General features: G+C 36.9%; 4 protein-coding genes across 8 annotated transcripts in view; 2 read left to right on the top strand and 2 right to left on the bottom strand.

Moving 5' to 3' along the window:
- The first annotated feature begins 13622 nt into the window (after positions 1-13622).
- LOC142633518 (putative N-acetyltransferase HLS1) lies at positions 13623-16861 on the top strand. The gene is made up of 3 exons (XM_075807757.1): positions 13623-13943; positions 14227-14354; positions 15774-16861. Exons 1-3 carry the CDS (start codon positions 13710-13712, stop codon positions 16639-16641), a joined length of 1230 nt encoding a protein of 409 aa, XP_075663872.1. The 5' UTR covers positions 13623-13709; the 3' UTR covers positions 16642-16861.
- Positions 16862-24888: 8027 nt separating this feature from the next.
- LOC142635077 (uncharacterized) lies at positions 24889-25547 on the bottom strand. The gene is made up of 2 exons (XM_075809290.1): positions 25465-25547; positions 24889-25216 (listed from the first exon to the last, which is right to left on the bottom strand). Exons 1-2 carry the CDS (start codon positions 25545-25547, stop codon positions 24889-24891), a joined length of 411 nt encoding a protein of 136 aa, XP_075665405.1.
- Positions 25548-34462: 8915 nt separating this feature from the next.
- On the bottom strand, positions 34463-107207 carry LOC142635959 (ABC transporter C family member 13). 2 transcript variants are annotated; one of them, XM_075810008.1, is made up of 36 exons: positions 107029-107207; positions 106509-106549; positions 106292-106379; positions 104607-104762; positions 104363-104494; positions 99198-99298; positions 91925-91988; positions 88753-89004; positions 88428-88497; positions 87453-87513; positions 83996-84083; positions 82995-83113; positions 82285-82382; positions 82041-82107; positions 69894-70011; positions 69660-69776; positions 69421-69501; positions 69081-69335; positions 67438-67539; positions 67284-67351; positions 66942-67073; positions 66693-66840; positions 64799-65079; positions 64357-64513; positions 63602-63777; positions 62770-62881; positions 62610-62663; positions 56678-56800; positions 56101-56199; positions 46371-46463; positions 45643-45753; positions 45411-45572; positions 45074-45261; positions 43273-43462; positions 35849-36016; positions 34463-34751 (listed from the first exon to the last, which is right to left on the bottom strand). In XM_075810008.1, exons 1-36 carry the CDS (start codon positions 107071-107073, stop codon positions 34671-34673), a joined length of 4398 nt encoding a protein of 1465 aa, XP_075666123.1. In that variant the 5' UTR covers positions 107074-107207; the 3' UTR covers positions 34463-34670. The 2 variants fall into 2 exon arrangements, with proteins under 2 accessions (XP_075666123.1, XP_075666122.1); XM_075810007.1 differs by having other exon boundaries at positions 104607-104771; positions 107029-107168.
- Positions 107208-135493: 28286 nt separating this feature from the next.
- The window catches only part of LOC142636665 (protein LPA3), an 8721-nt gene continuing 35 nt past the window's right edge, over positions 135494-144179 (top strand). Inside the window, exons 1-13 of one of the 4 annotated variants that reach the window (XM_075810942.1) lie at positions 135494-135909; positions 136980-137010; positions 137416-137508; positions 137591-137653; positions 138112-138223; positions 138661-138746; positions 139673-139731; positions 139827-139929; positions 140015-140075; positions 141637-141719; positions 141814-141894; positions 142007-142105; positions 143806-144179. The exon at positions 143806-144179 is cut by the window's right edge and continues 35 nt beyond it. In XM_075810942.1, coding sequence (XP_075667057.1) covers positions 135590-135909; positions 136980-137010; positions 137416-137508; positions 137591-137653; positions 138112-138223; positions 138661-138746; positions 139673-139731; positions 139827-139929; positions 140015-140075; positions 141637-141719; positions 141814-141894; positions 142007-142093 — 1179 coding nt within the window. In that variant the 5' untranslated portion in view covers positions 135494-135589 and the 3' untranslated portion in view covers positions 142094-142105; positions 143806-144179. Of the gene's footprint in view, positions 135910-136979; positions 137011-137415; positions 137509-137590; positions 137654-138111; positions 138224-138660; positions 138747-139672; positions 139732-139826; positions 139930-140014; positions 140076-141320; positions 141509-141636; positions 141720-141813; positions 141895-142006; positions 142106-143805 lie in introns of those variants that run through there. The other 3 variants (XM_075810943.1, XR_012844368.1, XR_012844367.1) reach the window with 3 other exon arrangements.

Here is a 144179-nt window from a genome sequence, read left to right as displayed (position 1 = left end):
TGAGTCAAAACCACGACGATGTGGGATTGAAAGTAGTAAGGAAGCTTTTGTGTAGCATGGACTACGGCAAGAATTGCCTTCTCCAAAGGTAAATAACGCACCTCAGCTTCATTCAAAGATTTGCTGACATAATAAACCGGTCTTCGTACCCCACCATCGTCCTTTATCAAAACCAAGCTGACTGCATGGATAGCTACAGCTAGGTATGCAAACATGATTTCATCGACCTCCGGCCGAGACATGATGGGTGGCCGGGAAAGATATTCCTTAAGTTGCTGAAAAGCTAAAGCGCACTCCTCGGACCATTGGAATCCTTTCCATTTATTTAACAATTGGAAAAAAGGTCTACACCTATTAGCAGACCGAGAGATAAATCTGCTGAGAGCAGCAATCATCCCGGTCAATTTCTGAACTTCCTTCGGATTCCGAGGTGGTTGCAAGCCCTGAATGGCTCTGACCTGTGCCGGATTTACCTCTATTCCTCTATGAGTTACCATGTAGCCTAGGAACTTTCCAGAGCCCACCCCAAAAGAACACTTTGAGGCGTTAAGGCGCAGCTTGTACTTCCTAAGTGTTTGAAAGGTGTCGTCCAAATCTTTCACATGCATAGGTACTGTCTTACTCTTCACTACCATATCATCCACATATACCTCAATGGTCTTCCCAAGCTGCGATTCGAACATCCTGGTCATCATCTTTTGGTAAGTAGCCCCTGCATTTTTCAAACCGAATGACATCACTTTATAGTGATAATTCCCCGTAGGAGTAATGAAGGCAGTCTTCTCCTGATCACCCAACGCCAATGGTATTTGGTGATAACCTTGGAAGGCATCTAAAAAACTCATCCGAGGATGCCCAACCGTAGCATCCACTAGCTGATCGATGCGAGGCATCGGGAAAGAGTCTTTTGGGCAGGCTTTGTTCAGGTCTGTGAAGTCCACACATACTCTCCATTTTCCGCTCTTTTTTTTTACTACAACAGTGTGCACCAACCATTCTGGGTAGAAAACTTCTTTAATAGCCCCAGCCATTTTGAGCTTGAGCACTTCTTCCTTGACGGCCTCGGCAAGTTCTTTCGAAGAACGCAGAGGTGGTTGCCTCTTGGGAATAACGGCAGGGTTGACGTTCAAATGATGGCAAATGAAACTTGGGTCAACCCCCGGAGCCTCATAGGGATCCCAGGCAAAAACATCGATATTATTTTTCAAAAACATCACCAATTCCATCTTCTCTTGGTGTGGTAACCGTATCCCAACTTGAAAGAACCTTTCAAGGTCATCATTTATGAGAAATCTTTCCAAATCTTCACACGTGGCCTCCTCTGCTGTCACCGCATCGGGCACATCCAGAGTTGTTAATTGCTATAAGTCTTCTACAGCCGAGATCGAGGATTCTGATTTGGCTTGATGCAGCACCGCGGCCGATATACATTGCCTTGCCACTGATTGGCTACCATGAATTTCTTCAATCAATCCACCCGAGAGAAATTTCACGTTAACATGTAAAGTCGAGGAGACAGCACCCAAAGCATGCAGCCAAGGCTTGGCGACGATGGCTGTGTATGGAGAATATGCGTCAACCACAATGAAATCTACATTGACCGTTTTCGAGCCCGACTGTACGGGCAATCAAATTTGACCCTTTGGTATGACAGCCTTCCCTTCAAAGCTTATCAACGGCAAATCATAGGGAGTGAGATCCTCCAGCTCTAACTTAAGCCCCTTAAATAAGTCAAGGTACATAATATCCGCACCACTACCCTGATCGACCATCACCCTCTTGACGTCATAATTCCCTATCCTCAATGTGACCACCAGGGCATCATCATGTGGTTGAATAGTCCCAACTTTATCCTCATCAGAGAATCCCAAAATAGGCGTACTCCCTTTGATCCTCTTCGGCCTCGAGCCAGACTCCTCGGCTTGGGAATGTGACACCGCCATCACCCTTGTGGGACAGGAACCGGTCCTGCCAGGTGCAGCGAAGATGACATTAATCGTTCCCAAGGGCGGCCGAGATGAGTTGTTCTTCTGATTATTTGAACCCGAATGATTTCCTTGTCTGTTGGGTTGATACAGGTGCTGCTTCAATTTTCCCTCGCTAACAAGCTGCTCTAAATGGTTCCAAAGGGTTCGACAATTCTCGGTAGTATGACCCACATCCTGATGATACTAGAAAAAGAGGTTCTGATTCCGTTTCGTAGGGTCCCCCGCCATCTTACTAGGCCACTTGAAGTAAGGTTCCTTACGGACTTTCTCCAGCAATTGGTGCACTGGTTCTCGGAATACGGTATTAACTACTTGAGGAGTGGCTGAACCAGATTGCCTAGAGAAATCTCTCATCGGCTTATTGTTATGGTACCTGTCCGACCTGAAATCCCTTCTCTCTTGGGGGATAACCTTCGCCTTACCCTTACCTTGTTGTTGATCTTCCTAAACCCTTTTGTACTCGTCAATACGATCCATGAGGCAACGTACACTCCGCATGGGCTTTTTGGTCAGAGATTTCCTTAAATCATGATCAGTTGGGAGGCCCACTTTGAAAGTGTTAATCGCCACTTCATCAAAATCTTTGTCGATTTCATTAAACATTTCCCAGTATCTGTCAGAATAAGCTTTCAAAGTCTCACCCTCCCTCATGGCCATGGATAACAATGAGTCCAAAGGCCGAGGGACTCTGTTGCATGTAATGAATCAAGACGCGAATGCCCTGGTGAGTTCCATGAAAGAATCGACAGACCCCGGCTTTAGTCCATTAAACCATCTCATAGCAACAAGTCCTAGGCTAGAGGGAAAGACTTTACACATCAAGGTTTCATTCTGAGAATGTACCGCCATCCTCTGATTAAAATGGCTCACGTGTTCAACTGGGTCTGTCCTGCCATTATAGATGGTGAAGGTGGGCTGAGTGAACCGTCTTGGGAGCCTTCCCTTCTCGATCCTGCGTGAGAAGGGTGACTTAGAGAGTTGGTGCAACAATCGGCTCATAGCATCGTTCCCCAAGCCCCTGGAGGGAAACTTCTTATGCTTACGACTTGGAAGTTCATCCTTCTCGTAAGAGAAGGTTTCGCTAGGGGGAGTCTTGGACCTTGGACTGTAACTACTTCCCCGGGACCCCCTAGAGGAAGGATTGGATAGAGGTGAAGCCCGCCTTCTTCTGACACGGCGTAGCTTTTTCTTGAGGTGGTCAATCTCCCTCTGCATGGCCTTGGCATCATCATCATGGGTGGCCCTGCTTCCACCACACGAATGGCTTGCATCAGGGCGTACTGTATGCACACTTCCTTCTCGATCCCTCCGACGCTCAAGACACTCAAAATGATCTTCGCGCTGGGACCCCTGAGACTCTGCATGATGCGAACCTAAGCCTGCCATGATGTTCCAAATCCTTCAACACTAGATTCCCACAGACGGTGCCAATTGTAAGTGCACAATTTGTACCCGAACCCAAATAAGTGATGGGCTCAAGCCCAAAGAGCCTTATTGTAATACCCCACATAATTTTATTTAAGAGTTTTCTTTAAAATATAATTGATGGGCTATAGGTTCTCTTTTAATTATTACTGCAGCCCACTACCCACTAAGCCCACATCTTAAAATACAAACTACAGGGTAGAGGAAGAGATAGTCAGGGTTTTATCTAAGAGGCTAAGAGATGTTTTCCTTGGAGTTAGAGCACATACAATTGAAGAGACAATCAGATTGTTCAAGGTAAGATTTCTCACAATTAGGAACAAAAAATAAAATAAAATTTTATAAGGTTATTTAGAAATTTGATTTTGATCCTAAAATTTATATTCTAATGTTTAGATTTGCCGCTGGGTATCCACATTAGATGTTAGATTGTTCATTAGGATATATAAATAATTCTAGATTGAGCCATGGGATTTCAAGAATCAATATTTTGGTTTAAGTCTTCCGTCGAATTGTACATATAATTAATATATATATAATCCTAGATTGAAGTCAAAGAATGCGGCCATTGTTCTTCCGTTGGATTTGTACACACACACACACACACACACATATATATATAATGGATATAGAAGAAGTCAAAGTTTGCGGCCAAAACAATGCCTCTGGGACCCTTTCTTTATGATTATGCTATGCCTTAAGGTTATATATTAGAGTTGAAATAGGCTTTTACGTTCTTTGGGTTTTATATATCTACATATATTAAATCCTAGGGTTACTACAACTTGTATTCTAGAGCAAAAATCATGATTTTAAAGCTTAAATAATGTATAAGGGTTTACTTTTGTAGGGGCATATATCAAATCCTGAGTTTACAATATATTGGTTACTGCCTCTAAGGTTTGATAAATTCAAGGAAACATTTTGGGCAGAGATTCCTTACATTGGTGTTATTAATAAGTTCAACAAAGTATAATCATAGTGAGTTAGTTGTATAGTTCTATAAGCTTTATGGTTGTAGAGAATATTGAGTATATTTTCATGATTGATTATAGGTCCTATTTAAGAGTGTCTTGAGGCTCTTTGGAGATTATTTTGGCTGGACTTTCAGAGTGATTCGAGTGCGGTAAGTAATTATGCATAATATGCACAAGTTTTGTCCTTTAGGTTCTTAGAAGTTAAAAGTTTTCAAAAGTTTATCAAAAAACATTTTTACACTATTGAAAGAGAAATTATAATTGGCTTTTAAATAATGTTTTAAGAGAAATTTCGAATTTTAAATAACGTTTTGAATGTCCAAATCCCATTTAAAAGATGGTTTTTAAACTAAACTATTTTCCGAAAATACTTGAGTTTCAAAGTAAGTATTCTAAAAAGATTTTTGTTCTTTAAAATTGTTTCAAACCAAGTGATTTCAAAGTCATATTCTTGTTTTTTAAACGGTATTTAAGAAGTTCCCTTTAGCAAACTGGATTTTCAAACTTACTCAAGAATTGTAAAAATATTTATATAAACTCTTCAGTTCCTATTCGTTCCCTAAGAGAGTCAAACATCTTTTGATTTATGTTTCAATTTGATATTGTGATATTCAATATGTCTTTATTATTGGAACAATTGTTAATATTAAAAAAATTATTATATGTTGTATAAACTTTATTGTTTATGATATGTGACTCAAAATGAATGTTTTTAGAATTGATCAGATATATGTGTAAATCCGCTCACAGGATTGTATGTGAGAATATGTGTTGATTCCTCACCAGCAGGGGTTAGATGTTGGTATCCGCTCACAGGATTGTATGTGAGAATATGTGATGTGTATATGTGACACTGTGCTCTGATCAATTATTTGTATGTGTTTCCAAAAGACTTTAAGATTTGATTATATGTGTATTAAGTGATTCTTTACATGTTTTAAAAACTATATTGGATATTTTGAGTGAAATTGTGAAATCAAACTCGTGCTTTGCTTGACTCTATTCCGTTGTGTATTCTATATAATTACTTACTAGATGTGTGGCTCACCCATCAATTAATATTTTCAGATTAAAGTGTAGTTGAGAATTAGAACCCTTGGATCGCTTTGTAAGGTGCAAGGTAGAGCGTGGAAGTTGTAGGCGACTTCAGTATTACTTGAAGACTCATAGAATTTTAGTTACCTTTGTTTTGGTAATTCACGTTTTATATAGTGGAGATTGTTTCCAATTTGTGGAGTTTTGAAAAGATTATTAGTTATTTTTATATTTCCGCTTTAGACTTCACAGTATTTTGGAGATTATTATAAATTGTGGATTTTAATTATTGTAAGAGATTTATTAGTAGCATTGTTTATTTGGATATTTATGGAACTATGTTTAAATAAATTATTTTTATTGAGCTAGGTAAGGTTAGCAAGTTAGTCGTGCATCTAAATTCATGTTTCATGGATTTGGGTCTTGACACTTATACAATGAAATTTGTAGAGTATGGGTTTGAAACCTAGGTTAGGGATATTGGAAAGTTGATAAACAGGCTAGAATGCCGCAATCTATGCAAGTAATAGATGAATATGACAAAAAACTCTCCTCGGACGTAAGCCGAGGACAATTTGTATAGCCTTTCTTTCTCTAAGCAAAATATTACAATTTTTTAGTTTCCAAAAAAGATCCCCTCCCTTCTTTCCTCTCTCATCCTCTTATATCCTTCTTCTTCTTCCCTGTTTCATCCATGTGTAACACAGATTTTCCTCTTATATACTTGTCTCATCCACCTCCTTCTTAAAGTCTTCAAATAATAGCTGGAATGCTGAATATTACTGTTCAGAGGTCATTTCTCCATTAATGCGGCCAGGGAGGTAGATGCAGGGCCTTTAATGCGGTGGTAGCAGCTTTTTCCTCAGATATTTCTCTCACGTTCCTGCTTCTAACGGGTGCTTGGATCACACCTTTACCCAACAGATCTTTCAAAATTCTGTCTCTAAACTCTTTAGCAAGTCCTATGGCCTTTACTGGGCCCGTCCGATGAGATACTCCTCCTCAGACAACTACTCTGCCCCTGTAGCGCGGACTAACCTGTGGGCCTTGAAGACTCTGATTGAACAAACTTATACCAACTAACCAGGCCCAAGGCCCAAACGTGCATTTAAGTATTTTTACCCCCCACAAATTTAATGTTATTTTATTTCTCCATCAGCCACGTATACAATTTTCATCTATTGGCTGATGGCAAGGTCTATAATATCATGCGTTAATTTTTTTAGGGACTAAATGTGGTGAAATTAAAATGTCGGGACCAAAATAGAAAAAGGTTAAAAATATAAGGACTAAAAGTATATTTATGCCTATTAATTTTTCTTGGGACTAGGGGGGCGCGAGCCCCCTTGGCCGTCACATAGTTCCGTTCATATGACATTTTTAATTTATTTTTTTATTTTTGGGAAGAAACTAAAATGACAATTGATTCAACTTAAAATTGCAATTTCGAATAGAGATAAATAGGTTAAAACTAATAAAATATGATAAAACTAATGTTAAAAGTAAAATAAAAAATGACAGGTGAGAGAAAGATTTGAGAGTTAATTTAGGCACATAATATAACTTGTTTATCATTGATGGGATGCACGCACAATTACTTATGCATCATAATTTACTAATGAAATAAGATATCTACAATGTTGAATTGAAAGACATTTTCTCCAAATTATTTATGACACCGATTACGTATACCTTCCCAACCTTTAAAAACTAAGCACTTAGACCATCTAATTGTATAATATAAAGTGGATATATGCAGGGAATTTGCATAAATTCCAACAAGTCTTTTATTTTTTTCAGGTTACTGTCCCACTATATCAAACTTAATTAATTCACAGTTTGAAGGATCTTTTAATATGAGAATCATTTTCCACGTACCATTTCTATCTCTTTGTCTCCTTCTAATGCAGAATATGGACACCTTTGTTTTTTGGTAATTATAGAACATGGACGTCATCAAGAATATAGTCAACATAATACATATTAATTTGCTAATAAACTGAAACAGAATATTTAGTTCTTTTTTCAATAAGCCAATAAACAACATAAGCCAAATTATAAGCACATAATCAAAAGATTAGCAAAACCAATGGCAAATAAGAAGTTGTTATCACCTATTTCCATTATTTGTATGAAACGGATTTATTGGAGGACTATATTATTGGACAATAGGAATGAGAAAAAGTTTAATACCCCACAGGTTCTATGTGGAACTTTATACCCTTTAAAAATGAGGAGAAAAGTTAGAAGAAATCTAAAAAGAGAGATGAAAAGAAGAGCGTGATCGAATCATATATATTTTCCTAAGATCTAAAAGATCAATCTTTCTTACCAAAACAATATTGTTGAACCAGAATATGCTTCAGCTTAATTTTTTTTTTTTTTTTTTTTTTTTTTTTTTTTTTTTTTTGAGAAACTTCAGCTTAATAGTTAATACACTAGTTATATATATATATATATATATATATATATATATATATATATATATCTTGTAATGCACAAGGCTTTCCCATGCATGCATGGGAACCAACTATATATATATATATATATATCTTGTAATGCACAAGGCTTTCCCATGCATGCATGGGAACCAACTAGCCAATTTGGTAAAATTAGCTTTGGGTGGTAAGTAGGGACCGAAGGAGGACCATTCCAGTTCTCTAGTCCAACTATTATTGACCACAATAATAATAATAATAATAGTAATAATAATAATAATGCCCATGAACTTTGTGACATTGCAGCTAGGCGAAAGGTTTTGTTGCCACCAAAGTTTTAATTTTTTAATTTTATAATAGACATGATAAGATTTCAACTTGTTACGTCTGCTCTATATAATTGTTCTCGTTATTAAACTAAAATACCAATAGATTTTTTTAGTGTAGGCGGCTATCAATTGAACTAACTGATAATGCCTATGACAAAATTTTGTGTATTAATGCAAAATCCTTGGTATGACTAACTAACAAGTAAGGACAGGTACAATCTATAAGCTTTCATTCCACAATTCATTCACCATATGTTCACATTTTCACCGCACACCCTTAGTGCGATGGTCACTCTACAAGTATACTTATGGAGTGTGGGTGGTAAAGGCCGGGATTCAAGTTTCCAAAAGAGAGCTTCTCACACATATACACTTAGATTAGGCTAGGGTAAAATTCTATCTTGTATATATATATATATATATAAATGTGTTTGGGGCTGAGTTGGTATTTTTTTCAGATGTTTATTACCGCACCGTTTGGTGAGTTGGTACCTCCTTAAGTACTATGTGCTTGGAGGAGCAGGGGGGAGTGAGTTCGAGCTATAAGAGCAACAACATATATAGTATGTAAGTATTTTTAACCATCTAAAAAAACATTTTTTTTTTTAATTTTGTTGTTTTTTTTTATTATAAAAAATGGTAAAAATGGTTTCCTACCAATAGTTAGTTTAACTAACTTCAATCCCCAACAAGAAGCTTGTGCTTCTCAAATAAGGGGAATAATATGATAAAGATCATATTATTTTATTTTGATCATAAGAGGCAAACGATTTAAATATAAGAAGTTCTATTACAATAAAACTCGGCCTTATCAAAAGACTAGCAGGATTATATTCCACCACAAGAGGAGGGAAAATATGCAAAATATAATTAACAGTTTGTGAAGTGCCCAAATTTGTTAATACATTCGCACTTTGAATTGCTTCGCTAAATGCATGATCAATTAGCTAACGTATATGTCCTTCCAAAATAACCCTTGTGTTATTAATGTTTTGAACTTTTCTAAATAAAGATATATTTGAAAAAAAAATTTTAATAATTATTTTTACTTATTTAAAGAAAAATTCTATATTTTAGTTTTTTTATTCTACAAATTATTTTAATTATTAAAGATGGTAGTTTAAGTGTGTAATTTTTTTTTCCTCAAATCATGTATCATGTAATCATTGATGAGTAGGTCATGTGAATCTCATGTGACATATTTTCATTAGTAATATAAACCATGAGAGAGAGTGTGTGTGTGTATATACATATACACATAAAACAAGTATTATTGCAAAAAAAAAAAAAAAAATTAGAGGCAATATATATGCTATTGCATTTCTAGGTTGTTTTTTGTTGTAACAGTATATTAAGTTTGTTACATTAATATGAGATTGTAGAAATAATTATTATGTTACATTGAAATGTGTTGTTGTAATAAGTAACCCTTATTTTACTTTGAGATAAGTTGTTGCAATAGGTAATATTTTATTTCACATCAAACTGTATTGTTGTAATATGTTAAATCTTTATTTCATATCAAATTTTGTTGATGTAATAGAGTTAAGTAATTGAGTAGCGGGAAAATTTGGGAAATTGGCGCTATTTTTTTTCATTGGTTTCCTCTCTCTCACCCATGTCTATCCAATTTTTTTTTCTCATCTCAATATTTCTTTCTCACCCATGTCTATCCCATTTTTTTTTTCTCATCTCAATATTTCTCTCTCACCCACGCATGTCTCCTTTTTTGTTTTTTTCTCGTTTTAGTTTTCCTCTTTCTTTTACCCACATCTATCCCCTTATTTTTTTCTCATCTCAAATTTACCTCACACCCACACCTCTCTCTCTCTCTCTCTCTCTCTCTCTCTCTCTCTCATCTTAGTTTCCCTCTTTATCTCACCCACCTCTATCTCCTTTTTTTTTTTTAAATCTCAAATTCTCTCTCTATCTCTCTCTCCATGCCTAACTTTTTTTTTCTCATCTCACTTTCCCTCTTTCTCTTACGCCTATCTCAAAATTCAAATTTATCTACTAATTACAAAATTTATATCTTAAATTTCCATCTCACTTGCATATCTTCTAACTCTAAATTTTCTCTTTCAAATTTTAGTCTCTCTTAATTCATAGTCTCCTTGGAGAGACTCTTTCTCAGTTTAAAGGTTTTCTCTATAACTCCATGGTAATCTTTTGGTTCTTTTTAAATTTTAATTTGATTTTTCTTTGTTTAATTGTACAGCCTTCAAGTAGTATTAGTGTGTGTGTGTATGTTTTTTTTTAGAATCAATAATGGTGTATATTGGTGTCATTGTGTTTTATATATGATGATTTTGAACTTTATACTTATTTTTTTATTCTTTTTTCGAAAATAGGTGGTAAGTCAATGAAGTGGTTGTGAAGCATGCTTGGATAACACCTTCAAGAAGAAACTTTTCTTTCATGTTGTGTTGATTTTTGCATACTTTTTGAAACTATGTGTGTTGAATGTAAACTCAACAAGTTGTGTATATATTTGTGCTTTTTGACATGTATTGAAATTACATATTTTGAATTTTTTTTATCTTTTATTGCAACGAAAATCTAGTATTGCATAAACCTATTTCCTCGGACTTTATTACAACAGCTTGCATCGACTTTTTTGTCATTGCAATAATACCTTATTAAAACGACCTTAGTTGTTATTGTAACAAATTTTTTCATTGTATGAAGTCTTTTATCTTGTGTGTGTGTGTATATATATATATTGTTCACTTCTAATGATAACTCTTTAGAAAATGATTAAAACGGTCAAATGAAGTCATACCAGAAGAAAGGATAATCCTATGGTTTATTTTGTTATATCTTTGTTAGCTGGAGAGCATTATTAAGAATCGACATGATTTATACCTATAGCATTACATTGTGGTCGTGGGTTATTATTCATATATTCACTAGTTATTAGGATAAGAAGAAGACACACATGTACCATGGGATCCCAAGATAGAAAAAAAAGATCAAAAATCTATTAGTGTCTTGATTTTTTTTTTTATTTATTTTTTTTGAGAAAGTAGTGTCTTTATGTGATGATAAAAAACTATCATCAAGAATGGATGTCATAGGTCGAAACTCTCTTAAAAAAAAAAAAAAAAAACATGATTTAGCCTATTGCATTATATTGTGGTCATGGGCTCTTATCCATATATTCACTAGTTATTAGGATAAGAAGAATACACATATGTACCAGGGGATCCCAAGTTAGAAAAAAAGGATCATCTTGATCGTAAATAATGCAAGCACATTAAATTAATTTTTCATTCTTATCTTTCAAATTTTTCTGAAGTGTCATGATAATGATATATGCTCATCTCTTATTTTTGCTGAAATGATATATGCTCATCACATTGATGCCAAAGTGGCCCATAATATTCCTATTGTAGCGAATTACGGGCCTTTTTGGTCTTCAAAAATAATTGTCTGTAACATTTGTAGTATGTAAAATTTTTTTACCATCACACACCCTTAGTGCGATGGTCACTCCACATGTATAAATGCTTGTGGGGTGTGAGAGGCAAGGGTTGGGGTTCAAGTCTCTAAGAGGGAGCTTCACATACGTATACAATTAGATTAGGCTAGAGTAGAAATTTTATCTTGTATAAAAATAAAGTATGTAGAATTTTTTTTTGGGGTAAGAAAATTAATCCCCAAAATAGAAGGTAGGTTCAATTGCGCGCTATTGCATCATCATCAATTAATAATCAAGTCCCACATTTAAAAGGCAAACGGCATTCCAATTAAATTAATTAACGAGGAAAATCAGCTTAATTAATTAGGATTATAATTAAGGAAGATTCTATATAGGGTCTTAATTGAACAATCGTAAACTTGTTCTTTTATTACACAAGCACAATTAATTCTTGTAGAGGTAAACGAACAAACTTATAGAAAACCATAATTAACGGTGGTGTGCCACCCCATCTACCTCAATAATTGGTGAAGAGAAAGTAATATACATATATGAAGATTAAGGAATTTAGTTTACATTTGATTCTAAAAAAAATTTCTTACATTTGAGCTCATCTCTTAGCACACATGGCAACATGATTGTGGGTGTCACACTGAGGTGAAAAGTGAATTAAATTTCAGCTCAATTAAATAACTGTATCCGGCCTTGTGTTATAGACTTTTAGTTCACTTTCCTTTTTATAGTTAATTTTATGTAGTTTGTTGAATTTTTCAATTATATTCACTTAATTCTAGAAGATTGCTGAAATCATATTATTGAAGTCATCAAACTAACCAATTATTCGTACTATTACTGTGAGTTTTATAATTAAAGAGTGCCATCATCATGTGGGGTTAACATATAAATTAGTTTACTTTTCTCGGTAATGGATTTTTCATAGACGACTCGGCTTCTTGGTGACAATAGTTGTCACATCTTAATTAATCATAATGACCAACTATACAGACACATATATTACGCATGCACTGGATCTTTTGTATTAATCAACCCCCAACTAACTGTGCTTATTTTATATTTAATCAATTACAATAAATGTCTATTTTTTTATATATATATATATAACAAATTGTAATTGATAAACCATATAGTATGAAACGCCCACATTGAGACGTGAGATCTTTATTATATTAAAAGTATACTTTTAGTCCTCAAAATTTGAAGTTATTTTCATTTTTCTCCTTTTAAAATATTTATTTTAGTCCTTAATGTTTAATTCAGTTTTCATTTTAGTTGTTCATATTTGATTTAATTTTTTATTTAACCTTTAATGAAAATGAAAATTTGAAATGTAAAGTCTGACAAAAAATTAAATCAAATATCTCAAAATGAAAATCTTAAAATGTAAAAGGAAAATATACGAACGAATTAAACATAAAGGTAAAAATTAAAATTTTGTAACTTAAATATCCAAAATGGAAAACAACCCCAAATTTTTAAGGTTAAAATTTATTTAGTCCTTTTTTTTCCCTAGTGATTGCTACCGGATTATTGTAATATAATTTTGACCACTGAGAACCACTATAATACAAAGCTACTACTGTCACTATTCCCATCATTATATGCCCATTACTATCAGCTCTATCGACACTACACATGTTTAGACTATATACCATTTTATTTTTGGTCCTTTTCTTTCTTTCTTTTTTTTCTTGGTTTTTTCGATATATAGACACCACGTAGCTTGATGAATCCAAGCAATAATTGAAATAATATCTAGTATTCTGGTCCCGATCACAGATGAAAAAGATTGAAAAGGTTATATATTCATCTTTTGGGCTTATGTATTCAAATACATGCATGGAGAGAATGTGTATCATGATATGATTAGTGTGACAGTACTGCTAGAAAATAAAAGAAAGTCCACTGAAACTGGAGGAATCTCTCCATGTCAGCATATCCTCCCCCCCGCGATTATATATATATATTGATGCTAGCTCATAGCACAATATCACAAACAAAACAAGATAACTAATATTCCACTCTATTATATCTACACATTTCATTTGAGTTGTACTGTATATCATATTATCTTTAACATGTCAGTGAAGATAGCCGCCGAGTACTTGCCAAGACAGGCCTGCACGGTTGAAACAGCAGAGAAGAAGGTGGTTGTAGTGAGAGAGTATGAAGAGAGAGAGAAGTTGGCAGTGGAAGAGCTTGAGAGACGGTGTGAAGTAGGGCAGCAGCAGCAGGGGAAGCCTTCACTTTTCACTGACCTAATGGGTGACCCCTTATGCCGTGCCCGTCACGTCCCACTACACATCATGCTGGTAAGTTTTTTTAATATTATTAATTGATAATTATTCAATTAATGTATTGGTATTGGTATGATTATAAAGAATAATCATTATGGAATGACAATGTTGGTAACGTGACCAATTTACTCAATTTATTCAAAATGGTGTTGTGTTTGAAACTTACTTTGATGCTTAGTATATGTGAATAAAATCATCATCAATTTAAACAGAAATTATGATAGCTAGAAAGGTTTGTGTGATTTTAGTTTTTTTTTTTTTTTTGTTTATATATACTTTTTAAATATGATGTGTACAGGTTGCAGAATATGGAGAGGGAGAGATTGTGGGGGTAATAAGAGGGTGTGTAAAAACTGTGACGAGGGGGAATTCAATTTATGTAAAGTTGGGTTATATTCTGGGACTACGGGTCTCTCGCACGCACAGGTTCTTCACTCTCTTTCTCTCTTACATCTTTTGCTTTCTTATTAGATTCTAGTCCCATTCCCACCCCATAATAAAAAGGAAAACAAATAAAAGAAACAGAGAAAGGATTAGATTCGATTATAAAGAGGACGCAATGCTCCTCGTATCATGAACAAGAAATTTGGAGGCACAATTATTTTTACAAAAAAATTTCACAATTTCTAAGATGAGAAATCATTAATAATAAATAATAAAGTTGTTCAAAGTATTGTATCTTAATTTGTTGACACTTCCTGTATTTCTTAAACATCCAAAATCCAAATAATTTACCTTTATTGTAATTACTAAACTTTAAGAAAATAATAATAATAAAATGACTGAATAAAAAACCAAAAAAAACTTGTTAATGTTTTTTTTATTGCGAAAATTATTATGCGTAACTTTAGTCATCCAATAAACGAGAGCATTAATCAACCAAGAGGAAAAAAATAAAATAAAGGACAGATGAAAAGGCAGCTAGCTAGCCTTTCATTCATGCGTACTTGAAATTCCCATTCTCTTCTTGTTTGTACTTGTCCTAGGAAGCCTTATTTTTTTTTTTAATGAAACTTGTACTAGATTGCTTTTTTATTTATTTATTTATTTATCTATATATATACACATAAACTTGTGCTAGATTGCTTGCTTCACCTACAATGGTCCGTATACTCTGGTATATGTATCCTATCCCTTACAGCTGGTGAGTCTAACTCAGCTGTGAGGGAGAGGATAAATATATCTATAAGAAGGTATACTTCCTCCATATAGAAAGCAAATACTTGTATTGTTTGGTGTTTATCTGAGCAAGGGTTTGGCATTGGATATGTGACAATTATTTGACACATTAAAATTTTAATAGATTCAGTTCACACGAGTATTGAATCCAAGCCCCTCTCTATCTCTTTTTTTTTTTTTTTTTTTTATAACGATTATTATCTTTTAAGAAAAACACGAAAAAGAAAAGAAAAGAGAAGACTATATGTTGCACTGGCATTTCTTATCTAAAATTTTCTTCGACATTTAATTAGAGTGATAGATGTCACTAGGTAAAGCATCCCTTGGATGTGATACAGGTCACGAATTGTTACTTTTTGTAGTCTGCCATGTTATTGTATCTTCTAAAACGTTCCTTACTTTTTCCGAATAAAAGTCACTTTATAAAGTACCTCACAATTATCGTTTCTTTATGTTTTTATTTTGTCATCACTGTGGCTTTAGGTACTTTTTTTTTTTTTCTTGGTGTTAGGTGCTTCATTTGGGTCCTTGGTCGACCAAGAATAATGGTTTAATGGTTTATAACCTATTTTAAAAGTCAAATTCCACTTTAGAAGATTCGAAGAGATAACCATCGTACTTCAACCACAAATATTAATTCTGAATTCTTTGAAACTTGGCTTGCAGGAGGCTTGGAATTGGCACAAAACTGGTTCAGAAGTTAGAAGAATGGTGCAAGCAAAAGGGCGCAGAGTATGCATACATGGCCACCGATTGCACCAACGAGGCCTCCATTAATTTATTTACCCAAAAATGTTCATACATGAAATTTCGAACTCCTACCATGTTGGTACAGCCTGTTCATGCTCATCACAAGCCAATTGGCTCGAGCATTGCAATCGTTAAACTCACCCCACAACTTGCTGAGTCAATTTATCATCGAACCTTTGCCAATTCAGAATTCTTCCCTAAAGATATAGACAATATTTTAAGTAACAAGCTCAATTTGGGCACATTCATGGCTCTCCCCAAGAATTCCTTCCTTAAGTGGGATCCAAAAACAGGTATTCTCCCACCAAGCTTCGCAATTACAAGTGTGTGGAACACCAAGGAAGTGTTCAAGTTACAAGTGATGGGTGTGTCAAAGTTAACGTACTTGTGTTGCATGGGAACTAGGTTGGTGGATGCATGTATGCCATGGCTAAGGTTACCTTCATTTCCTGATGTTTTTAGACAATTTGGGGTTTACACTTTGTATGGTTTGCACATGGAAGGTCAAACAAAACGTATTGCTCGCAGTCTCATGAAGTCTCTATGTTCATTTGTACATAATTTGGCCAGAGATGATGTTGGATGTGGGGCTGTGGTAGCAGAGGTGGGCCAGTGGGACCCGGTTAGGGAGGCCATCCCACATTGGAAGAGATTTTCATGGGCTGAGGATCTGTGGTGCATTAAGAAGCTAGCAGATTCTAGTGAAAAATGTGACACTGCTGATTGGATCAAATCCCAATCCTCTAATTCATCGGTTATTTTTGTTGATCCACGGGATTTCTGACACCTTTTTAGCTTGATTGACTCACATGTAACTCCTTGTTTGTTTTCTCAATGAAAATAGTGAAAAGACTTGCAATTAAATTCCTAGCATCTCTTTATTTCCCTGGACATATTTGTCCAATTGTAAGGTGTAATTAACCATCAAATTATGTGTATGTGTATGTGTTTTTTCTTACAATAAATGAAGACAAGGGTATTCAAACCCATATTCTCTTGTAAAAGGATTCTCTCCATATAAATAATTGGATCATGCCATTGGCTATCCCTTAAACCTATCAACATATTAGTTTGAGTCTACGTTATGAAATATATAGTGTCATATGAAATTTTACAGTGCTTGGAAGACTTTTTGAAAAAATAAAGGTTACAAAATACCTAATAGTCTTTCTTGTCAACCTAATTAAGGGTTTGTTTAGTTAGGGGTGGAAAAGTAGGAGAATAAAAGATATTTTAACTTTTTCTCAAGGTGCATGTTTGGTTGGGATAGAAAAATAAACTCCATCTTTAATTAGAAAAAAAAATGATATAATAAAAAAGGAATATTGTATAGATTTACTCCTATGCCCCTATTAGCAAGAAAAAAATTAATAGTAAATAAGAGAAAAAAAACTAAATGTTAAGGGGGAGAGAAAAACCAAAACGTAACATACTTGAAAAAGGGAAAAATAAAAAAGCACGATTAAATATGGGGAGGGTTGATGGGTAATTTCCCATCAACCCCACTCTATCCACCACTTTTCTCCCATAATTTAAGGAGAAAATTATTTTATCCTAGATGATGGGCCTGAGAAGAAAACTCCTGGCCCCACTATCTTCTCTTGCCCCTCCCCTTCCTAACAAAAAAACCATTTTCTCCCATCTTTTCTCCACTTTTCTCCTCAACCAAACTTATGGGGGTAAAAAACACTAAGAAATAAAAATAATCTTAATGTAATTAATTGACACAACTAATTTTTAAGGAACAAGAAGGTAATCCACAATGGGAAGACTAAACAGATGTAGTTAGAGATCAAGATGAACTATCTAGCTCTAATTGACTAAAAATGGCTTTTGCCGAGGTACACAATGATCTCTATAATATTACAATACACACACACACACACACACACACACACACACACTCTCTCTCTCTCTCTCTCTCTCTCTCTCTCTCTCTCTCTCTCTCTCTTTATTTTTTTCTTCTCCAAAAAGCAAGATCCCCTTCCCTCGTGTGAAGGTCACCCTTTATATCCCCAGCTCCTCCTTCTCTAGCTGTGTATTACCTTGTTGGATGTTAGAGGATGCTAATCCCATCAGACACCTTCCTCCTTCCTTTTCATCATGAAAGGAGACTTTAGGGAGTCTCCACTGTTCAGGCTAGTCATTGATTATTTAATGTGGCTAAATTAGGTAAGAACACCTAATTAATGCAGAGGTAACCATTATTGTGGCCTCTGTGTCGTCTCTTCCAAGACCTCGGTGATAATTCTAGAAAAAGTCTTGCTCCTCTACTTTAATGTTGACACTATCCTCGTTAGCAAGGTTCTTGGCTTATCTCGATGGGTAAGCCTGAGTCACTATGAAACTCTCATCAATCCTCTAATCTTTAATCATAGGACTTGGGCCGGGCCCAGAACTCTTAAATCGTTGCTCCAATGGGCCTTCCTCTACCTAAGGTTCATCTAGCGGGGATATCCCTTACAATAGGCCCCTATGATCTTCCCTTCATTAATGGTGGAGTGGAGATTGTGACTCGTTTTGTGGGATCATTATTACTTTCCATTGATGGGATGGAGAGCAACGTCATTTGCATTTAATGCTTCAGATGTGACTCCTCAATCCTCAATTCACAATTTGACACTTAGTGAAATGAATGGCCAGATTTTGGCCTAGGGCTTCTCTGAGGTGTGCGAATTTAAATGGGAGAATTCTCATTTCCCACACACTTCCCCTTATAAAAGGAAGGGTAGGGATTAGCCTTAAGCTTTTCATTTTCCTTCTATCTTCTTTCTTAGAGAGGTCTTGCTTCCTAAGTTCCCAGGCGTGAGCTCTTTGTCTAGGTGAGCTTAATCTATAGTCTTTTGATTGTCCAATATTTCTTCTTTCCCCTAACTTTTCTAGGTCGGTGTGGACACAAAGGAAAATGGAGTCACCACCTAGTTATGTGGTCTAGGAATCATGAATATAGTGTCCTTTTGAGGAATGACCTTTGATCTTACTACCAAAGTTTGGTTCGGAGTTTAGGTACGCTCTTGGGAGGTGTTGGGCACCGAAGATCGCCCAACCCTAAGGTTGGCCTCTCATCATTGTGTCCTATGTCATAACCCTATTAAAAACTATCTAAACACATGTATTCTAGACTCACACACAGACTAACATGCATCTAACAAACAACATGACATCTTTCATCCCAAACAAGACATACTTGTTGAGAAATTTAGACCCTGGTTGATAGAATTAACAAGTGTTAAGCCTAAGTTTTTAATTAGATTTATTATTGTACGGGCCTCACCCTCCGTCAAGCCCAATCACCTTGAGGCCCATGAAGGCTAACACATATAAGAGCCCTGCACTGATCACACATGATAACGCACGTGCCGTCCGAGCAGTTTGAGCTCGGAGTGCTCGGAGTAGCCTGTGGCGTGCCCCTGCCAAGCACAGAACTTACTGGCGGGGTTGGTCCCGACGCCACTATCGTTTTCTCCCTCCCGTCACCAAACATCCACTTAGACGAAACGGTATTAGACCTCCCTTCTATTGCCTAGAGAACGCCCCTGCCGAGCATCAAATCCAACAGTGGAGCTAGTTCCAATGCCACTGCCACCTTCCCCACTCACCATTAAACCTCCACCTAGGGGAGAAGGTATTGGACCCCTCATTCCACCCAACAGGAGAATGATGATGATCACTCCACTAACTTTCGCTATAAATAGGCAAAGGGAAATCAGTTGTAAGGGTTGGCAATTCCGGAGTGGAAAAACTAGAGAGAGAAATAGTGATCACCCCTAAGAAAGAAAAGGAGAGTGTCAGGGAGAAAAGAAGGGAGACTTAGGAAACGGGGTAGCCGAGCATAGCGTCACCTAGGGCTGTCCACGGGTCGGTCCGGGTCGGGTTTGTGCCCAACCCGGAACCGACCCGATCATTTCGGGTTTCTTAAATCTGGACCCGCCGCCGACCCGCCGGAGGTAGCGGTTCGGGTGGTCGGAGCTCGTCGGTTTTCGGTCGGGTATCGGGCGGGTTCGAACTATGTGAATCTCGCCGGATTTTGCTGATATCGTCGCCAGATATTGCCAAAATCTATGGTTTTTGCAGGATCTGACCGGATCTCAACGAGATTTGGCCAGATCTTGAAGAGATCTCGGTAGATCTCAACGAGATCAGGCCGGATCTCGAAGAGTCCGGCGAGATATCAGTGCAAGGCGAAGAGATCGTGAAGAGATGGGGCGAGATCGCAAAGAGATCGGATGAGATTGCAACGAGATCTCGGCAAATCTCGACAAATCGGAGAAAATGAGGCCGGCTAACCCCTCCAATCGACGGAAAACTAACATTTCTATGCGTTTTCCGGTCGGGTCGGTTGATCATCGGGTTTTCATGCTTAAACCCGTCAACCGACCCGCCGGTATCGGGTTTCATGGCCGAAGACCCGCTGCCGACCGTCGCCGGTGTCGGATCGGCCGGTTTTTGGGTCGGGTCGGCCGGGTTGGGCGGGTTAGGCGGGTGGCGGGTCTTCTTGGACACCCCTAGCGTCACCCGTGGTAGGAAATTCAAAAGCCCACCATACAAATAGATTGTGAGCCCAAATACCCCTTAGGCCCAGCCGCCCTATTTTGGAACGCACAATTATGAATAAATCTTATTAAAACAAACAAACATCAATATCATGTCAATATCATGCACAACGGAATAGTAAATAAGACAAGATATGATGACCCAAGAAAACCAATGAAACAAACTAGTTTCATAGTAAAAAAAACCTGGGGGGAAACCTTCCCGAAAAGCAATTCACTATAGTAAAGAAAAGTTTTAGATCTAGTACAAAACTTTTGTCCCTAGACTCTACAATCCCCGTAGATAAACTTACAGCGAAAACTTCTACCGCTTCAGAATCTATGAACTCTTCAATATATGAACATCACCCTTTTATACGAATCCCAGTACGTAACTAACCAACGATGCACAGATCCCAGTACGTAACTAACTCCACCAACTTGAAGAAGATGTTGGCTGCAAAGTTCATCACTTCATCAACAATGAAGATCAAGAAGCACTTCATTACAAAACCCTAAGGCGCAAAGACACAGTAGCTTCTTGCATAGAGAATAAGCCACTCAGTCACTTTTTCATATGTTCTTTATGTGCATACCCACCATGACGACCTTTAAAATAAGCCGTATATATGTCTAGGGTTGTGAGAAAAGAAATCCTACACAAATATTTCAACATAGGCCAAAAATCAGATCTAGAAATTCTAATTTCGTAAGTCTCAATAGATTCTCGATCTGTTGAGCTTCGTTCATTAAATCTCGATAGATATGTTTCTATCGAGCTTCTGTTGAGCTTTTGTCAAGCTTTTGTCGAGCTTCTATAGGAGAGTACCTCTTGGATTTTCCGTATTTCCTAGAGATCTTTTCCTTGCAGGGAAAATCATCATTAATGGCGTATATTACGGAATCTTTCTCAATTAGAGTTTTGTTCGTATTAGGACTCTTAGAGCTACTCATGAGATGTAAGTTATTTCCATTTATGAGTCCTTGGAGAATAGGCAAACTAGATGAATGCCACATGGCCTTTATATCCGTCCACTGGGTGTCGTGCACCTTAGACCCGTCCTTTACCAGCCTACTGGCCCAATACCGTTCTATTCGTTCAGACGTGTTCGTCACTTACTTTTTTACCCTCTTCAGCTGCCCCCTCACTCCTTGGGTACGTGACCTCAAAGTGGACAGACCCGTGGAGTGACGGTCTTTCTGTTCCTATCGTGACAGGCTGGCTGGGGGTTATTTATGATGTTGGACATGTGGCATTCACCCAGTAGCTCGTCACTCAAAACAAAGCACCCCTTCGTATTCTGTGTCATTTCCTCTATATAAACTTGCCTTTCCACCCCTCATTCTTAAATTTTCATAGAAGTCTTGAGATCAAAGCACCGCCGTCGTTCTTGCAGGGAGTCATACTGTTCAGCTAGTTCATCCGTCGTCTATCACCTTATGCCACTCAATTTCAACTAGTATGTACTCCTTTCATTGAACTTTTTCTTTTTAAATCTCCATACTTTTTTTTAGATCCGTCAGTGTTTTAGGGTTTACCGTCACATGTAGGTGACAGATGTCTAGTGCGTCAAGTAATCACTCGTTTGTCCGTGACGGGGCAGGCTAAGATGAAGGATTCCTGTCAGGTCAAAAAGACCCTGACACTTCAAGTGAAGAATGGAATTCGTCCGGTACTTCTCCTTCCTTAAATGATGAGGGTTTGAAGACGGATAGGCTAGAGGATGTCTCTAGTGATGGCCTAGACGGTGTTGATCCCCCAATCCAATCCGTCATTAGTCCTAACAGCTTTAGGGAGTTCGTCTCCATCTACCTCATAAGTCAAAGAAATGTTACTATAAGGGTGTTGGAGGTGTCAGGGTTTATAGGCAGATGCTAAAGGCAGGGCTCAGATTTCCCCTAAGCTCTCTCCACCGTCACCTACTCCAATATCTAGGTTTGGCCGTCACACAAATCTCCCCAAACGCCTGGAGGGTCTTTCTTGGCATGGAGGTCTTGTACGGGGCCATGTCTGATGGAGTGCGAAGGTTGATGGTGGAAGAATTCTTTCACTACTACCGTCCCACTAAGATTACACAATCAAAGGGTATGTATAGCTTTGTGGCCAGGAGCCCATTGTTAAGGCTCGTGCGCGATACCCCTGACTCTAATAGGAACTGGAAGAGTAGGTATTTTTTTCATGGAAGGGGACGAGTGGATATGTCATCTAGGTGATAACGAATATATGCCCGTCGACACAACATGGGGCATAATGCCTCCATCTGGTATGCACCCGTCTAGTCACCTATATATATTCAAGCCTTGCTTTACTTTTACCATGTTAACCCAACCATTTTCTTTTGCAGCTCGAGACCGTCCACAAGTCTCACTTGAGCAGTGGAGCTTCCTGGAAAAAATCTTTAACAAGACCAAGCTAGAAGAGAGGACGTGGGATAAATTGGTTACCCTTGACGCACTCTATTGGTATTGTGACGGTCCTGAACCCACTGTAGCTGCTCGTCGCTACGACACTAGAGTTCGCAAACATAAGTCCATCGCCTAATTCTTTTAATTTCTTTTCTGTTTTATATTGTGCAACGCTGTATATCCATCCACTCTTGCAGAAATGGACGACACCAAAAGAAGGGCCTTCATCAAATAGCAAACAGCCAAAAAGAAACTGGAGGGTGGCCAACCTTCCAAAGGGACGGGTTCAGCCATCCCGTCAAAAAGGACGCAATCGAAAAAATCTGATCGCCACCCTAAAAAACCTAAAACTACCCTTGAGCCCGTCGTAGGGCTTGAAGTTGAAACCAAGAGAACGGTTACTCCTCTAGGACCAGGAAGGGGCAAAGGTTTGATGAAGGGTCCAGCCACCGTCAGTGAGAAACCACCCATCCTCATTCGAGAGGATTTTGAGTATGCATTAGAAAAGCTCACATCTATCATCACTATCGACGACTACAGGGATCTTAGCAACCACGCTTCCGAGGCAATGGGGGAGACGGGTCTTTTTAGTATTGCTCAAGTACTTCATATCTGTCTCTCCTTTATTTTATTATTATTATTATTATATATATATATATATATTTTTTTTTTTTTACCGTATTTATGACTTCTTTGCTTTTAGGCGATGTTGATGATATAGGGACTAATGGGTCGCTGCCTGAACCATGAAACAGCCTTGGACCATCTCTGGAAAAAGTCTAACGCGACGGAGGATGAGTTGAACGGTCTGAAGGCCTAGAAGGCGGGCATGTAGAAAAAATTTGCCTACTTTGAGCTAGTCAGAGGAGAGCAAGAAAAGCAAATGGAGCAGCTGAGGCAAATCCTAAAAGATAAGGAAAAAGAGATCACGGACACCAAGGGTCAGCTCCATCAGGCTAAGGAGGAGGTGATACGTGAGTACTGTGACTCCAACATCCTTCTAGCAGAGCTTGGTAGCTCATTTTCTGAAGGTTTTGATGATGCTCTCCGTCAGGTCAAGACTCCATATCCAGATCTGGACGTGTCCCATGTCGCCATTGATGTTCAAGGCTAGACCCTAGCTCAATCCGTCCATTCTGAGAGTACGAATGATTTGTTCGTCATCAATGATCCTCTAGTGGATGAAGACCCAACTCCTATTGAAAGCCAAGTCAAGCCCGTCATAGATGATGCCCGTCAACTAGATGATGAAGAGAAGATTGAAAACTCTCCTCCCCAGCAGTAATCTTTTTTTTTTTAATGATGTAAGGATATTAAAAGCAACTTTGGCCGTTGTGTTTTTTGTATGTGGACATCTCCCTTTGTGGGCCATAAGTGTTTCAATTACTTACTTTTTCGTCCGTCTACTTTTATATCTGGTTAACCTTGTTTTATCCAAAGTGTAACCCTTAAATTTGGGACCGTCCTATAGACATGTCTTAAACATGTTGTTAGGATCTGTCCATGTGTGGACTCGTATATACTCTAAAAGCCTGTCCACTTGTGGAATTTGTGTTTCACCCTGTTGGTGAATCCGTCCTATGGACGTGTGATTTTAACCTGTCGTTAAAATTCGTCCCCTTGTGGAATTTGTGTTTCACCTTGTTGGTGAATTCGTCCTATGGACATGTGATTTTAACCTGTCGTTAAAACTCGCCCGCTTGTGGACTCGTAGAGAACTTTATTACCATCATCCTTTTGGATGACCTTGTCCTTTCAATTTAGTGAAGGCATAAACATGTAGATAACACGATATTTCTGAATGACTCCTCTTATTGTGGTGAACATGCATTTAAAATTGTTCCATAAAATAATAACTTGCCCATTGGGCTTAAAATAACTATAAGTAAAAACTTCAACTAAAATAAAAACATTAACTAAAAAAGCAATAACTTGGGATTGAGGAGTGTAATGCTATCGTCGTCTTTGTCACCGTCTATTGATATTACTTCTTCAGGTGTTGTGCTCCATGGGCGATGCAACTTCTGCCCTTCCAGCATCTTAAGGTAGTAAGTTCCCTTCCTGTGCCATGAGGTGATCCTGTACGGTCCTTCCTAATTCGGTCCTAACTTTCCCTGGGAGGCGTCTTTTGTAGCGCCGGTTACTTTCCTTAAGACAAGATCTTCAACTTGGAAGTCCCTGTGCCTGACTTTAGAGTTGTAATGTTTCGCCATGAGGTTCTGGTATCGTGCTAATCTTTGCTCGGTTGTTGCTCTAACTTCGTCCACCAGATCAAGCTGTAAGCGCAAGGCTTCATCATTCTTGTTCTCGTCATGGTTCCCAACTCGGTAGCTCGTAAGCCCTACTTCTGTTAGGATGACTGCCTCGCTACCGTATGCCAGTTGAAACGGTGTCTCCCCTGTTGGTGTCCTTGTCGTTGTCCTGTATGCCCATAAAACGCTCGGTAATTCATCCGGCCATATGCCCTTTGCCCCCTCGAGCCGAGTCTTGATGATTTTAAGCAAGGATCGGTTCGTGACTTCAACCTGTCCGTTGGCCTGTGGGTGGGCGGGTGACGAGTAATGGTTCCTGATCCCTAATTGTGAACAGAAATCTCAGAATGCGTCGTTGTCGGAATGCGTCATTGTTGAACTACTTTCCGTTGTTTGAGACAAGCACCCTTGGTATACCATACCTGCAAATGATGTTCCTCCATACGAAACTTCAGATATTCCTCTCCGTGATAGTGGCCAAAGCCTCTGCTTCCACCCATTTGGTGAAGTAGTCAATGCCGACCACTAGGAACTGCAGCTGCCTTACCGCTATTAGGAAGAGGCCCATGATATCTAACCCTCATTGCGCAAACGGCCATAGGGCCGTCATAGGGTTGAGCTCTTCTGTTGGTTGCCTTATGAGATTGCCAAACCTCTAGCACTTGTCGCAGGCTCTGACGTATGAGTCGGCATCCTTTTGCATGGTTGGCCAATAATATCCTGCTCGAACTAGCTTATGCACCAAAGACTGTGATCTAGAGTGATTTCCATAGATTTCTTCATCAACCTCTCTCATAACGTAGTCTGCTTCTCCAGAGGCGAGACATATCAAGTAGGGTCAGGAGAAACCCCTCCTGTATAGGATGTCTTTAATCAAAATGAATCGGGCCGCTTTAACTTTCAACTTCCTCGCGGTCTCCTTATCGTCTGGTAATTCGTCGTTCTACAGATAGGCGGCTATCAAGGTCATCCAAAAACGTTCATCGCTTATCTTCTAAACGCCGATATTGTCTATTAGTGATGAGAGTTGAACGAAGGATAATACCTAGTCGGGGACTATCATAGGTTCTGCTGAAGCTGCTTTAGCAAGCCGGTCGGCACATTGGTTCTCCTCCCTTGGGATTTGAAACAATTTCATTTGGAGGTTAATTATTCGACCCTTCACTTCCTCAAGGTACCTTTTCATTTGTTCATTCTTGCACTCATAGCTGCCATTAACCTGAATGGTTATGATTTGGTAACCTTTTGGGATACCATGAATCCCAAAAACTTTCCTGTCGTTACCCCGAACACGCATTTGTTTGGAGTTAATTTCATGTTGTAAGACCGAAGAGTGTCGAAGGTCTCCTGGAGGTCGCTCAAGTGGTCGGACTCCTGGATGCTTTTCACCAGCATATTTCTTCCCATCTGGTGTACGAACATCCTGTTCATCAATCTCTGATACGTTGCTCCTGCATTCTTGAGTCCGAAGGGCATTACTTTGTAGCAGAAGAGCCCATGGCTTGTAACAAACGAAGTCTTCTCTTGGTCGGCTTCATCCAACTTGATCTGGTTATAGCTGGAGATCGCATCCATGAAGCTTAAAAGTTCATGTCTTGCAGTTGAGTCTACTAGGGTATCAATACGTGGGAGCGAGTAACTTTCCTTAGAGCAGGCCTTATTTAGATCCGTGAAATCTACACACATTCTCCACTTTCCATTGGCCTTCTTGACCATCACCACGTTCGCTAACCAATCTGGATAGTATACTTCACGTATGAAATCTGCTTCCTATAACTTTTATACTTCCTCGGCTATGGCTTTGTCTCTCTCCGGGGCAAACACTCGTTTTTTCTATCGGACGGGAGAGAATGAGGGTGATACATTCAACTTGTGGACTATGATCGATGGGTCGATTCTTGGCATGTCCTCATGACTCCAGGAAAATACGTCCTAGTTTTTTTCTTAGGAATGTTGTGAGTGCTTGTCGTACTGTCTGGCTAGCTGAAGTGCCTATTCTCGTGGTCTGCTCGAGCCTAGAATCATCGAGGGGTACTTCTTCCAATTCTTCCACCGGTTCTGCTACCATCCGTTGTTCTTCTATATTCATGGTTTGGAGGTGTCGTCCATCTCCATCATAGCTATATAGCATTCACACGTGGCCACCTGATTTCCGCACAGCTCTCCTATTCCACACTCGGTAGGGAACTTGACCATTAAATGGTAGGTCGAGGTCGGCCTTCCATGAATTGAGAGTGGGTCGTCCAAGGATGGCATTGTAAGCAGATGAGCAATCGACCACAAGGAACGCCACGTCTTTAGTGATCTACTGGGGGTAATCACCCACCGTTACAGATAGTGTGACAGCACCAAGGAGGTAGACCCTTGTCCCTCCAAAGTCAACGAGTGGGACGTTTGTCGAAACTAGTCGCTCTCTACCAATCCCCATCTGCTGGAATGCAGGGTAGTAGAGGATATCAGCCGAGCTTCCGTTGTCAACCAAAACCCGATGCATATTGTAGTCTCCCGCTCGTATACTAACGACAAGTGCATCGTCATGCGGGTGGTGAAGACGTTGTGCATCCTCTTCCAAAAAGTCGACGAGTGGGGCGTTTGTCGAAACTAGTCGCTCTCTACCAATCCCCATCTGCTGGAATGCAGGGTAGTAGAGGATATCAGCTGAGCTTCCGTTGTCAACCAAAACCCGATGCATATTGTAGTCTCCCGCTCGTATACTAACGACAAGTGCATCATCATGCGGGTGGTGAAGACGCTGTGCATCCTCTTCCAAAAACTCGACAATTGGGTTATCAATCCGTGTCATCTTTGGTACAAAACCCGTCAGTTGGACACTTTGAACCATCCTTAGATATGTTTTACGGGCCTTTTTAGACGACCCTGTAGTTGCAGTACCCCCAACAATCATTCTTATGTCTCCTATCGGTGGTTTGGGGCACTCGTTTTCCCGTCGGGGAGCCTGGTCTTGTGGCGAATCCGTCTTCTCTTTGCTGATGAACCTTTGCAAATTTCCTTGTCTGATAAGAGCTTCAATCTATTGCTTCAAGTCATAGCAGTCAGTCGTATCATGGCCGTGATCACGATGGAAACGGCAATATTTTTCCCTTGACCTTTTGTTTAGGTCTCCTTTCAGCTTGCTAGGAAAGGTTAGGGTTCCTTCATCCTTAATCTACATCAGCACTTGATCGATTGGGGCAGTTAGCGAGGTGAAGCTTGTGAATTTACCCGTAGGTGGCTTGGAGCTTCTGTCCTCTCCTCATTCTCAGGTCCTGGCTATTTTCCACCCTCTGTTTGACTGCACATCTTCTTGTCTTTCCCTTTTTTTGGGTTTCTCTTCTCGGGTCAGTAATGCGTCTTCCGCGTTCATGTATTTGGTCTCCTTGTAAAGCACCTCTGACATGGTTTTTGGGTCACTCTTTTATAGAGAAAATAGGAACTTACCCTTCCGTAACCCATTGGTGAACGCTGCCACGAGTATTTTGTCATCTGCTTTGTCGATCGAGAGAGCCTTCTTGTTAAAATGAGCTATGTAAGATCTTAGCGTCTCGTCTTCCCGCTGTCTAATGTTCATCAAGCACACGATATACTTCTTATATCTATGACCCCGATGAAGTGTGAGGCAAATTGGGCACTTAACTCCTTGAAAGTGCTAATGGAGTTGGGCGTCAGTCTGCTGAACCAGATCCTTGCAGGTCCCTTTAGTGTAGTAAGGAAGGCCCTGCACATAATCTCGTCCGGCACCCCTTGAAGATGCCTTAGGGTCTTGAAGGATTCCAAGTGGTCTAAGGGGTCCTTAGACCCGTCATAACTCTCTACCTGTAGCATGTGAAATTTTGAGGGAAGAGGGAACGAACTGACGAATGCCGTGAAAGGCAAATCGGTTTGCTAGACCAGGTCGTCGAGATCGGTGGATACTTGTCCTCTGAGGGCATTCATCATGAAGTCCATTCGCTCCTTCATCATTTGCATCCCAACGACTATGTGAGGTGGGACAGCTTCGGAGACAGATGGCCAGCTTGTGTCTTGCCGTTCCGGTCTGCTTAGAGCATTGCTACCCTCTGACCCCTTCTGGTTTCTCCTCTTAGCGCTTGTGCCTTCTTGGTCTTCCTCCTGTGTACCAAGGCTTGCATTCTTTTACCGCAACTGCTCCTCCAAATCATGATTCTGCTTGGTTAGGCGCTCTACTGCTACCACGAGGGTTTAAACTTGTCTCTCCAAGGCCGTGGTGCGCAGTTCGTCGCCTTGATTATTGTTGGTTGTTGCCATCGAACGAGTGAGTACCATGCAACTTTTGTCTGGGAGACGGTACATATGGCTTATTCCAACGATCTTATTCCCACAGACGGCGCCAACTAATGATGACGAAGAACCACTAGTTAGTCACACGGTCCTCACAAGCTCGAAACAATACCTGCAAAACAAAAAAAGATATGACCCAACAAAGAGCACCGGTGTGGTTAGGGCTGTCCACGGGTCGGTCCGGGTCGGGTTTGTGCCCAACCCAGAACCGACACGCCGGAATCGGGTGGAGAAAAAACGCACCCGCCGAAGTAATCGGGTCGGGCGGTTCAGATCATCAACGGGTGGCGAGCGGGTCGGTCAGAATCATAGATCTGAGAAGACGACGAGTAATCGGTGAAAAAACACACAGATCCGGCGAAGAAACCCAGATTCCGGCGAAGTTTTCCAGATACCGACGATATTTCTCTTAGTCCGGTGAGATTTCGCAAGATCCAGCTAAAATCTCACCGGATTTGATGAGATTTCGCCAGATCCAGTCAAAATCTCACCAGATCTAAGGAAATATATCGCCGGAATCTGGGTTTTTCGCCGAATTCTGGAAAAAAGTCGCCAAATTTTGGAAAAAACTTGTCGGAATCTGGAAATTTCGCCGGGATTTGGAAATCTCTCGGTCGGTTCAGTTTTTTCGAGTTTTAGGGGAGGAAAACCGAAACCAACCCGCCGAAAATTGGTTTCTGGTGGTGAAGACCCGCTACCGACCCCCCGGAGCAGTCGGGTCGGCCGGATTCGGGTCGAATCTGGTCAGTTCTTCGGGTGGGTCTAGTTACCGGATCCTTCTGGACAGCCCTAAGTGTGGTGCCGACTGAATACCCTCTGAATGTCAAGTTAGAACTTTACACAACTCTAGAATGCCAGAGCTGGAATAAATTATGCGTACCTTGATTTGTGAGGGTTTTGAGGTATTTATAGTAGCGTAGACATCTGTGCCTTGGGCAAGAGGTTCTTTCCTTCTAGGAGAGTACCTCTTGGATTTTCTGTATTTCCTATAGATCTTTTCCTTGCAGGGAAAATCATCATTAATGGCGTATATTACAAAATCTTTCTCAATTAGAGTTCTGCTCATATTGGGTATCTTAGACCTACTCGTGAGACGCAAGTTATTTCCATTTATGAGTCCTTAGAGATTAGGCAAACCAGATGAATGCCACGTGGCCTTTATATCCGTCCACTAGGTGTCCGTGCACCTTGGACCCGTCCTTTACCAGCCTACCGGCCCAATACCGTCCTATTCGTTCAAACGTGTCCGTCACTTACTTTTTTACCCTCTTCAGCAAATCAACAAAATTTAATCTAAAATATGAGATAAATACAGGGAAAGTCAAGCCACTCTAACTTGTCAGTTTGATCTAGCAACTCTTCTTACATAACACCCAAGTGTCTTATATGGCAAAGAATGCTACAAAGCTATAACTAAAAATTATTGACTCAACTTAAAACAAAATAGCTAACTAAAATTTGCAAAGCAAAACCAAGTCAAACCCAAATATATTAATGAACAAAATCTAATCCAAAATATGAAATAAACATAGGGGAAATCAGGGCATCCTAACCAGTCAATTCAATCAATCAACTCTTCTTGTAGAATACCCAAGTGTCGTATTTGACAAAAAACGCTGTAAATCTGTGTTTCAACAAAATGATGGAGTAACAAGGATTTTTAATTTACAGGGAAAAGGATGAAAGAGAGACTATAGAAGAAGCTGAAGCAAACATAGTAATCTTGCAAAAAAGTGGAAGATTTTTCCCATATTAAAATTTTTTTTTAAACAAAGATAATTTTCAAGTTCCACATAATAATCTAAAAATTAATGTGTAAACAATACAACCATGTTTAGTACACAAAGATAACACAATTTTAACATTCAGTTGGGTACTCTTTTTTTTTTAATCATAAATCAAAACCAAACATTTTAATTTATTTTAAAAAACCATAACTTAGATAAAATCATAACACTCTAAAATTCAAATATAAAACCTTCCAAGGAGAAATTGACTTTTAAACACAAAATTTCAAGGGAAAAATCCACTAATGATACCAAAACAAAATCCATAAATGATAAATTGAAACAAAAGAATCCAAAGAAATAGAATAAAGTCATCAATTAACAAAACAATCAAAGAATGAACCCTAGCCTATTAAGTAGGGAAAAGGCAGATGCTAATTCGAATAGGAAAAGCTTCTGTTTACAAAATTACAAAATATAGATATTGAAAAATTCAAATGCTAAGGAAAAGCAATTGTGGAATATTACAAGAAAAAAAAAAACTTTAAAAAAAAATGCTATGCTGAGGAAAATTTAAAAAAAAATTGAAGAAAAAGCTGACTAAAATATTCAAAATAGAGCCAATTCAAACCCAAATACATCAATGGACAAAATTTAATACAAAATAGGAGATAAACAGAATGAAAATCAAGCCATCCTAAACTGTCAGTTTGATCCAACAAATCTTATTGCAAAATACCCAAGTGTCACACTTGACATAGAACTTAGTAAATCTATATTTCAATAAAATGATAGGATAAGAAAGTTTTTTAAATTACAAAAGAAAAAGATGAAAGAGAGACTACCAAAGAAGTTAAAGCGAACATTATAATATGGTTTGAATTGTAAAAATGTGAAAGATTGTTCCCATATCAAAGATTCAAAGGTAATTCAACAATCTCACAAAAATAATGTAAGCATTAATATACCTATGTCCTGTCCTCTATATTTTTGTGAATTTTAAACCCGAGCAGAATGGTACAGGCATACATTAAGAAATTTATGAGGATCTCCATATGCTTAGATAAGTTTGAAGAAACAATTAAAAGAAATAATAGAAGTACTATAAACAAATAGAAAGAAGTACAAAGTGTGTCACATAAAAAAGGTGAAGAAAAATTAACAGTTTAAAACTTGTGTTAGTGACAGATTGTTGAAGACAGTAACTGTTATCCCACAAAGAATGTTAGCCAACAGCATCGGGTCTACCAATTATGTTGAAATTGCATCCTTTGTTGATAACGCTTCTGATTTTCTCATGTCTCATCACCTCCCTACTCTTTGCTCTCTGCGTAGAATGAAATATTAATAACACAAACAGAAAGTTTGTTGCCTAATAACACATAAATAGTAGACATCATAGGTTGAAATTCAATCATAACTCTAAAACAAAGAAAGAACTAATGAGGTATCAAAAAAAAAAAAAAAAAAACTTAAGGAACATTAATAGATTTATGTCCACACCCTTATAATTCCACAAAGTTCGAAGGCTCCAACAAAAAGCAAACACAAATAGAGAAACCAAGATTTCAAATCAGGATATAACAAAAAACCAAAGACACAAATTTAAAAATGCTCATTACAAAAAAAAAAAAAAAATCAATTAAAGAAATCACAAATTAGAATTGATATTTTCAAAACGCAAGAATTCAAAAATACTCCCTGCGAAAAATTACCAAAATCAATCTAAAAAATTCACATTAAGTAGAAAGAAATTCTAACCCAATTACCGTAGCCAAATCCAAATCTAACTCAAATACATAAATCCAACCTATCCAACCAAACGACTAAACATAAAAATCAAGTTATGGGGTAATATAAAAACGAATAAAAAAAACCTTTACCTATAGTAGTTAAACAGTGGAGGGAGGCCATTTTTTGGTGTATGGAGTGCAACGGTAGTGCCTGCGTGCAAATTGCTCTCTCTCTCTCTCTCTCTCTCTCTCTCTCTCTCTCTCTCTCTCCATTGATCTCTGTTTTTCTCAATGAATCCTTTTTTGTTTAGTTAAACAGTGTCTAACATAATACAATACAATGTAATAAAATCTCTCTGTTAAAATACAAACATATACAGTGTCTACCATAAAATGGTATATCATTATAACCTACAAGACCATGCTCCTTATTTTCCTTCCACCTCAATGTATTAAGAATTCTAGAATAAAACAAAAAATCAGTAATTTAATCAAACAAATTGTGTATAAAAAATTAAGTTGTTCGATTAGCAAAATTAGAAAAAAGATGTTAGCAATGAAAGATAAAGTATCATCAAGGATAACAGTAAAAGATGTTGGCAAATGATTTGGCTTTCGTAGACCAAGGATATCCCAAATACATCCATAAAGCAAGATTAATAACAATAAAACAATACGCCCAAATTTAATCACAATACCACACTTCAAACAAACCAGTTAATTTTCATATAATGATAAACACTTTTTGCATAAACTGTATCTAGAAACTTCGTTTTTGTCTAATAATTTCAGATTTTAAATAATCCAAGGTAAATCTAGACTTTCAACCACAATAGATCCCTAATGTCACCTAAAATAAAAGAAGATAGAGGGATAATTTGAAACCAAAGCATCCAAAGAAAGAGGATCAACCCATCTACTTTTTTACAAGGGGTAAAAGAATAACCCTAGAAAATTATCAAGGGGAAATGTTGGTTTTGAATTCAAAGTCATAGATATATTAAAGATTTAAGATTCTAATTTGAATAGAAAAGGCAATGGTGAGGAGTTTTAGTCTGTCTTCTAAACAACAAAACAGTATTTGAAGAGGAAAGGAGTACAAAAAACAGAGACTATACCAGTGGAGGGTACGGTGGTCTGATGGTGGCAAAGGCCTGACTATCTTCTCAGATTTGTTTCTCTCCACCCTCTATGACAAACTGAATCTCTCTCTCTCTCTCTCTCTCTCTCTCTCTCTCTCTGCATTGTATCTCTCTCTAAACCGTATTTTTGGTTTTTACGTTTTTGGGATCTCTCGGTCTCGGTCTCGGTGAAGAGAAAAGAAAATAGAAAATAAGATGTAGATTGAGTTGTAAAATGGGTTGGTAATATAGATAAAGTGTTTTTTTTTTTTTTTTTGCATCTCCAATGCTTTTACTATTCATTGTTGCTAAACTTTTTTAGCAACCCACACCTGGGTGAAGCTCAATTTGAGCGGGAGGGTTGCTAAAAATAGCAACGGTTACACCCCAATGCTAATGCTCGGGGAATGATTTAGCATGTTGTAGGGTTGTAGGCATTTAGTAAGATTGTCAACAAGTTACATGGTTTCAGGTCTTGATTTATACAATAATCAGACTAGCTGAAAACAACATATCCTTAAAATTTATGCACAAATTCACTAGAATTCTCAGGTGACTACTATGGTCGTAATTGGTAAGTGATCACTTTCAAACCAATGTTGTCTTTTCCTCGTTGCAAATGATAAGGGACCCAATTCCATTAACGATTTTGAACCAATTTACAATACAAATTTGATCCGCATTGTAAACTAAAATATCACAGTGCATGTTGTCAGCACTTAAGTGCAATAGTACTTGTTGAGTATTCACATGGTAGAAGCCTTAGCAAAAACCGAAAATCTCGAGAACTCATCTTGTAGGAGAGCCTGTGGGTTACCCTGTTCAACCTATGTGAGGGCAGGGAACAAGATTTTAGTAGGTTAATGAAATACAAAGTAAAAAACGAAACATATAACCAATGACTAATAATTAGCTAAAACACTAGATGGCATTTTAAGGATATAATCAAATTAATAGAAGATTTATAAAGTGCATATTGAAACTATATATCAGTTCTTGATTGTGGCGAAGAATAAAGAGACAGGTCTGTAAATTTGATCACCAATTTGGTTGAAGAGGGCAGTAGAGATATATGTCAAACTGCCACTGAGCCACAAGGCTCTTGGCAAGGTTACTAACTTTGATATTAAGGCATAGTACACAGATTTGTTTACCAATTTTTCAGATGTATTTTAAATCCAGATACCTAATATCTGTACTGAAACTTCTTAATAGAAGATTTCATTGATAAATGATTAATCTACTTTGGATATTTCTACATAAAGTAATGTAAATATTGTTTATTAACAAAAAATTTAATTAACAATGATTAGGTAAGAATCCCAACAACATTAACCAAGAAAATTAATAAATTGACAGAAAAACTAAACCAATAAAGATATCTATAAAGTTAACTATCGCAGTAAACCTGTGACCTAATCCTCACTAAGCAAGTTTTGTAGTTGGTTTCAGGGAGATATAATGTTTATATACCAGTTGGTCAGAGGTACCAAAGCTAGTTTTATCTAACCTCCCCTGATGCATCCCTATAAGGCAGCAAATTGAGTAATCAAAGAACTAATAAAAGTTGTTTGTAAAAGAGCCTACTTTCTTCATATCTTCCTCGATTTTAATAAGGGAATATGAAAACCAACAGTCTTCTTTGAGTGCAATCAAAATATTTGGCTCATTATATTCAATAAATTTGTAGTTTCAACCCAGAAGTAGAAAGGAAAGATTATGTGTCCAGTCGAGTTCTTAGTTGAACCTATTCTCATCATTCATAAGCTGCTATCAGAGTCAACTCCACAAGATAATGTTACCTAAATTCTAGCATTACAAATAGAGCTGCTGGGTAGAAAACAAATGAATCTGACAATAAATAAATAAAAACATACATGCAGGGTACACTGACAAATACAGAGATAGAACAAAATAAGTATACCAGGATCCCACGGTCAAGAATCAGGATGTTGTCCATGTTCAATACCATGGAAATGCGGTGAGCAATTGTGATCACTGTCATGCCTCTGCATTCAGTAGATATGGCATTTTGTATTACTGAAGCGGTTTGAGTGTCAACACTAGCTGTGCACTCGTCCAAACACAGTACCTGTAAATCTCAATATTGTCAGTACTCTATTTCTCTACATATTATTCCCCTCCTCATCCAACAAAAATATAAAGACACACACTCACACATGCATAAGCACAATGATTAAGAAATATGAGTGCTCCCACCCCACCCCCTCCCTCCACCACAAACTCTTCCTGTGGTTCCCTATACAACTCCCATCACCATCATTCCCTTCTTTCCCAAAACATCCTCTAGCACCACCTTGTCCAAATGCACAAGCCCTCCCTTCCTATGCTCCCCCATATTTTCTACCCGCCCCACAATATTTCTTCCCTCCACATCCTATCCCTCTCAAACAACCTTTCTACTGGCCAAGTCAGTTTGGTCTGTACATACCTCACTATACATCGGCCCAACCCTCCCTAACCTTATAAGATTTGAACCCCAAACCTTCTTTGTTACAGCATCCACCAAAAGCTCTTCCCAATCCCCATTCTACACAAGCTAAGCCTTCTCCTAAAACAGGGAGGACTGTGCAGAACTCCGCATCTTTTTGCAATGACTAAAGGCATTCCTCTTGGCTCTTTTTGCAATGACTCAAAGGCATTCTTCTTGGCTTTTGATGGGAGTCGTATGGATTCAAATCCCATCAGTGAAAAACGAGGCAAGCATCAAAGTTCTATGTCGTTGGGATTTTAGCAAGCAACATTTTTTCAACTATGAGAATTATAAAATCTTGGAGTTTTCAAGTAGGTCGAACACGGGTGGTATTTTTGCGGAAATATCAGAGTATCATAATCGGGCAAGACATGGTTGTGTGCGTGTCCCAAAGGGATTTAATAAGGGTGGCTGGCTTTCTTGAAGTGAATTTATGAGATTTTTTCTTGAGAAAATCAGCTTCTAGGCCAAGGAAGGAGGTAATTGCCCGTGGTGGTGGGTTTGAATCTACAGGCAATCCAAGGAAACAAGTTTGGGAAGAATTTAATAGGCACATGAAATCAGGAAGTGATTTATGTTTGGAGAAGCAGTTTCCAAATCTTTTTGGCAATTTAAATCAGAAGGAAAGATTTGGAGGATTTGATTTTATTCAAAAATAAAATTTTCCAACTCACTTCAAATCTGGGCACCCCATGCGTGTAACATTTGTTAAATGGACCTAGGCCCGTTTTTCTTTGAAAACTTCTACACTTTTAGGAGTAGGCCAACGTATGGTTAGTTGGGCCAATTTCGTCCAACCCAAAAATGCAAAGAATGGCCAAGTCTTTAAACCACTGGGCTTGGGCTTACTGTTAATCAAGACCAACATGAGAAATGGGCCAAAACCCAACAGGCCCAACCCGGTGTTTTTAAACGCTTGGAGAAATAGAACCTTCTAAGTTCGTGGGAGATAGGTGAAGGATCGAGCTCCCACGACTTAGCCGAGAAGCCACCAATGGTGTCTCCAAGTTCCGGCGAGGTGGGTGAGGTACTTCCGAGGTCCAACAGAGGTCTTGATGTGGCTGTGGCTGGCAGTGCTTCTTCTAGGGGCCCTCCAAGTAGCGGCACCAAGATGGAGCAGCTAGTTTTTGTTGCTACAGCCATGGACTAGTTTTTGTTGCTACAACCGTTGATAGTCCAATTGCGGGACGTCCAATCACTGAGCCTGAGGTGGGTTTGCTGTTTTCGAGCTCCAATGGGCTTTTTGACTTCACCGAATCTGTTGCATCTTCAAAGTGGGTTCTCCAATGTCGATATTGGTTTCCGAGTTCTCCAATATGCTTCGCCGTCAACAGTCGTTGGGACCAAACCGATTGTCTCCTCTTTCTGAGCTGGATTCTGATTCAAATGAAGATGACACTCTATTGTTAATTGGGACAATTTCATGGGGTCAGCTAAGCTAAGGAAGATTAGAATTCTTTGGATTTTGTACCTTTGGCTCAATGGGATCCTAATGGGGGTCTGGATTTAATGACAGAGGAGGGTGAAATGGCTGACTCTTTTGCTGGGTATGACTTGGAACCTTCAGTTTAGTCGAGAAAAATGATTAAGAGATTTGATAAATTCATGGGTTTTTCTATTGATACCAGTGAGAGGCAGTGTATTTCTTTCTTTAAACAACTTGAGAAAGTGTGAGAAAGACAAGCTGCTGCAGGTAGTCTTCATCATACTTTTTCTTCAACTAAAAAAGGTATATGGGAATCAAGGAATTTAGTTTCTACTGTTAACTATGATGAGCAATCTGGTAGACGAACCAGAGGGAATTCCATTGGGATGGGCTCAGATTGTTGTCCATGAACTTGAAACTATTATCATGGAATGTGAGAGGATTAAACAATCCTCATAAAAGGGATACTGTCAAGAATTTACTCAAGGAGTGGAAGTGTGATGTCGTGTGTTTTCATGAAACTAAATTGGACAGTACCAATTCTTCTGCTATGAAGAGTCTTTGGGGTAACCCTTTTGTAGATTGGGTAGCTTTGGATGCTATTCACAAAGCAGGGGGAGTTCTCTAGACTTGGGATAAAAGGGTGTATGAGAAAGTTGATTACATGGTTGGTAGTTTTTCTGTTTCTATCTTGTTGAAGGGTGTGGCAGATGGGTTTGTTTAGATTTGTAGGGGTGTATGGTCCAACTGTTGCTGGACTTAGGGACGCTTTGTGGGCAAAACTTGATAAATTGAGAGCAAGGTGGAGTTCGGCTTGGTGTGTCTTTAGTGATTTCAACATCATCAGATATAAAGTAGAGTGACTTGACTGTATTTCTTTTAGCCCAACCATGTTCAAATTCTCGAACTTTATTGAGAGGAATTTTTTGGTTGATCTACCTTTCCTTTGGTGGGGGTGAGTTTACGTGGTTTCGAGACTTTGAGAATCCTTCTATCTCTAGAATTGATAGAGTTTTGGTGTCAGCTGACTGGGAGAATCACTTCTTGGATCTAACCCAAAGGACTCTCTCTCGTGTGGTATTAAACCATTGTCCTCTTCTTGTGGAAGCAAGCGGTATGTCGAGGGGGAAGAGTTCCTTTAAATTTGAAAATATGTAGCTTAAAGTGGAGGGTTTTGTGGATCGAATTCGGTGTTGGTGGAACGGATATCATTTTGTGGGGCCTCCTAGTTATGTTCTAGCTTGTAAATGCAAGGCTCTTAAAGGAGACTTAAAACATTGGAATAAATATGTTTTTGGGGACGTTTCTTTTAGGAAAAAATGTTTGTTGTCTGAGCTTCTGGTTCTAGATTCAAGATAAGGGATGCAAGGTTTATCTTCGGTAAATAGAACAAGAAGAACTGAGGTCAAGGCCGATATTGCGTATTTAGCCTCCTTGGATAAGATTTCATGGAGGTAGAAATCGAAAGCTTTGTTTTTAAAAGAGGGGGATAATAATATAGGGTTTTTTCTTAGGCTTGCTAACTCCCATAGATGAGCGCTAATACAATGAGGGGTGTGGAGGTTAAGGGCATTATGTTTGAGGTTGAGTAAGATATTTAAGATCAGGTGGTGAGTTTTTATAAGAATTTATATTAGGAGTTTGAATCTTGGAGGCCCATTGTTGATGGGTTAGAGTTTGCAAGTTTGGATGATTCCGATCAACTTTCACTAGAAAGGGAGTTTGAAAAGGAAGAAATCATTGCAGCTCTTCAAGACGCTGAGGATGATAAGGCTCCTAGTCCTGATGGTTTTACCATGGCTTTCTTTCAAAAGTGTTGGTGTGTGCTTGAGAGAGATGTTATAGCTTTCTTTGCAGACTTTCATAGATAATGCATCTTTGAGAAATCTCTCAATTCCACCTTTCTGTGTTTGATAACCAAGAAAATCAATGCGGTTAATATTAAAGACTTTCGTCCTATTAGCCTTGTGGGCAATTTGTACAAACGTTAGTGAATGATGTTGGCTCATAGGCTAAGATGTGTTGGATAAACTTAGGGCACGTTTGGTACACTGTAATGATTATTACATAGGAATAGGAATAAGTATTACAAGGAATACATTAAGTTGGAATGTAATAAGTATTACTATTCATTAGTTTGGTGACCATTTAGGAATAGAATCCTGAACATACATCCACAACTTAATAGAGTATAAAAATAAGGTGTAATGAAATCATTTTTAAGTCAAATTTCCTAAAATACACTTATTTTAAGGTGTTCAAAATAGAACTAATAATTAACAACAAGGAAATTTTATTTTCTTTCCTTTTGAAGATGTGGCAACTAATGGCTTTTTAGGAAACTTTTTTAAAAAGTTATTATATAAGGTGAAGGAATAGATATTCAGTACTTTTGATAAGGAATAGTTATTCCTCATTTTGAAGAATAGCTATTCATAAGGAATAACTATTCATTATAATAAAAACATAACCAAACAACTGAATAGTTATGCCATAGGAATATCTATTACATTACAGCGTCTATTACAGTCTACCAAACGTGTCATTATATCCAACTCCTAGAATTCTTTTGTTGGGGGAAGACAAATTCTTGACTCTGTTCACATCGCAAACGAATGCTTGGATAGTAGATTGAAAAGTGGTATCATGGGTGTGATTATCAAGTTGGATATTGAAAAGGCTTATGATCATGTGAATTGAAGTGCTTTGTTTTACCTTATAGAGAGGATGGGTTTTGGGGAGAAATGGAGGCGATGGATGAAGGCATGTATTTCTATAGTACATTTTTTAGTGCTTATTAATGGGACTCTAGCTGGTATTTTGGCAGTTCTCGCAGTCTTCATCAAGGGGACCCTTTATCTCCACTCCTTTTCCAGTTGGTGATAGAGGTGCTGAGTAGGCTATAGAAGAGGACAAAAGAGGGAGGTTTTCTTAATGGTTTCCAAGCAAGGCCTAATGCACGGGGAGGTTTGCTTATTTCTCATCTGTTTTTTGCTACCTGTACTTTTTTGTGAGGAATCCTTGGGAACAATTATTATATATTCGGATGGTGTTGATTTTCTTCGAAGCTATCACAGGCTTGAAAATAGATGTTGGTAAGAGTGAGATTCTGCTAGTTGGTGAGGTTGGAAATTTGGATGCTCTGGCTCTTATTTTATGTTGTAAGGTTGGTTGTTTGCCCATGACTTAATTGGGTATGCCTATTTGGGACCCTATTATAGAAAAGATGGAGAAAAAGATATCAAGTTGGAAGCAAACATATTTGTCAAAAGGGGGTAGGCTTACTTTATTGAAGAGCACTCTGTCGAGCCTTCCCACTTATTATTTTTCTTTGTTTACTATTCTGTAACATGTGGTGGACAGATTAGAGAGGATTCAAAGGAATTTCCTTTGGGGGAGATCTGCTGGAGTTTTTAAATATCCACTTGTTGCTTGGGAAACGATTGTTTGGCTAGGGAAGGCAGATGGTTTGGGAATCCGAAGGTTTGGGCTGTTTAACCAAGCTTTGCTTGGGAAGTGGCTACAGTGTTTTGGGAATGAAGTCACCCATATGGGGAGGCTAGTGGAGGTTGGTGCTCTAGAGTTGTTAGAGGGTCTCATGGCTATGGGATGTGGAAAAACATTAGGAAAGGTGCAGAGAGTTTCTTTGGTAATTTCTTTGGTCATGTGGTGTATGCGGCAGGAGAGGGTAATCGCATTCTATTCTGATACAACTCTTGGAGTGGTCCTGTTTCTTTGAAAGATTTGTATCCAAAGTGTTTTCCTGTGTTATGGCTCAAGAAGCTCGGATTCTTGACTTGGTTTTTACTACACCAGATGGGAGAGGTAGGAACTAGAACTTACTTTTCCGTCATGACTTTCAAGACTAGGAGTTGGAGAAATTTTACTCTATTCGAGCATATCCCCTCCAAATTACCAAAGGGGGAGGGTAATGATATCCTGGTTTGGCAGTTGACTTGTAGTGGTATTTTCGATGTGCGCTCTTTTTATAACTCATTATTGGAAGCCCCTTGCATTTTTTTCCCTTGGTAAAGCATTTGGTGTGTTACGGTACCTAAATGGGTGTCTTTCTATATTTCTTTTTATGGACATCTGCTAGGGGTGGGATTCTTACAATCGATAACCTTGTTAAGAAGAACTTGCCTCTTGCTAATTGGTGCTACTTATGTCAGTGTGATAAGGAAACAATGGATCATCTTTTGCTCCATTGTAAGTTTGCTCGTGTTGTGGAGTGAAGTCTTTCTGATGTTTGGGGTTCAATAGGTGATGCCAAATACAGTTGTCTCTCTCCTTTTTGCATTGAGGAATTGGTCGGAGACTTATTCTTCAAATGTTTGGAATATGGTACCGGCGTTTCTTATGTGGTTAATCTGAAAGGAACGTAATGCCGGAACACTTAAGGACATTAAGAGACCTGTTGATATGTTGAAGTTTTTGTCAACTAGGACTTTGTTTGAGTTGTCTCGCATTTGGGGTTTTACACATTGTATTACCATGTTTGATTTCCTTATTTCTGTTAGCTCTTCCCTTTGATTTCTTTGTATTCATTTCAAGTGCAGTGAGTTTACTATCGTAAACACATTGTACTTTTCTTATCAATAAAACTATTATTACCTATCAAAAAAAAAGTATAAGCGCCATAATTTCTATCAAACCACTTCAAAGTGTACAAATACACCGTGACCCTCACTTTCCCTTTTCCACTTGATTCCCATTTCTTATTTCTTTGTTTATATTTTTGCCAGAAACTCATAATCTGTTTCAATCCATCATGAATGACAGTGAAAACAACATGTATTATTGGAAAATAATGCAGTCTGTGAACTCTATTGCACCCCAGTAGAAGATTTGATAAGGAAGCAGTAATGAAGAAAACTCAGTTACATTTAAAGTGACCCTCTAGTACACAGAATTATTGCAAATGAATGCAAAAATATAAATAAATAAATAATAAAAACAACACAAAACAAAACAAAACAAAAACAAAAACAAAAACAAAAAGGAAAGAACCAAAAACTCTGGAATTAGCAATTGAATTGAAGCTATCATTTTTCCAGGCCGGGGATAGTCATATAGGAGACATGGAAACCAAATTTAGTTCTCAATATTATTTTAAATCATACGAGAATGGGGTAATCATTTTTAAGTTTTAAAAACATGAAATCCCTAAATTCTTTATTACTATACTATCAAGAATTTATAAGTGTTTAACCTTAGAAAGACTTGGCACAGCCAATCAGAAAAGAAAAATGCTAAGACCACAACAAAGTTCACCACTTTTGCCACAATTCACCACATGTTGAGTTGTGAGTAGTGGAGAAAGTGGTGGGTCCATACTTCCACCACTCACAACTCACCACGTGACGAGTTGTGGCAAAATTTGTATAAATAGTTGTCACCCTAACATTGTTCATCAGAAAAATATGACCTTTGTAGGCTTGAGAAGTGCTCGTGCAAGGCAAAGCAGCTGCCGCTGCCCAACAGAAAATGACGTCCCAGCTCCCTTTACAGGAATATCTAGCCCACCAGCTGCTTCTACATCATCCTTGACATGGCATTTCTCCAAAACCTCCCAAATTTTGAAGTCATTGCTTACCCGAAATGGATCTAGATTATCCCTAGAAATTCGCAAGGAAACAATGGTTGCTATTATCAAATTATAATGAAACCACAACATAAATAATAGGGAAAAATGTAAAAAACATCCCCTGAATATTGGATCAAAATAAAATAGACCCCAAAACTTTTAATTTGAAATTTGAAACCACTGAACATTTGAAACTAAAAACCTCTGAACTTCGATAATTGTACAAAGAGATTAAATTTTGTAAGGATGTGGTGTAAAACCCATGTTATACCCCTCCAATCCCAACTTGCCATATCATCTTATCTCATATTTAAGAATAAGCACAACCATACCCAATTAATTCTATACCCATATATAAATCCAACCAAATTGGAAGTTTATTGAGATGCTATTAGGTGTAGTAGGATGGATTGAATTTTATGTAAAATGTTGATGTGACAACCTCTTGTTGAATGGTGTAAAACATAAGTTTTACACCCCATCCTTACCAAATTCGGACTCTTGTACAAAATGACATTTCTGTTAATATTACTATTCCATTACTATCACATGGAAAATGCTATGCACTTACATAGCATGCAACAAAAATTTAATAAAAAAACTATTTTAAATTTTTTTTTTTTTTTTCAAGTTGTTTTTAAACTCATTAAATAAAAATTCCCCTTTTATCCCTCTCCCTTATCTTTCTCCTCTTTCCCTCTCATTCCCCCCATCACCACACAAGCCCACCATAACCACCAACTCCCAGCCAAATCATCATCGACCATAAAACCAACAGAACCCATGAATCTGGTGCAAACAGTTGACTCATTCAATTATAGAGAGGGGGATGGTGTAACCCAATAAGTAGTTGTGTTTACTGCAAAACTACTTGCCAAGGTTCGGAAATATAGATGGAAAAACAATTACAATTCATGGGAATATTGAGCAATAAAGCTGAAGAAAATCCTGATATTTTCAACTGAAACAGAGTCAAGCTACATTAATGTGATCTTTCATTGGGAATGAAGAGAATCAGGATTTTACTCACAGAAGGAATTGATGGGGTCAATTGGAGTAATGATTAGGAAACTATTGGTTCTTGTTCACCATGGTTGTGTTGGGGGGCTTTGAAGTTTTCTCGGGATGGCTGAGGAATGTGAAAAGCAGATTTGATAATGTAGGGGTTTGATTTGGAGTTTTCAGGTTTGCTAGTTTGATTTGTGGGTTCGGTGGGTCTTATAGTTGAGGAGGATTTGGCAGCAGGCTGGAATTGCTGGTTCGGGTGGAATTGTATGGCAGTGGGACAAAAAGAAAGGGAGAGGGGGGAAAAAATTCATGAGTTTTAAAACAATTTTTTCAGTTAAATTTTAATTTGATTTTTTTTTTAATTAACATGCTATCATGTGCAAACCGTCCGTTACATTAACAGGGTGGTAGCGGAAGGATTGATTTGAACCATTAATGAAATTCAGAAGTTTCAAATTGCAAACTAAAAGGACAAGGGTTTATTTCATTTGACCAAAATTTCAGGTGTTTTTGCATTTTTCTCCAAAAAATATAAATATATCTGAAACAAAGAACAACAGCCAGGGAATTAAATTAAACAAACAAATGACCAACAAAATTGAATGAAAGGTATGGTAACATTTTTCCAGATTACCTTACTGATCCTTCAAATAAGAATGGACTCTGAGGCACAACAGAAAAATGTGTACGGAGTTCTCTAACAGGAACATCAGCTATGTTTATCCCATCCACCAAAATATGCCCTCTACATATTGGGGTAAGACGAAAAAGGGCATTCAAGACACTAGATTTTCCAGCACCTGTTCTTCCAATGATTCCAACCTGAAAAAAGATTAAGGAAAAAATGTTAACAACTTGGTAAGAATAATTTTAGTAGAAGGATTTGATGCTTTTTAACTGAATTTAATTACTAAATCCAAATCCTGCATAAAATTCAATCATCAAGATATAGCTGGGTATATGATGCTGACCTGCATCCCCTCCCCAACTGTAAAATTAATATCACAAAGTGCAGCCGGCAGAGATGGCAAGTATCTCAATGTAACATTGTGAAATTCAATTACTCCTTGATGTGGCCAATCTGGATTTAAGGCTTGGCATCCATGCAATTCTTCTTGAGGAATGTCCATATACTACAGAGAATACAATCAAACGTAAGTTATCAGAAAGAGAGTATCTAACAAAGGAGATCTACCCTAGTACCTGAAGAGCTCTTTCAACAGAAACCATTTCCTTCTCTGTTTCAGTAAAACTTGTTAAAAAGCTCCCCAACAAAGACACAATTGGAGCTGCATAGGAGAGAGCCAATCCTACCTGTAAAAGAACATAGCATTTTCAATTCTTTGTGGCTTCACAATGTATGGAAATAATTCCAGCACAATACTATATAATTATTGACGCAGGACAACCAAAACAAAACTGAAACAACAATAAAATAAAGGGATATGACCTAGGAGTCAGCACCTAGACCTTGCTTGGAGTCAGCACCAAGCGGGGAAACCACTAGGAGTCAGCACCTAGGGTAGACCTGGAGTCAGCACCAGACCAAAGAAAGACTGAACGGCCATTTTTTTTTATTCATCAAAATATCAACTGTCTCCTCAAGGAGTACAATAAGTTGCTTATAAAGGATTGCTAAACCCTAGTTCTAATTGGCTAGGAAACCCTAATTGACTTATTACAAAAATAACCTTACTTCCAAATTAAAATACTAAAATACTAATAGCCTAATAAACTACTAGGACCTAAAACATAAAAATACAATTGACTTGCAAACATAAATAATATTAAAAAATAATTTTCCTGCATCTCCCACATCAATTATAGGCTTTAAAAATAAAATAAAAAATAAAAAAACATAATATTATAGGTACAAGGAATTGAATTGTAATAGGACAAGTTGAGGAAAAATGAGGGGCAGAAGAACATACCAGTCCTGGGGTGCCAAAACTAATTGGTAAACCACGATGAGATCCAATAATAGCCATCAGGGCAACAAATGAGATGATAGATGCTGCTAACAACTGGAAGAAGATGACCGGTCACATATTAGTGTATTATCCTACACCACTAAGCACATTAAATGAAAATTTTCCTCTTCTATTTTAATTGTCTCATGTTTTTTGAAAAGTCAATCACAAGCTATACCTATCATTCTACACCACATGATTGAGATCCTCTAGAATTCTTAACTCCACCATAGAGGTTTTAAAATCCCAACCATTCTTCGTTAAATGAGTGGGTTAGATTTTACCACATCATCAAACCAAAATAGTGTCAATTAATGTTTGCTTAAATGCCAACGTCTAGACAAGGTCTAAACCACGCATTTAACAATGAATGTTTAAAATTTATGAGCTCTATGGTTGAATTATCCTAGGAACTCTAGAAGATCCTACTCTTTCACGAAAAGCATATATTTCAACCTAATTATTCCTCCAGCCATTCTTAAGTTACAGCTATGGCAGTCTTAAAGCATTTATTACAATCTCCATAATTATTGACTTTCTGAAAGAGAAGAAATGCCATGGGACAGAGGGAGTATTATATGGGACAAAAAGCTTCAGTTTATGGATGAAGTCTCTAATGAATACAGATTCAGAGTAAACAAGCTTTTGACCCTATTCTACCAGGGGGTATTCTTTTGATGTGAGATAGGAGGGTAGTGGATAAGATGGAGGAAGCTGTGGTCAATTTTCAATATTTGTAGATTAAAAAATGATGAATCAATTCAAATGGGCATTCACGGATTTATGGGCCTAATACGTATAGGGAACTGAGAATTATTCTCAAGCTATGTTTGATTTTTCTGATTTCATCTTAGCTCATGGTCTGATTGATTTACCTTTGGAAGGAGACTCTTTCACTTGGTCTAATACCCCCTAGGATGCACGGACACAGACAAGATACAACATAGTGACATGAGTAATTTCTAAAAAATTATAACATGAAACGGCCGGTACTACACCGGTATGACACGGATACGACACAAGTATAGTACCCTAAACGAAGTATCCATACTTCCTAGAATACCCCTGCACAGGTCTCGAGATATAGAATTAACTACTTTCTTTCTCAATGGATTGGGAGGTTCAACTGCCCAGTGTTTATCAATGAAGGCTGCCCAACCTTATATCTGACCACTTTCCAATTCTCTTGGATTGTGGTAGTTTCCAAAGAAGCTGCTGTCCTTTCAGATTTGAAAACATGTGGCTCAAGGCTGAGGGTTTTGTGGAGAAAGTAAAATCCTAGGAAGCATCTGCACGGATACGAGTGCACATGCAGTGCGGCAACATGGTAATTTTTGAAAAAGTTGGACACAGGTTCGGTGAAATACATTTATTAATTATAAATTAAATATATTTTTATTTATATTTTCTATATATATATTTATTTAGTAATTAATAAAAAAGGTTATTAGTCATTGATATTTTTAAGCTGAATGATATAAATTAATGAATGTAATATCATTAAATGAAGGTAATATAGTGTTTTAAAAGAAATATCATAATAATAAAGTGATTAGATTTGTTATTTTAAAAATCAAGTTTGGGTATTTTTGTAAATAAACAAACATTGTTGGACTAGGAATCTTCCAGGAAGCTACCTTTTCACCTAAACCCCACTTCACTACCTGCCATGTGCATTACTTCTCCACTCCTATTCTACTTTATTTCAAAATCTCTCATCACTTCTATTTGAAAGTTTTAGAGACTGAAGAAGAAAGTTTCAAACCCAACCAAAACTTGAGCTTCCTCCACCATGGCTTTAATTTTTTGCGATCTAATTTTTTGTTCTCTTCTTCTTCTTCTTCTCCTTTTTTATTTCAGATCATTTGGTAGTTTGCAGCACAATGTGTTTTTGTTCTCTTCTTCCTCCACCACAGTGCCTTTTAGGCTTTAAAATAAATAAACAATCATTTAGGACGCACGTGCAGCCGCATCCCCGAAGTGTACAACAAGGGTGTGGCAACCAGATTGCCGCACCCGTGCTTCCCAGGTAAAATCATGGTGGGGTTCCTACTAGATTCAAGGGCACCCAAGTTATAAAGTTGCAAATAAATTGAAGGCTTTGAAGTCAGACTTGAAAAAAAAATGGAATGAGGATGAGTTTCGGAACGTGTAAAGTAAGAGAAAGCAGTTATTTAATTGATGGCAGAATCATAACATAGTTAAAGAAAGGATATTCTCTTTGGAAGCCTAAGGCTAAGACAAAGCCCAAGAATAAGTGTCCATGATAGTTAATTAAGTTTTTATATTTTATTTGGTTATTCTTGAGTCAAGGATATTTTAGTAATTTTACAATTGTTGGGTATGGGCAATAGTTATAGGCCATAGGTTTTATTAATGAGTCTTATTTAATTATGGGTTTTTATGTATGGGCTTTGGTTTAATTTATTAGGGTTAAATAGTAGTCCTTGTACTATTAGGAATCCTAATACTACTAGTACTAGGCTATATATATATAGGGTGCTCAATGTATTGAAGGAGTAGGATGAGTTCATTATTAAAATTGAGTGTTTTGAGCAATAGACACGTTGGCCTTTGTTGTTTCTTTCTCTTTCTCTCTTGTCTTTATTTTCTCTTCTTTCTTTCTAGGATTACTGTTCACGGTTACTGTTCACCCAGCCCCGAAACAGCCCTAACTTCTCTCTAATTCTTCTTCCTTCCTACCCTAAATCCACCACAACTAAAAGTAGGGAAATCCCTAATTTGTCCTGCATCATTAATGCACTTGATGAACTGGATACTATTGAGGAGAGCTACGATTTACGCTCTGTTTGTTTCAATGTAAAATATTTTCAAAAAAATATTTTCCAATTTTACAGTGTTTGTTTTGCAGTAAAATATTTAGTCAAAAGTAAAATATTTTCAGTCAACTAAATCATCCTAGACAAATTTATGTAAAATATTTTACACTTAAAATTTTGATAAAACATTTTACATTTGCTCAGTACTTCACACCCCGATACTTATCACTCCCGCACTTTTGCGCTAAAACTCTCTCTCGTATATATCTCCAAAAAAATCCAGCCTCTCTCAGATTTCTCTCCAAAAAACCCAGCCACCTTCAGTCCCCTCTCTCGCCAATCTCCAGCTCCAAGGTACAACGCACCACCGGCCAGCTCTAGCTTCCGCCGGCGCCGCCCATCGTCGGCAAAACCAGGTACTTTTCTACCTTTTTAGTTCAGATTTCTCCTTTTCTTTTCGTTTTTCATCATCTCTAACCCTTCTCTGGTTTTTCTTAGGTTCGATCTGTTGTTTTATTATTATAAATCTGTGTGTGTCGTATGGTTTTTGGCTTTTGTGCTCCCTTCATGTTACTGGGTTTTTGGTTTTTGATTTTTAGTTAATACTATGTGTGTCCCTGTTTGAAATTTTCAACCTAAAAATGGATTGGTGATCAGTGGGGTTAGAGTACAACAGATTTAGACAAATGGGGGTTTTTTTTTTTTGAAGCATCTATAATAGAAACATTTGCTTCCATTAATTCTTTGATTTTGTACGTTTTTCTGAAAGTGAATCGAAAAAGAAAAAGAAAAAGAAAATGTCTTACCAGGATCAACAAGGTTAAAATCACATAAGTTTTTGGGTTCCTTAAACACCATTCCTTTCCTAAAACACGATGTAGTCTTTTGCTTCATGAGTTGTAGCAGAATAGCAGTAGCAGAACTAAAGCAATATTATGGTTCACGCTTAACAGATCTCCATCTGAGACAGAGAGAGAGGAGGGAATAGAGAAGATAGACTGAGAGAGTAAAAAGACAAGCTGCGTTTGTGAGTGAAAAAACATATAAAGAAAGATGAAAAAGCTAAAATTGCGTGTCTGACTCAATGTGTAAATAAAGATGAAGAGTGTAGAGAAAGATGTGATGAAGGACAGAATTGAAGACGTGTGGGATGAGAAAAAACCAGAGAAATAATAAGACAAAAAAGTAAAATATAGCTTGTGAGGAAAAAAAGAATAATAAAAAATAATAAAATGTTGGAAATAGAGATGGTTTGTGCAGTGTGCCTAGCCTTGGTTTGTCAGTTTGTTGCATTAAAAGAATCAATTAGTATTTTAATTAAAATAATAGTAGTTTAATTAATTTGATTAGATTAATTTTAAAATAACAAGTTTTATAAATATAACTCTTATGTTTTTAAAAGTAATAGGTTATGAATAACACACATATATATATATATATATATATATATATATATATATAAAGTAATATGTTTTTAAAAGCAATAGTTTTGTTGACTACTGTTAACAACCATAGGCAGAGAAATTATGGCAATTAACCTACTTGGATTGATTTACCCCAGCTTTGAAAAGGGAGAAATGGTGTCTTGGGAAAAAGCACTCTCCACTTTATAGGACATGGGAGCTTCTAAAGGAAAACGTTGGGTCTTAATATAGTCAATACTAAGTCTTATCTGCTGCCAAACAAACATGGTATCTGACAAGATGGTTTATATGGATTATATGTTTAAGAACAAACTAGGTTGCATATATTTATGGAATGTTTCATACTTGAGTCTGATTTATTTTTTCTGTGTGTGTGTGTCTACTTCTTTTTGCATATTTGCTTTGTGTGCCAAGCCCTTGTTTTAGTAATTGATATGGGTATTAAAATATGTAGCTGTAGCAATGGTGCGAGTGGGTGTTTTGAATGATGCTCTTAACAACATGTACATATTCAATTTCGTATGGTATTTGGTTACTACCTCTGCTTTTTGGTTGTGTGGTTGCCTTTTTCTATTTTGTTTTAGTTTTGTGTGGCTAAACAAAAGTTAAAAGAGCCCATTATCTTGGTTTTGTTATGTAAATGGATAACCAAAAAATTCAAGCAGCAGTTCTTGCCACAATTGCATCTGTCCTTGCTATGGGAGCTATAATATTAGAAGATATTAGGTCTAGGAGATTTATATTTAGGCAACCTCGTGTGAACCGGGATTATGAAAGAGAAGGTTTTATAAGTGATATTCTTCATCGAGGTGACGCACGTTGCAGTTTTATGATAAGAATGAGACCTGTAGCTTTCTATGAATTATGTAGAATTCTTGTTGAGAGAAACTTGGTACGTGAGACTATCTACATGCCTGTTACAGAGCAGGTGTTGATGTTTTTGCATATTATTGGCCATAATGTTAGGTTTCGAGTCGTTGCTGCCAGGTTCCATAGATCGATTGAGACAACTTATCGATATTTTAAAATTGTCCTTAAAGCAGTTTTGCAGTTATATAGGCATGTTGTTAGATTATCTGAGAACTATACACCCCCAGAGATAAGGAATAGTAGAAGGTTTTATCCTTATTTTAAGGTAAATTTTCAAATTTTGTTTATTGTTTTTTTATTTGTTAGGTGATTTTTGAAATGAACATTACTTAATATTGGTCATCATTAGGATTGTGTGGGAGCAATTGATGGAACTCATGTTCATGCATTTGTTCCAATTGAAATCCCAAGAAGGTTTCGTGGTCAAAAGGGGGGGACAACACAAAATGTGTTAGCTGCAATTTCATTTGACTTAAGATTCACCTATATGTTAGCTGGTTGGGAAGGCAGTGCTCATGATTCTCGTATTTTAAATGATGCACTTAGTAGACCAAGGGGACTTACAATACCAGAAGGTATTATATAGATAACTAGCATTTATATTTGGTTTTATGCTAGAATTTTTTATAAAAAAATTGATTAATAATTTGTAGGTAAATGTTATCTTGGTGATGCTGGTTATGGAAATAGGCCTGGAATCTTGTCTCCTTATCGAAGTGTTCGATATCATTTGAAAGAGTTTAGTGATCATCCACCTGAAAATGCAAAAGAATTATTCAACCTTCGTTATTCTTCGTTGCGAACAACCATTGAGCGAGGGTTTGGAGTTATAAAAAAACGTTTTCGTGTCTTGGACGCAGAACCATTTTGGTCTTTTAATACACAAGTGGATGTTGTTTTAGCATGTGGTGTTATTCACAATCACATCATGGGGGTTGATCCTAATGACCCAATTATGCAAGCTGGAACATGTGAGACAAAGTCTAGTGATCGAGTCTAACCTAGTCGACGCGAAGCTATAGTGGAAAGTAGAGAATGGAATAATAAGAGGGATGAGATATGTCAAGCAATGTGGGCTGACTACATAATTAGGAGGCATGCATAAATTTATTCAATCTAAGCTGTTTGGACTTATTTGTTGATGATGTTTGACAGCGTTCTATGATTATGTGCTGTCAACTTTAATTGGCTTTGTATTTGGTTGCTAACAGAGCATAAGTGGATATCTTGTACACTTTTTAAAATGCAATAATTGAATATTTTTGTGGGATACAGTTAAAATTGTTATTTGGTTCCTCAAGTTCAAGTCAACATGGCTTTGCATTGTTTTTGGATGATGAATTTTTTGTTCCATAGTTTCAGGTTTCATTTTTATAATAATGTTTTATATTGTTATTATCATAATGGTTGTGATTCATTAGATTGTCCTTTTGGCTATAGCTATGTCCAAGAACAAGGGGAAAGAACCAGGATCTCAACTTAACTTAGGCGGACACAACCAATGTGTGACATGCTATTTAAAATGTTGGTTGTTGAGGCTGAACAAGGCAACAAGCCCTCAAACAAATATAAGCCTCAATCTCTTGACAAAGTGGCAAAAGAAATTGGTGTGAAGTTTAATGTAGAGTGTTATGCATCACATGTGCATAACCGTCTTCGTACGGTTAGAAAAGAGTGGAAACTCATTCAAGACATTCGAAAAAAAAGTGGATTTGGTTGGGATGATAATTTGAAAATGATCACATGTGACAAGCAAACTTATGATGCTGAAGTGCTGGTATAAAATTTATATAAATGAGCTTCTTCTTTTTTGAGGATCAATAATGATTTATACATTTATTATATTAAATCATCCAATTTATTGACATTGTCATATTTCTTTGAACATGCTCATCCTCCTCATGCGCCATATTTAAATAAAAAAATTGAACAGTATGATGAGATGGCTATTGTTGTTGGTAAGGACATGGCAACTGGTGGCTTTTCAAAGCAATGGAGTGAACCTTCTCCATTGGTTGAAAATGAGACCTGAGAATGACATCCAAAATCCAGAATTTGAAGGGCACTCAAATACAATGCCAAAAGATGCCCAACAAGATTCCAAGGGAACTTCAGCGCAGGGAATGAGCCATAGACAGAGAACTTATGCAGCTATGAATGAAGATAGTCCTTTCAGTGAGATGGCGAACAACTCAAGCAGATTGCGTAGCCGGGCATGCTCTGAGTCATGGCCCAGTTAATACAAATGAGCTTCATAAAATAGTGATGAATGTTGAAGGCTTTGAAGAAGACATGCTTGATGAAGCTTTTGATCATTTGGTTAATGATGAAAAGGCAGGAAGGGCCTTTATGGCTAAAAATGATAGGATGAGAAAGCCTTGGTTGGAGAAATTTTTCAACAAAACCTTATAACTTGAAGTTGTTGGATACGTTGTGTGAAATATGTTAGTGGTACCATGGTATTCTTTAGGTTATTAATAATTATGGAACAATTCCATATTTTGCAAGATTATGTGTTAATGTTAGCTATATTGTCATAGTCTTTGGGTTTTGTTATTGTAAGTGTGCTTATGGATGGTTATGCAACATTGATTGACATGTTTTGGAGTAATTATGGAATAATGTTATATTTTGGATTCATTAGGATTATGAATGTTATATTTTGTCCAGATATATTTTTGCAGGTTTTGGTGTATTGGTTTCTAAACTATTCTGCAGGTTCTTTCATTTTGTTAATTCACGGTATGCGTTTTCTAAAATTCATAATTTTTGGAAAAATCATTTAGATATTGTACTTGTTTTAGCCATTGGTGATGTCTCAGTACAATTTTAAATTTTTACCAGTTTTTTTTTCTTTCCATTTTACATTGTGCCAAACATCGGAAAATATTTTACACAACATTTTCATATACACTGCCAAACACTGTAAAATGAAAATATTTTCTTGTAAATATTTTACATGTAAAATATTTTACCTTTACAAATATTTTACATCGAAATAAACAGAGCATTAAATGACGATGAGAACTTGGAAAAAGATCACATAGAGCTTGAAAAAACCATTGTTTTGAACGAGATTAGTGCAAGACAAAAGTCTAGAGCTCTTTGATTAATGGAGATAAAAATAGTAAAGTTTTCCATAGAGTGGCAAATTCTGATAGGCGATGTAATGCTATAACTAATCTTCTAGTAGATGGAGAATTGACTACAGATCCAACAACTAACAACTATTTCTGAATGTATTATGCAGTTTTATCATAGTCTGTATATTGAGGATGATTTCCACAGCCTTTTTGTGGATGTCATGGATTTTAGCATCCCTGTGGAAAAAGTTGAGTGGTTGGAAATACAGTTTGAAGAAGAATTTTGTGGGGTGATTCAGAATTTTAATAGCAATAAGGCTCTGGGCCTAGATGGATATTCTTTGGTCTTGTTCCAATCTTGTTGGAGAATGATGAAGGCTGATATTACGGAGATCTTTTAGAATTTTTATGCCCATGGTAATTTAAAAAGATCCTCAATGCCACCTTTATTTATCTTATTCCCAAAATAAGGGATGCTGGTCAAAGAATTTAGGCCTATTAGTTTAATAGGCAGGGCATATAAGATTATTTCCAAAGTTTTAACCAACAGTCTAAGGGCGGTGCTTCAAGATATTATTTCTGCCCTCCAAAATGCATTCGTGAAAGATAGGCAGATTTAAGACTTAGTTCTCATTGCCAATGAATGTTTGGATAGTCGTATGAAGTCAGGAATTCCAGGGCTATTATAAAATTAGATGTGGAAAAGGCCTTCCACCACATCAATTGGGATTTTCTAAGCTATATGCTTAGGAGATGTGGGTTTTCGAAGAAATGGAGGAGGCGGATTAGGTATTATATTTCTACAATGCGTTTCTCTATATTGATTAATGATAGCACCCAAGTGGCTTTTTTGAGAGTTCTAGGGGCTTACACTAGGGAGATCCTCTTTCTCCAATGCTTTTTGCTATTGTAATGGAAGGTTTGAGCCGTAAGATAGAGGCTGCTATGCAAAATGGCTTTATTGCAGGATTCCTGTTAGGTCTTCAGAAAATAATGGAATAATGGTGTCTCATCTTTTATTTGCAGACACTAATTGTTTGTGACGCTGACATGCATCATATTGCCCAGTTGAGGACTATTCTTGCGTGGTTTACTACTGTATCTGGATTGAAGATTAATTTGAGCGAGTCAGAACTGCTTCCTATGGAAAATGTAACTAACTTGGAGGAGTTGGTGGTCATTCTAGATTGCAAACATGTGACACTTCTGATGAAGTATTTAAGTTTTCCTTTGGAAGTGGTCTCTCGTTCCATTATGTGGTGCCTATGGAGTGAACAAAATGCTAGAAGCTTTGGGGACCAAGAAAGAACTATTCCAGAACTGAAGATGTTTTTTCTTACTTCTGTATTTTCTTGGCTGCATTCATTGGGTTTTTATTCTTTTTCTTCTCTTGTAGATTTCATTGATCATTGTACTCTACACCATGATTATGTTGGTCTCTAGTATACGTCCTATACATTTTTTTTATTCAATAAATTACGTTATATATATATATATATATAAAATGAAGTCATTTCAAAATCTTATGATATACCTGAAGGCGCAAGGAAAGCCACAAACTTGCAGTTAATTCTGAGTATGAAGTTTGCTGGTACATCAATACATGCCGAGTGAATGTGGCCAAGAAAAAGTCCTGTCCAAAAACCAGCATTGATTGGTTTTGAACTTTAATCAATTGTGATCATCATAAAGAATCACTCATCAATAATCCATATGAATAAATTTGAAAACAAGATTTGAATAATAAATTAATAAAATACAGGGCCATTATCTGCTTTAATAAGAAGAATAAGAAAAAAGGAATAAAAAAAAACCATTTAGTACTCTTGGCATTTTTATAATTGTTAGCATTAGTGGTTACTTTATAATTGGCTTGTTATTCTTATATAAGCTTAAGGATATTCTTGTAATTGTGTCATATCAGGCTAATATAAACAAACTACAGCGATTCAGTGAAGGGACAAAACAATTAAGCCAAAAACCTTTTTTCTAATTTTTTATCTCCCCTTTCAGTATTCTCTCTCTCTCCTGATTATTTTTCCGTCCTAGTGACTGTTCACAACATGATGTCATTAGATATACAATTTGAAAAATATATATAAAATATCTACCTCTGACTTGAATGCCCTTATAGTTGATGACCCATCGAGTGTCTCAGTGAAGGATGCATATATAGGAGAACGAGAAACACTGTCCAGCCTCCGCAGTTCTCGTGATGTTGACCTGTAGAAGAACTGAAGAATTTCTACTAAGTAGACAACTCATTAGTCTAAGTTTTAAGCTTTCTTGTACAGATGACCAATGCTAATATCATTTTTTGATATGTATGGCCAATCATAATATCATAAATTTCAACCATCACAAAACATACAATTCTTTTCTTATTGTTTAAATTTAACAAGCTATACAAGTAGATCAATATTCCAGCCACTGATATATCAATTCCTACGTATTCAAAATATGCTACATGTAATTCTAATTCTCAATAACTCAACTTTGCAGCAGCAACTATGAAGCACGGGTGCGTTTCGGGATTCGGGTGCGGGTGGGTGCGGGACTCGGCAATTTTTGAAAAAGTAGGGTGCGGGTGCGGCGGGATGCGGCGATTAAAAAATTATTAAAAATATTTTTATTTATATTTTTAATATATTGCTAAACATACTTTTTTCACATTATATAAATATATACCAAATTTAAGAACAATGGTAAATAATAACTAGAATACAGAGAATAGGAGAGAGCCTAGCTGAAGAGTGAAGGTAGAGAGTGGGAGAGAGGCGCAAGAAAAATGAAGAGGGAGAGGGTTGGGTCTTGGTTTTTTTCCAAACGGTGTGTTTGCACCTTTTTTTTTTTTTTTTTTTTTCAGCCATACGCACCTGTTGTTTTTTTTTTTTTTTGAATTTCGGCCGGTATCGGCAGATTTCGGCCGGACCGATTTCACCCGATTCGGGCCGAATCGGCGCCATATCGGCGCGAATCGCGCCGAAAAAACTAATTTTTTAATGCCCGACGCGGCACGGACGCGCAGGCAGCGGCGTCGCCTGCGCGTCCCCGCGTCGGACACGGGTGCGGCGGCCCAAACGCCACACCCGTGCTTCCCAGAGCAGCAACCAGTGCGCTTACGTAAGAAAGCAACATTAGAATGCATCACCTATAGTTATAATCTCGTATATTGAAAACCTGCTAGTAAATCAGAATTACACAGTGAAGTGCAACATCTATTAATATTAGTGGGCAATATGATACTTCATGCCCATTAGAAAACATGCTGGTTTCAATGTTTTTATCATTTATCCTACGTAGTCCCAAATAGAAATTCCCTACAAAGCTTGTAAGAATTTACAATCACTGATGTAAATAATCTTTTTTTTCTTTTTTTCTCTTAGTCATGTTGTTAGGGTTCCCCACCAATCCTAATAAGTAATACTTGGTGGTAAAAAGATCACAAGGGATTAAGCCAACAAAATCTACCTCAAAGGACACCTCCTCTTGTAGCAGCAAGGTCATGGGTAAGGTCGTGGGTATAAAAATAAAATATAAACTCACAGGATTAAAATGACAAATATATAAAACTTGTTGGATACTATGTGAAAAGCTTTAAATGCTTGTCAAACATTCAAAATTTCAGATTCTGTGGAGGCAATGTACACTACACAATTTTTAAAAAATTTGAGTAAATTACATAATTCCTGTTGGATAGTTTCAAATTTAAACTTAGTTCCAAATTTAAACTTAGTTTCAAATCAGCCTACATTTTGGGCTGATTTCCGTTTTGGTCCCCACATTTTTTTTTCCTGGATGCGGTCCCTAAAATCAAAAAATCGTTCTCATTTTAGTTCCTACCATAATCTCACTAACAAAATTGCTTACGTGGCAAACGAAGTGCACTTGGACACACTAAATCCTAAAGTGGCCACTAAAATAATATTAAAATTTTTTATTTAAGCACCCAGGTCAGCATATAATTTAAAAAATAAATTTCTCAATTTTAACAAAATAAAAAAATATATATATAAATAAGAATACACAAGAACCTAGGAAGCACCGATGCGGCTGGGAGGGTACCGCACCGGAGTCCAACATGGGGTGCGGCCACCAATGCTTCTGCCCGCGCGTCAGTGCCGCGTCTAAGTTTTTTTTTTTTGGATTTGCGCCGACTCGGCTTCAATTCGCACCGATTCGGCCATAATCAAGTTGTATCGGCCGAATTGGATCATTTCGGCTGGCGGCCAAAACTGACCAAGACGACCGATATGGCCGAAAATCATGCCGGAACACATGAAGGGAACGTGGGAGAGATTCTTTGTGTAGTTCTATGGGGCACGTGAAGGATTGCGGGTGAGAATGGGAAACAGTATTATTAGGAGAGGAAGAAATAAATTTGAAGAAATAAGTCTCTCTCTATGTGTCTCTTAGTTTGCCACTACAGGGCTCTACTTTTTTTTTCTTTTTTCTTTTTTCTTTTTTTTGAGAACCGGCCCTGCTTTTCTTGCTACTTCGACAGTTGTGTGATTGTGATTCCCTAGGATGAAAACTCTATGTAAGCAATAAGTGACCAACTAACTGAAGGCAAAAAGTTTATAAGACAAAAGTAATTGAGGGCAAAAAGGAAAAAAAAAACAATTTTCAAACACAAGTGAAGGTGGCTTTATTAAGTGGGTGTATTAAGGATTTAATTTAATTTAATTTTGTCTTGAAAAAAAAGTATTAAGTGGGTTGTATTTAATTTATGAACATCATGTTTTAGTTATTATCTACTATTTCTCTTAAATTTGGTATATGTTTATATAATGTGAAAAAGTATGTTTAGCAATATATTAAAAATATTTTTAATAATTTTTTAATCCCCGCACCCGCACCCTACTTTTTAAAAAATTGCCAAGTCCCGCACCCGCACCCAAATCCAGAAACGCACCCGTGCTTCATAGACAAGAACACAAACCCAGATTTAAACACAAACACAATAAGAGAATTTCTTTTATTTGGCATTTTCTTTTCTTTTTTTTCTTAGAAAACAAACACAAAAATAAACCCACACAAACCCAAAAAATTGAACCTACTCAACTTAAACTCTCAAACTCTCATGTAAATTCTCAAACTCTCTCTCGGCTTAAACTCTCTCTCTCTCTCAGCACTCTCTTTTCCTCTCTCACTGAGCCTGATCTCACCTTCTCTACCTTGCCCTCTCAAACCCAAACCCTAGGAGGGCGCAAACAAGAAGAAAGCATGGCAGCCGCTAAGAGAGAAAGAAAGGCCACCACAAATCTGGTGTGGCTGTTTGTGTGGCAGTGGATCAGATTGGCTTGGGTTCGAATTTCTTGGATTGATTTTGGTTGGCATATGTTGATTTCTTGGTATGCAGATCTGTGTTGCGTGTTTTGTATATGTAGATGTGTACGTAACCATATGCAGATGTGTACGTAACCGAGTAGGTTTAGATAAAAAATTTTATTTGAATTTGATTGGAGTTGGGTTTAGATGGAATGGACTTCAATGGTGTTGTCTAAATTTTTTTTCTTTCATTTTCTTCGCAACCAAACAAAGGCTGGAATCTGTTTTTTATCCGTTCTTTTTTTAATCTATAAATTTAAGAAATGATTTTTCTTGGGTTTGAGAAAATGGGGGCTTCGGAATTTATGATTTTGCCTATAATGTTGTTTTTTAAGCTGAATTTTCTGGGTTTTTTGTGTGTTTGTTTCCCAAGAAAATTTCCGGTAGGATTGTGTAACCAACCCGCCAAAACTGACCCAACTCAATCCAATCCAACCTGCTGGGTAGGGTCAGTTTGTAGGAGTTGGTGGGTTGGGTTTGATTGTAAATTTTTATTTTTTTTGACAATGAGTCAGATTTGGTTCAGGTCATAAGATTTACAAATCTACCAAACCCAGGCCGACCCACCTATATTTAATATATATTTAAAATTTAAAAATATACTAAACAATTTTGTTATTTACTTTTTTTTCCCCTTTTCCTAAATAAAACCCAAACCCAAAGTTCTACTCACATAATTTGTGTTAGTTTGGTGTTATGCTAAGGATTATTTGGTTATAAATTTGTTCTTGTTTGTGAGAACATTATTCTAAATTTCTAATGCTCAATTTAATAAATATACAGTAAGTAAAAAAAAATTGTCCAACCCGGTCCACATGAGTTGGGTTGGGTTGGACTCCTGCGATGGGTTGAGTTGGGTTGAAAAAACCCCTCAACCCGACCCATGCACACCATTTTCCGAGTTTATGGGTTTGGTGAAGATTGATTTGATTGCTAGGTTTATGGGTTTCACTTATTGGAGGTTTAGTTGTTAATTGTGTTAGAATTTGCTAAGTTTGATCATGAGTGGGTTGGCCGGTTGGGTATGCATGATTTGGGGATGAACTAAGTTCATGTTCTTTATGAACTGGGAGTAGAACACGTTCTTATGAAGAAAAAAAAGTTTTTTATTTTTTTCAATTTAAATTAAAATTGAGAAATTAGATGTTCATTTTTTTAATTTTTTTTAAATTACAAAGTTGACGTGGCAATTTTTTAATACCAAATAAAAAATTTTAATATTATTTTAATGGTCACATCAGCATTTAAAGTGTCAACAGTGCTCCCCATTTGCCAAGTATGCAATTTCTGCTAGTGAGATGACGATTGGGACTAAAATGAGTGATTTTTTTAATTTTATTTTAGGGACCGCATCTTAAAAAATTTAAAAATAAAAAAAAAAAAAAAAGTGGGGACCAAAAAGGCATTTTTGCCTAGACTTCAAAAAGTCTCACTTAAAGCTGTGAACTTTCTAAATCATTACAATTTGCCCCGTTAGTGAGATATTATACAAAAAAAGTAATAGAAATAGAAATCCATATAAGTTGTAATCGTAACCTGATTAGACACACGAACAAGAAAAAAGGTCTAACTCAATGCATAAAGACCCTACTTTTGCGAGATCTAGGAGAGATCATGGTACGTAGCCATACCCCCAATATTTTTTGAAAAGGCTAATTCCCAAATTCGAACCCATGACATGTCACTTTTGATAGAAGACACTTGTCATTGCACCAAGGCCCAGTCTATTTTTTTTTTATTAAAAAAAAAATCATCCATGACATATAGTATTTTGGTACCGAAAGAGCTTACAAAATAACTTAAAATCCTAATAGATAAATGCAATTTCTGCTAGTGAGATGACGATTGGGACTAAAATGAGTGGTTTTTTTAATTTTATTTTAGGGACCGCATCTTAAAAAATTTTAAAAAAAAAAAGTGGGGACCAAAAAGGCATTTTCGCCTAGACTTCAAAAAGTCTCACTTAAAGCTGTGAACTTTCTAAATCATTACAATTTGCCCCGTTAGTGAGATATTATACAAAAAAAGTAATAGAAATAGAAATCCATATAAGTTGTAATCATAACCTGATTAGACACACGAACAAGAAAAAAGGTCTAACTCAATGCATAAAGACCCTACTTTTGCGAGATCTAGGAGAGATCATGGTACGTAGCCATACCCCCAATATTTTTTGAAAAGGCTAATTCCCAAATTCGAACCCATGACATGTCACTTTTGATGGAAGACACTTGTCATTGCACCAAGGCCCGGTCTCTAATTTTTTTTTATTAAAAAAAAAATCATCCATGACATATAGTATTTTGGTACCGAAAGAGCTTACAAAATAACTTAAAATCCTAATAGATAAATGCAATTTAATGAAGAAGAGATGATTTCTTTGTTTTATTTATTTATTTATTTAACAGTAAAATACCACTTCATTTTCATGTGACAGGTCTTCTAAGTCTCAAGTGCAATCTACTTTATTTTTCATTACTTTTAGTTAACAATGAACTTTTTTTTTTTTACCAAGGTTAACAATGACTCTAAAATAATCTATGGTTTTAATTGAAACCTTTTTAAATTTAGGGTTTAATTTGAAAACACTCCCAAACTATTGGGGGAATTATACAATTTTCCATAAAATTTAAGAAACAAATAATGGGGTTGCAAGATGTACACTCCAATATAAAAATTGATATAATTCTACATGATAATATAGAGAAGCACCTGAAGCTTGCTGTAGATGTACCAAAATGGCAACAGCAAAAGCAAGAAGAAGACCTACATATATACATAAAACCCATTGAACAACATTTCAATCCTGAAGACAGTGAAATGTAGATTTTCGGAAGAGCATATAAGCAAAGTGATCAAATTAAATAGGTACCTGTACACAGGACAAAACTATAGCAATTCCCAGTAAGCCAACAAGGTTGGCTAGGAGAATGTTGAGAATAAACGGAAGAGAGTCATCAATTGTATAAAGATCTGAAGACAACCTACAAATATAAGAAAGGGAAGTAAAAAAAAAAAAAAAAGTCATTTAGCATTAGCATTGGGGTGGGTAAAACCCCAAATAAGTTAAATTTAGAAGTTACCGTAGCTGTGCTTGTAAAAAATAAAATTGCTTATTATATTGAATCTCTCTCTTCATTTAATGCCTTTTTATTCTCTCTCCTTAACTCAGTCTCCCTCTGTCGGCGGTTTTTGATGTGGTATTTTTTTTAATAGAATGTGGTTATTTTTTACATAAAAAGTAAGAGTTGTAGTGGTGGCTGGTGGGTTGGATCTATGCTTCGTGGCTGGGGAGTTGTGATGGTAGCTGTTTTTTGCTTTTTTTTTCCTGGTTGTGGTGACTGGTGAGCTTTTAAACAAAGAGAAAGAAGGAGATAGAATATGATGGAGAGGAAGAGAGACAGAGAAAGAGAGTGAAATTAATAAATAAATGAATGGATGTGATAAATAAGAAATGGGATGTTGGGTGAGTTGTGAAATAGTATGTAAAAATAGATAAAGTAGATTTTTAAAATGAAAAAGTTCCTTTTCTTTTAGACTTCCGGATGCTAATGCTCTAAAGCAGTGTATTATGCACCTTAACTGAATTTTATTCTAACCTGTTTAGTATCCCTCTAACTGGTGTCTGATCAATGAATTGAACAAGTGCATTTACAAGCTTATAAAGCACAATAATATGCACCTTCACTATAGTTTATTCTAACCTGTTTAATATCCTTCCAGCTGGGGTCTGATCAAAAAATTGGACAGGTGCACTGACAAGCTTATGAAGCAGTGTATTATGCACCTTAACTGCAGCTCGTAAGCCCCCAAATGCAAATGAGAATGCCCTCACCAACGTTAGAAAGGAGTTTATGATACAAAAGATGAAGAGTATAACCTGCACAGTCAATTGATAAGTCAATTACAACAGGAAAACAAACATTCCCATCACAAGTTCCCCAGAATTCTTGCTTAAATGTTCTTTTCAAAAACAATATATTATATTGAAGAAAGCAGAGATGTTATGTTGCAATGTACATATATTGACTAGAAGTATCCGGATTAGAACATAACCAACTTCATTGTCCCTTCCAAGTTCCACCACCTGGGTGCAGCTGAACTAGTGAAAAAGGACATATATAATTACATAAAGTCCTCAAATTAAGGTCTATGTTCCTATTTGCTACAAGCCAAAGCACTATAGTTTGAGGTTCTCTTGACCCAGCTTAGCATATTCCACTAGATAATACACTTCAAATGAATTTCTAGAAAATCTGTCCAATTTATTACTATTAAGTTCTCTACCTGAACTCTTTTCAAGTTTTAGTTCTAATATTTAGATGTAGAATTAAACTTAGCTTCATTAATAATTTCAACAATTTCCCTCAAGAAATTTTTTTTTTTTTTTTAAATCTAAACAACCTCATAGAAAGCCAGACAGCTAGCAATTATAAGGAAAAGTGGGGATGCTGAATACCAGATAAAAGGAGGTGGAGTAATCTGTCTGACTGCTTCCTGTTGTATCAACCCAATATGACAGCCACAGATCATTTCCATTACGAGAAGCTTGCATTAAAATTGCCGACAAGCATATCACAACTGTGATACTCCAACCAGAAAATGCTGCATAATTTCTGCAAAAAAATCAGTGAGAAAACTTTATCAAGAGAAAAGTCCTAAAAACCTAGGATGCACGGACATGGACATGAACACAGGTTCAGGTACGGGTACAATAAAGCGACACGAGCAATTTTTTAAAAATTATAACATGATATGCCAGGTAGGACACTATTACGACACGGATACGACATGAGTACGAAACCTCAAATGCAGTGTCCGTGCATCCTAGCTAAAAACTGCAGTTTCATAAATTGTTATCTCCTATATGCAGTACAATATTTAACAAGAGATGTTTTTACTTGTATACAGTAAGTTCAACTCTGCCCTCTTTTCGTAGCTCAACTTCAATGATCTCTTCTGCTTCCTCTGAAACATGAGTAGTGCTTTTTTCTAGGAGAGATTGTTTGCCTTCAGTATTAGCAGCCATGCTGCATTCTTGTCTTGGAATGCGCAAAGATGTATCAAATTCATTTAGTGGAGAGAATGCTGAATATGAAGAAACTGACAAATCAGCTGAACTTCCCACCCACTTCACATGTCCTTTTTCCATCAAAACAACCAAATCAGCAGAAGATATTGCCTGTCAAATGCAGAAACACAAATCAAACTCATCCACAAGAGAAAATGTTAACTGAATTCTTATACTGTTTTGCTATGACCATTTGCAATGCTGTGTAAATTCATGCATTGCGTTACAATAACTATCATAAACCAGAAAATACTCGGAAAACATTGATCAATAACAATATCATGAACACATAATGCAAATAATCTATGTCCAAGTCAAACACCTATCAGATGCCAAAATTTCTCACCATCTAGACAATTGCTTGACGCACACCAAAAGTGTCTATGTCTCACAACTACAGCATCTCAACTAGCATCGACCCGTAAGAGTTTTAGTAGTACACTACAGTCTTTTAACTTCAGTGTAACTTGAACAAAATTTTAAAGTTCATTGGAAATATCATTTGTAACCTTTGTATCTTATTCACTCTTACAATTCATTAAAATTATTGGACAATGAATTGCTAAGACTATCATTCAGTTAGGTTAGTGATGCAGTCATCAAAGATTAATCTGTTGCAACTTCACAAATTTGTTTATTCAAGAGTTATTTTATGAGGTCCACGTGTGAAGTCCAATTGAAGTAAGTTGTGGTTTTAAAGTTCTAGTTATGCATGTCCTAGAGTTAATACAGTTTTTTATTTGAGCATCCCTTTAACAAGTTATGGTCAATTTTATATTCAGGGGAAAATTTGTTATTTATGCCATCCCTGAGAATTAAGGGTATTTTGATAGTATAGTTGAGTCCAGAATTTTCTAGGCAATCCTAAAGTATGTTGGACTTTATTTTCTTTGCGTCCAACATAGTTTTTATTAGGTTTTTCATTTACTAATAAAACTACGAGTCCTAATACTACTGGTATAAAATAGTGTCCTTTATATGTTTTTGCTCATTGTACTCAAAGAAGAGATGCAGTTGATTAATAAACATATTAATATTCATTAAAAGAAAAAAAAAAAAAAAAAAAACACGCACACACATATGGAGTATTTTGGGTGTTGAAGCATGCTGGTTCTTTTCTCCCTTTCTCTTCTCTTTTTTAGCTTCTTCTCTTTCTTGTGGTGTTCTTCATACAACCCCTAAACACCATAAACTTCTATCATTTTCTTCCTCCTTAAAATCCCAAATCAAGCCTTTCTTTTACCTATCGAAACCCTAAAACCACCTACATACTTTCTTCTGCCAGGTAGGCATCAAATAACTTAGCAAACCATCTTTTAATTCCTAGCACAACCCCATAACCCTTTCTTCAACAATTCTAAACCCTAGATCCACAAATTCTGCTAACTCTTAACCTACCACAAGCACATGTAGACAAATTCTCCAATTCATCCTACGTCAGTTAATTATCTCTATATTATTGCCTTGAACACATAATCACTCTCTTCAATCAGTTGCAACTTAACAAATAAATTTTCCATGAGTTAAAGTTGACTAATAATATGTATCATTGTTATAAAGTGAAACAATATGTATATAAACAATATGTTCTAAGACAATATGAGAAATTTCTTTCATGGAAATAGTCCCCTGATTCGCTGATCCTGTGGCTAAAATATCAACTTAATGAAATCCAAACTCATGTAGATAATACGAGAAAGCCATATGAACTTCAAGGGAATCACCTGCACATTATGGGTACAAAGTACACGAGTGCATTGCTTCATAAGAGGACCCAGAATGGCATTATATAAAATCCACTGAGCAACCTGAGCATCGACTGCACTGAGGACATCATCAAGCATAAAAATATCGGAGCCATGATAAATAGCCCTGTTCACAGCACAAATTTCCAAGGAATATTTTGATAAAAATCCTAAAAGAAATCATAAGATTTGGGAGCTAGCCACAGTGGAAATTGAAGATGCTATAACCTCGCCAAAGCAAGACGAGCTCTCTGTCCGCCTGATATGTTCACTCCTTTTTCTCCAATATAAGCCATGTCTCCTCCAATCATTAACGAAATATCAACATCCAGTGCACAAGCCTGTAAAGTATCTGAGTATCTGCCCAAGGAGAGAGAAGCATATATATCCACAATTGTCAGCATGGAGAAATACAATTTCAGGGTTTCTGATTGTCAAAGACATGAAAATAAGATTTGTAAATAAGAAGACTTTTATTGATCATAGAATCAGCAACATATTTTTAAGGGGAAAAAATTGTAATTAATGTATCAGGAAAAAGGGAAAATTTTTATAGTGATAGAATTACACCTTCTGGGATCATAATTCTTTCCAAACAATATATTATCACGTACCGTTCCAGATAGAATCCATGGTACCTACAGTTTTAAACAGCGAATGCCAACGTAAGAAAAATTGATTCAGCTTTAGACATGCCAAACCAATACAAAGAGAAGCTTTGAACCTGTGGTACATATGCTATAGATCCACTTGAATGTATTAATCCATGTAGAACGTGCATTTCTCCCAAAATTGAATTTAACAATGACGATTTACCTGAACCAATCTTAGTACAAGCAATTCACTGAGTGAAGGTAATGCAGTAAATCCCAATGAAGAATTCTTCATAATGGACGATATTTATACTTATCAGAGTGCTAGTCTTAGTGTCATTTGTATATTATACATATTCACATAATATAAAAGGGGTAAAACTTAGTTATACTACCTTAGGTGCAGTACATTAGGTTTCCTAATTAAATTCAAACACCAGAATGAATTGACCAATTAAACACAAATAATGTTGTCTTTCCAAAGATAATTAAATTCAATCCATCCAAGTGTTTAAATTTAATTAGGAATCTAATTTATTGCACATAAGTTACCATACCTAAGTTTTACTAATATAAAAGCTATTGCTAATACTATCATTTTAATATTCCATATGTTGCATTGGAGTTGTTGGCTAAGAAATTTCAGACTAGTATGAAACCACTGTTTTCCAGACGATTGGCAACACCCAGGTGACTAAAAGACCTGCACCAATTGCCTGAAAGTAGTATTTTTAAATCCATATTTATTGTACTTAGATATCTAAATAATCTGTCACAGCCTAGAAAAAGAGGATTTTCCTTGCAAACAATTGAAAGAAGATGCAGAATATTTACAGACCATTATAAAAATCAGTCAAACCTACGTTAATGGCGTTATTTTTTAAGTTGAGCCTCAGCTGGACCAAGATACTTGCATTCTCTAGTGTTGACACGTAGTAGTTTGGACTTTGGAGAGAGTTCCTCCTATCTAGGATGTAGAGAAACTTTATCCTACTTTGAATACCCAAACTCCATGTGGAACTGGTTCATAAATTGTCTTCCAACTGACCAAATGGAATTCAAAAGCATCAACTAAACCACTCCATAGAGAGTCAATTTTCAATTTTCAAAGCAATGTGCATGCAAAGTGACTAGAAAAAAATATGTTGGTAAACTAGAAAGAGTACTCTTGATCAAAGTGACTCGCCCTCTATTTGAGAGATCCTCTTCATCCCGTTAATCTCCTTCCCGTCTTTTCTTCTCCTTGAGAACTCCCCTTTCAACCCCCTAATCTCCTTTCCATCTTTTCTGAAATCGGATTCTAAATAGACTAGAACTTGTATTTTTCCCCTAAATATTTATTAGATAAACTAGATATCTTACATCCGTTAATATCAACTAGTGCTTCAATCTCTTTTCCTCTTCTCCCTACAGTACTGGTAACGTGCATGGTTCATAGATTGTGAAGAAATTTGATTTGTGTTTCTTACCTCTTTTCATCCCTAAATCAAAACATTTCTCTTCCCTACAAAACCCTTCTTTAAAAATGGTTCTAAACCCTAGATCAACAAATCCACCACAAGAACATGTAGACAGATTGTCCAATTTGTACTACGTTAGGTAACCAATGAATTATGAAAATTGTTGTCCACTTTTTAAGCACATAACTAAAATTCTTCAGTGCACTACGTTAACAAATATTTAAGAGTAGATAGATATGCAGTAATAATAGACAAACAGAATTTCGAAACTTATCAAAGAAAAAAAAAATTGACAAACTCAAGGCATGTCTGACCTCTCCAATTACTGCAACAAAGGAACCCTTTGGGAGTTCTAAAGTCACGTGATTCAACACCATATTCCATTCTTTCTCATTACTGCATGACCAAGCACAACATGCATCATGGATAACTATAGACTTATCTTTAAAGATGGCTGCAGACTCTTCATTCGATAAACCTGGTGAAGAAGAATCAGCCGTCAGTTCGACTTCACATTTGTGCTCATAACAAGAGAGAAATCTGCTCAACCGTCTGGTAGATATAATGGCCTAGCATAAAGTAAAGAGGCTCAATCAATAATTACTGACTATAAAAGGGTCCATTTTGAAAACTGACAGCATGTGGAAAACTCACATCAATGAGTCCATTAATGACCCATGGGAATGAATTTAGGGGGGATATCAAGGTGTTAAACAGAGCAAGACAAGTGAAGACCTGCAAGTAAGGGTTTTTAGAAGAAACTCCATTTATAATAACCACATTGATAAAGGTTCACACAAGAAAAATATAAATAATGATAACAAAAACGGAAAGGAGGAAACAATACTGTCACTGAGAAATCACATGTGCGGGAGAAATAGTAAGCAGCATACCGTTGCAGCATCAAGTTGATGTCCCATGAGTGCAAAGAGTCCAAATGTGAACAGCGAGAAAAGAGCGGGTGTTGCTGCCCAAAAAAATACACACCACGCATCCAAGTACTTCCGAGTCTAATAAAAATGGATCAAATTAATACAATTCAGATTTTGTTTGGGCATTGGAAAATGGAAGTTGTCTGGTCAGTTGCATAAATTTCGTGTACTCAAAGAATGTGACAACAGTCATACACTTAAGTGTGTCACTTCCGAAGATCTTGTCTCCATCAACCAGCCAGAAAAAAGAAGCTCCCAGCCGTACATCTTCAAAGTCCGAATATATGTCAAAAGTTCACCCGTCCTTCTTATCCTATTGAGGATCACAATTATTTGAATGTAAAATATTTTAAACCATAAACTACACTCTAAAACACATTATATTATATTCTATAATTGCAATTACTAATGCTACTATGAATGTACTTGTCTATGTTGTCATGGATATTGCCAATTCATCCAGCTACTGGAGCCTGACAGGCCAAATGAAGCTATAGAATTCCATGTCCCAAATAAAGCATTATATTATCTCTTAACAAATAATGCAAGCACCAAGCTTCCTTTGATTTTCAGCATTAAAGCATATAAGATTTTGGGCATTCCTTAAACCACTAGAGAAAGAAAATAATGCCGGAGAACAAAGACAATGTAACAATAAAATTGAAGAATAGGAAAGTAAAGGATAAGTTACCTAGGATTTAACACCTAGGATTGGCTAGAGTCAGCACCAAATAATTGGGAGAATTTTATCAAGAGAAATTTTTATTTATCATCAAAATAATGTGTCTCCATAGGAGTACATTATTGTGATTATAGGCTACTAAACTATAATTCTTTTTTCTTTTTTCTTTTTTTTGAGAAATCCTAATTCTAATTGTCTTAGGAAACCTAATTCTTAACAACTTGGGAAATCTCAATTGCTGAATTAAAAAAATAACTGTGACTCTAGAAAATTAAATAAAATGCTAATAATCTAAATAATACCTATCTAATTCACTGATTAAAATAAAATTGGCTTCCAAAATTAAATAAACTAAATTAAGATAGTTATCTGTTTGAGCATCCCACATCAAAAAACTATAATGTTGCAGCATGTTAGAGTTACTACTAGTTATTGTTTTGTATTAACATGCTAATATAAAACAAAACTAGAAGTAACTCTAACATAGGACAAGAACAACGAAACCAGGTTTTGCTAGAAAAAATCACATGCTGGCCTTTCCTCATTAAAAATATACAATTAAATAATCAAGCCAGCTGTATATTAACCTGCTTCCAAACTATGTCATAAAGTTAGAGTTACTATAAACAGTAAAGCAAAAAAGGAATGTTTGATTACTAAAAGTAAGATGAGATTTAGAATGGGTAACCACCATTAATAATACATTTTTTATTGCATAAAAAGTACATCATGTTCACGATGATAATGAACACTCTGTGCTTAAAACAAATACAAGTAACTCAAGCAGAGATACTGACATAATGTAGAAAATCATAAATGGAAATACATTGTGTGAAACCCCAAATTCTAGACCAATAAACAAAATCCCAAATAGCAGAGACTTCAAAAGATCTACAAGTCTCTAAGCGTTTTCAAAAGTACGGTTATTATGTTCCCTCCAGATTAACTATATTCCAAATATTTGAAGAATGTTTCCCCAAACAATTCCTACATCCAAAAAAAAGCGAGGCAACCATCTTCGGCTTAACCCATTGCATCCCAAACATGAGAAAGACTTCACACCATAAAGCATGAGCATACTTACCATATAATATTTCACATGTGAGGGTTAAAAGCCTAAGAAACCTAATACATGTTTCTTTCCACAACATGGACTCAGAGAGTGGTTTAGCCTAGCCACCTTCTGCCACTCACCCCACCAGCCACAACCAACAACCTCTGCCACCAGAGATCAAGATCTTCATCGTCGATCCCTCGCCCTAACTCTGATGACCACAACAAACACTGGCTGGAATCATCAACTAGCTCTGGCGACTACTTCGTGGGTCTCGCAAACACTATTCTATCATCGCCAAACCGCGCCATGGTTCTAGTCATCTTCTTCCAGCGACACATTAACACACCTTTTAGCCACCAGCCATAGCTCTGATCATCGTGCCACTGCCGGATTTCCTTCCTTGGGTACCGATATGCTCTTCTATGGTTCAACTCATTGTCTTTGGTCTAATATGACTTGAATCAACCTGTTAGCTAAAACTTTAGCAATAATTTTGTACAACACCCCCCCCCCCCCCAATTTCAAACTAATAGGCCAGAAATCCCTGACCTCTACTGCATCAGATTTTTTAGGAATTAAGGAGATGAAAGTAGCATTCAAACTTTTCTCAAACTAAGCACTATCAAAAAAATACTGAAAAACCTCCAAAAGATCGGTTTTGATAATGGCCCAACAAGTCTGAAAAAACGCCATAGGGAATCCATCCAGTCCAGGAGATTTATCACCATCAAAATCCATGACCACTCCAAAAATCTCAACTTCCACAAAAAGTCTTTCGAACCAGCCAGCCTTATCCGCAGAAATCCTATAAAAATTCAATACATCCGGATGAGGACGAATGTTCTTATCTTCCAAATAAAGACTTTTATAGAACCGAACAATACCATCCTCAATAACATCCTAATCTGATGTCAACACTTATCAATATTTAAACCGCCAATACTGTTACTCCTCATATTAGAATTAACCATCTGGTGAAAGAATTTTGTATTGCTGTCCCCCTCCCTTAACCATAGCACCCTTGATTTTTGTTTCCGACTAATCTCCTCCAACAAAACAATCCTCGCAATCTCCAAGTGAATTCTCTCACACCCTCTTCTCTTTAGAATCTAAGGCATTCAAATCATTCCATAGTCTAATTCTCTTAATGGTTACATTTCCAAACTTGGTTTCATTCCACTTTTTTAAGTCTCCCTTTAAAGCTTTCAATTTCATGGCTAACCTGTAACTTAGAGTTCCATAAAAATGATAAAAGTCCCACCAATTTTTCACCTTCTCCACAAAATCATCCACTTGAAGCCATATGTTCTCAAAACAAGAAGGCCTATGTCCCTTAAGAATTTTTTTTTTTTTTATATAAATAACGTAAGAACATTATTAATAATAGAAAGATTGCCAAGCCGAGTACATTGGGGATGTACTATGGGGGCACAAATCAAAAAACAAAAGAACAACTGTCAAGAAAAATAGAAAAGGAAGAACAAGAAAAATGAGAAAAAACCACACTCCATTCAAAGAGAGTGTGTAAGAAAAAAGACTTAATCTCCAGCAAAAAATGTTCACAACCCTCAAAGCTTCTAGCATTCCTTTCACGCCAAATGCACCAAATCTAGCAATGAGGCACTAATTTCCAAACATCAATGTGACGATGTCGCGCAAACTTTCCTTGCCAAGCCTCAAACAACTCAAGAACAGTATGAGGCATAACTCATTGAATACCAAACAAGCAGAAAACCAAAGACCACAACTCCCAAGCTATGGAGCAATGAAGTAGAAGATGATCCACCGACTCGCCACACCTCTTACACATATAGCACCAGTCAAGCACTATCACTCATCTTTTACGAAGGTTTTCTGTTGTTAAGATCTTACCTAAGGAAGCAGACCAAGAAAAGAAAGCTACCCTTGGAGGAACCTTCGATTGCCATATCATTCTCCATGGAAAGGAAACAAGAGTAAGAAGGTAGAAGGAGCTATAATAACCTCTAACCTCAAAACCTCTATTCCTTGCAGGCTTCCAACAAACCTTATCTGGGCCAAACCCCTGCACTGTCGAAGAATAGACCAACCCCATAAACTGGTCGAAGGCTTCTTCTTCCAATCTTGTGGTGGACGACGAAATTACACACTCTAGTGAAACCTCCCAGCAGACCAACCCATAACTTCAGCAACCGAGGAATCCTTTGACCTACTAAGACAGTAAAGCTCCGAAAAGGCCTCTTAGAGAGTGCAATCCCCACACCACACATGCTTCCAAAATTTCACTCTAGTACCATCCCCCACATCATAAACAAGGAGTTTAGAGAAGTTCAACCAGCCACTTCTAATGTATCTCCACAAGCTGACCCCATAAGGACTTGTTACCTTTTTCGTACACCAACCACCCCAAATGTTCCCATATTTTGCCTCTATAACCCTCCTCCATATAGCATCAGTTTCCATGCCATACCTCCACAACCATTTTCCTAGCAAGGCAGAATTAAAGTTTTCCAACCGTCTCAAACCCAACCCCCCAACCTACAAAGGCCTACGTACCTTGGCCCAATTAACTAAATGTATTTTAGGTTCACCACAAATCCCATTCCACAAAAAATCTCTCTGTAATTTCTCCATACGCTTTGCCACCTTACACGGTAAAGGAAGAAGGGAAAGAAAGTATGTAGGTAAAGACGAGAGTGAGCTTTTAATGAGTGTCACCTTACCCCCTTTAGATAAATACATTCTCTTCCAACCTGCTAATATCCTCTCCATTCTCTCTAGGATAGAATTCCAAACAAATAAATCCTTAAATTTTGCACCTAATGGAAGGCCCAAATATTTCAAGGGCAGAGATAACTGCCCACACCCCAACAGACCCACCAAAGCCTCCAACTTGAGTACCCTACCAACAGGTACCAACTCACATTTCCCCAAATTAATACAAAGCCCTAACACCTCCTCAAATCTAGCAAGAATCGCCCTCAAATTAGCAATCTAAGAAGGTTCAGCATCACAAAAAATTAGAGTGTCATCTGTAAATAAAAGGTGAGACACCATCACTGATGGACCAACCATACTACCCACAGAAAAGCTTGAGAATTGCCTGGCGGAGGCAACCACATCCAACATACGACTTAATGCCTCCATCACAATATCAAACAACAAAGGAGATAAAGGATCCCCTTGCAGAAGCCCCCTAGAACTTCCAAAGAAATCAGATGGGCTACCATTGATCAAAATAGAAAACTTTACAGTTGAAATGCAATACCTTATCCATTTTCTCCATTTCTCTAAGAAACCCCAACGCTGAAGCATATACATTAAAAAATCCCAACTCACGTGATCATACACCTTCTCCACATCCAATTTACACAACACACCTGGAACTGTTGACTTCAATCTACTATCAATACATTCAGAAGCAATCAAGACGGAATCCAAAATCTGCCTGCCCTTCACAAAAGCATTTTGTGAATCCGAAATAAGCCTATGCGCCACCCTACGAAGCCGATTAGCCAACACCTTAGAAATAATCTTATAAATCCCACCAACTAAGCTAATCGGCTAAAAGTCCTTGACCTCCTCAGCATCCACTTTCTTGGGAATAAGGGCAAGGAACGAAGCATTAAGACTCTTCTCAAACACCGCCTGAGTATGGAAATTGTGGAATACAGCCATAATTTCTGTTTTCAAAACACCCCAACAAGACTAGAAGAATGTCATGGAAAAGCCATCCGAGCCAGGTGCCTTATCACCATTAACCTTATCACCATTAAAATCATTGATCACCTCAAACACCTCTTCTTCCTCAAAAGGCCTATCTAGCCAACTTGCATCTTCCACCGAGATACTAGAAAAATCCACATCATCTAAGACAGGTCTATGAGCCACATCCTCAAAATAAAGCTGCTTATAAAACTGAGAGATACAATCTGCTATAGCAGTCGAGTCCGAAGACAACACCCCATTTACCATAAGCCTATCAATAGAATTAACCCTCCTGTGAGAGTTAGCTAGAGAGTTAGCTATACGGTGGAAAAATTTAGTATTCCTATCTCCTTCCCTAACACAGAGAACTCTGAATTTTTACCTCCAACATATTTCTTCCAATAGAGTAGCTTTTTTTAACTCATCACAAATTCTTCCCATTTCTACCATTTCCTCCGCTGATAATCCCCGACTCTCCTCCATATTCTCTAGAACACTTAAGTCCTTCCAAAAAATTTTAATCCGAACTTCAACATGACCAAACACCTCCACATTCCATGTTTTCAAATAATTTTTTAGGAGCTTGAATTTATTGGCCAAAATAAAACTCAGTGCACCATGAACCTGATAGGAATCTCACCAAGACTGAACCCTGTCCACAAAACCTTCATCCTTAAGCCACATATTCTCACAGGAGGGTTAATTCTATTGGAAAATGATCCGAGTACAAACTAGACATCCGTCTTTGAGAAACTGTTGGAAACTTATCCTCCCAATCTGCAGAAAACAAGAATTTGTCCATCCTAGCCTTCAAAGCAACTTCTCTAGCATTTGACCAAGTAAAAGTACCCCTGCAATGGCAGATCAATAAAACCCTTTCCGAAATAAAATTGGAAAACTCCCACATAGCAATAGTGAAAGAATTAGATCCCAATCGTTCGGAAGGGAACCTAACCACATTAAAGTCACCACCCACACACCATGGGACACTCCACCGGCTATTCAAGCCACAGAGTTCCTCCCATAAAAACCTCATGTCTCAGTGTAAATTAGGACCATAAACACCAGTAAACGCCTAAACAAACTGATCTGACACACTTGTAAACTTACAAGACCCCGAAAATCTCCCCACTGCTTCCTCCATTTTATTCACTGCCAGAGTGTCCCACATCACTAACACCCCACCAGAAGCTCCATAAGAACCTAAGTAAGACCAGTCAACATGTTGGCCACCCCACAAGCTATGAATCACCGCTCTATTAATCAGCCCCATTTTGGTTTCTTGAAGACAAACCACATCTGGCCCCCATTTCCTAATCAAATTTCTAACCCTGAGTCTTTTATCCTGCTCATTCAACCCTTTAACGTTCCAAGAAATAATCTTCACATTTCCTAATCAAATTTCTAACCCTGAGCCTTTTATCCTGCTCATTCAAGCCTCTAATGTTCCAAGAAATAATCTTCACATTCATTGATAAGGCACAACTGCCTACTCAGAACTTGCACTCCTTGCTTTATTTGGATCATACTCAACATTCAAAGATGACAACAAATTCTTTAACTCCCACTTACCTTTCTAGCCTGACTTGACCAACTTCGTCTAATCACCTACCACGAGTTTCTGTTTATCTTTCTTTCTATCCTCTATGGCTAGAAACAATCCTGTAATCTGCTCCTCAAAACCTTCCAGCGAAGTGCCCACAGATTTCTTGAAAGTCTTTATCCTATTGGTTACCCATTGTGATAATTGACAATTATCCACACTCTCCTTACACCCAATCTCCTTCACATGACTAGACACCAACTCCAACAGACCTTCAGTGGCCAAAGGTACCACAACTAATGGCTCATCACCTCTCTCACAAGACCTCAACCTTTCATCACATTCCCACATCTCACTCTCTGATCCAGGAACCACGGACGAAGACTCTACTAGCCCCGCACCCTTATCTGCCCAACTAACCCTCTACCCTTCATTAGTAATAGAAGCATTACCTAGTACACACTATCCCTCCAAACTTGAGCCGATTGACATACAGTCTGGAGAACGATACAATGACAATGGGAGCACTAATTGCCTACCATCACGCAATTGTAAAATCCAGTCTTTGGAATTGCTCCAAGACTTATCCAAGTCTCCGACCAACTCCTTAATAGTGGGGCCAGGTAGATGAACTCCCTCAAAATCATAATCATAATTTGTAGTGACCAAACCTTCCGAACCCACAAAACCCTCTTCCCATCTTCCATTGCCACCTGAGAAGTCAATGACACCAACGCCGACACCATCGGGTCACTATAGGTTGTTCCCGATTCGCTGGATGCCTAGACCACCCCCACTGGCTTGACTGACATGGTGGAGGACTAAGTCTGATTTCTCAAACCACCAAAACCATCAACACCCATCACTTCCGGTGCAATAGTAGAGGACATCGTGGCCGAGGACACCACCGGCAACAACATCGACCCACTCGAGTCACCGATCGCCGATATCAGGTTGTGGGATGCATGGGCCACCACCTCTGGTCCTATCGGCACGATGGGTGTTGGAGCGAATCAGGTCGGGTTGTGCTGACCACCCTCACCTGTAGTGATTTCACTCCTACCTGAGCTCGGATTAGCTAAATAGTTCCAATGAGAAGTCTCCAGAACATTTGGGACACTAATAGAACTCTCTCCAGCCTTAAACTTACATGGGCTTGACAAACCCAAGCCCAAAGTATACTCTTTACTCCCCAAAAGACCCACTATTTTACTCAAAGTTACGTGGGCATTCTGATTGCATGGGCCCAGCCCCACTGTTTTATTCTGAACATTATTATTCTCCCTCGCTACCCAGTTGCCAGCTTGTTTACCACCCTTAACTCTATCCCAAGAGACCCGCCTCTTTCCAAACTCATTCACATCCACAATCAACCCTCTCCCTAACTAACGTGACTTCCTATTATCACACAACTTTCCAAACTTAACAATTTTTTAATTCGAATTAAACTTCAAAGGAATACTGAGCTTATTTCCTTCCAGGATTTTCTCCTTAATGATATTCTTACCATTAATACCACCCACTCCACCCTCACCACCTCCCACGGCTGCTTGGGGAAAACTTCCGACCTAAGTTTCAGAAACTACAACCTGTGTGCGAGAATGCCTATGACTATGCATTGTGATAATCAAGCAACAACTCACATTGCCTCCAATCCTTTGTTCCATGAGAGAACCAAGCATATTGCTCAATAGAAAGTAGAAGATGGTTTAATAGCTATTCCATATGCTACTACAAGAGTCCAAATTGTTGATTTGTTTACCAAAGCTTTATGTAAAATTTGTTTGAATTTATTATGTAACAAGCTAGGATTGTATGATATATACTCTCTAGCTTGAGGGGGACTGTTATGGGTATAATTTAGGGGCAATATAGTAAATCAATGTATTCCTTTAATATATATATATATATATCACATGTGAGGGTTAAAAGCCAAAGAAACCCGATACATGTTTCTTTCCACAACCTTGTAAGAGTAAGGGGTTCATGATTAGTGCATACTACCATCTCCTAGTTGGCCATAGTGATCAATTTTTCCCTTGGAAAAGCATTTGGAAGCAGAAGATCCCCTCCAAAGTGGCTTTCTTTGTTTGGACCGCAGCCTTGGGGAAATGTCTGACAACTGACAATTTAAGGAAAAGAAAGGTTTGCATTTTGGATTGGTGTTATATGTGCAAATGTAATAGTGAAAGTGTTGACCATCTTTGCCTTCATTGCCCGGTTGCTTTGGAGTTGTGGGATATGGTTTTTGGTTTATTTGGAGTTTGTTGGGTTATGCCAATGTCTGTTGTTGGGCTGCTTGCTTGCTGGCAAGATCATTTTGGTCGCCACCGTAATGGAGATATATGAAAGGTTGTTCCTCTTTGTTTGATGTTGTGTATCTGGAATGAGAGAAATAGTAGGTGTTTTAAAGACAATGAGCATTCCATGCCAGATCTCAAGCTTCTATTTTTCCGAACCTTACTTGATTGATTCTCTGTGTGGAGAAACCATTCTTTTTCTTCTATTTTAGATTTTCTTGACTTTTGTAATGTTCGTTTTTTATTTGTTCCCCATGTATACTTCTGTGTACTTGGGTGTCTCTCTTTTTGTTATCAATGAATCTTTAATTACTTATCAAAAAAAAAAAAAACACAAGCAACACCAATTAATTAGGGATAGACCTCTTTTCACAAGATTATCAATAGTAAGAATTCTACCCCAAACTACTGTCCATAAAAAGAAAGACACCCTTTTAGGTACCTTCATAGCCAAAATGCTCTTCTAAGGGAAAGAATCAAAACTCAGAAGGAGCACCAAAAAGACAATATTATAATAAGAGTGAACATCAAAAACACCGGACTGAGTTAACTTCCAAGTTGATATCATCTCCATCACCCTTTAGCGTATTGGAGTAAAGATGCTCAAAAAAAGAACATACTCCCTCCAACTCCCAGTCATGAAAGCTCGGAAAAATTGTAAATTCCAGTTCCTTCCCCTTCTAAAAAAGAAATAACCAATTCAAAAATCCAAGCTTCCTTAGACACAAAGCAAGCAAATAGATCAGGATAGAGATCCTTAAGAGGAATAGGCTCACTCCAAGGACCATGCCAAAAACGGATATGATGACTCTCCCCCACAACGTACTCCACCTGTCCAAAGAAAACCGTAGCACTTGCCCTAATATTCTTCCACATCCCTCAACCATGAGTCCCTCAAACATCACTAATACACCATCCTGTACTAGCCACTTCATATCTAGTTGCTATAACCTAACGTCATAGCCTGTTAACTTCCTTCCCGAAACGCCATAGCCACTTTCCAAGCAAGGATTAGTTAAGCAACCCAACCGAATCCCCAAAGCACCGACCTCCATCAATAAACAAACCTTATCCCATGTGACTAAAGGATATTTAAATACCTCCACAGAAGTCCCTCAAAGGAAAATCCTTTGAATCCTTACTAATCTAGCTACCATAGCATGAGGGATAGTGGACAAGGATATATAATAGGTAGGAAGGCTCGAGTGAGTACTCTTTAACAAAGTAAGTCTACTCCATTAGCCAAGTATAAACATAATGACTATCTTCAACAGAAGAAGATATTTAAAATGAATTTAATACACACCATCCAGCAAAAACAGACTGACTGAGAAAATAAAAAGCAGGCCTTCCCCTTATTCTTTCAAAGCTTCTAGTTATTCTATACCTACTTCTGCACCAAACATAAACCATCTCAATTCAAATCCCATGAAGCAACTTTAAACCTCACAACTTCTTCTTGAATCCATAGGGTATTCAGGTGCCCCTTTTGATGTTTTGGCAAGGCAAGTAATTTCAAAATCTACACATTATTGCAAAGAAGAAATTGATTGAATGACTGCACTTTCTTTGTTCTTACACTTCTTTGTCATCTAAGATGCACATGTGATGAGGAAAATCTCTTTTCACCCACCAAACAAAAAATTTATAGAAACCAAAAAAAAAAGTAGAAGTCTCAAATCCCTGATAGAGCAAGATATACTTCAAAGTGGAAATTATTGTAGTAAGATAAAAATGATAATCCATTCTGTGGGAACTAAAAGGACCTAAGTAAGTGTTTGGGTCTTGGGTTTTGTTGATGGGCGCTAGTTTGTTTTAGACTAAAAGCCTCCTAGAACTGTAGGTCGGCCCATGAGTCGAGAGTCCGAGGATTCGTCCGAGAACGAATATCTCCTCGGACAGACCCACGATGACCTTGGGATTCGCCAAAAAGATCAAGGAAGAGTTCCGGAAAAACCGTTGGTTAAGATGGAGAGTTAAGCACCCTCCAGACGCAACGGTGTGAGGGAAATATCTTAGAAAAAGGTTGTTACCTCCACATTAAAGACCTTGCACCTACCTCCCTGGCCGCATTAATGGGGGAGTGACCCCTAAATAGTAGAAGTCAGCCTTTTTGCTATAATTTAAAGACTTCCAGAGGGTGGTGGATGGGACAGGTGTCTAATAGGGTGATTTGTGTTACACGTGGATAAAGAGGGAAGAAGAAGTATTTAAAGAGGAAAGAGGGCAAAGAAAAAGAGGGAGACAAATATTAAGAACTGTGACCTTTGAGAGAAAAAAGAGAAATAATATTTAATTTGTCCTCGGCTTACGTCCGAGGAGGTTTATTTTGCCCCGTTTGTCTATTATTTGCAAATACTGTAATATTTTAGCCTGTTCATCAAGTTTCAAATATCACTAAACTAGATTGCGAGCCCACACTCTACAAATTTCATTGTTTAAGGCTCATTGGGCCTGAGCCCACGTGTGTTTTTGGGTCCAGGCGCAATTGTACACTTACACATTCCATATGAAATTCAAATTTACTTATCAAAAGAAAGATTTTCCAAACAATTCCAAGCCTAAAAATATAATTAGGAACCAAAATCAATGACTAATGTATGAGTTGAGATTCAAACTTTGAAAGATTGGGTTAGATGAAAACAAAGAGAAGACTAAACGAGGAGAGAGATTATAAAATACATTTAGGGTTTAATCATTTAGTCCATTCACTGTAGCATATATTTATATTAGAGTGATTACAAGAATACCCTTAAGCTAATTCAAAAATAACAAGCCAATTATAAAATAACCTCAGAACCACTATAGCTAACAGTAAACAGTATATAATTCAGTTAAAGAATAAGGGAAGGCATAATTAAGGCAATAACACCCCCTAAAAGTTTACCACATGAATATCATCTAACCAATTTGACAGAGACTCAAATTCACGAATTGTGTAGTATTAATTCAATTTTTCCATCATGCATACAACCTATCTATAGTATCTGCCATACACAAACATAATTATTTATTTTATTGCAAACTTCAGTAGTGCACTAATGCTATAGAGTGAGAAAAAAGATATATCTACCTCTCATCCTTTTGCTTCATCATTTTTTCAGTAGCACTCAAAATTAATTTAGATATCCATTTATTCACTGCACATGAAAATAATTCAAATAAAATTTATGTTCTTGAAAAAAATTCAAATGGCATTTCCTCCTCTCACAGGTGTGGTTGGAGGGTGAGATCATGAATTCAAAATCCATTGGATACGAGTTTAACATACCAATCAAAACAATAATTAAAAAAAATGGGACATTGCATATAAATACCTGGTATCAACAAGATGGTTATTGCAATTCCAGAGACAAAAGCAAATTTGACTTGCACATACAAAAGATACAAAGCCACTCCAATTTGCAAAGGCAAGCTGAAACAGTCATGAAACTAGAGTGTTTCAAAAAACTAACAAAAGATCATGGCATATATTAGCTCATAATTCAGATTCTTTTTTTTTGGGGGGGGGGGGGGAGTATTCATAACTCAAATTCTAAACAATAGACAAAAGTATAGCCATGAAAAGCATAAATTAGCTCATAATTCAGATTTTTTTTTGGGGGCGGGGGGAGGGGGAGGAGTATTCATAACTCAAATTCTAAACAATAGACAAAAGTATAGCCATGAAAAAACTATTCACATATTAATAGTTAACACTAACAGTTCAACCTTTGACTTTACGATCAGAATTATCATAAACAGAGACAAAATGGGATCACAAGCTGCGTTGACAGATAAAAAAAAGAATTCATATAATGACAAATCAAGAAATAAAAAGAAAAATATAAAACAAAACTTTCATATGGATATGTGCTGCATTGACTTATTTAAATGGCCAAAACAATGGGTTGTTCTAATACTCTCTGATATAGTGTCTAGTCATCATCATCACCTAATTCTACTTAAATATTTCATCGTAAAAAGAGAGAGAGAGAGAGAGAGAGACCAAAAATATTTACTTTAAATAGTGATCAAGAGCCATCACCTCCAAAAATCATGGAAACTGTTACACAGGTTGACAGTTCTATCCGCATCTATGGACATGAAAGTCTGAATTTCCCCCTCAGAAAATTTTGATCGCTCTGCTAGGTTGATGTGTAGACACTGTCAAAAAGTATAAAACTTCAAATAAATCAATTATGTGAGTTTTTTCCAAGCAAACTAAAGACCTATATCAATAGCTAGGAAGAAGAGGGATAGATGGGAATAATAGAAAAAAATTATCCACACACCAAAAAAATCAGTTTAAGACATCAACAGTGACAACATGCACACACCTTCCCCATAGATGTTTACAAATTGATGTTTACAAACTTTGAAGGGAACATAAAGAAGACATACTGATGTACGACAAATTAGGGATTTGTCTACGTTTTGTTGTGGTAAGGTTAGGGTTAGGAATGAAGAAGAATTAGAGAAAAAATAAGGGCTGTTTAAGGGCTGTGTAAACAGTACACGTGAACAGAAGAAAAGAAAGAGATGAGAGAAGAAGGAGAAAGAACCAACAAAGGCCAACGTGCCTATTGCTGAAAACACTAAATTTTATTAATCAACTCATTCTACTTCCATTGAATACATTGAGCAAAATACATATAAAGACTCTTACTTGGACTAGTAGTAATAAGATTCCTACTACTAATAGGACTACTAATAAAACTTAATAAATACTTAACTTGGACCCAAAGAAAATAAACTTAAGATACTTAGAATACCCTAGAATATCCTAGACTCAACTAAATTACCAAAATACCCTTAATTCGCAGGAATAGCGAAAATTACAGATTTGCCCCCAAATATAAAATCGACCATAATTAATAAAATAAAAACCTAAATCAAATACTGTTTTACCCCTAAAAGACTCAGACTATTAGAATGACATGACTTTCACCTCAACAGGACTTCACACAAGAACCCAATAAAATAATTCTTGAATAGGCGAATTTGCAAAGTTGTAGCATATTAATCTTCTATAACTTTGTGACATACCTTCTGGTAGATGACAGTCATAATACCAGACCGTAGCTTTAGCTTCAGCTTGGAAAGGTGGAAAGAGTATTGCGTATCAAAAAAGGATCTGCACAATTGAGACAAGCATTCAACAGATATTACTATTAGTAACTAAAAGGAGAAAACATATGTATGTTAGTTAAATTAATCCTAACATATAACATATTATTGATATGTATAGGTATACACTGAGTTTACTCTTTTTCCCCTAGCCTTATACCCATAAAACTTCCCCTCAAGCTTGAGAGTATATATCATACAATCCTAGCTTGTTACATAATAAACCCAAACAAGTTTTACATAATGCTTTGGTAAACATATTAGCAATTTGGACTCTTGTAGAAACATATGGAGTAGCAATTACACCATCTTCTCCTTTCCTCCAAGTAATATGATAACCTACTTTTATATGCTTGGTTCTCTCATGGAACACAAGATTGGAGACACAAGATTGGAGGCAAAATGAATTGTTGCTTAATTATCACAATGCATAGTCATAGGCATCTTTACAACAAATTTTAATTCCTCAAGTAAATGCTTAATCCACATAAGCTCGCATGATGCATGTCATGGCTCTATACTCAGCCTCTGCACCAAATCTCACTAAAACAGTTTGTTTCTTACTTTTCCAAGTAATCAAATTTCCTCCCAGAAAAGTGCAGTACCCATTAGTGGATTTTTGAAATGACAATGATCCTGTCCAATTAGCATCAATAAAGGCTTCTATCAGTAGGTAACCGTTAGCTTTATACAAAAGACCATGGCCTGAATGTGCTTTAATATACCTCACAATCCAAATAACAGCCTCCCAATTTGGAAGGCGAGGATCTTTCATGTACTGGCTCACAACACTAACTGCAAATAATATATCTGGACGAGTAATTATCAGATAATTTAGCTTACCAATATCTCTTAGGATTAGATAACAACTCCCCTTGATCTTCATACAATTTGACATTAGGATCTATAGGGGTCTCCACTGGTTTAGATCCTAACAAGCCAGTTTCTTCCATAATATCTAACACATACTTTCTTTGTGATAAACTGATGTCTTCTTTAGATTGTGCTACCTCAATACCCAAGAAATACCGAAGTGTGCCCAAATCCTTAGTTCGAAAGGAGTTTTGAAGGGAGTTTTAAAGGTATCTCTTCAAATCATCAACACCTTTCTTGTCATCACCGGGTATTATAATATCACAACATACACTATCAATAAAATCTTTCCTTTTGCAAAGGTAGGGGTGGCAAAATTGGACACAACCCGCAAACCCAACATGACACAACATAAAATTACCAAATTATGAGTTGAAGTTTAATGGGTTTGTTTCATATTCGAATTAACACGACTGACTCATTTAATAAAAGGATTGGAATAGTGTTCAACACATAACACTCATTTGACCCATCTGACCCATTTAATTAAATGACATTTTTACCGATATACTCTTTAAACTCTAGTTATATAAACTTATTAGTTATTGTGGTTTATTTTCTTTGATATATTGTAATTGATTATTTGTGATATTGGGATGTGTTTTAGTTTTGAATGATGATTTGTGATGCAATTACTCGTTAATTCTGAATTTTATATTAAAAATATTTATTTGTTTGTTTTTTCATAATTTTTTTTTTTTTTCCAAAATCTGATAAACAGGTTGACACGATTGACCCATTTAATAAATGAGTCATGTTAGGAGACTAGAACGTGGTGTTATTGCTACCATATGTTTCTATAGGAGCTAAAAATGTTAATCTATTTTTTTAACTGAAAAAACAAATAAATCCTAATTCCACTAGGAAAGAGAAAACAAAATAAAATATTAAACTATTTTCTTCTCACTTAACAAATCTGCATCACTGGGATTATATGAATATGTGCCAACTTGATAAGGAGTGTTATGAGCATTATATATGTGTGGGGAAACTAGTCATAATGTATTAGGAGACATTATATAAATAACATGTTTTGTGATAGAGTAATTAATTTTTAACCCTACACACTTCCTAAGTTAACAAGAAGGTTTTGCAATATACATGAAATGGTCAAACTTAGGTACAATTCATTGTGTTGTAGCTTGAGTTCCCTGATTCAATTCAACCATGGGGTTGCGTTAACCAATAAATCACATGCTTGAATTTAATTGTCCTTGAAAAGGGTAAAATACTATTTTCACAGCATTGGTCAATACAACCATGTGATTGATTTCAATTGGAGAACCTAAAGTACCTAAGGAACTGTACCTATGTTTTTCTCTAAATGAAATATATGGTTGTAAAGGTAAAAGAAACAACATGCGAGTCATTAAAAGAGATTTCAAAGGAAAACAATATAATATTTCTCACATTGTTGGTGTTGTGCAGAGAAGAATCATAATGCATTAAAATATTGTCTAAATGTAACATAGCTAATACGACTACCAAGAATAAAGATAATAGAGGCAGATCACACACTGATATTCGGTACTCCAGAATCAATCCAAAAACAAAAAAAAACAAAAAAAAAGAGCAAGGTTGATGCAGGAGGCAGTGAGAAGAGAAATTTATTATATTTTATTTTATGTATCAAGGGCAATTTTGTAATTTCCTATTATTCTGGAATGGGCTATGCTTATAGTCCATTGGGTTTTATTTTAGTTTTATTTAAGTTTAATTATTTAATTTGGGTTTAGTATTAAAGCCCAATAAGTCCAAGTCCAAGTCCAAGTCCAAGTCTTATTAGGGTTTTAAGAAATTATAGTATTTAAAGAGTTGTAGTATTTTCTATTGAGGTGGTGATTAATAATATTTTCAGATTTTAGAGCTATAACCTTGTTACAGTTTGTGTGATGCAGACTGCTCCTGGGTGTGATCCTAAGGAACCCTAGGAGTGATGCCAAGGAAAACTAGGAGTGATTCTTAGGAATTTATCTTTTATTTACTGTTCACAGTTACAGCACTGTTCACAGCCACCCAAACCTTGTTCTCCTTTGTTTCATTCCCAAACCCTACGAATCCTTCTCCCCTTGGGAAACCCTATTCTCCCTCTTATTTTCTAGCCTATTTCTCACCAAAACCTAACCCTAAACCCTCAAAACAGAAGTGCTACCAGATCTGCCCCAAGAGTTCTAAGTCAGATTTTGTTCTTCCCCCTTGTACTACGTCAAAGGCGTCCTGTAGAGGTAATTATTACCAGGTCCAGGTCCCCTATGGATGTTGATATTACCATTTCAACTGAATTTGACTTCAGAATTATTACTTGGCCATAATTGTAATGACTAAATTTTTCTTTTCCTAAAAATTTATTGTAGGACAAAATTAGTCTCTCTTCTAAATTGATAGTACCATTAACATTAATAATTAAGACTGGAAAGCACTACTAGGAAATGTGAGGCACAAGAAAAGGGAAAAAGAAAGGAAAATATCTAAAACCATCAGTAGAAGTCCAAGAGAGAGTTACTTAAGGACAGATGTCAGCCCCAAGGATATTGCAAGAACATAGCCATCTAAATGCCCAGAACCTGATATAAGAAAGTGTTAATAAAATCCATCACAATAAGTAACCTCTTCAAAAAATGATTACTAAGAAAAATTACTGAAACACTAAGTGCCTAAGGGATGCAAGAGTTCTTTGAAAACTTCTTTTTTCCATTTTCTAAAATATGCAATAACAGCATTGCTAACCAATGTATCAGCAGAACCAGTTGCAAACCAAACTGCTCATGTTAAAGCCCTTGCCCTTTTCTTAGTGATTATCAGTAACCTCATTCCTTAGTTTAGGAAGTGAATAACCCTCCAACAGACAAGTGGGCATTTTAAAGTGGAATTCACTCGGATTGAATTACTTTGCAAGCAGAATCTGTACAGCTAATCAAAAGATTTTGAAGAATTGGATCATGATAGAAAATCTACAATTCTTAGATTTTCAATGACTGAAGTGTGATTTAGATATAAGATGCAGTTGGGTGGAACAGATAACAATATCAATAAAGTGTTTACAGATAGTGGTAACAAATGAAATTAAGCTTCACTCTAAATTACAAATGAAATTAAGTTTCACCCCAGATAAAATTAATTTTCACTCAGATTGAATTATTTCACAAGAAGAATCTCAGAAAATACACAATTTTGACATTTTATTGATTTTCATTTGGAAGTGTGACTTAGATACGAGATGCAGTTGGGTGGAATACATAACAATACCATTAAAGCATACAGCATAATAACAAACAAAATTAAGTTTCTCCCAAAATTGCAAAGAAAATTTCTAGAAAAACAAGGGAAAAAAAATCATGCAACGATGCAGTGGATCCCATTATAACCACTTTTTCAACAACTGGTTACCTTTTTGGGCTTCTATTAATGAAATATCTACTTATCAAAAAATACATCTGGAAAATCACAGCTAAAAAAAAGTGACCATTTGCAGCAAAACCTTGTTGAAGAAATCGAATCAGCTTATTGAGAAGCAATGGTCCCGCAAAACCAATACAATCATTAAGCACCTTGCAATATTTCAATACAATTACGTTATTATTAAATTGAAATCTGTCGAAGAATAATAATTGAACAAATAAACAAACCAGAAAGAACAAAACTATATGCTACTATGTTATCTTCTAAAACATCGCAAAGAAAAACACAACAGGAATAAGAGGCAGGATCAAAATAGAAATTAAAATATCTATAAACTCTTTAATTTCATTTTCTTGTAAGTTTCAGCAAATGATAAGAAAACTTGCCCTCAGATAAATGAATACCTTTAACAATCCTAAGCGAACATATGGCCACCCATATGCATAACAGATTGCTCTAAACAATGAAGGATTAGAGCAATTTTTAATCTGCTGATCTTGCCAACAGGTTAACAATCTATTATGACAGGAAAGTGGATCCATATCAGCAGGTAGACGAAGCAAATCTTCAAAGTCAAGCTGCTTTGTCACACCATGATTCATCACAGAAGTGATAGATTTGAATGTCATAAGATCCCAATAGCTCTGCGAATTTCCCTTTCACAATCAAATTAAACATAAACATTTAGAATGAACTGGTCAACTTTGGGAAATGGAAAGAAAAAATTAATAATAAACAGCATCCGAAAGGATACTTATCATTTTGGACTGTAAGCCTTAATTTCTGACTTATGTGCAATAATTGCATAAGACAGAAATTGTACTTTCCATAATAAATTATTCCTCTAAAAGGTAAAGATAGACATTGTATGCTTCATTAAAAAATAAAATAAAAAAGCAGTTAACTGGAATTGTGGGTGACATCATTGTAACAGTTTATCGGTTAATAAATTATATGAAAGTTGTGGAGCACTGAAGAAACATATAAGCATTTCACAAATTGAACTTGTAGGACAAAAGAAGCTTATTATAGAGCTCTTCCACAAGCTGGACTTCTAGCTGTTAATGTTCGTCAAACCCACTATGCTTGGATGAGGCATGAATGTAAGTGACATGTCCTAACTATTTGTTACCTTCTGATAATTAAAAAGTCATGCTAATCTGGTTGAAATTAAATACCAGGATTCTTAGCTGCATTTTCTCATAATGAAATTAGATAAGAGTACTACCAAATTATAAACAGAAGAACAGAATGGGACAGAACCTTGAACTTTCAGAGTCATATTTCATTAACAATGGCACAAATTTTCTATTACAAAAAAAAAACTAGAAGAAAGAAGTAAAAATGAACTAAGATAATTCTTTGGCAATTGCTTTAATCAAGAATCTTTGTCATTTTATAGAAGTACAAGTCTAGTCATTCGTAATTGCATAATGTAAGCAAATAGAAAAAAAAACAAACAAACAAACAAACAAACAAACAAATGCAATACTACCCTCACCCCAAAGTAAACTAAAGTAACCAAAAAAAGGTTAAGAAACCAATGTTATGAATACCGTTCCGGACCCGTTTCAGTTTGTCTAGTGGAATGGAATATTTCGATATTAGGCTATTTCGGCGTACCATTTCATGGTGTTTCGGGTTGCCTAAAATAAATAAATAAATATATATATATATATATATATATATTCTTATACAACATAAAATTATCAATTCAAAGAAGTAAATAGCTAAAGGACAAAATTTAACTACAAAATTGGTTGTAGCTTAAGGCAACAAACTCACTCAATAAAATAAATATTACTATATATTTTGAAAATTTAACCGTTAAATTGTATGTTCTTTACGCTCTTAATACACATGTTAAATTTTGTGTCAATCGGATATTATTTACTATATCTATAAGCTTATATTTTACGCATAATTTTAAATTACAGAAACTTACAATTTAAAAAATTTATTGATGACATAACTATTGATCTTTAATTTTCTTGAAATTTTGCAAACATAGAGGATATAAGAAGAAGAAGATGTAATCCAATGCTGAATTGTCAAAATTCACCTCAAATAAAAAGATATTAAGTAATGTTGTAGCCTAAAGCTATAACTAATTTTGTATCCAAACTTTGTCTATAACTAAATATCAAATAATACATATAATTTAGTCTTAAGTCTTAACATAAAAATAATAACAATAATAAAAATAAAATGTATTACATATTTATTAATTTTTTTAGTTAAATAATAATACAAGTTAATGAAATAAATATTAAAAAAATGCTTGATTAACGGATCAGAATCATCATATTAGTTTTTTTTTAAATGTCAAGATAAAGCTAAACAACTAAATAGCATAAAGCATATTATTAGGATTGTTCTTCCCTCTTCTTTCTTTCTTTTTTTTCCCTGAATAACCCACTACATTCATCATCGAGATTGTGTGAAACATAAGCTACCTACAATGTGTGCAATACACATCCCAATAATATAATTAAAAAAATAGATAAAAGCTCTTGAAGTAATAAATTGTTGAATAAAAAACAATAAATTTGTCTAAATATCTTCCCCCATTTATTACCCTACCTACCCCACTACCCATTCTACACATCTCTGCCTCTCTCTCTTAACTCTTTCAAGTTCAAAGTCCTATGTCTCTCAAAACTTGAAGAACAATGGAGAACTGACCAGCTCTCCTTCTGCTTACTGCCTCTTTTTTGTTGCCAAATGCAGATAAGCATGTATTAAACTTGTTTTCCCCTTTCGTTTTCTCTCTATCTCACACAAGCACTCCCTCACATCACACCCATACCTCAAAACCTCTCTCTTTCTCTCTTTATATTTGGACCCATAACCTCAACTCATACCGGCCGAATCTTGTATTTCGGCCAAAATTGACCGAAACAGCCCGGAACACCCGAAACTCACCGGAACAGGCCGAAATTTGATCAGAGGTGGAACAGGGGGACTATTATTCCGGTTTGTATGCCAGTATGAAATTTTCCGGCCATTCCGGCCGGAATGGAACAAAATTAATAACAATGAAGGAAACATATAAAAAGTTAGGAAGATATTTGTAGGCAACACAAAAGGAACTTGTTAAAAAATGTTTAAGAAAAGCCTTAAAAGGCAACATAAACATGCAACATAATAAAATTGTTAAAAACAAGTTTCCCATGAATTTCCTAAAGGATTACAGTCAAAGTTCTCCCATATGCCTTAGTGTGCTTCTTGAAGTGTTGGCTAGTTATTTTCAAATAGACATCCATATTCATTTTGAAAAAATGTTTGCAAGGAAACACATTTTCATCCTAAGACTATTTTCTTTGATAACCCATGCCCAGATATTAAGTTTAAAAGGTAAAAAATTGAAATTAAAACTTCGGGACTGGGCGTACATAGGAGTATCTTTCAAAATGTGCATTCCCAATTAATAATTACAGATCGCTTCTTACCTTGGCTGAAAATTATCACCAAATATACTCAAAAAAGGCTAAAGAATATAAGCAATTAAATAATGCAAACAAAAATAAAAAGAAATCTCTCAGAGATAAAATATGAAGACGGAAAAATACTTACAGAATCCCTATGACAACCTTCCTCTAGGTCCTTGTCAGTGGAAAGAAGTGACTCTTCTATTGAACTATAATTTGGGCAAGAGATAGTGTTGTCAATGGATCTCAAAAATATGGAAACAATAAGGATCAAGTGTTACATCTATATGCTTAAACTACAAATTGATAGTCCAATGGGTAAATGATGCTTGCTGTAATGACATTACCAATTATACACACAAGAATTGGAAAACTGACACACATATATTCTTGAACTTAGAGCAAATAAGACAAGGAATAGAAAGTGACAGGCAACGCCTAATGCATTTTGCTGTAAAAATGTGGAGCTCAATGAGAGAGAGAGAAAGCACACGGTTAATAAACTTCTATAAATCACTATATGGTAGATTTCGCAGTGTGCCATTTTTTTTTTTTTATAAGTAAGAATGTTATATATACGAAAGGCTACTCTATGCATGAAAAACATAGAGCAAACCCAGAAAATACAAGAAGAAAAAGACTGAAAAAACAAAAAAGAAAACCAAACAACAGAATAATTACAAGAGAGAAAGAGAGCTAAGAAAATAGGGGAGAGAATCACTAGTCGTGAGTCCCCAAGCCCGAGACCAATCAAAAAGACTCCCACTAAAAGAGTCAATCATCTGAACACCGGAACTATCCAAATCCTCAAAAGTCCTCCGATTCCGTTCCTTCCAAATACACCATAGGATGCACAATGGAACTAAGTTCCAAACTTGAGACGAATGCTTCCCCAACCAATTCCACCAACCAAAAAGCAAATCTAGGATCGATCCAGGCATAACCCAAGACAAACCAAAAATTTTTAAGACAAAACTCCACAACTGATAAGCCATCTCACAATGAAGAAGTAATTGATCTACCGTCTCTCCACAATGCCGGCACATAATGCACCAGTCTACAAAATTCAATCCCCTTAATCTCCTCAAATTATCGCCCGTAAGAATCTTATTCCAAGCCACACACCAAACAAAAAAAGAGACTCGCCTAAGGGCCTAAACTTTCCATATTCCTTTCCAAGGAAAGACAATTGAGGAAGAATCCCGCAATTTGTTATAATAAGACCGGATGTCAAACTCCCCATTAGGCTTCAACTTCCATCTCATCCAGTCTCTAACATCCATTGGAGGAGTATTAGCTCCCAATATACAAAGAAAATGCAGCCCTTCATCCATCTCCCAATCATTAAATTCTCAAATAAAACAAACATCCCAAATTCTGCTATCCTCCGTCCCCTGCCTTGACAAAGAAGCTTCTACAGATGCCTCCTTATCAATGGCAATACCATACAACCTTGGGAAAGCCACTTGAAAAGGTTGATCCCCATACCACCCATCCTGCCAAAATTTCACTCTATTCCCCAACCCAACGACAAACTGACAGTTCTTGCTAAAAACCTCTCATCCCATGCGAATACCTCTCCACAAACCACACCCATGAACTTCCCTACCTAGCTTTGAGGTCCATCCCCCCCATTCTTCCCCATATTTTGACGCCTAGGAACCCATTTAGAGCTCCTTAAACCCCCTTTAATCACCCCAGAATTTTGATAGGCCCGTGACCCACTAGAAGGACCCACCACGTGCTCCCTCTGATTCCTATTTACCCGTATAGAATTCTTCAGACCTCCTTTATTAGATTTCCAAACAACACGCCTTATTCCTTCCCCATTCACCTCTACTATCAAGCCTCCTCCTGTCCAGTCAGCTTTCATCGATTCACGCTCTTTTCCATAAGCATGTTTATTCCGATTTGAATTGAAATTCAACAGAGATCTCTTATAATTTCCTACCATATTTGTCTCTCCAAATTCAAATTCCTCATTAATGCTCCAGGAACCCACATCGCCTCCTCCAAGGTTCGTCTGACCTGAAAAGTTCGCCGGCATTTCGCACAACATCCTCCACTCAATAACTGGGTTCTGCTTCTTCCCCTTATTATTCTCTAAAAGCAAATTCCCTTTATCAAGGGTGCTGAGCAGGTTTGGTTGATTCCTGCCCCTGACCTGCACCTGATGCCCACGCACCGTATCGACAAAGGTTTTGAAAGGTAGAACCCCTGAGCTAACCTTATGATGTTGAGCTACAAATTTCCCAGACCCACCATTCACATAGTTTTCAGGTTCCAACATCTTCCTTAATTCTAACCCAAAAGCCCTCCATCCATTCTTTGCTCTGCCTTCTGGAATAATAATGGACCTCCTAGACTCGCCAACTTTAAACTCAATCAGTAGTAGGAACAAGCCAAAAGAGTTAGAGCTCCGTTGGAGGGTGTAAGCTAAATCGCCTTCCCTGAACGAATAAAAAAACTTCGGACTGATCCCAACAACAATCTATTCTATACTCCTCATTAGCCATTGTGCCACAATCTTACCCATGAAGACCGACTTCATGAAGTACCTTCTCCACTCAAAAATTCTTAAGAAAAATATCGTCCCCCTTCCTCTACCTCCAGTTGAAAAAATTTGGACTCGATAAAAAAATTGCGTACACCACCCATAATGGAGAAGAGATTCCGATAATATAGAAAAGAAATAGTATTGAGAGAGATCAGAGAGTAAAAACCTCAATTTTGTGACTAATCCGAGGTAGCCAGGCCTCAAATTTTTCAGTACATTAGGTTTCTTCAAAAACATTTATCAATAGATAATACTGTAAGCGGCTTCGTATTCTCTTCTCCGGCTTATCCAAGCTCGTATCCCTCAGGGTAGTAGGAGAGACATCCTTTATTGGAGGCTTAAAGGGGATGGTATGTTTGATGCTCGGTCTTATTACCTCGCGATCCAGGGTGCATCGGATTCTTGGCTTCCTTGGAAGGGGGTTTGGAAACCTAAGATCCCTAAGCGGGTGGCGTTCTTTCTGTGGTCTGCTGCTCATAGCCGGATTCTCACCCTGGATAACCTCATGCTTAAGGGTAGGCCTTTGGTTAATAGGTGTTGTTTGTGTTGCATGGATGGGGAGTCGGTTAACCACCTTCTCCTGCACTGTCCTGTTACCCACTCTCTATGGTCTTCGATGCTTCAGGCCTTTGGGACTCCTTGGGTTATGCCAGGATCGGTGGCGGATTTGATCTCTTGCTGGCATCAGTGGCATGGAAAGGATAAGTCGGACATTTGGAATTTGATTCCAGGGTGCTTAATGTGGACTGTGTGGTTGGAGCGGAATCGCCGTTCCTTTGAGGACAAAGAGAAGACCTTGTTTGAGCTAAATCTTTTATGCCAGCGTAGTCTATTAGAGTGGTCTCGGTGTTGGGGGTTTACTAATTGTTCTTCTCTCTCTGTGTTTATGTCCTCTCTTAGCTTTGTTCCCTAGTAGCTTTTCTCATTCTCTGGTTGTTCATCATCATGAACTTCTTGTATGACTTTCTTTATCTCATTTATATAAGCTTTCTGATTACTTATCAAAAAAAAATAGATAATACTGTAATAATCTATAATCTATTCATATCTGCAGTGTGCCATAGTTGTCAATATCAAACGATATGCAATACTGATGCAGGATCTTTAAGAAATTCAGCACTATACTAGATTTCTTGAAGAATTCTTGAATAAGGATTGATGTTTAAGAGTTTATATTAGAAAAGAATGACTATTATTGGCTGTTTTGGGGCTGAAACAGGGGATAAACAGAAATAACATAAGCAAAACACTAGGCGGCAAGTCAATGTCCTCCTCCCACTGGGTTTTGCGCCGATGACTCACCGGCGTTACTGGAGAAGGTGGGTTGTCTTGCGGAGAACTCGGCAGAGGCGGAATGCCTTTTTTCTGTGGGGACTCGAGCCGACGAGCTTTCGATCACAATGGGTAAGGCAGTTTTAGAGGGTGACAGGGCATTAAAGCATACGGTTTTCTGGTATAGCTCTGACAGGAATAGTATTTTGGGCTCAAATAGGTTGTCGGGTGGGCTGATTTCTGAAGATTTGAGGTTGGTGACTCTCGATTTTGTGCCGCGACTGGTTGGACCTCCTTTCCCAGATCTTTTTCTGGAGTTTCTGCGTGCTGGGTCAATGGGTTTTGGAATTTCAGGTAAGGAGGCAAATTTCTCTTCTAGTATCATGCTTGTGGAGGATGCAGCTAATTTTTTTGTGGGCTCTGGTGAAGCAGAATTTTCAGATTGTTTACCTTTACAAATTATTGCTCCGAGTGCGTCGACAACTTCGGCGGAGTTGGAGGAGGTCACTCAGGTCTTGAGTATTGAGGCTAAATTTGATGTCTCTGGGTGGGTGAAACAAAGAATTCCGGGTTTCAGTAAATTGGTTGGGTTATCAACGATCCGACATGAGAAGTTGTGCATTGCTCTCTTACAAAGGCTCGAAACTAAGATGGAGGCAGCCAATGTGTTACACCGGAAAGTAACAAGCAGCCAAAAAGTGGCTAAGTCCAAACACAAGGGGCGTAGAGAGCTGCAAAACTTGATCTCTTCGGTAAATTATGATGGGAGATAGAGGTTTGGTTTTGTGCTGGTGTAAGTAGGTGGGGATATTTTTGTGGTAATGAAGATAAAAATGATTTCGTGGAATGTTCGAGGTGTAAATGATCCTCTGAAATGACTTGTGGTGAAGAATTTGTTGCGCGAATGGAAGTGTGATGTTGTTTGCTTGCAAGAGACAAAAATTGCTAGCATGAATAGACAGCTGGTTTGTAGTTTGTGTCCATATGTGGATTGGGCTGTTTTGGAGGCTGACCGGAATGCTGGTGGTATTTTGATTATGTGGGATAAAAGGGTCTTGGATAAGATGGAAGTTATGGTTGGTACATTCTCAGTTTCAATAAAGTGGCAAGGGGTGGGGGACAGTTTTATATGGGCATGTTCAGGGGTTTATGGCCCAAATGAGAATAACAAGAGGGGTTACATGTGGGATGAGTTGGTGGGTATTCAACAATATTGGAGGGTACCGTGGTGCTGCTTGGGGGATTTTAATATTGTTCGCTTTCCTAGTGAGCGTAGGGTGCAACAAGTTTGACCCTGGCTATGGAAAAATTCTCTGAATTTATTGAGGATCTTAACTTGATTGATTTGCCTTTGGAAGGAGGTAGCTATACATGGTCAAGTGGTACTGATCAACCAGCGATATCTAGGATTGATAGAGCTTTGGTCACCCCAGACTGGGAGAATCATTTCCTAGATGTTATTCAAAGGATTCTACCTCGTCCTATCTCAGATCACAGTCCTATTCTCTTGGAGGCAGGGGGAATGGCAAGGGGGAAAAGTCCGTTCAGATTTGAAAATATGCAGTTGAAGACGGAGGGGTTTGTGGTGTGTCACCGCACAAAGAGCCTTATCACTATATTCTGAACTAACAAGACCACAAAAGAGCCTTTATATAGAGGCTTTCCTAGTAGGACTTGGACTCTAAATAAAGGACTCTAAACATAAAATAAGACTCATGGGCATTTGGAACAGCCAAAAACAGCCCATTCCAGATTTCTGAAAATTACCAAATTGCCCTTATTCTAATAGAACTTAATTAAACCCTGACCAGCAGCTTCTCAACCTAAAAAACTCAATACTAATAACTAAAATGACCTATAAAAGGTGCTAAGAAGGTCCGACATCAAAACTAGACCACAATTCTTGAATATTTGTATATTTAATCTTCTTTTTCCTTGAGCTCTTTCTTGTCCTCATCAGATACATATCATACAATATGTATCGTATCATGTACAAAAAGTTGCGTATCATAAGTGTTCATGAATCGTATAATACATAAGTGCATATCATATCGTAAAATCATACGTATCGTACAATACATAAAAATGTGGGTTTAAAATGAGTTTTTTGTTAAATATTTTGTTTTTATTTGAGTCCATCAAGTTATTAGACTTGTTTTTTATCAAAAAATTATAGGACTACTTGATTGAACCTAATAAAATAACATGTTCATGAGTTTGTTTTCCCCCTTTCTCTTTCTCCTACAAAATTTGGATTACACACTTTGACGCTACTTTCATATTTGAAAATATATATATATACACACACACAGACAATGAATAAAGTATTAAATGAGAATATAATTATTTTTATTTTTGTTATTATTGTTACAAGCCTATAAGAAACTAAAATGTGAAGAAGAAATATAAAGAAAAATCATTAAAATAAAAAGGAACTATAAGACATACTAAATGTTGATGATGAAAAAGAAAATGTCAATAAAGAAATAATTTTGCAAGATGATGAACATGGTGATAACATTGACTTAAATGGAGTTGATTAGGCAAGATAATGAATATGATGAAGTATTATTTTGGCTCATTTGTTAAATATTATCACTTTTGAGATTTTAATTAATTTGAATGTGTATGTTATAAACATGTGTTAATTTCAATTAATTGGTTAGAGTTGCTATATTTTATTACATAAGTGATGATTAAATTAGTCCTCATTTGACAACTATGTCACGTGGTAGTTTGAAATCTACATTTTTTATTGAAACAAATCCCTTAAAGGTCTTCAAACTTCTCTTTAATCCAACTAAAATTTTGGAAGAGCAGAGGTTATAGCCTATAAATTAGGGTATTCACCAAAAGACTCAGTACACGGTAAGCCTCTATTTTTTATGAATATCTACCATTCGACATGGACAATGCATAAACATACATCTTACGCCTCATTTAATAATTTTCATCAACGATTCTGAACTACAGTTAGGACAAAACAATATACCCTTGATAATTACACATTGCCTTGCAATCACAGCCCATGACAAAATTATATGCCAAAATTGGTAATCTGCCATGTTACTAGAGGAAAAGTACTTATCAAAAAAAAAACAAAAAAAAAAAAGAGGAAAAGTTGAATAGTGTAGGCAAGCACACAAGAAAATTCTGATGGCACCAATTGAGCTGTAACATGCTTAAAAACTGCAGAATGAAAGCACACGCCTGCCCCCAACCAGGGGATTGTGGGGGTCAAGGCTGCTGACCTCACCATCCAGCTAAGTGATACTAATTATGAGGAGAGAAAGAAATAATCTCTAGGGAAAACTTCTTTTCTATTTCTTTTTGGGGTTGGATAGGAAGCAAATGGAAACCAAACTCTTCATATTGGAAAGAGAATTGTATAATCCACTCTATTTAATACTGTTCTAAGTCATAATCTTGCTTTCATTCATAACTGGGTCTTTTACAAAAACTATCCACATATATATGGTTTTTTCCCAGCCAACAAAAAAAAAAGTTTTTTTCTCCTAAGATAATGTTCTAGATGTAATTAGGATCCACAAAAAAGAGAGACAAGAAGAGAATGATTAAACAGATATACCTGCTTCTGGAAGATGTCTGCTTTATCCTGATAATATTAACGGATATGCCAAACATGATATCCAACAAAACAACAATGCTCTCTTTAAGACATCTCAAAATCTGTCAAATGAAACTTGTAATGAATTGTGATTCCATATACCAGAAAGATTCAGATGTCAAATAGTTTTACAGTACCTAAGCAAATAACTTCAAGGAGTTGAAAAAACTTCAAAGGGGCATTAAGATGAATGATTTCAATCACAACATAAATGGCTTTCGGGTAAAAGGTACCATCTTTCAAATACTCCAAGATTGTATATAAGTTTGTTATTACAATAAGACCTTAAAAGTTTAAACATTAAATGTTTGTTGCTAGAACATACAAGGAAAGCTTTTCATCAAAGAATAGCTCCAAAAAGAACTTTGAGCCTTAAAATTACAAAGAAAAAGTTTCTTAGTTTTTCTTTGTCACGGGCACCAGAAACAACAGTTAAACCAAAATCCTAAAAACAAATGCTTCCATAAGGTTGAGGGTAGATGGTGCAAAGATGTAAACATAAGTAATGATAAACTAGTGAAATCCATCGATGTTGATTTAGATGGAGCCACATTAATTTGTTATTAACTTAGTCACTGTCTTCCAGACATATTCATTTTAATATGTCCCTCGAAAGAGTTGCTTTTAATATTGAGAAAATTGGGAAGCATTGTTTCTCAATTCCCATGTTATTGTTAAGAAAACCCACATCAATTGGTTTTAGAACTTCATGAGGGACTCATGTACTATTTTGGCCTCTCAACCTACTAGCTTAAGCTTTTGGGTTGGATGCTCTAAAGAATAAACATTATAGCAATGGGTTGGATGCTCTAAATGTTATTGCAATTTATTGATCCTTTTCTATCTTCTTTCTAGGGTATAAATGCTTGGTCCCTCTATGTTTGGGTGAGTTGCAACTCCTAAAATTTCAATTTGATCCATGATATTTCTACTTGTTGTCAATGTAATCATTCCTTCGAGGGATGGCAACAAGATGAGACAAGAACGGATCATGAGTGCCCCAACCCTATCCCGCAAACGAGCTACCTTGCCCCATACCCATCCTGCAAGGCCTCACCCTATCCTGCATCACCCCGGCCCACACATAATTTAGAAATTAATATATTAACAAATTAAAAAAAAATTAAAAACACTAATATATATATAAGGTTATTTAGTATATATAATAAGGGCCAGAAAAATCAGTCCCTACCCCACCTTGCAGATTTAGAAAAGGATGGACAAACACTTCATTTGGGGTTCGTACCCATGTTGTAACAGTGTCCCATCTGCCATATCATGTTATAATTTTTCAAAAATTGTTCATGTCGCCATATTGTACCCGTGCTTGCACTTGTGTTCATATCCGTGTCCGTGCATCCTAGATTCTAGGAGGGAGGGAATTTCATCTCATCCCAACTCCATTCCCTCTTCGAGACGGAAAAATTTTGCGCAAGACAAATCAAGTTGGAAGGGTGAGACAGGGTCATTAAAATCTATTCCTACCCCTACTTGGTAGATTGAGGCAAAAATTTCACCCCATCCCACCCTGTTCCCTCTTTTGAGACACATCAGGTCAAGGCAGGGTGGGTGAAACAGTTTTTTTTTTTTTAATAAATTGTAGCGGGTGAAACTGTTATCACTAATTCCGTCCACTTTAGCTAACCATGTCCCAATTAAATGCCACATGGCATGAACATCATAGTAAAACTAGCCACATGATTATGTATGATGGTCAGAGAATAATTTAAGTAATAATATTGTTTAAGTGGTAAGTAAGGGCGCAACCCAAGTACACAGGAAGTATACATGAGATAAACCTAGGAAATATTATCAAAACTAAACAAAGAAGTAACTCATGCAAATTAGAGAAGAATGACCACTCAAGCCAACCATCCAATCAAACATAGCTCTTAAAAAAAGTATGGGTGAGATGAGGCAGGCAAAATCTTTCCCTACCCCACCCTGTAGTTCAAGGTAAAAATTTCACCCCATTCCTTCAAGACTACAGATCAGGTCAAGGTAGGGCGGGTTTAATTGACATCCCTAATTCCTTCCACTTCCGTTAAACCTACCCCAAACAAATGCCATGTAGCATGCACTTGATGGTAAACTAGCCACATGATTATGTCAAATGGTCCTAGAATATCTTTTATAAATAGGAATATTGTTAAAGAAGTTGTTGGAGAGAATTTGGAATTGATATGAGAAAGACAATAGTTCCTGTTCGACAAGGAATCCTCGGTAACCAAAAAAGTGTCTCCAAGGCAGTCACGGTGGCAGTGGAGAAACCATGGAAGAAAGGTGGTGAAGTAGGAAATAAAGGAAAGGGGAAAATCTCAGAAATTTCAAACAATACGATTTCCGGTGATCATGCGCCCCTTGAAGGCAATTCTGAGAAGGTGAAGGCTCAATTTAGGGCAGATGTTACGTCTGTCATTAGTGGTATTGTGAGTAGTGGAATCAAAGATATGCGGACTTTGGATATTTATTTGCATGTTGAGCGTGGGAAGGAAGGCAATTGGGGCGTGATTTCATCTAAAGTCGGTGAGGTGGATTTGAACTCTATTAAACTTACTGGGACAAAGCCAGCTATTACAGTACTGCCTAAATACAATGGGCTGAAGTCCAAATTGTCTTCACTGCCTAAAGACATTGGACCGAAGCCCAATCTTGCTGTTTGGAAGCCTAGTGGTGTGAAACAAAATGGGCCTGCCTTTAAGCCCAAAACCCAGCAACTAAACTCTGATAAAAGACCAGAGGCGTGTCTGTAAAAAGTTCCAACCTAGTCAAGTGTCTCAGGTATCGCTCCAACGCAGCTTACAACTAAAGTTTCGGCTCCAGTCTCTCCAATTGTTGGTGATTCTTCTTCAGGTCTGCTTCAGGCAAGTGTTAGCAAGGCTGTTCCGATTTCTTATGGTCCGTTTGTGAAGGATGTAGCTTCTCTACACTCTTCACACCATACAATATTGTCGGGGTCAGATTTAGATGAGGGTAAGGTTGTTTTGGGAGGATGTATGGTGTAGGGATTGCCTCTTAAGGAAGCATTTCCAGAATTGTATAATATTAGTTGGGCAAGGGAGTTTTCTGTGTCAAAGGTGATGTGTTTCTCTAATGGGAGGCTTCATTGGTACATTCGGTTCCTTCGTCCACCACAAGATTGGGAGTCAGAATCATTTGATCTTTTTTGGGTTATGCTTTATTTCACGAATGTGCGAGGTGTTGATGATGACAAACTTTGTTGGAAACCAACAATGAAGAAAGGTTTTGAGGTTCGAGGCTTCTATCACTCTTTATCTCCTCCTTCTGTCATTGATTTTCCTTGGAAAATGGTGTGGCAATCAAAAGTTCCTCCTAGAGTAGCGTTCTTTTCTTGGACTGCTGCCTTAGGTAGGATCTTAACTACGGATAATCTTTGGAAGAGACATATTGCAGTGGTAGAGTGGTGCTTTATGTGTAAAAGGTGTGAAAAATCGGTGGAGCATCTTATTCTTCATTATCCTATAGCATATGAGTTGTGGTCTATGGTTTTTTGTTTGTTTGGTATACATTGGGTTATGCTGTATAAAGTTAGTGAGGTGTTAGCTTCTTGGCAAGGGAAGTTTGGTAGATATCGAAATATAGGTTTATGGAGGTTTGTGCCGCATTGTTTGCTTTGGTGCTTATGGGGGGAGCAGAATGCTAGATGCTTTGAGGATTGTGAACGGTTTATTCTTGACATTAAGTTTTTCTTTTTCCGTACTCTCCTTGAGTGGAGTTTAGTTTTGCCTTCCTATTCTTGCTTCTTTCTTTCCGATCTTATAGATCATTGTAATATGGGTTTTTGATTTATGCCACTGTAGTACACTTCCAATGTGCTTGGTTAATTTTTTTAATAAAATTTTTTGCGTTACTTATCAAAAAAAAAAGGAATGGTAGAGGCAAATGTAAATGATAAAAGTAGAAGCAGTAAAAAATGGCATGTCAATTAAGAAAGTTATAGAGAGTATGATCTTGGATAGGCTAGAATGGCCCAAAAAAATACACGTGGCCAACCTTGATTAATACATTAAGAATCCATAACTACTCAAAGTTTTAAAACTGTGGCTTCTTCTTGTTGTTGTTGATATTCCCCCAAACAAATCACCACTGTTACTTGTTAAACCAAATTTTCTTTTTTTTTTACTTTCCTCAACTTGGAATCTTGGCACAACCATTGTTCTTCTCTAAAATCCTACTAGGAATCTTGAAGGTTGGAATTGGGGACTGGCGGGTGATAGACAGAAGTAAGCCTAACATGTCTTTGCCAATCCAATGGTACAAAGATGGAAGGAGTCACAAAAGGCCAATACTTGAACCCTTTGTTGGAGCTGAAATTACATATATGTTTACCATTGCAATGTTATACGAGAAAATATAGCAGTTTGGGACCTTGAAGGTGAAGGAGGAAGATAGGCCACGATTCTTCAATGGCATCACCTTATTTGGCTTCAATTAGGTAATGCAAGATCAGTTATAAATATGTTAGTTAATTAGAACAGGAGATTTTGGAAGCAATATAGTGTTTCAGTTTTTAAGAATTGTTCTATTAAGCTTATGTAGAGTCTCTAGTTTGGAGGAGCGGAGCTATCACACATTGGAGCATATTTAGCTATCTATGCACACACTAAAGCTACTCTTTTTTAGACCATTTTTCAGCTAAATGTCTATCTCACCTAGCCCCTATTCATCTATTTCATTTTCAGATTTTTTATAGGTTCATGGTCTTTCATGGGTTGTGCCCTTTTGAGTAATATTAAGAGATAATTTCTAGTTGACAACATCCCATAGCTGGTCATAAAGACACCTCTTTTCATTTGTTTGTGTGTGTATGAGAAGTAAAGAACAATGATGCAAAATACTACAATGAAACCATCCCAGGAGTTTGAAGATTTAAAAAAATTATAACCTTCTTCACTACAGCAGATAACTTAGTGTATATATTTACATGAGAGGATGAAGGTATGAAACTATGGATTATCTACATTAAGCCATGAGAATGATATACAATATGCACACATATCTAAAATAGGAATAGGCCTTTTATGGCCAGAAATGGAAAATTTACCAACAAAAAAAGCCATGCAGACAATAGAAAGCAAGAAGAACTTCTGAGAGAGATATAATACCCCTGATGAAGATAACATTGCTAGGAGATAGATGACGCCCAATATTGGTTTCACAATCCACCAGAAACATAGGATCAAGTTGCAAAATATGTAACGATAGTTGGAAGACTTTGAGAACAGTAAGATAGATGTCTACATATTTGTAAAAACAAGACAAAGAAAACTTTTATAAGCTAATATTTAACAAAATTTAAAATATAAATAAATAAAATGTACCCAACAGCTAGAAGTTAGAAAATCTTACCCAAACTGCAAACTGAGAACATTTGAAAAACCACTCATGATGAACAATGAAGTCTCCATGAAGTGCTTTAATTAAAATTAAAACCACGTCCAGAAAAGACAAGCATGCTCCAAAGGCAGGAAGGAAATGCAAGAACAACCTTTCTAGCATGTTTATCTGAGTAATCTTCCATAGGCATCAGATCAGTATACCAAAAAAACACTTAAAATGAAATTAAAAGAAAAAATACACAAACATAATGTGGCCCCCCAACTTCCAACTATAAATTAGAATCAACTAAAAAAACAAAAGGATAAATGCTGCACAACTCACGAAGAAACTTGATAGTTAATATATACTTCAGCATAGGTCACATATTGACATATTGGCATATTGCAAACAAACCCCTTTAAGATACTAAGACGAGACAATAGCCAAAAATACTACAAAGACTAGGTAGTAGAAGCAACAAGGCCCTAGTTAAGACATATACAGCTTCTTAGAATGCACAATAGTATAAATTTTTTTTTTTTTTTTAAACAAGGGTATCCAAACCTCTTTGAGTATCTAACTATTCTCTTGGTCATGTGCAATCACCCCATCCTACACACACCGGGTTATTACAGAGAGGAATCTCATGAGGGTGGCTCCAAGATGCTGACAAGAGGTTTCAAACCTAGGATCTCATGAATATCATGAAACCTTAGGAACGACTAAGCCAACCCCTTAGGGTTACATAATAGTATATAATATAATAAGTTTCTTCTAGAGTAAATAAAAGTATATTGAATAAGTTTTATTTTATGCATTTTTATACTAGTTACATCAAACTCATTAATTGTATGCTTCTAACAAGTAAAACAATCAATAAACAAAAACATTAATTCTAAGATTAAGATAGAATTTAGCAATATGACACTAAAATTTGAGAAAAGTAGCTAGAAGATGACAAAATTGTTAAGGGAGGAAAGAGATGGAAATTATAAATAAATAAATAAAATTTAAATTTAAAAATTTAAAAAAAAAAAAGACGATATCACGGATCAAAAGAAGATGGGAAAACGTTTTGTGCCTTTTCTTCATGGTCAAGTTGAACCCGTACCCTTAAATGCTAAAACTAATAGATCAACTTGTCAAGTTCGAAATGAGATTTCTTGTTCATCAATTTTATACAAGACTAATTTTTCAAGATAAGAGAAAAAGATGGAATCATATTCTAAAGTGCTTATTCTTAAAAGCATAAAGGGGGAGATATTTAGCTAGTACTTTAAAGGTAAATATGATTCGAATTGATCAACTTATCAATATTTACATGCCTTAAAAAAAAAAAAAATGTGTGTCAATATGAATGCAAATTCCTAGGGAAGAAAAGATTAACTAGGACAAATAGAATAACTGTTTCTAGTCTCTCTTATCTTGTGTGTGTATGTGAGAGCGTTTATGCAAAGAAATTCCCAATAAAAACTTAACAAAGTAACCAATGAGATCTCAACCAAAGTAGTAAAATCGAGAGAATATAACCGGTGTGACAATCATTGAACTTTCCATATTTCTTTCCTTTCACTTACATTCTCAACACAACTAATCAGAGCCTAAATGAGATAAAGGAACAAAAAAAATAATAAAAAAACTAGGAAACTTCAATTCAACATAGCTTATGGTTTTGTTTGCGATCTAAGCAACCAAAAATGTAACTTAGAACCTACCCTCCGGCTTCTTGGGGGACTCCTGTGAGTAATTCCAATTATAGAAATCATAACAAGACTTATGGCATTCACCCCGAAACCTAAAACCGTATAAATCATTAAGGAAAAGAAATTTTAAATCCGCTGAAACAATAACTGGGTGTTTCTGTATTAGAAAAAAAAAAAAATCAACTAAACAATAATGACTAAACCAATGAAATAGCTGTAAGAAGGATATATGTTGTTGAAACACTCGGATAATCGATTTCCATCCCATACCTGAAAATTAAAAAGCAAAATTCCAAGATTAAATGATCAGAATCAAAATCAATCTCTTATATTTACAATTCAAAATTTCAATTAATTTTTTTATGCAAAATGCTTAAGCCAACAAAATTGATTTAGCATCAGTGGTGCTCAAATTTCACAGACTGAATTTAAAAATCAAAACTCTGAAGAAGTAGAACTCCATCCCCAAGTTCTTTAAGCAATAAAAGACAAAAAACCAGGAAATTTAACAAAATGAATTAAAAGAAAAGAAAGTTTTTTCTGCGTTTGTTTCAGCTTTTTTTAAATGCTTCTTTTTGACGTAGCTTAATTATAGGGAAGTGTGACGGTCTATTGATTTCCCGAAAACCAAACTAAGCAGAGCAAAAGGGACGAAGAGGAGAAAAGAAAGAGTGTGTACGAAATTCCAAATCACGAAAGAGAATGGATGATGAGAACTGAGAAATTAGACAGAGAAAGAAAAAGCATACGGATGGAGAATTAGGGCAAATTAGATTCATGAAGAAGTCGTCCATGGTGACCGAATGATGATTAATGAGGCTTCTCCAAACTCAGAGACCGAGTGAGAAAGAGAGAGAGAGAGAGAGCGCTACTGACTGTCTGACTGCCTTCCTTTGCCTCAAATATTCCACGTCTTCTTCTCTTTCGTGATTGTTTGGATAAAAATTATGCACCTGATTGATACCGCTGAAAACTGAAAACTGAAAATACCGTAACAAAATAAATTTTAATTGGGTAAATAGTATTATGGGACTCACTTTTAATTAAAAAATTACTAAAAAGTATGTGAGTAGTGCATGCACAGTGACTGCATAGTAATTTATCCCCTTGAGATGAGACGTGTAGCAGGACGAAAAAAAAAAAAAAAAAGAGAAAAACGCCGAACGCTGGACGTGTTTAGCGCAATCCAAACCAAGCCTATAGCGTCTACGTTTTGTGTGGGACGTGTTTTAAGGCAAAATTTGCGAAACAGTACCATTCTAGAATTTTAGGAGGGTCGCATACGTTCAAAGTTAATTTGTTAGTTTGACTCTTTTTGAAAGTCGATTTTACCAAACTCGACTTTCTATTGAAAAATAGTTCTGACGTGGATTAAAAAAAAAAAGAGGAAAAAGCCACGTAGAACTACTAAAAGTCGAGTATAATATACTCTACTTCCATGTTGTACCCTTCAGTTCATGGGGTAAAACAGCAATCCGATCATTGAATTCTGATTAACAGAGCCTTCAGTCTTCTCTCTCTCTGGTGTCTCTCTCTTTCTACGCCGTTCTTCTCTCTCTCTCTCTGTCTCTCTCTCTCTCTCCGGTGTCTTTCTCTTCCTACGCCATCTCCGTCCATCATCAACCAGCAGGTTTGTTCTCTCTCTCTCTCATGTGATTTCTTTCTCTTTATTATTGGTTGAAATGGGTTTTGATTTGCTTTTTAGGTTTAGTGATTTGGAGATTTGGGTTTAGTTTTTATTTGTTTTTGTGTTTTTGTTTACTGTGCTATTTCAATTTTACTGTGCATTTGCAGAATTTGGTGCATTTGTTTATCATGCTAGATCTTAACATATTGATAAAATCATGTGAAATGATGGTTGTTCACAAAATGTCATGCTTGTAATCATGTTTAATTTTTTTTATCTTGTTAGATCTTTGATCCATGATAAATCATTCTTAAAGCATGTTTTTCCTTTAAGTGTGTTTCTATGTATATATGCATGCTAATTGTTGTTCATCTTGTCACTCTTGTAAAACACTCCTTTCCAAAACACAAGCACAGCACACCCAACAACGACAAAACATAATAACTAACACATACAAAGTTCAATGAAGCAATTAAAGACATCCAAGAAGTAAGAACTAAGAGACAAGTGTGGCTTAGAATAAACTTACCTAGAGCTTTGTTTCTGTGTTTCATTCATAGGGAAAAAGGCAATGAATAATGAGAATAGAATGTGACCATAGGCACAGAGCCATTGGAAAATATTATTTATGTATATATTTTTAATTTTTTTGGAATTTTTCTATAGGTACAACATAAACTGAAGGGTTTTTGGGTAATTGCAGGGTCAATGATATATATTTTAAAAAATAAAAAAAAAGAAAGAGGAACTATTGTGATTTGGTTAGGGCATGAAATTATTGGGTAGTCCCTCCCAGACAAACCAAAGCTAACACCATTAGGTTCCGTCCTAGACCAATATTCAAAATTTACCAAAATTCTTCTATATTTTAACAAAATTAAATAAATTGATCATGCTTAAATTTATATTACTCAGCTCATTTATAACCAAACCAAAAAGATAAAGTACTAAGAGTTCTATGAAGGTCCAAAACATAAACTCTCTAATTGGGGAGATCAAATCTGGCTTGAGGATGACTTCTATGATACTTGGCTACCTTCTTCAAGTATCACAGAATTTTAGATCAGACTCTTTCACCAAATGAAGACATGCTTTGCAGAAACTGTATATGTTGAAACTGCATTTGCAGAAATTGGTGCATTTGCAGAACCTGCATTTGCAGAAACTGGTGCTGCATTTGCTGAATTGGCAAAACTTGGTGCTGCAGTTGTGGAATTGGCAGAACTTAGTGAAGTTGAAGAATTTGCTGCCTTGAATGATTCAATATATTTTCCACACCACTTGACTAACTCAAATCCTGTCATAAACTACTTGCCATTTCTTTTCTCATTCTGCCTAGTCCACAAAGCCCAAGCAATGGTCACAGCTAACGAGAGTACTTCCTCACCACTTTTCTGAACATGCACCAGGAACCACTTTTCTGAGCAACTAAGTAGGTAGCTGAAGCACATAAGCAGCTCCAAAACACATGACCTGAGTACTTGATATTTGATTTTTGTGATAATGTTAAATGGGTATCATGTAGTTGACACAAATTGCTGGTATTTAAGGCTTTCCCTAGCTAATTTTTTTGTGAGGAGGGGGGGAATCTGAAAATTTTCCATAAATCCTACTAAGCTAATAACAAACTAAAGATTGTTGGAAACAATACCTATCTCCATAACAACCTAGATATGGTGTAAGTCTCTCTCTATTCAATGTCACTAACCAATATTACACATTACACAAACCTATTATTTATAGCTGATATAACACAAAAACTTTTTGCAGCATGACGATAGATCCTGGACCCATTGATCGTAGTGTATTGACAAAACAAGTTAAACATCGATCTGAGTTATTGTGGAACCCTGGGGGACAGGTGATTGCATGAGTTTTCTTGTACTATGCATTCATGTCACAACTCTAATTAGCCATAAATACTAAATATTTGCATAAGATTTTTATCTATTGTTATAATATTTGCAGGATCCTCCTAGCACATTGGATTGTCGAAGTCGCCATGAAGAATTGATAGTTTAAGATCCTATGGTAGATGATTGTGTCCTTGCCATTATGAGGTTGCTTGGTCTAGAGGGTCTGCCCTTGGTCCTATCCATACAGCTTAACCATGCACTGATCACTGCATTTGTAGAGCGATGGCGCCCAAAGACCCATACATTCCACCTACCACATGGTGAGATGACGATCACATTGCAAGATGTGGAAGGTAATCATGGGGTTGCCCATCGAGAGTGAGGCAATGGTTGGGCCCACTAAAAGAACTTGGGAAGACATGTGTGCTAAAATGCTTGGAATTCAAATTCCAAATGGCCCTCAAACTGTGCTAAAAGGTCAAAGGATTCTGATACCCGCACTTGTCGAAAGAATCAAACAACCACTGCCTCCGGATGCCAATGAGCTTCAAGTTCATCAGTATGCTCGCTACTATATACTAGCCCTACTAGGGGATATGGTATTTCTTGACAAGTTCGGAGATAGGGTCCATCTCATGTGGTTAGAGTTCATGCAGAACCTTCGTAATCCACCTAAGTATAGTTGGAGTAGTACAGCCTTATCATGGTTGTATAGATAGTTGTGTAATGCAACCGACAAGAAGGCAAAGCAGATTGGCGGACTATTGATTCTGGTCCAATTGTGGATATATGTCAGGTTCCCATATATGTCCCCATAGATGGTGCCCCAACCCGAGGGTGTTTATGGTCCACCACTACCACCAATTCCTCTTGCTATGAAGTAAGTATATATTGCATAATTAGTGTGCTATCATGTATTATGCCACATTTTTATATGTAAACGGCTAATGACCATGTGATGTTGGCTACTTGTAGGTGGGTAGGGGCAATGTGTACAAAGAATGCTCCCACGCACGTGCTTTCTGCATATCGCAATCAAATTGCCACGACACGGCTCGACCAGGTATAATACTTGTATTTATACGTCCATAACATCTTATGTCCTTCAAAAAGTTTTTCATTGCCCACTATTGTGCTACTTGTTATGCAAATTATGGAAAATTATCTGAATGTAGTTGCTTTACTTGGTGGCTTTTGTAGGTTAAGTGGGAGCCATATGGAAATGACTTGAGCCACCTTCCTCCTAGTTTTCGCATCTAAGGAAGTAACATGTGGAGGTCGACCATTCCACTTATCTATTTTTGGCTTGTAAAGTTCCACCTACCCAATCGTGTCCTACGGTTGTTTGAGCTAAAGCAGGAACAACCCACAGATGCTAATACCAATCGCAATTTGCACAAAATAGATGCGAGGGGCAAGGTAGAGAAAAATTGGTCGGTGGAACATGCAGTCCATATTCAGAAGTGGAATGATTGTGATGAGTACGTTTGTAATGCACCTAGGATGGAGAAGGTGATGTCACGACATTTCATAGTTTATAGTATTCTCATGAAAGTCATCTCTCCCAATCATCTCTCCCAATCATCTCTTTATACTCATCTCTACCATGATCAACATTATCTTCGTCTTCATCTTTCCCCCTTAGAGATTGAATATATTCTTGCTGATAACTAAATCCACAAGTCTCCATTAGAGTTGGTGTCTCTTGACATGGTACTGTATAACCCCCAACTATAGTGCATGGGGTAAGAGTCGGATGACTATCTGCATGTAATGATTGGAATTCTTCCCCGCCACCACCCTCCAAAGTTGTTTGTTGCAAATCTTTACCGCCAACTTCTATACGAGGCTCCACACTTAAATACAACTCAGTAGCTTTTAATTGGGGCGTAGAGTTTATCCTGTCAAACATAATTTTAACATGCTTGTCTCCTTTTATTTCAATAGGCGTGAAGACAATACGGTCACTGAACACTGTATGAGGAGCACGATATGTAATTTTTATGTCATGCAACCGACGGTCCAAATCCAGCTCTTTCATAATTTTCTTTTTCAACTTCTTCAAATTGATCTCCTGCCGTTTTTTAGCTGAATAATCTCTAACTTTTTACCAGGCCCTTCATATGTCACTCCATAAGTCACATCACTGCAGGGCTCCCTACCATAATATAGATATAAATCAATTGAACTCATTACAAGCCTATAAGTCAAATAAGTTTACTAAAAGTTAGTGACAAATAACACATTTATTCGATATGAACTACAAAATATTGCCTCAAGGCAAATATAAAGATAACATTGTATAGTCCACCAAACAACTATAAACAAATTTTTAAACTCAAACAAATTTGTACATGGTCGCTAACCTTCAAAAATTAATACATTACACCTTACAACTAACAAACCATTACATATTACAACACATTACAAATAAATAACATGTTACCCATTCATTCGCATTATACATAACAACACATAACAATGTAAAACCCATTACATATTTCAAATAACAACCCATTACAAAGCACAAATAACAAATGCCAAAAACAATAATAATAATAATAATAATAATAATAATAATAATAATAATGATAATGATAATGATAATGATAATGATAATGATAATGATAATGATAATGATAATGATAATGATAATGATAATGATAATGAAAATGATAATGACAATGATAATGATAATGATAATAAATTATCATTACAAACAGCACATCATCAATAATATATATATATATATATATATATATATATATATATATATATATATATATATCTGTAAGGACACAATTCAAATTCCCAAACTATGACTGGAGGGAGATGGGCTTGAAAGGCCTTTCTTTACAATAAATTTGTAGAGGATGGGTTTGTAATCTAGATTTCAAGGATGGTTTAGACAATAAGGGAAAGAACGGGCTTTGGGCCCAATGGGGCAAATTAAAGAGTTGTTTGCAAAAAGTAAGACTGAGAATTCCTCCTCGGACGAAATTCGAGGATAGTTTATAATAGTATTTCCTTAAGTTTGGATACAAATATTGATTATCATATACTATTGGCTCTTTTTCTTCCTGAAAAAGCCTCCTTCCTTCCTCGTATGTCTTCCCTCCTATTTATACTCCTTTCCTTCTCTTCATCATCTTCCACTTCATGGTTGCAATCCTGATCCCGGATACTTGTCCCATCCATTCTTCCCTAAAGCCCGCTGGGGTTAGGGACCAAGTTCCAAGTTTCATCCTCAGGTCTCATCCTTCCATCTATGCAGTCAGCATATCAATTACAGAGCTTTTAATGTATGGGCGGTGGTAGCAGCTTTACTTTAGATATTCCACCGCTCTTTCTATTGTCCTCCACGTGTACTGTGTATTCCCATAGTCATAGGATTCTTTATAACATAACCCGGGGACACTAAACTTCTCTTCCTATGTCCTCGGCTTATAAATCCGAGGACAAATCTACTCCTCGGACGTATTTGGACATTTAGATACTCCAAGATCATTTTGATGTCTTCGGATTTGGGTTTCTAGCCCAAAAGACTTCGTTGGGCTATCCTTCATAAATTACTGGGCCCAATACCCCTACAATAGCCCCTCGAGATTCTTTATTTTTTCACCTCGGGAGGAAAATAAGATCTCGACTTAAAAGACCTTTTTACCCTGCAGAATCTTGGCAATATTGCTGACGAAAATAACTTCTGAATTACCCATCGCGTGTTCCCGATGCTTCGGTATGCGAAACGCCCCCAAATTAATTATTGGCGCCTCTATGTCTCCCACGTTTCAATGATGTGACACATATCCAACGGTTGAGAGCGATTCCTGTGTTGAGGCGGGAATTCGCCCGCTTCAAAACTCCTTCCGATATATAAGTACTAACTTCCTTCAAAATTCTCCACACTACAGTAACCTTATAACGTACCTGCCACACTTGCCATCTTCCCGTACCTTCTCTTTTTATCAAATACCCTGTCCGAGGTGATCGTGCCTTCTTCTTTTTTAAAGTAAGTTCTTCAATACTCTCTCCCCTCCTTATCAGCTCTTTGTTTCTTTTGTTTCTTTCCTTCCCCATCTTTTTCTTTTTTCTTTGTATCTTTCATCATCGGCGTAGTTCTTTTTAGTTTTCTTCACACCCCCCCTTTTCAAAGATGGGTAGATTTGCGTCCCTGGTGGATTCAAATGAAAAAATAGAGCAGCTCAAGGTTATGTACAAAATTCCCTCGGACGTATCTATTAGGTACTGTAACGAGGAGGAATATTATGTAAAAAGAAAAACGGGGGAAGTTGTAATTCCGATGATTGCGTTCATCGAAGGGGGAATGAAAATCCCCATGGGAACCGTGACTAGGGACTATCTTAGGGCTTTTAGACTAGCTCCCACCCAGTGCGCCCCAAATGTCTTTAGGATCCTAGGTTCCGTAGATGCTTTAAATGAGAAGATGGACCTAGGGCTCACTCACCACGATGTGAACTGGGTTTATAACCTCTATTACCTAAGCAAAAAAGATGAATATTACCTAAAAGCTAGATACCCAGAAGTTAGGCTAATTCAATGTCTGCCTGAATCTAATAAGGGCATAAAAAACGACTTCCTGATTGTATCAGGAAATTGGCACGACGGCCTCCCCTGTCCGACAAGGGAAGGGACTCCAGGTGAAGTTTTTTGGCTTCTACATAGAACCCTCAAAACCATTGTACTATTAAATACATACTATTATTTTTTGTCTTTTTACTTGTTCTTACCCTCCTCTATTTGGATAACTCTACAGATCCACACGCAGCAGATCGTCACCCTAATCTGGTCGATTTCGGACGGTTGGACAGGATCCTTCAAGCCGAGGTATTCGTGCATACAGACGGCCAACTCCGAGCGGCTCATCTGATCCTCGGCTACAATCCGATATCAAAAGCCTTTCAAGCGCCGAAGTGCGTGATCAAAGCCCACGACCCTCGCCTTCCTCGGATTAGCGTTGCCGTTGAAGGTTTTCTGCTACCGGAGGGGACTCCTATTCCTCAAGGCATTTTGGTCACCCAACCAATTCAACCCCAACAACTTGTTCCAGTTGGGATTCCCATAGTCCCTTTCCCCACACAATCAATCCCAGGTGAAGCTGCGTCTTCCCATACTACCGTAAAGGAAGAAGAAGAAGTAGTTGAGGTACCTGATTCCGAGGACGAGTTTGAAGTTTTTAATCAACCTCACTCCCCTGAAGATTCAACTCCCATCCTCGGCACCTCCACACAAGTCTCGCAGGCTACTACTCAAGAACCTGACAATATGGGCATTCAACGTAAGATTAAGCCCAGCCTAAAAGATGTCCTCGAGGGCGCTGACAAAGGCCCTAGAGTCCAAGAACCTCCTAAAGAGGTGAGCCCTCGGACTCAAGAAAAGGGTGCTGACAAAGGCCCTGAAACTAGGCTCCCTCCTCCTCCCCCTCCTTCCCAGACCCAACGCACTAACACAGCTGACCTTAAAAGGAAAAGGGATCAGTCAAAAGGAAAAGAAGTGGTAGAGGCAGGGAAGGGCTCTCTTCCCAAGGAGCCCGAGATTGAAAGGGGTAGTAAGCAGGCCCGGGCTGTGCAGACCAGGTCGAAAAAGAGGATCGAACAACAGATGGTCATGCGCGCCCCTTTGTGGCTTCCTAATATGTCCATGGATGACCAGGCTATCACCTTGGATGCATCCATCAGAAATTCCGATGAGGGGACAGCTGCATGCGTCGCAGATGCATTGGAGCAGGCGCTTTTGCTCCCTAAGGACATGGGTGAACTTAGAATAAAAAGGGACCATAACGTTTTCATGATTTTGAAGAAGGAGCTTGCAATGGTAAGTTTTGTTCTCTAAACTTTTGCTATATTTTGTTGTTTTTTACATGTATGTATAAGTCTTGTATCTTCGTTCTCAGGCCGTTCAATCTGCCCATAGGGCAGAAGAGATTGCCATCAACTCCTACAAATCCCTGAAGGCCGAGGAGTCAAGGCATGAAACCGCCCAGAAGATTTCGGACCTTCAGAAGAAGAAGTTGCAGGAGGTCTCAGCCAAGTTGGTTAAGGCAGAGAGTGAGAAGGCAGGTTTAGAGGCTGACTTAAAAACGACAACTAAACAGGCTGAGGACCAGAGATTAATGCTCCGCCAAGCCAACGACAACCTCTCTGCAGCACGGAGGCTAATTGAGGACCTCAAGAAAGACTTGATCGAGTCTGAGAGGATCAAAGAGGAGGCCATTAAGGGCAAAGAGGAAGCCCTTGAGGAGAAGGAAAGAGCTGAAAAAGCAAAGGAAGAGGCCGAGATCTCAAGGGACCGAGCTGAACAGGAAGGTTACGATATAGGTGTGAAGGAGATAACGGAAACCTTCAAGGCTCAGGTTCCCGAGGTGTGTAGGCACTACTGCCTTCAAGTGTGGAATGAGGCACTTTCCCAAGCTGGGGTTGAAGCCTCTTCCACTCTTTGGAAAGCAGAAAATGTCTACTATCCTTCTGCAATTCGAGCTTCTACCATTCCTGAAACTGCCCAAGAAGCTGCCCAGGGATCATCTGAGGATAAGGGAGGTGATTTGGCTGAAGACTTAACTCTTCCTGAAGATGCTTTTAAACAAGTTGATCCAGCACAAGAAAAGGCACTTGAAGACGTACAGCCCTCAAGTGACCTTCAGGAATCTTCAAATGATGAGTTGGGTGATCAAGCTAATCCAATAACTTTGATAGATGATCCCAAAGGCAAAGGAATTGCCGTTGAGTCCTCGGTTCAGCTTCCATCTCCTCAAGACCCCAAAGGCCCTCTGAAGATTAAGCTGAAACAGTGACTGCTTCTCCATAGTTTTTGCTTGTTGCCTTTCTCTTTTTTTTATTTTTTTATTTTATTTCTACGTGTAATTTCTAAGTGTAATTGCAAAAGTACTATTGGAATCTAATATAAGCACGAATGTTGTTTTCCTTGTTTAGATGATTCTTACTTTTTTGCTTTGTTTTGATCATATTACTCCAAAAGTACCATCTTTTTGCTCTTTACTAAAGTTAATAGCCATAACCTGAATTGAAATTGATACTCCAGGAATGTTTAATATGCCAGGAACTGCATTAAGTGATGCATTTAAGTAATTGATTCTTCATTTTGGATCTCTAGTTGAACTATGTAAAAATAAGGCATATGGTCTTTAGGTATGCAAAGATTTGATGTTTTGACAAAAAGAAAAGAAATGTTAATTCTTCCCAAGTAAATGATCCGAGGACCAGGCCTAACTTAGGTTCTGTTTAACACTTGGTAAAGAATATCAATTTAGACGAGGTATGTGGTTTGAGGATCCAGGCATACCAAGCTTCAGCTTGATACTTAGACGAACAAATTGAAATGTTAATTTTCCCAAAGTAGATGATCCGAGGACCAGACGTAACTTAGGTTCTGTTTAACACTTAGTAAAGAATATCAATTTAGACGAGGTATGTGGTCCGAGGATCCAGGCATACCAAGCTTCAGCTTGATACTTAGACGAACAAATTGAAATGTTAATTTTTCCAAAGTAGATGATCCGAGGACCAGACGTAACTTAGGTTCTGTTTAACACTTAGTAAAGAATATCAATTTAGACGAGGTATGTGGTCCGAGGATCCAGGCATACCAAGCTTCAGCTTGATACTTAGACGAACAAATTGAAATGTTAATTTTCCCAAAGTAGATGATCCGAGGATCAGACGTAACTTAGGTTCTGTTTAACACTTAGTAAAGAATATCAATTTAGACGAGGTATGTGGTCCGAGGATCCAGGCATACCAAGCTTCAGTTTGATATTTAGACGAACAAACTGAAATGTTAATTTTCCCAAAGTAGATGATCCGAGGACCAGACGTAACTTAGGTTCTGTTTAACACTTAGTAAAGAATATCAATTTAGACGAGGTATGTGGTCCGAGGATCCGGGCATACCAAGCTTCAGCTTGATACTTAGACGAACAAATTGAAATGTTAATTTTCCCAAAGTAGATGATCCGAGGACCAGACGTAACTTAGGTTCTGTTTAACACTTAGTAAAGAATATCAATTTAGACGAGGTATGTGGTTCGAGGATCCAGGCATACCAAGCTTCAGCTTGATACTTAGACGAACAAATTGAAATGTTAATTTTCCCAAAGTAGATGATCCGAGGACCAGACGTAACTTAGGTTCTGTTTAACACTTAGTAAAGAATATCAATTTAGACGAGGTATGTGGTCCGAGGATCCAGGCATACCAAGCTTCAACTTGATACTTAGACGAACGAAGATAATGAACGTAATGTAGTTTACAACAAAAAATGGCCGAAGTGCCTTTTATTTAGTAATAGTACCTTCGTAGATTATTTACATTCCAGGGACGTTGTACAACACGTTCGTCCAAATCTTCCAGATTGTAGGCCCCTATTCCTGCGACCGAAGTAATACGATAAGGTCCTTCCCAGTTGGGCCCCAATTTTCCCCACGCAGGATTCTTCGTCGTGCCCAAAACTTTCCTTAATACTAAGTCACCAGGTCCAAGAGGTCGAAGTTTCACATGAGAATCATACCCCTGCTTGAGCTTATGTTGATAATAAGCTAGTTGAACCATGGCGTTTTCTCGTCGTTCCTCAACTAAGTCTAAGTTTCTCATTAATAGATCATCATTGCTATCTGGAATGAAGGAGCTTTTCTTTAGGGTTGAGAACCCAGTTTCTAAGGGTATTACTGCCTCAGCTCCATAAGTCATGGCGAAGGGTGTTTCACCTGTGGATCTTCGTGGTGTAGTTCGATACGTCCACAAGACATGTGGCAGTTCTTCCACCCACCTCCCCTTGGCGTCACCCAACCTCTTTTTGAGTCTGCTCACTATTACTTTGTTGACAACCTCGGCTTGCCCATTTCCTTGGGGATAAGCCGGAGTGGAATATCTATTCGTGATGCCCAGATCACAGCAGTATTTCCGAAAGGCTTTGCTATCAAATTGTAAACCATTATCTGAAATGAGAGTATGAGGGATGCCGAACCTGGTAACGATATTCTTCCATACAAACTTTTTTGCTTCCATGTCTCTGATATTTGATAATGGCTTGGCTTCAACCCATTTGGTGAAATAATCTGTTCCCACGAGGAGCCACCGTCTGTTTCCTGTTGCTTTGGGGAAGGGTCCAACAATGTCCAAGCCCCATTGAGCAAAAGGCCAAGGGCTAGATAGAGGATTCAGGACTCCCCCTGGTTGATGTATATTTGGAGCGAATCTTTGACATTGGTCACACTTCTTCGCATAATCTTGCGCCTCCCTCTGCATATTTGGCCACCAATAGCCCTGAGTAAGGGCTCTGTGAGCCAAAGACCTTCCCCCTGTGTGACTTCCGCAAATCCCTTCGTGTAACTCTTCCAAAAGTAGCTCCGTTGCCTCGGGGTGCATACATAACAAATATGGTCCCGAAAAGGAACGTTTGTACAATTTCTGGTCCTCGGATAACCAGAAACGAGTGGCTTTCCTGCGAACTTTATCTGCTTCAGCTTTTTCTCTAGGCAGGATGTCATTTCTGAGAAATGTTACTATTTGATCCATCCAACTAGGCCCTATCCTAATTTGAAGAATTTGAGTGGAGTTACCATCCGTCCCAGTGGGTTTCAACAGATCTTCAATAAGGATAACTCGTGGTAGACTTTGTGCCGAGGACGTTGCGAGCGTGGCTAATGAGTCGGCATGGGTATTGCCACATCTGGATACATGTAATAGTAAAAAAGACTCAAATTTAGATTGCATATACCTGACCTGGGTTAGGTATTCTCGCATTCTGGAATCCCTTGCTTCTAGCTTCCCTTCTACTTGGCCTACCACCAATAGTGAATCTGAGAACATTTGCACCGTCTTTCCTCCCATTTTATGAACCATGTTCATCCCTGCGAGGACGGCCTCATACTCTGCTTCGTTGTTGGTGGCCGAGAATCCTAATCTCAAAGATTTCTCAAAAGTAATTCCCTCTGATTTGCTGCTCCATCAACATGGACTTTCCATAATGGAGGCCCTTCGCACGAAATCATGCCTACTGACTTTTTACCCATGCCTTTTTGATAGTCTTCTAACGAAGGCTCAGCAAATTCCGCCACAAGGTCCGCGATGACCTGTCCCTTTATAGAGGTGCGAGGCATATATTTGATATCGTAAGCTCCTAGGACAGTTCCCCATTTGGCAATTCTTCCCATATAATCTGCACTTCGCAAAATCGATTTAAGAGGGAGTTGTGTAAGAACAACAACCGTATGAGACTGGAAGTAATGGGGAAGTCTTCATGTAGCATGTACCACCGAAAAGATAGCTTTCTCCAGTGGCAAATAACTCAGCTCGGCCTCATGCAGAGATTTGCTTACATAATAAACCGGTCTCTGGATATTATTGTCATCTCGGATAAGAACCAAACTAACTGCATGGTTAGCCACTGCAATATATGCAAACTGAATTTCATCAACTTCTGGTCGAGACATAACTGGTGGTCACGAGAGATATTCTTTAAGCTGTTGGAAAGCCACCGCGCACTCCTCGGTCCATTCAAAACCCTTCCATTTATTCAATAATTGAAAGAAAGGTCTGCATCTGTCCGCGGACCGAGATATAAATCGGTTGAGAGCAGCAGTCATACCTGTTAGCCTCTGCACTTCCTTAGGATTCCGAGGTGGGTGTAAGCTATTTATTGCCTTAACCTGAGCAGGATTCACTTCAATTCCCCGGTGAGTCACCATATATCCTAGAAACTTGCCCGATCCCACACCAAAAGAGCATTTAGAGGCATTGAGCCGCAATTTATACTCTCTTAGCTTTTGAAAAGTGTTGCTCAGATCTTCCAGATGTGCAGAAACTTCTTTACTCTTTACCACCATATCGTCCACGTATACCTCAATAGTTTTTCCTAGCTGTGCCTCAAACATTCTCGTCATCATCCTTTGGTAGGTAGCCCCTGCGTTTTTCAAACCAAAGGGCATTACCTTATAATGATAATTTCTCGTAGGAGTGACAAATGCAGTCTTCTCCTGGTCCTCAACGGCCAAAGGTATCTGGTGATAACCTTGGAAAGCATCAAGAAAACTCATCCGAGGATGTCCAATAGTAGCGTTAACCAATTGATCAATCCGAGGCATTGGGAATGAGTCTTTCGGGCAAGCCTTGTTTAAATCTATGAAGTCTACACAAACTCTCCACTTCCCATTCTTCTTTTTCACCACCACCGTATGGGCTAACCATTCAGGATAAAACACTTCTTTGATAGCACCTGCCTTTTTGAGTTTGAGTACTTCCTCTTTTACGGCTTCGGAATGTTCTTTGGAGGACCTCCGAGGTGGTTGCCTCCTTAGTATTACAGTTGGATTGACCTTTAAATGATGACATATGAAGCTCAGATCAACCCCAGGGGCCTCATACGCATTCCAAGCAAATACATCCATATTTTTCCTTAAAAATAAAATCAGCTCCGTCTTCTCTTCCTGTGGCAATTGAACTCCAACCTGAAAAAACTTCTCAGGGTCATTGTCTATGAGAATTTTCTCCAATTCTTCACATACCGCTTCATCTATCTTAGCTACGGCAAGAGACTTTGATTGCTATGCTTCTCCGTTAGCCGAGGCCGAGGAATCTGGCTCTGGTCGACGCTGAATTGCAGCCGTGACACACTGTCGAGCCACAGATTGACTCCCAAGTAACTCCACCACCTGGTCTCCAGAATAAAATTTAACTTTGACATACAAGGTTGAGGAAACAGCCCCTAACGCATGCAGCCAAGGTCTCGCTACAATAGCCGTATAGGGAGAATAAGCATCGACCACGATGAAATCTACGTCTACCACCTCCGGACCTGATTGCACAGGCAGTCTAATTTGTCCCTTCAGAACGACAGCTCTCCCTTCGAAGCTTATCAAGGGTGAGTCATATGCCATAAGATCTTCAACTCTTAAATTCAAGCCTCTAAATAGGTCAGGGTACATAATATCTGCGCCACTGCCTTGATCAACCATTACCCTCTTTACATCATAATTCCCTATTCTGAGGGTTACCACTAAGGCATCATCATGAGGCTGGATGGTCCCCATCTTGTCCTCTTTAGAGAAACTTAGGACTGGCAGGATGCCTGCCTTAATCCTCTTCGGCTGATCCCGTGACTCTTCGGCCAATGTTCGAGCCACTGACATTACCCTGAAAGGAGCTGAGCCAGTCCTTCCAGGTGCTGCAAAAATGACATTGATAGTACCTAGAGGAGGTCTCGACGAAGGGCCGTCGTGGTTTGCTACTCCTGATTGGTTTCCTCGCCCATTAGGTTGGTACAGGAACTGCTTCAGCTTTCCCTCCTTAACCAATTGTTCCAAATGATTCCACAAAGTGCGACAATCCTCGGTGGTATGACCCCTCTCCTGGTGATAATGGCAATGGAGATTTTGGTTGCGTCTCAAAGGGTCCCCTGCCATTTTATTTGGCCATTTGAAAAAAGGCTCATGCCTTATTTTCTCCAATACCGCCGCACCGGCTCCCTGAAGACGGTGTTGACCACTTGTGGGGGTATGTGACCAGCCTGCCTGGAAAAATCCCATGCAGGCCTATTGTTGTTGTATCTGTCCGACCTGAAATCCCTCCTTTCTTGTGGGATAACCTTCGCCTTGCCTTTTCCCTGCTGCTGATCTTCCTCAACCCTTTTGTACTCGTTGATGCGATCCATCAGTCGACGTACGCTTCTGACAGGTTTCTTCGTTAAGGACTTCCTCAAGTCATGCTCTGTTAGTAGGCCGACCTTGAAGGTCCTTATTGCCACATCATCGAAGTCTCCGTCAATCTCGTTGAACATTTCCCAATACCTGTCCGAATACGTTTTCAGGGTTTCCCCTTCCCTCATAGTCATGGATAATAAAGAATCCAATGGACGAGGAACTCTACTGCACGTGATAAAGCGAGAACCAAATGCTCTAGTAAGCTCTTTGAAAGAATCAATGGAGCCTGCCCTTAAGCCGTCAAACCATCTCATGGCCACGGGCCCCAGGCTAGAAGGAACGATCTTGCATATCAAAGTTTCATTCCTGGAATGCACTGCCATTCTCTGGCTGAAATGGCTTACGTGCTCTACAGGATCCGTCCGACCATTGTAAATAGTGAAGGCCGGTTGTGTGAAGCGCCGAGGTAACCTCCCTTCCTCCAATCTGCGCGTGAAGGGTGACCTGGAGATTTGGTGTAATGCTCTTCCCATTGCGTCATTTCCTAAGCCCCTAGAGGGGTAGTCTCTGCCACGCCTCCCATGCAGATTGTCTTCTTCGGAAGAGAAATATTCACCTGGGGGAGTCCTAGATCTCTGCCCGTAATTGTCATCCTCGGATCCTTCCGAAGAGGGGTCAGAGACCGGAGGAGTTCCCCTTCGCCTTTCGTGACGCAATCTCCTTTTTAGGCCGTCAATCTCCTTCTGCATGGCCCTGGCATTTCTTTCATAAGGAACTCTGCTTCCTCCTTGCGAATGACTTGCACTTCTGATGGTGTGTGTAGTATGTACACTTCCTTCTCAGTTCTCTCCGTGATCAGGATGCAAGGAGTGATCCTCATGCTGGGAGCCCACGGACTCCGCGCTGCGTTGTGGTCCTGATCCTACCATGATGTCCTAAACTTCCTTAAAGACTAAATTCCCACAGACGGCGCCAATTGTAAGGACACAATTTAAATTCCCAAACTATGACTAGAGGGAGATGGGCTTGAAAGGCCTTTCTTTACAATAAATTTGTAGAGGATGGGTTTGTAATCTAGATTTCAAGGATGGTTTAGACAATAAGGGAAAGAACGGGCTTTGGGCCCAATGGGGCAAATTAAAGAGTTGTTTGCAAAAAGTAAGACTGAGAATTCCTCCTCGGACGAAATTCGAGGATAGTTTATAATAGTATTTCCTTAAGTTTGGATACAAATATTGATTATCATATACTATTGGCTCTTTTTCTTCCTGAAAAAGCCTCATTCCTTCCTCGTATTTCTTCCCTCCTATTTATACTCCTTTCCTTCTCTTCATCATCTTCCACTTCATGGTTGCAATCCTGATTCCGGATACTTGTCCCATCCATTCTTCCCTAAAGCCCGCTGGGGTTAGGGACCAAGTTCCAAGTTTCATCCTCAGGCCCCATCCTTCCATCTATGCAGTCAGCATATCAATTACAGAGCTTTTAATGTATGGGCGGTGGTAGCAGCTTTACTTTAGATATTCCACCGCTCTTTCTATTGTCCTCCACGTGTACTGTGTATTCCCATAGTCATAGGATTCTTTATAACATAACCCGGGGACACTAAACTTCCCTTCCTATGTCCTCGGCTTATAAATCCGAGGACAAATCTACTCCTCAGACGTATTTGGACATTTAGATACTCCAAGATCATTTTGATGTCTTTGGATTTGGGTTTCTAGCCCAAAAGACTTCGTTGGACCATCCTTCATAAATTACTGGGCCCAATACCCCTACAATATCTATCAAATGAAAAAGTGAGTAATTTATTAAAAAATAATTGAAGAAGGTTTGAATACTAACCATGTCTAACCAAAAAATAAATAAATAAATAAAAAGGTTTGAATAATTTACCTACAAATTGAAGAAGAAGAAAAGCTTTTTAATTGGTAGAATGATCAATGTGTGGTGAAAGGGAGAATTTGGGCGTGGCAGAGAGCTGGGAGAAGTGAGATGAAATTAGTCTGAGGGCTTAAGAGATGATAGTGATAATATCTGAGACAGTTGAGGTGATTGTAAAATTAATTGGAACTCGAGTTTATCAAACTCGAGTTCCATTTAAATTTTTTTTTACCGTGCTCGCATAACTAACTTAGGTGGGGTAGGTGGTGTTTGAGTAGCTTAGAAGTCGAGTATAGTATACTCGACTTTTAGTGAAATTCGAGTATACCATACTCGATTTTACATGGTAGATATGGTTTTACGCAAGCTTGAAGTCGAGTTCAGTGTACTTGACTTTTAATGGAAGTCGAGTTTACTGAACTCGACTTCCATGTGGTGTTTTTTTTTTTTTTTTCCTTTTTTTAATCCACGTCAGACTTATATATTGGGTGGGAGTGGACTGAAGTTGCCCGAAAGTCGAGTTTGGTAAAATCGACTTCCAAAAAGAGTCCAACTAACTAAATAACTTTGAACGCATGCCACCCTCCTAAATATTTTCTGGAATGGTACTGTTTGGCAAATTTTGCCCGCGTTTCAGCCTCTGTCTTTTCTTTTCTTTTTTCTTTTTTTCTACACGCGTTTCAGCTGGGGACAAAAATTACTGTTCACAATTACTATTTACATACTGTTTATATACTGTTCACATACTGTTCATATACTGTTCACGCACTTTTCAACCACTTTTCATTAAAAATGGGTCTCACTAAACTATTCACACATTTAAAAATTATTTTGCTACAGTATTTTCAGTTTCAGTTTTTAGGTGTATCCAAACGGACCCGAATTCGATTCAAAGCATCGATTTTATATTTTTACTGGTCACTAACTAAAAGTCTACTAGTATCCTGCCTACACAAAAAATTAATTGGTGTCTTGATCTGATAATAGGTTGAAACTCTCTAAAAAAAGTGAAAAACTACTAAAATTAAGATTTAAGGTTTGGTAATACTAGTCGCTGACCCGTGCGATGCACGGAAGAGTCGAACAAAAGTTGTAAATTTTCACTTATAAAAGTTACAACTTAAGAGAAAAGAAAAATACAAAGACCAATAGTGATAACTCCAACACCAATAATGTTATATATAGTCTCAAGATGAATAAAATAACTTTGTTAGAGAGTGAAGACAAATAAATGTACCGAATATTAAGTAAAGTTTGATTTAGTCATCTGGCTTAAATAGTTATAGTAGAATTATTATATAAAAAAAAATTCATTTGAACACTTTTAAGCCAATAAATAAAACAAACCCTTGTCACGCACACAAATGAGAGAAATTTGGAAAGAATAGATTTTGAAACATCTAAATGCAAAAAAAAAAAAAAATAGCAGTTGAAAAGTAAAAGAGCGTTAATTGAGTAAAAATGAAAAATTGATCATATATATCATAAAAATAAAAATAAAAAACAAAGAACGTAATTTATAGAGAGAATAGGTTCTTGAAATCTTATGTATTTTACCATCTCCATTCACAAATGATATTATTATTATGAGTTCAACACCTATAATTGTGCAAAAGACTACTTTTTATCCATACAAATAAGCTAACCCTAAAATAAAATTAAATAAATAATATTTCTAAATAAAATCAATCCGAACTTGCAAAAAAATTGGATAACAAATTTATATGTAACATACCAAATAAAAATTTATCATTCCTTAGGCTGGAAGACATAGGTTGCAGCTTTGATTTTTCTCCCATGTACAATAAAAAAATATAATTAGTAAAAATTTCAACTCAAAAACCAAACCCACGAAAACAATGTTAATATTAACACGGAGATTAACCCAAATACTCAAAAGAAAATCAATTCTAAACATAACAAAAGAATAAGATAGAAAGAAAATTTCAGGCACATGTGAAATCAACTCTATCTCTCTCTTTCTCTCTTTTTCTTAATCTAACGTGAGTCTTTTTTTTTTTCCAAGCATGCCAATATATATATACACACATGTGCGCGCGATGGCTCACATATTCCTTACCAATGTGGCTAATTATCAAGCAGTATTTTCTATCCCTAATCAAAACTCTCCACTTACATTACATGTTTATTGAATTCGCAGATGTACGAAAAATCTTAGTACCAATGACAATGTGTATCACATTGGTTTACCATAATTAGTCAATGAACTACTCATGATCACAATATATATTCTTATTTGCTATTTAATAGGCAAATTGAAAAGTGCTTGACCGTGAAGCAAGTTACACGTATAGTACATATCTAGGGAGCATGAGCCATGAAGGCAGTTCCAAGAACCATTCCCCAGCAAGAACATCTGTACATTGCAATTAATAATGCAATTTTTTTATTTAATTTTTAATAAAGTGTAATGCAAAGAATACAAACTGAATTTGGAAATTATCACAAAAAAATCAACCATAAAACTAAATATATGAGTATTTAGTTCCCAAAGTATTGTTTTGTTTGGGAAGTATCACAACGATAGAGATTAGATTATAATCATACGTTCACAATAGTGCATATACTTTAATTGGTGTTGTAAAAGGAATTTTCTATAATCACACTCCAATGAGAATATTAATCTATAGAAAAAGAGGCAAAACTTCACGGTTTATATTTGTTGAAATTTTTGTTATAGAATTTTAGTTGAAGTAGAATTTTCAAGCTCTTGAAACATATATCTAATAGAGTTTTACTTAAACTAAACTATTATAACACTTGATAAGATAATTACACGTTAAAGAGAAATAATAAATATATAAGATATAAAACCTAAAATAAAAATAAAAAGAAAATAGTGGTGACAAGGAAAATTGTGGGAGTTTCAGAGGCTTTGGTTATATATATATACATATATATATATATATATATATATATATATATATATATATATATATATATATAAGTGTTATGAAAAATCTCTAAGTTCAAACTCACATTTTTATGTTTTAAACAACATTACACACTTTTCCACACACTTTTTCACCCACACATATTTCAAAAAACTACAAAATCTCATCTCAAACTACAAAAATCTTATTTGAAACTACTCTACTAAACACCCCCTAAGTGTTGTGTACCAAATAGGTCCATATTGTGTTCCTTTTTTTATTTTTTGAATAATGTTAAATAATAAAGGAGTATTTATAGAAGTTCAAATCGCTATAAGAAGCTCAAATTTCTTAGCATTCATAGTGAGGCTACACCCAAACACTAAAAACACACTTACAGCAAAGAAGTTATTTTGACTTATGTTAGGATTAATGCCCTTAAATCCTATTGTATAATGCTATGTATGATATTATGTATGACATTATGTATGATATGATGTATGACTTAATATTATGATTGATAAAGTTGTTTTATTATTATCTAAAATAGTGGTAACATGAATATGAGATATTATCATATAGTTCATGAGATACATAGTATGTGATTGATGTAAAAAGTCACAGAAGATATAAATCACAAGTTCTTTGTAAACTCAGAATTATAGTTCGTAGTCGGTGATAAAAATGGGCATTTCATCTGCAAAGACTATAACATATGATTTGTCTTGATCATGGAAGTGCAGACTTCTAGTTGATATGTTGGTATGTTTTAAGAGTTAAGACATATTGAACTGGACTGCTGTGAGATTTATTATTCTCCTACAACTGTTAAATGAATAATAAATCTCACGACTTCTATTTACATGGACTCTTAATTCTGAGAGGATAATGGACCTGAACATGAAATGTAGGTTGTTTTAATATATCAGGAGTGAGATCTAAGGTAACGGTCAAAGCCTCAGTATATTGGGCAGCTACATTTAGTGTTGATGGAACATATATTCTCAAGATGGAATTCATAATCTCTTAATCGAGATATAAAACATTCACTTGAGATAAGTTTAATGGGTTCAGTTATTCAGAGAGTTAGGCCTAATCACTTTGGTAAGAAGTTACTAAAGTATATATTTATGAAATTGGATTTCATAAATATATAATGAATAATTTTAAAGGATTAAACTGGGTACTCAAGGATAAGATGTAGTAATTTACAAAGTGACAGTCTACATTCATGACTTTGTATTACTACGAATATTTTATGAAGGAGTTGCATTTATAATAAAATCTTGGGATATAATTTATTAATAAGGCCTAGAGTGCAACTATATTTATATAGTGGTATTAAATATAGTTAATGGTAACTTTAAACTTGTCAAGAGTTGACAGAAAAGCCCAAAGACCATTGGAGTTATTGTCTTATTGGTCCATTTTGGTCCCACTCCAAGCCACATACTAAAACCCAATTAAAAAGGCCCAAAAGGTTAGCCCAATTAAATAATCAGTTATAAGGAGAGAAACATACAAAATTTTAATACATGAAAAAGAGAGACATCATTGTGAAATGGTGTGTATGTGAGTGTTGGACACTCTCTCATTCTCCCTTGAACAAAAACTGATTGAGAGACCATATATCTTGGGCGTTAGTGGAATTGGAGTGAAGATTAAAAGTGTTTTTAAGAACTTATGATCTTTGGTTTTGAAATTCACTGCACCAAGGTAAACTCTCTTGATTCTATATTCTGAAATTTACATAGTGCATGTTATCAATTACGAATGAAGTAGATTCGTTTATTTTCCGCTACGTATGTTTTGTATGCGATACAAACATGTAATTTTCCATCAGTTACAGAATGGGAAGGTGTTAGACACCCATTCTGCTCAGACGGAGTCTAGTCTTCTAGACTCTCAATGACTATTTATATACCCATTCAAATGATGCATGACATTACAATGACATATTGAAATTCCTAAATTTAAAATTAATTCATTCCTTAAGGATTCAAAATTTGCAATTTTTATTTATGAAGAAACACAAAAATTGATTATATTTTATATTGAAGAAAACATTTTTTATTATAAAAAGGTTTAGGCCTGTATTTAATGAAAATATATATCAGTTTTTTTGTGCAGAAAAATTTCAGATCTGTATTTATTGAAAATACAGACCAATTTTATATTCAAATTTTTTTTTTCAGATTTGTATTTAATGAAAATACAGACCAATTTTTAATGCAGAAAATTTTCAAAATTGTATTTAATGAAAATACAGATAAGTTTTTAATGTAGAAAAATTTTTAGATATACATTTAATGAAAATATAGATCAATTTTTAATGCAAAAAAAATTTCAGATCTGTATTTAATGAAAATAAAGATAAGTTTTTATGCAAAAAAATTTCAGATCTGCATTTAATGAAAATACATATCAGTTTTTGGTGTATAAAAATTTTCAGATTTGTATTTAATGAAAATACATGTAAGTTTTTAATGCAGAAATATTTCTGATCTGTATTTAATGAAAATACAGATATGTTTTGTTATTGTTCTTTTTTTTAAATATATATTTTTAGTAGTTCATTGCTGATCTTGAAATTTAAAGAAGAACCAAATCTTAAACCAAGACATCTTAATCAACTATTAAACAACAAATTAAACATGAGAACATGGCAGAAAAAAAGTGAACAAGATTGCATAAAAAATGAATAAAATAAACATACATTCCCGAAAAACATACAATGACGAAACGCATATATGAGACAAGAAAGAAAAGAATAAAAAAAGGGTGAGAGTAAAGACCTACTTGTATGAATAAACCCTTCAATGAAAAAAATATTTTAGAAATCAAAGAAGTTTAACCTCTTTGAGATCTAAAATATATTCACTTACAGAAAAGAAATTCTTAAAGCCAACGCTTCCAGAACATCTTTAATGTAAAGGGAGCAAAGAAGTCGGAAAAAGAAGGGCCCTAATTTTTGATGTTTTTCTCCTATTTATAGAGATTGAATGCTTGAAAAATAAGCTGAATGAGATCATATCAAATTGGATTGTGTTCTTATCCCCAAAAATTTGAAATAGATATGTTTTAACTTAATCAGAGGATTTCCAGGCTGGGCCCCGAAGTTGTGCCAATTGGCACTTGCCATGTGTCGATCAGCACTCTAAGAGTGCCGATTGGCCCTCTCGTGTGCCGAGCCCCACTTCCAATTTTGGTTCAATTTGGACTCTTTTTTAGGGATTTTCTGAGTCGGGAATTACATTTGGATGTGTTTTTAACTCGTATTCTAAAATTAATCCCTTTTATTTTGATAATCAGGTCTTTAAAACAATAATTATATGATAGATAAATATTCTAAAATGACTTAATTATCAACAATTTCCTTATTATTTAATTATCCATTTTATTCACATGCAAGCAGGCTTATTTTTGTCAACAACTAACAATCAATTACAAAATTATTTAATTAATTTTAGTTGTTTAACCAATCAAAATTAATTTCAATTAATTACACAAGATCGGTTTCACCTAAATAAAATGTATGCAGACCATGAAAACTTGATCTTGTGATTTCTTTCAATCTGACGGCCCAATTTAAGAATCAGTCATACTGTCGCAATTGTTAGAATTTCAAGATCAATTTTATGATATGCAATGAATGAATTAATGCATGTAATGAAACTATGATTTTTAGGTATATGAAATGGTCATTTTAGCCATATTCCAAGATTAAATTATGGGTGCAAAATCAAGTGTCGACAACGATGCTTATGTGTTGTGGAAATATGTATGAGTGAAAAAGTGTTGTGGAAATACGTATTGTATTGTTTAAACAACAAAAACTGTTATTCAAACAACGTTACCAAACAGACCCTTGGCTTTCTAGGGATTCATGTACTAGGGTTCCAGAACATATAAAAGACATATTTTAAAATCGTCATCATAGAGACAGAGAGTTACACACATAATAGGAGTTGCTATAACGTTTGTGCACCTAGGATTTTGTGCCAAGCTACTTCCGATTCATCCAAACGTGGATTGAAGAACATTATAAAGCTGCAACAATTGAAAAGGTTGTTGTAGAGTCAGTCACGAATAGGGAGATTCATGCAAAGGAGAAGTCTTCTACAAGATCAAGTCCAATTGTAGATTGGAGGTGAGACTGGTATAACTCAGTAGGTTCTACTATAGGTAGATACTTTGGGATATACCTGTAGGGTAAGTTTTCTTGTACTTGTAACCGTTTTTTCTTGATTAGTGGATTCTTTCAAAATGGTGACTTGAAATTCACTTGGTGGAGTTTTGCTTGCAAAAGTTTTCCTCATCATGATCAAATCACCGTATCAAACTTATTTTCTGCTGCACTTCAATTTAGTTTGATCATTTGATTTGTATGTAATTTGAATAATTAATCAATTTGGGTAATTAGATTAATTAATTGAGGTCAATCTATAACTCAACAATGTTCATCATGGAATCCCATGTGGAATTATAGTTTCTTAGAATCAAAGGGAATAAAATATGTTATAAAAAAAAACCACAATCAGACGGTGGCCAAGCTTTAAAGGTGATAAAATTAAACCACAATAAAAGAGGAATTATTTTCACAAAACCAACATCAGATTCACAATTATTTTGCATCAAGACACGTTTTCCTTTAGCAAAAGTATTAGTGCTGGTTTGGATCCAGCTTATTAGTGCTGCGTCTGCGTTTTGCTTCTTTTTTTTTTTTTCTTTTTTTTTTTTAACCCAGCCGCAAGGTTGGACTTTTCAGCCATGAACAGTGCACAAATGCACTGTTCATGGGTCCCACAAATTTTACTTTTCAGCAACTTTTTCATTAAAAATGGGTCCCACGGTACTATTCACATATTTAAAATTTATTTTGCTACAGTGTTTTCAGTTTTCAGTTTTCAGTTTCAGCAAAATAAGTTCTATTCAAACGGACCTTTAGTCCCATGAAGCACAAAAATCAGCCATATTGTTCAAATTAGAAATTTTCAATTTGGTATGAGTTATTCTACAAAAGAATCAAACTTTTTTATTGTTTGATATCAAAATAATCAAAATTATTCAAGTTCTCCGCTATCAGTTTTGCAAAAGTATTAGTTATCTTTTTTTGGCGGGGAGAACTGTTATTGGAGTTTTTACTTTTATAGTCCTAGTATGGGAAATTATGGAAGACTTTTAACTATATCAATTAGGGGTGTTCACCAAACTACTCAAACCACATAACTGTACCTGAACTGACCAAAACTGCCCACAAAATGGAGTAATTGTACCGCACTGTAAGTAAGTGGTGCAACCCAAAGTTAGTTTGTTCCTGTTTCATGTTAAAAACAACTTCTTTTTGGTAAAATACAAAATCAAAAGTTCAAAAGCTCATTCACGTTTCTATCTCACATTCTCAAGCTTCTCTCCCAATTCCCAAAAAAAAAAAAAAGTATAATTGTGTATGGTTTTCTAACATAGATTATTCTTTTATTTGTATATATTTGTGGTACATTTTGTTTACTGTTAATCTGTCATGGATTTTTTTTTTGTCTTGTATATATTTGTGTTATTTTTTTTTGTTATGTAGGTTTAAAAAAAAAAAAAAAAAACTTACTATCATATTGTCATGGTTATTAACAGTAAACTAGTAATTGGCTATGAGATCTTGAAAATTATACCAACCCAAAACCGATGATACCGCACATTATACACTACACCAAACTGAACATGTGATTACAAAATTAAGATGTTGTGCACTGATGGGTTTAGCCAAACTGCACTGCAAAGTACAATATTAAAAATGATCCAAAACCGTACCATGAATACCCTACTATTAGTATTTGAATGCATTTAGAAATTTTCTAATAGATTCTATGTGGCACTATTCATCCGTTATGGTGCAATTACTGTTCAAAGAATTTGAAATTATTTCAAATAGTTACTGTGCAACACTATTACTATTGTGTAGAACTGGTTACTTTCACACTATTCACGGTATTATTTTGAATTTACTACTCTTTTTTTTTTTCTTTTTTTTTCTTTTTTTTCACTTTTGTATGCTTTTATATATGATAATTGTATAAATTGGAAGCAAGCAAATCCTAAGAGAAGAAAAAAATGTCAATCCCTTTGCATTAAAATCTCCCTCTCAGTCCCTTATTAGTCCCCATAAAATGATTCCTTGTATTAGAAAAAATTATCCTTTTATCAGAAAAGTATTCTTGTATTATTTTCAAGAATTTGAAGGAGTATCTTTGTTTGATATATTCTTCAAGTAAGTTTCTAAGCTTTTCAAAATAGATTTTCATTATCAGCTTTTATATTAGCCTGCAATCTCAATATATTGTTTTGTCATTTCCTTCATTTTACAAGATTTTATGTTTTGGGTATGAAAGTTGGAATGAATGAGGTTTAGTGGGGGGTAAAACTCTAATTCTTCCAAAAGTAAAGCACCCAACTGAACTGTAAGAACATAACATAGCTAGTCTTCGGCCAAAATGGGCAATTAGCCATATTTACAGAAGAATATAGTTAGTAGTCACAGTTTGGAAACTAAATATAATACTAGCATCTCGACTCTTAGAGAGTCGATTTTAGAGGTCAAAATCGAGTCTCTGAGAGTCGATTTTTATGGTCTTTTATCCACGTGGACTCCACTTGAAAATTGAGTATCTAAGGCTGCGTTTGTTTCGACAGTAAACGGTTTCAGGAAATGGTTTTCCGCGTTTTCGGGTGTTTGGCAGGTGCTGAAAATATGGTCAAACGGAAAATAAGAACAGTTGACTGTAAAACTTAGGCCTCTGACCCGGAAATTCGTTTCCATTTGTATTTTACCTTCAAATTGGAATTTTCCAGAAAATTGAGAGACAGAGCACGAAGAGAGAGAGAGCACGAAGAGAGAGTAGAGAGAGCGAGTCACGCCCCAACCCGCGCCGGTGAGTCGCGCCCCAACCCGCGCCGGTGAGTCGCGCCCCAACCCGCGCCGTCGCTTCTCTCTTCGTCGAACCCAGTCCCGGCGAGATCGAGGCGCGATCTCGCGCGGTCGAGCTCGCGCCGGGCGAGATCGAGGCGCGATCTCGCGCCGGGCGAGATCGAGGCGCGATGCGCGAGATCGCGCGTCGATCTCGTCCAGATCGCGCCTCGATCTCGCCCGGCGCGAGCTCGACGGCGCGAGATCGCGCCGGCGAGACACCCTCCCCACCGATCTCACTCTTCCTCCTCCCTGTCTCACCTCCCTGTCTCAGTTTAATTTGATTTGGCCGGTGATTTGATTTTTGTTTGTGTAGAAGTTGATAGATTTTAACGTTTTATTATAAAATTTGTTTGGAATGTGAGAAAATGGTTGAGAAAATGTGAAAAATCAGTAAAAAATTTGCATTTTCAGAATGTTACCAAACACTTGAAAATATTTTCCAAAGTTTTTTTTAAAATGCTACCAAACATCTAAAAATATTTTCCTTTCCCGAAAATATTCTCTTTTCCTGAAAACATTTTCCAGAATTACTTTACTGTCGAAACAAACGCACCCTAACACTCGATTTATATGTTTCACTTTGTTTTTTCTTATTTTCCTTCTCCTTCCTTTTTCATGGATGCATTTGTTCATCAACTTCCTGCACAAGCTCAGCCACCACAGCCCATCGCCGTCGACCCAGCAAGGCGACCCAGGCGGCGCGACCCAGGCGCGAGACCCAGGTCGCGATCCAGGCCGCGACCCAGGCCGCGATCCAGGTCTCGCACCTGGGTCGCGACTTGGGTCGCGCGCCAGGCCGCGACCCAGGTCGCGCGACCTGGGTCGCGCTCGGTCTCGCGCCTGGCCGCTACCCACGCCGCGCGACCAGGAGCGCGACCCAGGTCGCGATCCAGGCCGCGCGCCTGGGTCTCGCGATCCAGGCCGCGACCCAGGTCGCGATCCAGGCCGCGCGCCGGGTCTCGCGACCAGGAGCGCGACCCAGGTCGCGATCCAGGCCGCGCGACCCAGGCGCACGACCAGGCCGCGCAACCCAGAGTTTCGAATTTCTGAAATTTTTTTTTTTGAGGTGACAGTTGAAATTTTTGTGGTTTGTAAATCGAGTCTATAAGACTCGATTTTCAGGTAGAGTCCACGTGGATAAAATGCCACATCAGATATGATAGACCATGGAAATCGAGTCTTTGATACTCGATTTTGGCCTTTAAAATCGACTCTTTTAGAGTCGAGATATTAGTATTATATTTAGTTTTCAAACTGTGGCTACTAACTATATTCTTCCATTTCTATGGCTAATTGCCCATTTTGGCCCTAGTCTTCACTTCAAGTTCGTTATCATCGTTATCATCTAATCTCATCCACTTTCCCACTCTCTGTCTCTCACGCAAATTCACACAAACAAACCACTCTGGGAGACGGCCATGGCCACATTGATGGCCTTGTCATCTCCAGTTTGCACTACTAGTCTCTTCCGCCCTTCTTCTTCTTCTCTCTCAACACCACTCTTCTCTCAACATTTATTCTCAAAACTCCCACGTAGTAATAATAAAATCCAATGTTGTAGTATTAACAAAGAAGAAGAAAAAGCTCCATCTACTACTAGTAGTTTGAAAAGCTTGGATCCGAAGAAAGGCGTGTCAGTGTACAAGCCCAAGTCCTACCAAGTTTTAGTCACTGACGCCGCTATTTCTCTTGCTTTTGCTCTTCAGGACGGCTTCACTCGCTTGGAGATCGATTTCCCGTAACTTCTCTTATATTTCAACTCTGTCTCTCTTACTTCATTCAAAATTTTCTATTCAAATTGTTTTTACTTCATTCAACTCTGTTTATTTTAGTTTATCTTGGACATGAATTTCTATAAATACCCATTTCATAATTTGCAATATTGAGAACGTTATTTGTGTTCTGTTAGACCACATACTCATGACAATATGTAGGTTTTTGATTTATTGGTTTTCTTTGTGTTTCTTATTTTTGTTATTTACATTTATATAAATTGTATCCTTCAAGTTTTAATGTCGTTTGGTTAATGTTGGATATATATATGTATATGTATTGGTAGACAAGGAAATAACATTAAAACTAAACAGCAAACAAGGTTCAGGACAAAGCCTGTTAACGAACAAACCACGGCAATCAGCCTCCAAAATAGAAATAAGGTCCACAGGCGGACTGGAAAAAACAGCAAGTCTATATCAAGAAAGGGTCCTGATCTATATCAAGAGAAGCATCTGTTTGCTTCTCTGTAGACATGTCTAAAACTCGATTGTGGAATCTGGGTAACCAATTGCCTGCAATCATTCATAAGAGAGGAGACAATAGTGTTAGAATTAGCTTGATGGGAGAAGGCATCTACTATAGCTTTAGCATCCATTTCAATACTAACTGCTTGAACATGAAACTGCAAACATAGCAGCAGCCCATCCCAAAGAGCCCATAATTCAGCCAACAAACTACTAGCCACTCCAATTTTCCTTGCAAACCCGACCACCCAACTCCCATTTCCATCTCTAATTAGGCCTCCAGCTCCGGCCAGACCAGGATTTCCAAGGGATGAGCCATTGGTGTTAAGTTTCATCCATCCATTACTGGGCTGTTCCCATCAGATATTCTTCAGAATTAAACGTTTGGCAGCCAAGGGACTACAAGCACAGTGAAGAAATTCAGAGGCTCGGGCAAGGATATCATTAGTAATATATATATGTAATTATGCTTTCCAGCTTATTGTACAGGTTCTCTGACCATTATCTATGCTAACATTTGATTTATTTTATATGCTCTGATTTTTCTTGGACTTGGTTGTGTGGACAGGCCCTTGCCTAGCAACTTTTCTTCCTATAAGGTACATCCTTGTTCTAATGCATCTCACTTTGGTACAAGGTTTTCAGGTTTTTTTTTCTTTTTTCTTTTAACAATTAAGGTAGTTTGATAAAGTGTAAAAAAGCTCTACTTTGAAAAGGTGCAGTTTGAAATCACTTTACCGAAAATATGTTTTCTTAAACTATTTGTGAATTGCTCTCTTGTTTTTTTTTTGTAGAGATTACTTCTAAATTTTTGTTTTTTCAGTATCTCAATGTTGGGAGAATCAATTGTATAAAAAAATTTCAAAATTATTCTATATAATAGGCCACTATTAATGTTATTCTTTGATGAAATCTTATTATTAGACACAATATGTCTTGTGAATAAAACAAATTAATCTGAATACATAATACATGATTTTCTCAAATTCCTAAATATGTAAAAGGGATCTTCAGATGAGTTCATTGATGCTAACATTCAACTAGCCTTGGCTGTTGTGAGGAAGCTTCAAGAAAGAAAGGAAACCAGAGCTTGCATTGTAAGAAAGGGACTTCATTTCATATGGCATGTATATCTTTGAATTGGTTAAAAAAATGTTAACATTTTGTTTCTGATTTTAGGTGTTTCCTGATAAGCCAGAAAAGCGGAGGGCCTCTCAGCTTTTCAAAGCAGCCCTTGACTCGGTAAAGAAATAACTCATAATGAAGTTACCAGTTCTTTTGCTGTGCTGCTGTATTTTGGCAGGATCAATTGTTCTTTAGGGCTGTTTTTTATAGTAAAAAATTGGTGTTAACTCCACCACGAAGGTGCTCGCTAGTCTTGCCTTAACCTGGGGTCTGGATATGGGTTTGGTGATCAAGAAAGTGTACCAAAAAATTATAATAAAAGAAGAAATTTGATTCACAAATAGTGATACATATATTTAAATTTTTAACATAAGAAAGTAACAAACATATAACCAAGAAAAGTAAAAATTTAATACATATTACCAATTTAGTTATAAGTTAAATATTCATTTAGGAAGTGCTTATTTTTCTTAATTTGGTTAGTTAGACTGTACAATTTATTATAAGTTTTACCTATATTTTAAATTCCCTGGAAATTTATTTAATTTTAATATATTTATTCTTTCTTGCTTCAGATTGATGGTATAACCATAGGTTCCCTAGATGACATCCCTAGTGGTCCTGTCAGCACATTCTTCAGATCTATAAGGAACACACTTGATTTTGATTTTGAAGATGACAATGAAGGTTGGTTCTGTACAATCAAATCATGTAAAGAATTCACATGGGCCCAATTATTTTGAAAGGTTTTTACTAATGGACTGCTTCTGAACCCTTTCCTACCATTAATGCTATACCATAAAAGAAAACTTGGAACTATATGCTTACATGAGTTTGTCTCTTTTGGAATATATATTAATCAATATCTGCAAAGCAACAGGGTATTCAAGAAAAAGGAAATTTTAGTTCTGATTTGAAAAGATACGATTAGCTATAATCTTCAAAACTCTTTGCTGTTATACCTTTAGCATTAGTCTTGTTAATTTAGTAAGATGCAATTTTTTGTTTTAAGGTCCTATGCATCATATGTAATATTTTTATGAGGCCATGTTAATTGCATTGTTTGTACATCACGTGTATGAATAGGCTAACTTTCCACTCTCTGGCATCTCTTACAAATGCAGGTCGTTGGCAGTCCAATGAGCCTCCATCACTGTATATATTTATTAATTGTAGCACACGAGAACTTGCAACCATTGAGAAGTATGTGGTATGGCATCTTTACTCATGGAAATTCTCTCATCGACTTTTGAGTCTTTGGCATGCAAACTTGATTTCAATATCACTTTATGGATACACATAACTGGATCCTAGCATCAAGGGAAAAGGAAAAAAAATAAAAATAAATCATAAGCATACCTCTATCCACCTGTCCATAACATCTCTATTCATTTTGGTCATTTACTTGATCCTTGTATTAACTATACTATCACAACTTGATTCATAATCTGTTGATTTTGTGTACATGACAGCTTCTAAATATTTTTTTTTGATAAACCTTATATCTAATGTCATTTGTCATATTCTTTTAAAGAGTTAGATTAGTAATCAGTAATTTAGCAAAAACAAAAAAGATTAGTAACTAGTAACTTCTGTATATGTCTTTAATGAGTTAAATGCTATACATTATTGGACATTGATAATGACACTGTAAAATGTGAAGAACTTCAAAAAAAACATAATTACACAGATACATGTTTTCATGTCAATTGAGGTGTTAACACATATTTGAACAGGTTTACTTCTGTAACATAAATCTGCCGACCTATTTCAAGATTATTTTTAATCAGAATTTACAAGAATATACTAAAGTTTAGTATATTCCAGTCACCTTCCCTTCTCTTCTCTTTCCCCATCTTCCATTCCAAATATAGGGTAATGGATTGCATGCTGACTTTCACAGTGCTAATTTGGTGGGATTGACGCAATGATTGGGTATTTTTCACCTTAACATATAGATTTAGTGCACTGATCTGCACTTTGAATGTAGTCTGACAGCATCATATTGTCACCAAAGTTTAGAGTAATGCTTTAGAAATCTACATGGTGATCGTAACCATTTAGACATTATTCATTTTGCAAAAGCATTTGGAGCTGCTGTTTCTGTTCCTTTCATGCCTCTATTTTGATGTGCAGGAAAAATTTGCTCAATCAACTCCTACGCTTCTATTTAATCTGGAACTTGACACATTGCGGTATGATTTGTGCCTTCTTGAGCTTTAATGGTCACTTAATTCTGTTATTACTGAATTCAAGATTCATTGTTAAATGAAAGCTGTTAACTTGGCAGTGCTGACTTGGGCCTTCTGGGATTTCCAACGAAAGATTTGCATTACCGATTTCTCTCTCAATTCATTCCAGTGTTCTATATTCGAATCAGAGAGTACTCAAAAGTACCTCTTCTTTTGTCAACCTTCTATATTCATTAATTGTTTTTTAATCCAAGTTTTATGTAAACATTTGATTTTTAATTTGAAGACAGTAGCAGTAGCACCTTACATTGTGAATTACAATGGAGCGCTGTTTCGCCAATACCCTGGTATTTAAATTTTTCCCTGCAAGAATTATAACTATGCCATTAATATTATATACTGTTTCAGTACTTTACATCTGCCTTCTAGGTTCCATGTCTATTTTTGTGTCAATTGGAGCTTATGTCTAACATCATCTAATGTTGAGTGAGTTCTTGATGAGAACAAAATGAAAAGAAAGCTGCGGAAAAGATGTCTATAAAATAAATTTTTGTGAACTCAGAGTTCTTTTGACATTTTCAGTAGTTTGGGAGAAAAATAATATTCTTGTGATGCTGATCAACTCTTGCATTTCTTGAGAACTACATTTTCACTTTGTGCTAAGCAGGGGTAGTACATATGTCTGATATATTAGTTTTTAATTTGATTGCTAAGAAGACTGCACCATCATGTTGGTGTAGCATTAAGTCACATAGTTATGTGTGAATGGTGGTGAGAAAAAAGGTTGAAGCTAAGAACAAGAACTTCATAGAATCCACTAGGAAGTACTTTATTATCATATTCTTTTGCATGGCTAGTCCCACGACAAGATAGAGGCGGGAGGTTATAGTCGGTTGTCAGTTAGTGTAAATTTTTTTTTCGTATCTTATGAATATAAATCCTAATAGATCCTATTGGTATAAGAGTTAGGGCAAGGGATTCCCTAATAGTGGCTTAAAAGGATACATGTAGCTGACCTCTGTTAGTTGAGATTTTGGCTTAATTAAGCTGAGTTATGATTATAAATTAGTGGATGACTTAAGAAGATCTATTCTGATTTGCTTAAATCTCTTAGTCTTGGAATCTTTGTAAATTTAATCAATTAACCTAAAAATATCAAAACCAAAATAATAAATATCCTAAAAATTGATGATCACAATATCCATGGAGATTATCCCATGGTTCTAGATGCCCATTGCTTGATTGGGTAAGTTGTGCTGCATGGCTCCCTACACCATTGGATCACTCAACCAAACAATAACAAAGCCTTAGTCCCAAAGCTGGGTTTGACTATGGATCCTCAACAGACCAATTGGGGTCGACCTCATATATTCTTCTCCACCATTCTATCTCCTCCAAAATCATACTCTGTCACCTCCATATTGACATGTCCTTTATTACTACTTCTACTGGTGTTATTTTAAATTTACCTCTATCTCTTTTTGTTCACTTGACATGAATTAAATCAGTCTTCCTCATTGGCGCATTAATTGTTCTCCTTTCTATATGACTAAACCATCTCAAGTGACTCTCTCTTATCTTTTCCTTGATAGGAGGCACCTAAATGGGGTAAAAAGAAATCTACTTTGGAAAATTAAAAACAAATAGATTGTTCTTTTGTCAGCTTAATCAACACAGAAACTGCACTCTAAGACTCAATTCAATCATAGAGTCAAGGATGCAGTCTAATTCTGTAACACCAATCATCCAGCCATGTTAAGTCCCCACCATCAGCTTACTGGTGATTTTTAAGCCTTATTTACTGCACGTGCTCATTTTTTCTGAAAAAGTCCTTTGTTTTTTTACAATCCACTTGTCCCTGATCAGCATATGGTGCTGAGCCCCTTATACTTTTTAGAATTGGTGCAGGGCCTTGGCAGGTAATGCTTAAACAAGCGGATGGTTCTTATGCCTGCATAGCTGAGAGTGCTACACGTTTCACACTGGGTGAAGTATATATTTGTTTTAAACCTTACGCCTCAGTTCTTCTTTTGGTTGTTATACACGTTGAATATGCTTTTGGACTAATTATTTGGTGTGCTCTAGACCAAAGAAGAACTGTTGAGAGTGCTGGGACTACAAGAGGAAGAAGGAAGCTCACTAGAATTTCTTCGCAGAGGCTACAAGGTTCCTCTCATTATCATATCTCTTCCTCTTTACATAGTCAGTTTTTCTAGTTGTGCTACGAAGCTATGGATTTAATGTATTATGATTCTGGTAGCCTATTTCTTTTCCACAGAATGACTACAGATGTGATACCCGTTCTGCTATCCAATCCAATGTGTTACTATATTGCTCAATCTGCTATAATCCAAGTGTAGGATAGAAAAAATTATAGGTAATATAGTGTAAAACCCACTCAGTCCATCCATAATGTGCAATCATTCGGTTTGCTCTGTCATACTCTACCTTCATCATCCTTCTTGTTCTTTGAAAGCTTGTTGACCTAATCACTAAATTGTTTTTGTGTTCTGATATGTGCATTGTCATGCATCTTGTTCTACGCAATCATATACTCATCTGGAATTTTTTTGCATTTAGCATTGATTTTATAATAATTTCATTAGTTCTCACGTTTCTAAAACTATTTGGGGAAATAGCATCTCGAGTTTGTAACACTTGAGTTCCAGCGTGCTGGCACATAGTTGGTGTGGAGAATGTTCCACGTGGAACTTGAGCCTTTTAGGCTTGAGTTCCATAAAGAAAATTTGGGTTTTTGTTGGGTTTGGGTTCTTTCTTCTTCTTCTTCTTCTTCTTCATGTGGGTTCCCCTTCAGATCTTCTGTGGGTGTGGGGTTCTTTCTTCTTCTTCTTCTTCATGTGGCTTCCTCTTCAGATCTTCTTCCTGTAGAAGGCTCTCGTGCGGTGGTCAATGTTGGAGGGAGGAACAAATTTGGTCTCTGTAGAAAGTGAAATTGGGGATTTCACGGTGAAAAACTTGGTGGGTCTAGTTTGATTTAGGTTAATTTTGTGAATTGAATGGTGGGTCGGTGATGATTTTGGGGTTTTGTGTGTAATCGTTGGTGGGTTTGGTGGATTCTTCTTCTTCCTATGGGTTTTTGCTTCTTCGGGTTCTTCTTCTTTTCCTTCTTCCGTTTCTGGTTCTTCTTCTCCTACGCTTTATGAAACTTGAGTCTCTAAAACTCGAGTTCCACATGGATTACTTGTCCACATCAGCTTCACTAAACTCGAGCCTCATAGGCTTGAGATGCTAGATTCCTAAATAGTTTTAAAGAGGTGCTTACTAACGAAATAGTTTCCTCAAATCATGCTATGTTGCAAATATCCCCTACTCATCTGTTCAGGATTGAGATGTTGCACTTAATATCTTCTATGCCAAATGGCCTTTAGCTTCTGAGTTATGAAATGCGATTGGGTGTAAATGAATTTACTAGACATAACTGAATTAAAGTAAAGTTATTGATGCAGGGAGTGTGAAGACATTTATAATTTGTTTTTGTATTATTTAATTTTAGAAGTCAATTGTATTTTCATTATTGATCCATTGGATTTTATTTACATCTTATTAGTTTATTAGGCTATTAGTATTTCCTAGAATTAAGGTTATTTTTGTAATTTAATAATTGGGCTTTGACTCAAGTTAATAAAGGTTAGAATTTAGTCCTAGTCATCTATACAAGGGTGCTATTGTTTTCCTATGATGACAAGTTTATGATGAATAAAATTTCTATGGGAATTTTCCAATGTTTGGGTGCTGATTTTAGGGGACTCTAGTTGTTGATTCTTAGTTTTTCTACCTCTGGTTGGTGCTAACATCAAGCAACCTTAGATACTGATCCTAAGCTTATTTTATTTTTCCTTTCTTATTGATTCTCAATCCCTTTGAAAATTTAGGTTGCATTAGTTATGGACTTAAGGTATTTGACTCTAGGAAAAACTAACCAAAATTTAGAGGATGTAATTTACCTCCAAAATTTAAATTTTGGAGAATTTGTAGCAAAATGAACTTGTAACATATACAATTGCACTGAAAAATGGTGACTAGAAAATATCTCAGTTATATGTTCTAATGTTATAGGCTGCCACTTGGTGGGAAGAAGAAGTTGAAATGGAAGCGTCTTCTGCATGGCGCAATTAAGTAACAAGAGCAGCATAAACAGTTGCAGAAATTTATTGAAAGAGATAGTTATTGAAGTTCCAATGGATCAGGGGCACTCAATCTCACAATCATAAGCTTCTGCATCTTTTCTTCCCATCCCCCCCCCCCCCCCACCCCAACCCTTTTTTAAAGCTAGTTCTCACTGTATTGTATATTTTTTTAATATGATTTCTTTTTCTTTTTCTTTTTTTGGGGGGGGGGGGGTTTCAAAAGTGATGTAACTCTTGTAGGTCTAGAAGGAATCTAATTTTCTGTATCTTGTTTGATTGAGATAGACTCTCCAAGAGCAAAGT

The sequence above is a fragment of the Castanea sativa genome, chromosome 5, assembly GCF_040712315.1.
Source record: "Castanea sativa cultivar Marrone di Chiusa Pesio chromosome 5, ASM4071231v1".
In the NCBI taxonomy this organism is placed as follows: Eukaryota; Viridiplantae; Streptophyta; class Magnoliopsida; order Fagales; family Fagaceae; genus Castanea; species Castanea sativa.
The sequence above is the reverse complement of the archived record's forward strand: the minus strand, read 5'-3'. Positions and strand labels throughout refer to the sequence as shown.

Coding starts and splice junctions, on each gene's coding strand:
- LOC142633518 (XM_075807757.1), top strand. CDS start 13,710: ATGTCAGTGAAGATAGCCGCCGAGTACTTGCCAAGACAGGCCTGCACG. Junction 13,944..14,226: donor TCCCACTACACATCATGCTG/GTAAGTTTTTTT, acceptor TGATGTGTACAG/GTTGCAGAATATGGAGAGGG. Junction 14,355..15,773: donor CGGGTCTCTCGCACGCACAG/GTTCTTCACTCT, acceptor CTTGGCTTGCAG/GAGGCTTGGAATTGGCACAA.
- LOC142635077 (XM_075809290.1), bottom strand. CDS start 25,547: ATGGGTGGAAGCAGAGGCTTTGGCCACTATCACGGAGAGGAATATCTG. Junction 25,217..25,464: donor GAACATCATTTGCAGGTATG/GTATACCAAGGG, acceptor ATGGGCATACAG/GACAACGACAAGGACACCAA.
- LOC142635959 (XM_075810007.1), bottom strand. CDS start 107,073: ATGGACGACTTCTTCATGAATCTAATTTGCCCTAATTCTCCATCC. Junction 91,989..99,197: donor CAGACATCTTCCAGAAGCAG/GTATATCTGTTT, acceptor CCCAAATTATAG/TTCAATAGAAGAGTCACTTC. Junction 45,573..45,642: donor CTGTTGAAAGAGCTCTTCAG/GTACTAGGGTAG, acceptor TATTCTCTGTAG/TATATGGACATTCCTCAAGA.